This window comes from Phyllostomus discolor, chromosome 11 (assembly GCF_004126475.2).
Source record: "Phyllostomus discolor isolate MPI-MPIP mPhyDis1 chromosome 11, mPhyDis1.pri.v3, whole genome shotgun sequence".
NCBI lineage: Eukaryota > Metazoa > Chordata > Mammalia > Chiroptera > Phyllostomidae > Phyllostomus > Phyllostomus discolor.
Genome location: NC_040913.2, coordinates 18,465,806 through 18,609,984, shown reverse-complemented (window position 1 = coordinate 18,609,984; position 144,179 = coordinate 18,465,806). Strand labels below are relative to the sequence as shown.

The 144,179-nt window shown below is 37.6% G+C and overlaps 1 protein-coding gene and 1 long non-coding RNA gene across 20 annotated transcripts; one reads left to right on the top strand and one right to left on the bottom strand.

The window, feature by feature from the left end:
- Positions 1-60,852: 60,852 nt before the first annotated feature.
- RBM26 (RNA binding motif protein 26) lies at positions 60,853-139,048 on the bottom strand. Of its 19 annotated transcripts, none has more exons than XM_036011237.1 (24): positions 138,502-139,048; positions 114,905-115,023; positions 113,568-113,704; positions 109,987-110,075; positions 109,149-109,366; positions 107,222-107,482; positions 105,558-105,797; positions 104,979-105,149; positions 104,471-104,626; positions 103,548-103,659; positions 102,270-102,429; positions 99,269-99,433; positions 98,487-98,618; positions 97,162-97,233; positions 88,951-89,076; positions 88,531-88,605; positions 86,751-86,918; positions 85,081-85,185; positions 81,582-81,794; positions 79,995-80,081; positions 70,850-70,963; positions 68,099-69,265; positions 67,436-67,493; positions 60,853-63,775 (listed from the first exon to the last, which is right to left on the bottom strand). In XM_036011237.1, exons 1-22 carry the CDS (start codon positions 138,570-138,572, stop codon positions 69,176-69,178), a joined length of 3,081 nt encoding a protein of 1,026 aa, XP_035867130.1. In that variant the 5' UTR covers positions 138,573-139,048; the 3' UTR covers positions 60,853-63,775; positions 67,436-67,493; positions 68,099-69,175. The 19 variants fall into 19 exon arrangements, with proteins under 19 accessions (XP_035867130.1, XP_035867133.1, XP_035867132.1 ...); XM_036011240.1 differs by having other exon boundaries at positions 60,853-63,772; XM_036011239.1 differs by having other exon boundaries at positions 67,436-67,490.
- Positions 93,294-94,226, top strand: LOC118497318. Its single transcript, XR_004899845.1, has 2 exons — positions 93,294-93,828; positions 94,080-94,226. It is a non-coding gene; the product is annotated as an uncharacterized LOC118497318 (long non-coding RNA).
- Positions 139,049-144,179: the final 5,131 nt, after the last annotated feature.

Below are 144,179 nucleotides of genomic sequence, written 5' to 3'. Positions count from 1 at the left end.
TTCTGAAACACTGGTTTTGCTTTATTAATCTTATGCACAGGAGCCTTTTAAAAAAAAAGATTTTATTTATTTTATTTTTAGACAGAGGGGAAGGAAAGGAGAAAGAGAGAGAAACATCAATGTGTGGTTGCCTCTTGCGCACCCCCTACTGGGCACATAGCCCACAACCCAAGCATGTGCTCTGACTGGGAACCAGACCTTTGGTTCGCAGGCTGGCGCTCTCTCCACTCAGCCCACACCAGCTCTCCAGAGGAGCCTTCAATTCCCCTTTGACTACATCCTAGTATTCAAGACTAGGCCAAATCTGGCCATGTCTTGTGTTTCTCATTTTATTCCCTAGTTCATCACTCAAAACATTCAGTGGGTTACTGTGGTAATTGGCTCCAAAGACATTTGCCCTAGTAACCACACTGATACACCCTTCATCTGTCTCTCCTTTGCCTCCGGACTGGCCCTGGGACTGGCTTTCACTAGCAGCCTCCAGCAGCAGTCAGGCTGCAGGGCCCTGGCAGCCAGCTCAGAAGAAGCCTTACATCCTCAGGAACTCTGCTCCTTCTGCTAGGGCCACACTGATTCTGCCCTACCCCAAACCACAGCCTTCTCACCCAGGTCCCACGGAAAGGGAAAAAAAGGACCTTTTCATCTTGTCTTTCCGAGTGTAATGCCAGAACTCAAGGAAAATGCCGCCCAAGCCACCATCCATCCAATTTCCTGGCTAGTGATGACTGTTTGGTACACAGATCACACCCAGAAAGTCACTTTTACTTCCCAAAGCCTCCATTTCCTCTTCTAGTTGCACTAAATCATTGTGAGCTCTTTTGGATTGTTGACCCACAAAATTGCCTTTTCCAAATTGACCTTCTGCAGGTTCAGATCTTAACGAGTTCATTTTCATTCCCCTTTTCTTGTGCTTCCAGTCAAGATGGAGTGACAGAGCCAGATTTACCTTCCCGTCGGAAACAACCAAGAAATGGGAAAATATATGAAAGGTTTTCAAGACACCCAACCTCAGATAATGAAGGACGGTAACCCTGGAAAATGGAAAACAAATGAGGTTATTCCTGTGGTTGCCCCAGCTTACTGCCTGGAGACCGTGTCCAAGCCACAGCATGGGAGGATGAAGTCAGGCATAGGCCAGTGAAAAACTTGAGATGAGGAGGTAGAGCTGAGAATTCAGGGAGACCTAGGAGGCCAGAGGGAGGATGACAATGTGAAAGAGAGGAGAGAACAGCACAAGAAAGAATTGTCAGGGTTTTGCATGGAGTCCCCCTTACGTATCCAGCAAATATTGATCATCAAATGCGTAAGAGGGAACTAAAATAAAGTCAGATGTCTACCTTAGACCATGTACAAATACTAATTCCAAGGTAAATTAAATAAAATAAACTCAAGAAGCAAAGCTTTAAAAATAAAACTTTTAGAGTAAGATAGAAAACATTACATCAACATACGGAATTTTCTCAAGACACATACACACACACAAATGCTGGTCATAAAGGAATAAATTTATAAATGTGTACACACTAAAATTAAACCTTATGGAATGCAAAAGGCAATATATAAAAAGTGATACTGATACAAGCCAGATATAGAGAAAAGACATTTATAATCAATAAAGTCAACGAAAAAAATTTCTCAGAATATATAATAAAATCCTACATATCCATTTCTAAGAGGACAAAAATCTAGTCACAAAAAATGGGTAAATGATATTTTAAAAGGCAATGAATTTAGAAAAAGAACAACAGAGTCTTTTTCTATATAGTCTATAAAGTTCACATATATTTATTATATGTTAACTATATAAAAGATATTTGAATATACATACATGTATCTCAAGAGAATAAAACCACAATGAAATGCCATTTCACATCCCCTTCATGGATTCATCACAGATTTACTGGAACACTACCAGGTGCAAAGTTCTGTTAGCCATGTAGAAACATTTAAAAGGTGAATAAATGGCCATTACAATTTCATTTACTTTCTCTACTAGAATAAGAACTCAAAAAAGGCATACTCCTTCTTCTTATTATTGTATCTTTGACACAGAGTCAAGTCCCTGGCATTAAGCAGAAAAGTATTTGATGACAGAAAGATGATGCAACTCCTACATTGAAAATCTCACAGTGAGGGGAGGGCGGGGCAAGAAGCACAAATCCTAATAGCTCACAGGGATATCTGGAAATGTCACAGAGGAGCTAGATTTTGAAGGATGCGTAGCTTTCCAGCACTGTAGTCGGACTCTATTTATAAAGGGTCAAGATTGACATGGGCCTTGATAAAAGTTTTCCAGGGCATAGCTTTTTTCTTTTCAAGTCAGAAAGAAGATTTACCAAACTAAATGTACACACAGACATATACATACACACGTCTCAAACAACCAGTCCCTCAATGACAAGAAGCTCCAGCATCACATGCCAGAATGAAGAGGGGGAAAGGGGGAGGAGGTAGAAGACGAATCAACACCATCTACACCCACACAACTCACCAGGATATCAACATGGCTTCACCATTGGCTATTTTCAGTCCCATCACTTTTTTATTTCACCATCTTCATTGATATTACTTTACTACTTCAGGAAACTTGCCCAAGAAGAAAAAAGTTACAAACAACTGTTAGTTCCCAGAACTTTCTGAAAACCCCACTTAAGCGAGCACGAAAATGTCCAGCTCTTCTGTCCAATGTCTCTTTACTCTCTGAGACCCTTCAAAACTCTTAACTCTACCCATCTTAAACTATTACATCATGATCCTTAACCCAATCCCAAGGAACACCTGCTTCTCACATTTCTCTATCTCCCAACTCCTCCAACTTCTACTACCCTCCAAATTTGAAAGACCTGCCTTTAACCACACTTTCATTCATCATTAGAACTCTGGAGAGGTTAGTGCCTTCCCTCACTGCAAAATGAATGAACTCAGTTTTGTTTTACCGACAGGTTGTTTTGGAGTTATTTTCGGAGATCTGGCAATCTACACTCTTCCTCCTGTTTTTCCTTCTTGTCATCATTGTCACTAACATGAATTCAGCCCAAACTGGATGCCAAGTGCTTGCTATTCATTAAATACTTTAGACACCTGATAATCATATGTATTATACAAATAAGGAACTTTTAAACAAGTAATTAAATTGCAGGTGGTATATTCAAACAAGATTTCAAAATACCACCCAAACAAGAAGCTTACATTTTCTACTGTCCTTAACAAAAATTATGGAGGCCAAACAGGTCCGAGTCTAAAAAAATATTCTGGAGATTTCTTTGGTTAGCACCACTGGAAGCCACCAGTGACTGCGGTGGCATTGGACCTTCTGTCACAGCTCAGCTGAGTCCCATTAAAAGAATTCCAATAAGGGAAATAATGTGCCTCATCTTTGAATAGCAAAGGGAGATGGCCTTCTCACAGAAAACATATATTAGCTGATGAAATAGAAGTGTTAGAAACACGAACAAAATAAAGGTAGGGAGTCCTCAAGGAGGAGAAATGCCCGTGTTTCACCTTTCACCTCCAAATCAACAGCAATAGCTATACCCCTAGGAAACTGAGGGGAGGAAATGGGGTAACTGAGCCACACAACTAAAATCACATCAACTACATATTGTAATTGCACTTTCACAACACCACACTTTTGACTTTGTGCCACCAATTACTGTCTTCTGGGTTGCAGATTCTTTGTATCACCTACATCCCAAACAATGTATGTTTTGACCTATCTTTTCTCTCCCCATTCTCTGCTGGGAGGCGGGGGAGAAGGGAGGGAAATGCCCCACGCCTCCCAGTGAGGAGTGAGTTCCGGATGGCTAGTTGCGCCCCATGCAGGACACCCCTTCCAGTCACTGAAGACAGCCACTCATCGCCACTTAAGAGGAGCCCTCAAAATTTACTATTTGATGCTATCCCAGGAGACTATGTCTCCCATTAATTTATGGGGGTTTTAGACATTGAAAATCACATGGCATTAAAATAAATTTGAATTTGCTCATTAAAAACTAACCAAAAAACTACAAAAAAGAAATGCACTATCGGCATGAGGAAAAGGAACTGAGCTTACCTGGCTTTGAGTTTTCCTTTTGCTTCTGTGCACCAATCACCTCGACTCTCACACAGCTGGGTTCCACCTTCCTGGGACACTGTCCATTCCCCACCACCCCCTAGTCTAACTTGGTCTTAAGCTTTGGTCTCGGCCTAAACTTTATTACTTCAGGGAGAACTTTGCTAAGCCTTGCACATACATGCTAAGTCGGCACCTTGTGTTGTATGCGCCCACAGCACCCCCACTTTTATGTAGCTAGCACAACTTACCCTGCTTCTGTAATGCCCACCACCATTTATTCAGGTTGTTCCCCACAACAGACTGAAAAGGCCACTGAAGCTGGCTCGTTGTGGTTTCTCCAGTGGACTGCAAATGTTTATCAACTGAATGAATAAAGGCAGGGATCATGTTTGATCCTTTCTTACATCTGCCATAACATCGAGCAGAATAACTTCGACATAATTATTAGCACTCAGTCAAATGCTTATGGATTAAGTGCAGGAATAAGAACCCTGAGGACGTCAGCTGAATTCGGAAATACCCCAAGTCAGCTGGGAAAATCCTTCCTACAGTGGTTGATGCCTGATCTCTCAGTGGGCCTCTTGCCTTGCTCCTTGGCTCAGATAAAAGCCAGAAAGAACAGCACTACAGGGGGGGAAAAACAACTATTATACAATGGAGACTAAACCGCCACATTCAAAAGTAATATTCTCTTTTTCTTTCTGCTCTTACTGTTAAGGGCCCCCCATCCCCCAAGAGGGCAAGATCGCTGGAAGCATACCCACAAGAAAGTCACCCTTGGTTTTTTTCCTCTTATAAGTTGTATGCTATTTAAATTCTCACCATGAATATGTAGCTAATATTGACTAATGGGAAATGTAAAAGCAAGAAGCTAATGCCTTTTTTAAGCACATCCATTGAAATTAGGGTCATATGTAAAAAAAATTGTTTAAAAAGTTTTTTCTGAGCCACATCCAAAACTCTAGAGGGCATATTAAATAATGAAAGTATAAACTACTGGGATTTGGTGCTGGTTAGTATGTTGGCACAGTACATAGCTCCCTGTGTGGTTTAAAAAATTAAGGAATTTTTCCCTCTTCCTTTTTCTAGTAGACTCCAAAATTAAAACAGTTTTCTTTTCTTGGTGGAATAATACAAGCAAACCAAATTATACTCTCATATTTTCATTCAATGACTTGGAGAGTCATGAAAATGCTTGTTTGGGGAGTTGCCTATACAGAAACAAAGAAAATACCACATCAGGAGGATTTAAAAAAAAAAGATAAAACAAAGAATTCCAAGGATTGTCACAACCTGATCTGCATAAATAAAAGATAATGGCTTCAGGGAGCTGGCCAACCTTTCCGTGGAGTGATCGGTCTGTGGAGAGCCATGTCGGAGAGGCTGCGGGTCATTATGGCAGGGTAAAGCCTATTTCTCATTTATATTAAAGAATCTTGCCTGTTAAGGGCTTGATTTGGATCTCAGACATAAATGTGCACAGAGCTGCTCACCTAGTTAAGTCAATTGCTATGTAGGCATTCTCTCCCTAATACATGCACAGAGTGCATCATTCACGGCTCAAGCATTACACCTAATGTTCTCTTCTTGATTTAGGAAGGATAACAGGTAGAAAAGGAGGACTCCCATTGAGGGGATTGGAACATCACATGCGCACTTCATGTAGAAACTTTTTCTAGTTTTGTATAGAAAATGCCAATTGTGCCCCCCCCCCACTTAATCAGAACTTGTGACATAAACAGAGAAAGCTAAAACTGCTTCCATTTTTGTTTTATATATTGATTCATTGTATTATCTGGTTCCAGGCAAGATGGATTGTTCCAAGGCAGCATCTGGAAATCTAGGCGAAGGAAACTTTGCATTTCAAAACAGAAAAAGCCAGACAATATAGTACACAAAGCCTGACTACAAGAATGAATAAATAGGGAATAAGAAGTCAAGGAAAGCCATGGCAACTTGGGTCTGCAGAGAAACTATGGCTATAGTTTAAAGACTTCCTTAGGCTGGTCCTTATGAGGTGGGATTCCCACCTTATAATCTGTAGCTTTAGAAATTCGATATGTCACTATACCCAGCCACACAGCCAGGCCCTATTGAATTGATTTGCATCAACAATAATCTAAAAAAAGTATTTGGACACTGATTTCCAAATAAAAAGCCAGTGGATTAATTTATGAGCCAATAGCAATATGACATAGCAGGAGAGTTCTGGACAGATGATTGAGGTCTACTCCTGATCTACCCAGTTTCTACCTCTGACACTCTGAGTCACTTGGGTTTACTTCTCGATTTTCCTAATCATAGTCTGAGAGGTATTGAAGTTAATTCCAGTCAATGGGAAAATAGTTCAATAGATAAATGGACAAAAGACAGGAAGAGAAGGCAGTAGTCGTGAGCCACTTAATGATGGGGGTACATTCTGAGAAATGTCTTTAGGTGATTATGTCATTGTGTGAACATCACAGAGTGCGCTCACACAAACCTAGGTGGTACGGCCTACTGAGCACTATACACCTAAACTATATAGTACAGCTTATTGCTCCTAGGCTGTAAACCTGTGCAGCACATTACTGTTCTGAGTACTGTAGGCAATCGTAATACAATGGTAGGTATTTATGTATCTAAACATAGAAAAGGTTCAGTAAAAATATGGTACAAAAGATTTTTTAATGGCACATAGGGCATTTACCATAAATGGAGCTTGTGGGACTAGAAGTTGCTCTGGGTAAGTCAGTGAGTGAGTGGTGAGGGGATGTGAAGACCTAGGACATTACCATGCACTATTGCAGACTCTACAAAGACTGTTCACTGAAGTCATGTTAAATTCATAAAACAACAGAAGATCAAATCAAGCATAAGAGAAAATGATGCAGTCAAGGCAGGCATGAAACAGGAGACATATGAGGTGTAACAAGGCACACTGTTTTATGGCAAACTTTTTTTACAAGTAAAAAACTACACTGTAAAATAACAATTAATAGTATAGTAAATATGTAAACCAGTAACATAGTCATTTATTATCATTACCAAGTATTATGTATTGCACATAATGGCACGTGCTACACTTTTACAGCTTGCAGTGCAATGGGTTTATTTACACCAGCATCACCACAAACACGTGAGTAATGCTTCGTACTATTATGATGGCTACAGTATCACAAAGTGATGGGAACTTTTCAGCTCCAATGCAGTGATGTGCATGACACTTAGGTCAACAATGGACCACATAGGCATTTGTATCAAGAAGTATAAATGGTTAAATGATCTGAAAGTATATGAAACAAAGGCTCTTTTTGTAGAGTATTGCTGAACCTGTAACCTGTAGACCTGGAAGAGATCATAAACTTACTTTTTGGAAAGGTACTAACTAAAACAGTGGTTTTCAATGGGAATGTGAGGCCCCCTAGGGGAAGATTTGGAAGTGGGGGAGGGGGTCACTTGTCCCTGTGACGGGAGCACAGCTGCCATTTCGTTAGCGGGAGGCAGGGGTGCTGTGCCTGGCAGTGCACAAGGCGGCTCTGCACAGGGAAGAAGTGTTCATTTCCCACAAGATTTTGTACAACACTGCATTAATGAAGGCGTATCTATAACTATCTAATTTAGTTTTACATATATACATATACATATATATACATACATATATACATGTACACATATACAAACATACAAATACATATATACACAAATATATATAAACATACACAAGTATATATAAACATACACAAATATACATAAACATATACAAATATATATATACATTTATATATATAGCATTTATATAGCATGCATACACACACACACACACACACACAGCATTATTTGCCAAGTTTTAAAATGCATTGACTTTCCAGGATGGTAACTACAAAATAAATCAAGCAAAGATTACATTTTCTTATAATCAGATTTTATGAGAGTGTCCATAGTTTGGGAAATCTCACCACTCATGATATTTGAGTCAACGATAGGACAGTTAATTGATCTGCATTCATGGCCACGGGATCCATCATGATTCTGCATGTGGGGCAATAACTTTGTTAGAACAAATTGCTTCCTTTTTATTGCTCCCTTATAATAAAGTCAGGGCACTATTTTCATACTTACAGTCCCAGAAGTATCACCAAACACTGAAGGCAGGGGTCTCCTGGTCTGGTACCCATTTGGAACCCTGGGAAGATGCCTCTTTGCACGACGCCCTCACATGGAACATGGGAATGAATCACCGGCAGAATAGAAATACCAGCGAGGCACGTGGAGGTAACAGGCCGGAAAGCGTGGCCCTGCGAGTCCGGAGGCTCCACGTGGATGATGTGGAAGAATCCACACTCGCAGGTGCTTTTAGTGTGGGAGTCTGACTGCAGCCCAGAGTCGCAAGCTCGAACGAAGGCCAGCCACCGGTTGCCCTACTGACGGAAAGGTGACCCTGCAGGGGGGTGGGAGAGCGGGCAGTCCAAGCCAGGGCCCAGACGGCGGCCGGCGGCCGTCCTTGAGACCGGCAGAGCAGATCAGCCCCTGAAGAGCGAAAAAGGGAGCCCGACTGTGCCAAGGGTTCGCAGCGACAGAGTCAGCGGGACTGAATGACCCATGAACCGGGACTGTCTCCGAAACAAACCGAGGTCAGGGGCTCCGACATCCAGAAGCTGTCTCGCGGAGGGGAACAAGGAGCAGTGTCGGCCCCCCCCCCCCCCGGAAAGCCTGATCTGTCACCCAGAGGTGGTGGCAGAGTTAATTAACCCCAAAGAAAGGGTGCTGCCCTCAGAGAGGGAGGGGCATAGTTTGAAAGGCCAATTTTCAACCCTGCCCTCACGCCCAAAACTCCTACCCTCCCTAGACCTGACACTACCCAGCAGAGTGAAAACTAAGGGACAAATGTGGGAGCACATCTCAGTTTTCCAAGTCCTGCAGTTTCATCCCTCTCCTGGGTCTGTTCCTCTCGTTCCGCAAGCCTCGGAGATCGTTTGTTCCGACCTGGCACTGTGGGAGCCAGGACTGAATGGGGTCCAGCCCAAAGCATTACATTTGTCATGAGCCTACGACTATTAAAATAAAAACAAGAATAAGAATGCCATCTACTGGCTTGGAAAGCAGCAAGAGCTCTAACAAATCTGTATGTAGTTTGGGAAAAAGATACAGAAGGAAAAGTGTTTTATTACTTTCTTATGAAACAATGATAACAACCAGAGAATGCAGAGTTAAATATAGGTAGTATTGAAGGAATTGACTGCAAATAAATAAATTCCTTCTTAACTAGTAAATCTTTCACCTTCGTATCTTGATTTTGTATTTGCTACTCTGGGCTCTGTCTAGACACAAAAGAGGTAGATAGAGTGCCACAAAAGGGTTTTGTTTGTTTCTACCGATTTAGCAAACTGTTTTCAAAGCACCCTAACATTGTTCTTTATTCAATCTTTTTAAAACTGTGTTTATAAACTGGTTGGCCTGTGCAGACAACACAAGGGAGCATGTGACTCTGGCTGTCTCCGTTTTCCGTATGTTGGTGTTGTACTGGAATTTTTTTGCATATTTCTATAGAAGGCAAACCAAGGACTGATGAACCATATATGTCAATATTGATTGCCATTTATGTGATCATTTGTATGAACTTTGCTCAGCTAGCTGATTTTTAAACTTTTCAAATTTTTAAACTTTTTCAGTGGAATCATTTATATTTCTAATCATTTATTTGTTATTTAAAAATCCTATTCAAATCACAATATTTTATTAGGATTTTTGTTAGGATTCATTTAAATGTCCAGAATGTCAAGGTTCATTTTATTACATGCAAATACCCTATCTTTCCAGTGCCATTTGTTGAAAAGATTTTCCTTTCCCCCATTAAATTCCTTTGGCACATTTGTTGAAAACCAATTAACTATATATGTGTGGGTTTATTCCTAGATTCTATACGCTATTTCATTAATCTATTTGGTTATCTATATACTAATTCTATAGTGTCTTGGTTATATTATTATAGCAATTCTTGATATCAGGAAGTATATGCCATCCAAATTTGTTCATTTTCTAGTTGTTTTGGCTACTTGAGATCCTTTCCATATAAATTTTAAAATCAGTTTGTCAGTTTTCAGCAAAAAAATTCTGAGATTCTAACTGGAAGTGTGTTGAATTCATAGATCAATTTAGGGGAAATTAAACTGAAGCTTCTAATCCGTGAACACAATATATCTTTCGTTTATTTAGGTATTTTTAAAATTTTCATAAGCAATGATTCATAGTACAAAATTTAATTCAAAATGGATCACAGACTTAAATATAATGGTTGAAACTAATAAAATTCTAGAAGAAAACATAGGAAAAGTCTTAGTGAACCAAGGTTTGACAAAGATTTCTTAAATAGGACACGAAAGTTTACAAATTATGAAATAAAAAATTGAATGCCATTAAAATTAAAAATTTGTTCTTCAAAAGACAATGTTACAAAAATGAAGGGCAAACCTCAAATTGGGAGGAAACAAACAAAGCATATATGTGAAAAAGACACTTCCAGCTAGACTATATGAAGAACTTCCACTTCGACTAGAAGACAGAAACCCACCTTTTTAAGTGGGTAAAAGATTTGAACAACTCAGTGATCAAAGAAGATACACAGATGACAAGCACTTCTAAAGATGCCCAGTATTATTAGTCATCAGAAAGACATAGCCAATAAATCGAAATCACAGTGAGATCTCACCTTGCCAGTAGAACAGTTAAACTAAAGACTCCCCAGGCCGAGTGCCGATGGGGGACATGGAGCTACCAGAACTTTAGTATACTGGTGGAGGGAATATAAAGTTGTACAGTTTTCCAGTTTTAAAAATTAAACATACTCCTACCATACAACTCAGTAATTCCTTCCACTTATTTACCTAAGAGAAAAACTTAAACAAAAATGTTCATAGCAGTTTTGTCTATATTAGCCAAAACTAGAAACAACCCAAACATGCATCAACCAATGAATGTATAAATGAATGCTGTAACCATAACAGTGGATCACTACTAAGCAATAAAAAGAATTTACTTGCAAAGGAAAGAGAATAAGCTGTTGGTACGTGCAACAACACAGATCCACTTAAAACAATTATGCTGAGTGAAAGAAGCCAGGCAAAAAAAGAGTACAGATTGTATTATTACATTTATATAAAATTCCATATGATGCAAACTAAACTACAGTGATACAAGCAGATGGGTAGTTTCCTCGGGATGAGGAGGGAGGTGGGGAAGGGAGCAAGTGAGGGATGACAAAGAAGCACAAAGAAGCATGTAGGACTGGAGTTACGCTCATTTATCTTAACTGGGTAAGGGTTTCATGTGCATACACATATGTCAGACCTCATCAAAATGGACACTTTAAAAAATGCAGTTTATTGTATGCCAATTATACCTCCACAAAACTGTAAAAATAATGACAGTTCTGGTTTAAAAAATGGTTCGATAAGAATTTTAATTTTTAATTTTTTAACACTCTTTACTTTGAGGAACTTACTTTTGCTTTGGTGTTCCTGGTGTTCTGCCAATGATATCGTCAGCACGGCGTTGATATGACAGACCCGTGTTCACACACTTGTGCACAAGGCAGAGTTTCAAAGTAATGCGACTGCATCTACAAGCTGTGCGCACCCTCACCCCTGAAATACCTGTCACTGCCCAAACCTGTCTTTTCCAGAGTCTGCCAAGTGTTCACAGATTCTCTCCACAGCTGAGTCTGACCGCTCAATGATGAAATCCATCTACACTGAGAGATGTGAAAATGGAACATCCAGCAACTTCCACGGTTCTTAATGACTGAGCTGATTCTGCACATGAAAACACCACCAACCACAAATAGGCAGCTCAGCCCTCAAATGCTTGCTGGTTAAGTATAAAAATAAAGCCACTCTCCCTCTGCCTACACTGGCCATGGTCACGGAGTCAGAGGAAAGCTTCCCAGTCATCCTCCAGGCTGCTTCCTGGCCAGCGGGCCGACTTCTTCCCTGAGAATGCAGTTAGTGACAGTCAGCAGGCATTTTTCCCTTTAGCCACAGAGACAGGAGAGGTGAAGGGAGCTGTTTCACCTATTTGGGCTTAAAAAGAATACAGAAGTGGCCTAGAATGGTATTGTAGTGATAACAGGAATGTGTTAAGTACCTTCCCTGGTAAGGCATGAGAGCCCATTTGGTCTATTGCCCTCCATCCGAACAAGCAAGTTTTAAACTGTCCCAAAAGACTCATGCTTTACCAAAGTCTCCAAATCTTCATAAGAGATACCCTTCATCTCTTTAAAAAACATCCTTTTCAGCCAACTCTAAGGGAAACACTTTAGGAATCAATGAACTCATTACTTTCCATTTTCTCTCACAGTTTTTCCTCTTGTTTCACAGCCCACCACCAGCTCCCTCCAATCCTCCCCGTGAACACACTCTCCCAGCTCTTCAGTCTGGCTTCCCTAAGGGACTGGTCACAGGGAGTCCCGGGGAACAGCTGAGTGAGCGTGAGTGTGAGGGGCTCCAAAAGAGCCACCTTCCAGCTCTCCCAGGGCCTCAGCATCCCACACATGCACACCTGTTGAGTGAGTAACTAAATACATCTCAGACATGAACAAGCTGGCCTGCAAAATGTGCGGTTGGAATCCAAAATGTTTTAAGCGTATAAGAACATTGTCTCCAGAGTCAGAGCACGTCTACTTCAGAGGGTCCTGGTGAGAATTAGACAGACTGGGGCAGGTAAGTACCTACGAGGCTGCATCTGGCAGGTAGGAGAATATCAAGACAACAAAGCCAACTCACACACTGTCACTGAGCTCATGGGGAGAGGAAGCAGGGCTAGAGCTCATGGACCCAGCTCTGAAGTCAGTGGCCCCCACCCCCACTTGAGAACATTGCCATGGAACCCCAGGGATTCTGTGGAACTGGCAATAAATCAAAGTGCTTCAGGGTTATTGGATCAAAAAGTGAACACGTTTCAGTGGGAAATAAAATTGGAAGAAAATAAAGAACAAACCAAAGTACAAAACTTTCATCCTAAAAGAAAGTCGCTTCTCTCACTTGTCTTCTCAATTCCAAACCACATCTCTGAGGTGTGCACTTACAGCCTTACTTCATGAGTCAAAAACTGAGGTTCAGAAGGTAAGTGATGCATTGAGGTAGAGCATCATGGCCTTCTGACTTCAGTTCAGTTCTCTTCCTGCCCCATAGCAATACCAACGCTCAGACAGTAGTGGACAGTGAGCCACATGAGTGTGTCCAGCTGGGAGAGGACACACAGGGTGACTGAGCCCGGGGAAGACAAGGAAGGTCCTTTAGAAAGTACGGCATGAAGGCAAGTTTGTCTGCCTTGCAGTGGAGTAAGAGCCCTTCTGAAGTTAAAGCATGACAAACTGCTGCCTGCCGGCTCCCTTGTGTAGGTAACTACGCGCTACCGGTCACGTGGGACAAAGAACTAGGCATTATCCTTGATTCCTCTCTTTTGCACCACCTGCAGTCATTCTGCTACTGAATTCTCATGGCTGTCCCTCCACATTATATCCAGACTCAAAACCTCTGGTACCACTACCCTCTCTGAGCCACCACCATGCCCCAGGTCATTGTGGGAGCTTCCAACCGGTCTCCTTGGGTCTCCAACTGGTCTGCCTCTACTCCTTCAGTCTCTTCTCCGATCGTCCACCAAAATAAGTAGGCCCCCAACATTTTATTACAAAAATCTTCAAACCTACAGCAAAGAAAATTTTTTGACAATGAATCCATACATCTCCATCCCCAATTCTACCACAAACATTGGTTTATGTTTGCTTTATCATGTTATCTATCCCTCTAGAGAGATTCTTTTAAAATGTGAGTCAGATTATGCTGCTCTTTTCTGTGAGAACCTCCCAAAACCTCCTGTCTCTGTCAGAGTGAAATCCAAACCCTTGTCATGACCAACAAGGACCCAAATGATCTGCACCATCCCGCCTTCTCTGTCTTCAGACCCTACTGCTTTCTGCCTCCTGCCCTCACACGCCCCTACACAGCTCACCCCACTCCATCCACACTGGTATCCTTGTTTATTTTAAGATACACCAGGCTTTGCACTGGCTGTTCCCTAGGCCTGGAATTCTCTTCCTACGGATTTCTCTGTGACTCATTCGTTCACTTCTTTCACGGCCTCATTTAAACATCAGAATATAATAAGTCCTTCCCTGCCCATTCTATTTAAAATTGCACATGCAAAACACCCTCCACATTGCATTTCTCTTTTCCCTGCTTTTTATTTCCTCCATTGTCTTTGTTACCATTACACTTTCTTTTAATCCTCACCCACACACACGTTTATTTATTTGAGAGAGAGAGAGGAGAGGGAAACATCAATCAGTTGCCTTCCATGTGTGTCCCATGGGGGATCAAACATGCAACCTAGGTATGTGCCCTGACTAGGAATGTAACCCCCAACCTTTTGGTGTATAGAGCAATGCTCCAACAGAGCACTTTTTGTTTTAGTTATTAGCCTTAACTATTGTTTGCCTCTCCCCATTATAATGTGTTATTGTTTGCAATATACAGAACATTGCATTAGGCATTTTATCCATGTGGACCTGATTTGATCTGCACAATAGCTCTCTCAAATAGAGGTTCTTATCTTCTTTTAATAATAAGGAAACATACTAAAGACGGTAGAATAACTGACCCAAAAACTAAAACCTGGGTCTGTCGTATGCAAGGTCCATCCTTTTCTGCTGTATGCCACAAGACCCTCTGCGGTGGGACAGGCAGAGCCCAAAGGCAGGCCCCGCAGCTGCAGGCATCTACCACATTCCCTCCTCATTTCATATGTAAGCGGTTGTTTGTTCAAGGCATCCCTATTGGATTTCTAACCCTCAAAGAGGAGAAATCGCAAGTCAGGAGTACTCAGTCCTCCCTTGGGGGTAGCTTAGATGACAAATAAAAGGAGAACCCGTGCACGGTGTTCAGGGAAGGGGCAGGAATGGGTAGAATAGAAAAGGATTAGGTACCAAGATGCCCAGGGCACCAAGAGGACCAAGTGCACGTTTCACAATCTTTTCGTTTTTCTGAGACACACAAGAACTAATTCGAGGAAAAATATGCACACACACATTTCATTCCTCAATCACAGAATTTATCACATGACATAGTAACATGTCTGTTGATACATTGTTGTTTCTTTCACTAGACTGTGGGCCTCTTGAACCTGGAGAATATGGCCTAAAGACCCCCAAATGCCTAGCACAGTTTTTTCACATAATAGAAGCTTAATAAATATGTGTTAAAAGCTAATGAAATGAATGAATGAATGAATATAAGACCCACAAAGAACTAAAAAAGAAAACTCTACTAAATAGCAGTACAAAGTTGGATTTTTCAAAAGTTTTCTCCTGACTTCAAACATAAGCTGTACTATCTTAACACTATTTCAATGGGATTTTAAAGAGGTTACTGCAAATCACAGTAACTAATGTTCCCATTTAGAATCATGGGTGATCTGTTCCATACCAAAGCAGTAAATTCTAAAAAAAAAAAGTGCCAGAAAACCAGTAGCTTATTGGTCAAATGCTGGTTTAGTTTGAATTTGAATATTATTTCGTGCACAACACCCCCCCCCCCCCAGTGCAACCTCTTCTCGGTTCTACTGTATGATGGTACCGGACCTGTGTCAGGGGACTGTATTAGACCACAAACGCTTGAAGGCAGGGACCGTGGTTATCCCTACAACTAAAAGAGCAACACTTTGAAGACAGTGGTCATACACAGCATTCATAAACACTATTAGATTTGCTGTCTCCCCTCTAACGACATTCGTGAGGACAGGTTTTCACTACGTGAGTCAGTTTGAATTACTAGTTGATACGCACATTAGGGTGGGGGAAACATAGACAGGACCCCAGCCAAATAGCTTCACAAATACCACATCGAACATATCACACACAATTTAATGGGCCATGAATAAGAAAAAGGTGCATTACTAATTATTATAATAATAATAATAGTTCATATTAACTAACACTTATTGACTATTTGCTATATGTCAGAACTGGTGCTGGTACATTTACATACAGCAGCTCACTTAACACCCAGAACACAAAATTCACTAAGTACAACTGTCACCCTCCACTTACTGAGTGAGCTTGTGGAGGTGTGGAGACATTGAGCAGATTCCCCGGGGTCATCCCAAGTGCTGGAGCAGGGAATGAGCAGGTTTGTATGAGCTCCAGGTTCTGCAGATCTATTACTTTAGCATTATTTTGAATACTTCAACTGAAGTTTGTTTGTGGGGGGGAGGTCTCATTTTTGTTTGACTTATTTTTTTATTTTATCAGGCTGTTATTTTCAGACTTTCAGAGCCTATTTCAAGTGTAAGATCTGTGTCATTTTCTGAGAGCCTGTGGACCCTTGGAGGAGTTGAGAGAGTCGATTGCTTGATTGCTCTGCACTATTCTGTCACTTACAGTAATAATTACAGAAGTAAAAGTATAATAAAATGGGAGGTTTTAACCCATATTTTACGAGTCACAGATGGGCTCTAAAAAGCTGCCGTTTTATTATTTCCTTTAGAGGTACTTAATAGGAATGTCAGTAGTAAAGTTGAGCACCTAGCCAGCACTTAATATTCCCTGCCTCCCGAATTATCAGCTCTCTTTACAGGAAGAATAATCTGAGGAGGTTTATAATACATACGTGTGGCCATCCAATTCCATATCATCTAGGTTAACAACTCAACAGAAAGGAGTAAGAATTAAGACGCTGCCACCAAGTAGACAGATTGGGAAACAAGAAAATATAGGAAAAGAACCAAAATGAGGATATTTTCCAGAAAATTACAATTTCATGTGGCTATCCATACAGCATACACTACCTGGAAGAAATGGCCTTAAACTGCAGGCACAGCGGGAACCGGCCACTGCAGAAGTGGTTAGTTTCACATTAACTCCTATCACCTGACCTCCCCTGCCATCATTCAATGCCAAAAAGTTTTTCATTCCTCTCTAATAAACTAACATCTCTTCACCTTGGTTCACAGCTAGATTTCCAATAGCCACCTTTACTACAAGCTGCTGGCTATCCTGGCATCATCGGAAGTAGTGTGTGACCATAATTCAGCTTCCAACAAAACCTATTTATTTCTCCGCACCTCCAACCACTGCAGGTCCATTCATTTGGACACTAGCAGAGTCTCCATGAGAAAGCAACCCACACAGCTGTTGCTCAAGGGTTTACCAGAAGCCTCCAGAACATCTAAAAATCTGGGAGATGTAAGCTATACATATGTGTATATACTACTGATTCTTTGAAATGTGTTGAGATCTGGCTTTTTATCCAGGTCAGGATCATTTTTTTATACATTCCATTCGTGGTTCAGGTGAAAGTGTATTCTTTAAGCATTTGGTACAAATTTCTATTATTTCAAACTTGTTATTGTGTTGTTCAGATTTCTATGACTTCATTAGATTTTTTTTGATATAACAATGATTGAGACAGGTGTAATGAATCTCTCACTATTGCTGGTAGACATGTCTTCCTCTAGTTCTATCAATGTTTGCATTATGGGCTGAATATATTTTATTAGAGGCACATGACTTCAGAGTTGCTCGAGCTGCCTGGTAACTTCATTATTGTATCATTAGTGACACTCTACATTCCTCGTAATGCTTTTTGTCTCAAAGCCTACTTTGTCTGACAACATATATTTTGGTTAACATTTTTATTGTTCTTCTACCCTTTAAACCACTCCATACATTTATACTTTAGATGTAAACTAGATTACTTTAATCTAATCTGATCATCCTTGTTTTTATTTTCCTTTATTGTGTTGCTGGTATAGTTGGACTTATTACCATATTTTTATATACAGGGTATGGCACAAATAATGCCCCCCTTTTATTATGAAATCTTTTATTATAAAATCATAAGCATGTAATTGTCACATTACAATACCACACTCAAGCACTCCGTATGACATTTTAGGTGAAATGTTCAAATTAAAACTACAAATTATTACACCCATGTTATTACCCCACCCACACTCAAGCAGACCTCACTTCTGCCAGACCCTGTATATTTGTCTCATTTTCAATGCTTATTTACTCTTTATTTTATTTATTTGTGTATGCTTATTGGTCACTCTGTCTGTACTGAACCTCTCTTGTCTATTCCTTCAGCATCCCTTGCACTACTTGTCTCTCACTCTGGCTACTGCTACAGTGACCATTTCCCTGTGGACTCCCACCAGCTTCACAGAAGTGCACCCGAGAGCACCTCGCCCCAGCTGCCTGCCGTGTGCTCACTAGCTGCCCTGCAGCCTCTGGGAATGGCACACGGGCAGGCCTAATCTGAGCATTCTAGGGAGAAGAGCAAAGAGGCGCCAATCGATAAATGCTTTTCTGTTGCTTTCGGTTTGTTGTGGTTTGTTTGAGTTTTTTTTTTTTTTTTTTTTGGTAGGACAACCATGAAAATGCATTTCATATAGCCTCTTGGTTATATCCCTAATGTAGGGTGAAGCAACCGTTTGCCTGTATCAGTGGAAAAGAGAAAGAGGAGAAAGGCAGCAGGAGGAGGGGCTTAAATAGAAGGGCCCGATTTAACACGGTGCAGACGCCACTGGCAGTGGACAGATGTCAGTGAGTCCTGAGCCTCCAGCGCTTCATAAAATAGAAACGGTCATGTTTAAGGTTCTTGTAAGAGCTGGATGTGTAACATAGACAATGGTTCGCTGTTTTTTCTGTACTTCTCTAACTTTAAAGTGCTGTTTTATGACAGAGTGTTATTTATTACTGGCACTATGCTTGGGGGTAATAAATGATTTCCATGATTTTTTTCTGAAGATGATTCTAATCCTAGGCAAGAACTAAATATTATTTATATGCTAGCAACAGTGGAGTGCTACTGACACTATTCCACTTATCATTATATTAAAGGTTTATGGAGCATAATGTTGCCATGATTGCCTCCATTTGGGGACAAGTTAATTTCTGGCTCTACCTCATATTAGGTGACATGGAAGAATTACTCATCATCTCTTCGCCTCCATTTTTTTTCCTTTTCTTTTAAATCACAATAACAGCAGCAGCAATAGCTCCCTTGTACAATCCGGGGGAAAGAAGACCGGCTGTGTTTACTGCTATTACATATAGCCTGCTATGCAAGAATAAAGGCTAGGGCATCACGGGATGTTCCGATCAACCTTGACTCTTTACAGAAGGTTTAACGAAACAATTGAACCACAACCAAGAAGAACTTTTGGTTTAAGTCGATGTAACCTCTTTTACTTATTTTGGCAAAAAGGCTGTGAACAAGAGTAAGGGCTGCTGGAAGGAACTGACGACTGGAATTCCTCAGGAAGGGTCTCCCAGCAATGAGGTGTGGACTGGGAAATCCCCATGGTTGGGTGCTGAGGGACGGGACAGCACACGTGTGGGTGACTGCCAAGACTTAAGTACTGGCTGCTCCGGGAGAGCACTCTGTAATTAGTGCCGGTAGAACTAGGCGCCTGCCTGCTGCAGAGGCCTGAAATGCGCACGATGCACCTCCCACCCCAGACTTCATCAAGAAAGCGCAGCAGACGCCTCCGTGCCTGAGAAGCACAGTGAAACAACTCCCTGTTGACCCCTGTCCAAGTTTTGAGTTGATGCGAACTTTCCATTTTCTAGTTTTATCTTTTTTTTTTATGGCTGGGATATGTTATCGAGATCTTTGTACTGCTCATAGTAATGTAGTCTCTAAACACAAGTCAAAATTCATTCTCTGATCCCAAAAGAGCCTATAACTGCTTTAAAGAATTTCTCTTCGCCAATTCATTTTTCAAGGGAATCCAGCTGTCAGGCCTGAATCATTGCGGGTGGTTTAGATACAAAATTTTATGCACACATTTGTTTTTATATATACTCATAGGTGTTCACACATATCTTTCCCCTCCTTCAAAATTTAGAAGGAATAAAAACACGAGCCCTGAGTAAATCACACAAGATCTACTGTCTGTCTGGCACATCCTTTGTTCCGACGAGTCTCCTTTTCATGCTTCCTTCCTCGCCTCCTCTATTTTATTCCATTTGAAGAGGCCAGCGGAAGTCTCCAGCTTTCGCTCACTGAAGACCTTGTACTCCCGCACAACCCGGGATGGCGATCTGAGAGCCCGCTCTCCGTCAGGGCCTCTGAAGCACCGGCCGTAATAGACTCCACAGAGGGAAACAACCAGAACAAGGGAGCCAACCATTATTTCACCCTCCTTCCTGCGAGAAAGGCTGTGAAAGAAACTTGTTTACACGTGAGCCGATGTTTCCAGAACACGCTTTATGCTTTCTAGGTAGGCTTCTATGGGATTACAAGAAGAAAGGGAGCACTCAACAGGCAAATCATTTACCGGTAACACGGCACTGGGCCTGGAAGCGAGCACACAGGTTCACTGCAGCCGCACAGTGTTGGGGGCAGCTACAGTGTGCAGGACCAGTCACATTCCTTTATAAGCTTAGCTTTTAAATAGGGCAGTAAATTTACATGGTGTAGAAATATCAGCATGTTTAACAGTGTTTGTGGGTCCTGACATTTTTATTATTCCAAACATAAAGTGGTTTATATGTAAACTGCCATAGGCTCTTTAGCTAAACTAATAGAATACTATCTGCGAAGGACTCTTCATTTTGCTGTAAACATGTGTAAAAACCCAAGGCTCACACTGTCCCAAGAAAAAGAAAGTGTCACATAAAACAAGCAAACAAACTTTGTGCCCAGTTCAACAGGACCCAGGGGTAATATTGTGTGCTTGCCTTTAATTATGTTCTAACAAGGACCGCGTCTTCTATTTTAAATGAAGGGCGTCAGATAATAAAACATTATTCTTCATCAGAAAACTCAGAGATTAGGCGCATACTATATGGGTTGGGCATAGACTGTGTCTTCCACTCCAGAACCATCCCAGCCTCTAAAACACATGTCACACGCACACCCACCTGCACACGTCATGCAAGGCATGAAGAGACACCTAAATGTTTACCACAGGTCCTGCTCAAAGGAAATTTTCTGTAACATAAAATAATTGAACTCAAATTTATCCACTCCCCAAAACTGCCATAAGGGTTTTATTCATAAACAAAGACTATTTTACAGAAAAATCCACAATAACCATACTTTGTCATTTAATCACGTAGTAATTATACTTTATCCCATTATCTAGAATTCTAAACAACATTTAAATAAATTGAATAGGGCAATAAAACCAGTGGCATAACATTAAATCTTTATATATTTAAGAGATCCATGGGAGAGTGGCTGTTTACATGAGGCAGGAGCATGAAGTAAGCCACAGTATCGGAAGAAACAATTAGAGGATCCCAGGAGTGGGCTGCTTCCAAAATCATTCTTTCATTTAGTCATTAAATATTTACTAGCACCTCCTAAGTACCAGGCCCTCTTCTAGACACCAGGAGTATGGAGGTTGCTATAGAGAAATGTTTTTGACCATACCCCCCCCCCAATATCCATGTTAGAACCTAATCCCCAGGATGGAGATGGGGCCTTTGGGAGGTGATTACACATGGGAGTGGAGCCCTCACACATGGGATTAATGCCCTTAATAAAAACGACCCCAGTGAGCTTCTGCACCCCTTTCCTTGTGTGAGGACGCAGCGAGGAAACGGCCATCTATGAACCAGGAAGCAGGGTGTCACCGGACACTCAATCGCTGGCCCTTTGATCTTAGACTTCCCAGCCTCCAAAACTATGACAAATAAATTGATGTTGTTTAAGCCACATAAGCTATGGTATTTTAGTTTCAGCAATCCAGACAAACGAAAACAGTGGTGGATAAGACCAACAAATGCCCCAGCCCTCAATGAGTTTACACTCTGGTGGTAAATAAAGTAAATAGTTACATTAAAAGTAGTTATACATCTAAGAAAAAAAGGAAGTAGTTACATAGTGTCCCATACTGGCACATGCTGTGAAAAAAAAAAAAAACAAAAACAAAACAGAACAGAGCAATGTGATGCTTTTAAGCAGAGTATAGGATTACCTCATTCTTACTCTCAAAACATCACCCTGATTACTGTGTAAAGAATAAACCCCAGTAAGACAATTGTGGAAGCAGAGGAACTAGTCAGGATGCTATCGTCTTAAGCAAGAAATGAGGACAGCTTAAACTAGAGTGCTACGGATGAACACGCTGAGAAGGGGTCATGCGTGGAATCCACTTTGAAGGCAGAGGCAACTGGATTTGCTAACGGACTGTACGCGTGAGAAGAGAGGTGGCAAGGACGGCTTCGGGGTGTGGAGACTGAGAAATACTGAGTGCAAGAGGAATCATTGACAGAAATGAGGGACACTGAGGGAAGAACGGGTGTGAAGGGAAGAGTTCTATGGGCTATGTTAAATTTTAGAAGCTGGTTAGACAACAGCGGGAAGATGTTGAGCAGGTGATAGAATGTGCAAGTCTGAGGCTCAGGGTGGAGAAACAAATGTTGGCATCATCAGTGTGCAGATGGTATTAAAGCCTCAGAAATGGATGTATCATCTAGGAAATGAAAATGCAAAGAAAGAAGAGAGCCAGAGACAGCTCTTGAGCATTCCAGTATGTGGAGGTCAGAGAGAGGAGGATGATCTGGGAAAGGAGTCTAGAATAAACAGCATGTAAAGGAAGAAAAAAAATCCATCAGTGTCCAGCCAAATGCAGTCAGTATTTCCAGAAGAAGAAAAAAAGAACCAATGGAGTGAAACTCGGCTGACAGACTGAGTAAACAAACACCAGGAATCATCCAGTGGACTCGGCAGTGGGGCAGCCCTCGGTGTTCTTGGTGAAAGTAGTTTCAGGGAGTACAAAGTCCAACAGCCTGATCTGAGAAGATTCAAGGAATAACATAACGCCCTGGCTGGTGTAACTCAGTGGATTGAGCACGGGCTGCGAACCAAAGGGTCGCAGGTTCGATTCCCAGTCAGGGCACATGCCTGGGTTGTGGGCCAGGTCCCCAGTGGGGGCCACACGAGAAGCAACCACACATTGATGTTTCTGTCTATTTCTCCCTCCCTTCCCCTCTCTAAAAAAAATAAATAAAATCTTAAAAAAAAGAAATAATATAAGAACAAAAGTGATGAAAGCTAATACAGGCAACTTAAGGAAGTTTTATGTAAAAGGGAGGTGAGAGATGAAAGGGTAGCGAGATGAGAGACCAGGAGTCAAAGAAGATTTTTTAAAAATAGAGAATACTATAGCTTGATGTACATTATAGAAGTGCTCTAATAGAGAAGAAAAAAATGATGATGCAAGAGACTTTAGGCAGGCTGAAAGGGCAAGGATCCAGCACCCCAAGTTGGAGTTGGCCTAAACTGGCAGAAAGGACAGTTCATCCAGTACGACAAGAGAGAACATAGAATGCTTGGCATGGAGACAAGTTAGTATTCTAATAGAAGGAGGACATGGAAGTTCCTCTCTGATAGCTTCCAGTTTCTCAGTGATGAAACAAACCAAGCGTTTGGTTGATCATGAGTATGGAAAAGAGGATGTTAAAGTTGGAGGAGAGCAGAGTGAGTGTAAAATATTCATGTGGGAGAATGGAAATCAGGAGCCAGAGTAACATTTGGATACAGTGGTGATGGAGAATGGGAGGGACATAGACTGGGATTCACCAAAGGGAGAGCCCCGCTGACATGATGAGGGAGGCACAGAGAGGCTACCTGAGGACCAGAACATGTAGGGGGGATATTCTGCTACTTGGGTCCATCAAGAGGCTGCCTATCTACCAAAGTGGTAAAAACATAAGACCACTGTAGGACCCATGGACATGGTAAAATGAAGATTGTTTTTCACATGAAAAAGAAGTACTATAGCCCTGGCCAATGTGGCTCAGTTGGTTGGAGCATCAACCCATAACTGAAGGGTTGAAGGTTCAATTCCCGGTCAGAGAAAATGCCTAATTGCAGATTGATTCCCCAGTCTGAGAGGGCTGACAATCCCCGTTTTAACTGCGTACAAAAGGCAGCCAGTCAATGTTTCTCTCTTGCATGGATGTTATTCTCTCAAAAAGCAATGAAAATACATCCTCAGGTGAGGATAAAAAAAGGAAAGGAAAGAAAAAGAGGTGCTGCAGCACCACAGAAAACGATGCCTCTCAGGAGTCGAATGCACAGAGTTTAAACCCAAGCTTTCCCATCATATGGTGTTGGACCAATTTCTTGTTTCTTCTGAAACTCAGATTCGTTATTTACAAAGTAAAGATGCCAATGCTCCTTCTGAAGCTTGTTGTGATGATAAACAAGATACCTGTAAAGTATCTTACAGAGTACAAGTAGAACTACTAATAAGTTAAATGTTTGGACTTCTCTTTAAACATGTCAGTTTAGCCCTGGCTGGTGTGGCTCAGTGGACTGAGCTCTGGCCTGCAAACCAAAGGGTCACCAGTTGGATTCCCAGTCAGGGCACATGCCTGGGTTGCAGGCCAGATCCCCAGTAGGGGACATGAGAGCCAACCACACATTGATGTTTCTCTCCCTCTCTTTCTCCCTCCCTTCCACTATCTCTAAAAATAAACAAAATCTTTAAAAAAATAAACATCTCAGTTTAAACATACATATTTTTAATGTTGTATTTAAAGTATTTTACTTTTTAAATTTTTTAATTTATTGATTTTGAGAGAGAGAAAGAGAGAGAAACATCAGTTTATTGTTACACTTATTTGTGCACTTTGATTGATTCTTGTACGTGCCCTGATCACGATTTGAACCGACACCTTGGCAATCAGGGTGATTCTCTAACCAACTGGACTACCATGCCAGGGCAAACATGTATTTATCTCCACTCCCTCCAAAAAGCATATTAAAACAATATAAAGAATAAAAAGAAAGCCACAAACCTACAGAGACAAAGAAAACAGAAAATAAAAAGCTTTTGAAGGTGCTATATTTGATCTATAGTAGCTAACACCTGCATGTTTTCCAACGAGAAGCAAGTCATGTCAGTAACAGAGCCCCAGAAAGGCTCAACAACTGAAGATATCAAGTATTCATACACTGGCAATGATATGATGCCAAATGACCATGCCTTCCCAAACCCACAGGGCAGTGTATTAGAGAATCTGAGACCTAGAGAAACTGAATCAGAGAGGCTACTAGCACTCCAGACAGGGAGGGGTGAGAAACCAGACTGAAAACAAGGAGGCCCAGCCCTTCAGCAAAGCCTCTACCGCTCAGTTTCTAGACTCCTGGTAAGCAAGTTTCTACTCCACATTCTGCACCAACATAGGAAATTCAAGAATTTTTTTTTCTGAGAAAATGAAATGCTCTAGAGAAAAGACCCAGAGATGCTGATATTTAACACATTCCTGAAAAAATACATAGGCTAGCCATGAACTCATTCTAAAAAAAGCTCACTATTTGACAAGCCCTACTCGTACTCAGAACTTTCAATTAACTTTTCAGTTAATTTAACTCCGAAATATAAACATACAGCAAAAGATCATCAGAATTTGAGAAAGCTTTCCAAAATTAAACCTAGAATACGAAAAAGGGGGGGTGTTGTAGATGCAGAGGCCTTACCAGAAAGAAAATAATATTGAAAGGGAAGAAGGAAGGGAAGGAGGCCATGAAGGAGGCAGGTGAACATCCTTAGAGGAATGAAAAGAGAAGGTTGTACCAATTAAGCAAGAACATGAAAGCACCCTACTAGACTGAAGCTGTGAGAACCTAAATAAACTTAAATAGAAGAATCAGAAGGCAGAGTTGAAGTAATATTCAAAAACCTAAGACAAAAATTGAAGTGACAGATAATAGGACAGAAGAAAAAAAATTTTTTAAATTGGGGGATCAGTCTAGGAAGCCACACAACCTAACGATGAAATTCTGAAGAGAGAAAACAAAGATAATAAAAAGAAAATTATCAAAGAAATAATTAAAGGATATTTCTCAGAACTGAAAAATAAAATCTTTAGATGTAAAGGGCCAACAAGAATCTCACAAAATAAATAAAAAAGACCTTACATCATTAACTTTCCGAATACCCAAGAAAGCTGTATGTTCCAAAAGCTTCCAGAAAAAAGGAATTTACATACAAAGAAATAAGAATCAAAATGCATTAGGATTCTCAGTAGTAAAGTTAGAAACTATTTTTTAAAATGGAGTTATAGCTTTAAAATTCTAAAAAAAAACAGTCATATTCAACCTTAAATTATACAAGGTCTGTCCAGAAGGTATCTGGCCATGTAATATAAAAAATAAAGACATTTATTGAGGAAGATACAAGATACAAGAAACATTGTACACAGGGCAATGACATCTCAGTCCCCTTCAAAGTAGACACCTTGGGACCTCACACAGTTCTTTCAATCTCTATCAGCTGCCCCATTGTATTTTCCTGAATCTCATTGATGGTCTGAAATCTCCTCCCTTTCAAAGGCAGTTTTAGTTTTGGGAAAAGCCAGAAGTTGCAGGGCACCAAATCTGGGATGTAGTGGGGCTGAGTCACCTGGGTGATTTAATGTTTTACCAAAAAAACTCTACAAGAGACATGATGCATGAGTGGGCATGTTTTCATCATGAAGCTGCCAATCATCAGTTGCCCATAACTGTGGCCTTCCAGAATCATCCAAATAGTTTCCGTGGAGGAATGTTCAAGCTTAATGCAAGATTTGATGCAGATTCATTGCTCAACTCTCTGTCATTTTGAAAGCAACAACTACACAGTACACATGCTCACTCAACGGTGTCTACCACCCCCACTGATACAGTGAAGTCGTCATTATTTGCACTTGTGCCTTCCAGTCCATTCTCCTTGGCTGCCTGGCTACATCAATGTTGTGCAAACTGTTCTCATTATATTAACAATGGCTTGACTTTTTCCGGACAGAACTCATATATCCAGCCAGATTATCAAACAGGTAGAAGGAACTACTTCAGCTATACAACTCCCCAAATCATGTATTTCCCATGCATCCTTTCTCATAAACTACTGAAATTCTTTCTAGTGAAGTGAGAAAGAGTAAATCAAGAAAGAAGACATGGGGCCCAACAGTCAGAAAATCAAATATAGGAAATTTTTTTTTATTTCAGGCCAATAATAAAGGAAAGACCCAATAGGACAGCATTTCTCAGGCTAGAGAATTCCTAGATAAAAGTGAGTGAGTGAAGGGATGCGGGAAGGATGTCAGAGGTGAGGCAAGGTGGTGAAGGCCTTGCTGGACGATCAGACACATTTGATCACTTCAAAAAGACAGTGAGAGGGTGTTCATAGGATTTGAAGAATTCACATAAACAACAAGAAAAATCAGCAAGAAAAAAAAACTGGCAATTATTAACACTAGGAAAAAATCTTTCCCTGAAAATAATTTAGTCATAGTGTGCTATTTTGTTCAGAAGTAAATATAGTCAGAATACTGTAAACGCTAACATTTTTAAACCCCAAATTGTGGCTCTGTCGGAGGAAGGTGATACAACTGTGATACAGGGACAGTGTAGTGAAGAGGGCGGTCTTCATCCACCACAACAGCAGGTCAACGGATGTTTCTATCACTGATAAATTAACTTCAGTAGACAGCAGTGTAAGCGTGTCTTCCAGAAGCACAGAGGCAAAGACCATAAGGAACAGCTAGAAGGCTGGAAGGCCGTTGTCTCTGAGGCACAACTCTGAGGAGTTGGGAAGAACAGGATAGAGGGCTGTGGGTCTCACTGATGCTTCATTAAAAGTCTTGACTTTTGCCCTGGCTGGCGTAGCTCAGTGGATTGAGTGTGGGCTGTGAACCAAAGTGTCGCAGGTTCAATTCCCAGTCAGGCAGGGTACATGCCTGGGTTGCAGGCCATGACCCCCAGCAACCGCACATTGATGTTTCTCTCTCTCTCTCTCCCTCCATTCCCTCTCTAAAAAATAAATAAAAATCTTAAAAAATATATTACTATGAAGTATTATCCAAAAAAAGTCTTGACTTTTAAATTATCTCTGTGCTATTTTGATAAAACAAGAAGATAATACTTTGAAATTAGTTTTTCTTTCCAGAGTCTACTCTTTTCTCCTTCCCTTCCCTTAAACCCTAAACACCCGTAAACACACACCCTTGTAACGGACAACACAGGGTGGGAAGGCGAGGGTCCCATTGGTTAGTTCAGCAGCACACACCAAGTGTTCGCTGAGCTGGGCTGGGGATTACCTGCACTTCTGAGATTTATTTCCCATATGAGAGTCTCAAATCCCTATCTTCACTTTCAAAAGGTGGAATCTGATGGACATAAAAGTTTCTATATTCCAAGCAATTTTTCATATAATCAGGATACGATGCCAACTTCAATTTTATAAAGAGGTCTCTATGACATCAAAGCAATGTTTTTTTTAAAGCTAAACATTTTAACAAAACAATGTTATATAAGCACAAAATTCACCAAACATTTATGTACAGAATCCCATAAAAGATAATTGTTATGAATCAATAAAACCTGAAGGAGAGACCGTGGTTCCTCCAGGGAGGAGAGTTCACAGATATCATGAAATAAAATAAAGAACAAAGCAATAGGTCCCTTGTCTAGACTATCATTTTCCTAACTCTGAGAACATGAAATGCCTTTTGTGTCTTAGAAGTAATCAAAGTAACCCACTACACTCAGATGCTGCAAAGTACCTGCAGTTCTCCCCATAATGATAACAACCCATCCTTAACCCCGTTCTCCTTAGATCCTATAGGATTTTTGTTTTGTTCTGTTGTTGTTGTTGTTGTTGTTGTTCAAGGTGCTAAAACAGCACTGAAAACTGATAACAAATCAAGCCAGCCTAATTTATAGTCTCCAAGTTAACTGAGATTATTACATTAAACAGATGATCCCCCATCAAAACTACTACAGCAGTGTTTATTTTCTAGATCATATTTCGTAGCCTTGGAAATGTCAAATACGCCCTCCCACTGAGAGGCAAACGTGGGCATGCATACGCCAGGAAGTCATCCACATGCTGAAGACTGAAAGCAGACTCAGTGAGGATTCCTTACAGAGCTAATCCTTCCTAAAATTCAGATTCAATGAGGGACTTGGTTTGGGGGGGATTCAAGTTCTTAGTTACGAACCTAGGAACTGGAGTCCCTTATTGTCTGACACCGCACACAATTTCAGATCTGAAAGTTTGTGACCGGCAAATAAAGGACGTTCGGTTACAGCGCGCTTTATTCAAATTAACGTTATATAGTCTCATCCCCCCTGTAACAGACTGAGAGCTGTCACCCAAAAAGCCGTATTCCTTCTATCACATTAAAGAGCAAAAGGCCACAAACATGCTCAAAATGCTGAAAATCCCTTTAAAATAGGTTAGCCTTTTAGAGTAATGATGGGAAATGTTATCCCAGACCTCCATGCCGATCACTCATCCCAAGCACTTACATGTGCCTTTGCTTTCTGGCTTAGCCAATCCCTGCCACCGCAGCCTACCCTAACCACACACACTACAAAAAGTAGCTGTGAATGCTCTTAGCCATGATGCATAAGTGACTAGCTTCTTCCTACAACCAACCACCCTGCTGATCCATCTTGTCTTGCTCTGAGTTACAAAACACCTACTAATCAGGAACAATGGCTCCCCTTCAGACTCCTTGTACCTACATCCTGAAACTACGTGTGGGGACAACAGCACAGGTTTCCCTCTTTGGAGGGCTCATAGTTTATGTACAGAAACAGCAGCCAAACAACCGCCAGGTAACGACTGAGTACTAGAAGGGACGGAAGCATAAGGGAGGAGCCTTGGAAGGAAGATGCTCATTCTGGCTCCATTTGAGGCAGCATATGCACGTGGCCTGGAAGGTTGTGGAGGCAGGGGTACCAACAGGGGCCAAGGGCAACACTCCAGTCCAGGAAAAGCATCTAAATAGCACGGCATGGCCTGCAAGCACAGTGCTGTCAGAAACCTATAAATGGGTTTCAGGTAGCCGAGGCGGGAATGCATTTGGTAGAGAATGGAAGGGATGAGCCTGCAAAGACAAGATTTAGGAATAAATTACAAAGGGTCTTGCGGCTGAGCGGAGGAGCTTGGATTTTTATCTTGTAGTGAAAAGGGAACCATTCAGAATTTTTAAGAGAATACAGTCCTGTAAGTTTCAAAATTAATCTGCCTCTTCATGCTTTACCACAAATTCACCTAAGAAGACTTGAAAAAGCTCCGTTTTAGAGTTGACAGGAGGATTCACTCACCAACACAAATTCCTCTAGTGGCCTTAGCTCAAGAGCCCATAAAAGGAGAGAATATATCTTTTCTGCATGTTTTATACTCCCTCTGATCCCACCTAGCCCTAAGCAAGGGGGCTTTAAGTGCAAGCTAAATCTATTCCTAGAATTTCCTAAAGTAATCTGCAGCTTCGGGTCTTCTACAAATAATATTCACCGAAGAAAACTCAGGAGCCTCTCATATTTGTTCTACATATTGCTTCATTTTTTAGGACCAGTATATCCCAATAAAAATGGTCAATACACTTGGACTTCTTGCCCTTTCACCAATCCAGTTTGTGGGTATGTGCGCTGATAGTGACCCCATTCCATCGCACTCAATGTCAGGTGCAAGGTCATGACCCTGGGTCACCTCTTACACATAGGCGAGGCCATTGTCTTGCATGTCTATGAAAAGAGATTCTTTTTTAAAGCACAGTAGGTGCTCAATAAATGCTGGCTGCTGGGCTTGTGAGCACCTCCTGCTGATTTCTAAACAGATTCGAGGAACAGCAGGTCTCCACACGAGGCCACATTTCCAGGAGTGATCTAACCATGGTGCTCACACAGCCAGTCAGCACAAGAAGCAGACTTTACCTGCACTGCCAGTTGGAGATGGTTCCTTGAAGAGCCAAGCTGCACGGTGCCAGACAGACAGATGGAGTTTATTCAGGAATTCCTCCAGGGAGCCCGAGCTAAAAATTGCTAGCAGGGCCCAGGAGAGACCGGCCCAGGCCTGGAGGCCGATGGCCTGAGGCCAGTGCTCGTCATAGTTACTGCTGCAGCAGGGGGCGCCTTCTGTTGTAGACAAGCCCTGGGGACAGAGGCTCGGCTCCGCCCCGCAGGGAAACCCCCCTCGCAGCTCGGGAGTCGGCCAGCACCGGTTAGCACCACCCCCAGGCAGCATGAGGATGGAAGCGCTCCCTGGGTAACATCACCAGCTACCGATATGACCACACCCCATTACGCCGCATCGATTTTTTTAATTCCCCTTTACAATTTTTAACATTTTAAGGTTATTTTTCAGCTTAATTAAAGAGAGAACATTGAACTACTTTCTAAAGCACTGTTCCATGTTTACCCTACTCACAGCCCTTATACTAAAGACTGTCCCCATTCTAGAGATGAGAAAGTAAGAGTCGGAGAAGGTCAGTGACTTGCTCCTCCCATGGCTGTGAAGCCGCGGGGCCAGAGACGCCCCCCGGGTTTTTCTGCTTCCTCGGCCAAAGCGCCTTCCTCCGTGCCACACCGCCTCTTGCTTGCTGAGACAGGTGGGCTCAGCGCGCAACTCAGGCAGGGCGGGAGGTTTTCTGGGAGACTGCTCTGATGGGAAGAGAGTAGGAGAGTGAGAAGGGAAGGAGGGAGGGAGGGAAAGAGAGAAGACGGATGGAATGAAGAGGAAGGAAAGGAAATTTAACTTGCTGATTTCCACCCCTTCGAGTGGACCTTATGATATATTGGCACAAAATGTGGAGCATGCTTCATGATTAGAACCATGTCGAGCTTCAGTCAGAGGAGCCAGGCTTTTCCATCGTCCTGAGCATTGGCGTATGATATCAGAGAGACTTTAGTCAAACTAGATGTCTTGGGCATTAATTCCCTTTCCCTCTGCCATTGACCACTGCTGCCATTTCCGATCTGACGGCCCCCAGGGACAGAGAGGCAGGGACCTGCCGAGGCGGCAGGCAAGGCCATGCCAGGGGGCTGCCTGAGGCCTTGGGTGCCATGCCCTGGGGAAGGGGGTGTAAATCAGCAAAGAGAGGTATTACATTTACCTTCTGCTACCAATTTCCTTTCCTGTGATCACATTCTGTTTCCCTAAATCTCTGAACGTGCCAAAGCTCGCTGTTTCTATGCTTTTCCTCAGAACCCACGTCTTGTTCCCATGTTGTGCCCAGAATTATTTTTTAGGGACAATCTGACTGAGGACATATTTGTGAGAGATGCAACGAAAAAGACAGCCCCCACTGCTCCTTCCATAATATATCTTCTGGGGGCCAACCTAACAAACATCAAATTACAAATCATAGCACTTTTGATTACTGAAATGTAATAATTAAATTTTATAGAAATTTCCTTAACTGTGGGGTTGAAAGGAACAAAATCACTGGTAATTGGTCTCAACCAGAGTCAATAATGTTCCTCTTTTTATTTACATTTGGTTTTCCTATAAACTGCCTACTGGGTTGTGAGGAAGTAAGAGGCTAGCAGAAAACTGAATCCCCATCCATCAGTATTAATCTCACACTTTACTGTGGCTCCATCCATTTATCTTTCCGACACAAATTAGAAATTCAAGAGTTTTAACAAATGAGCCTGCAAATGTAAACTTATTAGGCCATATATTTTTACTACACACTGTGCAGTGCCCTCCACGAAGCTGTCCCTTCAGAGAGCATTTTCCTATTTTGTGTTATTGATGGCAGCTAACTAATCACATTTTTAATGTTGTCTTTGGGGAGGGCTGCTTGAGTGAATGTGCAAGCTAAACTACCCAGAATAAATCTACCTTATTAAATGCTTGAAATTATGTGTCTTTTACGATAAAGAAACTCCCGAGCATTGTTACATTTGCTAACCTTCTTTCCGCAGGAATCAAAAGACTGGGATTAATTAAAATAATACATCAAAACTGGGGTGGTGCACGGAATGTGTCTATGTGTGAGAAAAGGCCAAGAAAAATTGGTTAATTGGTCTCTTCATCCCTGTTCACTCCCCTCCATCGAAGCGGCTTTAAGGGTTGCTTTCTGAACAGAAACTACAATAATGTGAGCGCGGAGACTCGCTCTGTCTGCCTGTAGACAATGGCTGGTCCCCATCCCTGTCCCCACCCCTAAGGAAGTTGATCATTTACACATTGCCTTTCTGGCTAACAAAGAACTCCAAAAAGGTTGGTCCCCAGACCCAGAAGCTCTAAAACAGAGACAAAGTATAAATACATGGTGAGCCCAGCCCTGTCTTTCTTCTAAACAAAGATGCATATTTAAGGCCTCTGAACAGTGTCATGTTTCACGAGCATCAAAAGAAAACATCTGGCCGGTCACTACTTCATCCTTTCAGCCCAGGTCCTCCTCTCCTTTCGCTGTGGCGGAGAATTTGGATGGTGGGCCCCCCTCGGTACTGTGTACAATCATTTCATTATTCTGAGTTGGTTTAATTACTGGCAGGTCCTTTATTGCTGAGCTCAAGTGCTAATCTGAGCCCTGAGTGCATCTGCTTTCTACCTCTACTCTTTGTAAGTGTGGCGCTCTCAGAAGCGCATGCATGCATGGCCGTAATTCTGGCTTGTCACATAGATTTCAAGGATGACAAATGACGCTTAAGCTTGAAAGACAGAATGGAGATCATCTGGGAACCAGGGCTCTCAAAGGCACAAGTGGCACAGAATTTGGGGTCTGCAGCAGTATGTCTACTTCGGGACATAAGGAGACATGTTAGAAATTTGCCGATACGGGGGTGGCAGGCGGGGAAATGTTTGCAAAGGGGAAGGTGATAAAACAAGAACTCAGTTTTTTGCAAATTATGTCTCAGTGACTTGACTGTCCTGCTTGAGATGTATGGCCTTTGTGAAAATGACATTTGGACGCAGTCAGCATATGCTCTTCATAGAAATTAAAACCACAAGCATTTCAAGACTGTGCAAGAGATGGTTTTAGTGTTCCCTTGGCAATCAGAGTTTTTCCTCTATTACTTAGCTTGGAGGAGAAACATAAACCTGGTTAGTACTTAACTAAAGTGTAATGGCTGATAAATTGGCCTTAATGTTCCAGAACTAGACAACTATGCTAAGGTTGCCTAGCATTTATTTCTTGACTAAACAGGTACACTCATTTTTCTCACTCAGTCACAGGAATCAACAGCTTAAGAAAGCACTGGCTCTTTTGAAGTGTATTTCCTCTTTATCTTGGATTAAAGATTTAGCTGTTATCTCTAGCAAGGGTACCATCGGAAGAGAGGTAAGGGCTGATGAATTAAACAGAAAGCCGTGGCTGGCAGAGGTGAAACTGACTAAGAAAACCTTCTGCATTTGAATCTGATTTGAAAAATGAAAGAAGGTGCTTATTTACTCGCTCAGCAAATGTTTATTGAGCACCTACTTGGAGCCGGGACCTGTTTCAGGTGCTGGGAAGACGAAGTTAGCTCCCTCAAGGAGCTGATGGAGAAGACAGCTGTGCAAGCAGGTGAGGGCTGTGATGGCAACATCAACCACTCGGTTGGAAGCTCAAAGAATCGCTAAAGAAATATTTCTTCCTCTCAAAATTCTATTTGCTACAATGTTTAGAATCTAAATTGCATTTGCTCGCATGGCATTCTCATAGGGAAAGAAATTCCATTTTGCTCTTATGTTAATGGAATAATATTCACATTTTAAATAGTTACATTGTTACCTTCACTGTGAACAAGATAAATTCCACATCAGAGAGGAGTTTCTAAAAAGTTGGTTGGCCCAGAATTAAATAAATTATCATTTGAAATAGCGCATACGAAATGCTATTTATTCTTAAAGGGGACCCTGCAATTAATCCTTTATTTAAGCAAAGAACCCTGTTTCGATCTGAACAATCCCCATGTTTATTTGCAGTATAAGCCTGGATTTTCATATATTAGGTTTGAATCTCAAAAATCTTAGTGATAGGTCCCCAGGCAACACATTGTATTATCTCCTTGGGCCTCCACACTCTGCTTGCACTGAATAGAACAAAAGGCATTAGAAGCACTAATCCCTCTTGCCCTCAGGATAAGGTCCAAACGCTTTAACCTTGCACGAACCTGGTCTCTGCCTAATCCCCCGGCTTCCCACTGAGTAACAGTGAGCAGTGGGATCTCTGTCACCTTTGGTTCCTGAGTGACTGCATGGAACGGAGACACCGCCACCCCTGCCACTGTTCCCCTCGGTCACGCCGGACATATAATGTGAGCCCTGAATAAATAAGCCACTTTTAAAAACCATTTTTCTTGTGCTCCTGGGTCCCGGGGTTCTTTGCTGCATGCTGCACAGCCTCCCCTGGCGCTCAGCCCCGCAACAGCCAACAGTGACGTGTGACCTAGAACATTGTCCACACTTAAGCACTCTTGTTATCGTCCCAATTTTTCACATGCCTAAATACTATTTTTACTTGATTTAAGTTCATTTTATTCACCTGGAAACTATGAGTTGAAAAACAGAACTATACTATCACTATTGTAAGTGGAAAACCAGTATCACCTCCGGTAAGGAGAACATAGCTGTAAAAACCATGCCTCTTCAAAGAAGGTGTTTATTTATGTGCCGAATCCAGTCTCTGATGTGCCACCAGGATAAACCTACCTCCCCTTCAGAAATACTAGCAAAGGAAAGAAAGGCATAGATAGGCCTGGGAGTCCAACAAAATTACATTTGGGTCCCAGTTCCACTACCTACTGGGCGTCCTCCCACAGGTGGTTACTGAACACAGATCCAGTGGCAGGCTGCAGCCAGCCAAACACATAAGACAGGTACTGGTGAGAAGGAAAGGGCTTTATTCGAGTGGCAGCCTCCCGAGAAGATGGGGCACTCTTGTCCCAAAGCCCATCTTCACATCTCAGTGCAGGCAGAGGTTTTTATAAGGAAAGAGAGGGAAAGCAGAACAAAGAGATCAAGGGGAGGGGGCTGGAAAGTTCTCTGTGTGCAGACCAGCACAGTGCGTTCCCGTCAGGAACTTGAAACCAGGCAAGCAACGGCCTGGTGTGTATCATCCTTTTGTTATGTCATCCTGGTTTTACAGCTGAAGGTCAGCAAATCTTCCAAAGCTGGGATGAGTGAAGGTCTGAGTCCATATCTTCTGAAGTTATTTCCTAGAGGTCTTATACAAATGTGCTGTTTATCTACAGGCTACATATTAGTCAGAGTCAGTGTTTATGGAAACAATGTCAAAAGGATGGTGGGATGGGTTACAATTCCTCCCTGTTGCAAGGTAATTTACCTGGCCTCTCTGAGCCTCAAGTTTTGTAAGGCAGAAAACTATTACATAAGACTAATTTAAAGATTAAATAAGAAATGTATATGCAATTCCTGGCCCATATTTTTAGTTCTCAATTCAATGGTTTTTAGTGCACTGACATTTTTCATGCTCAGAAATATTGGGTGTTGCTATTGTGATTATTTTGATGTCACATAATCCCTAGATTGTGAATTCCTTAAGGTGTTGTGTTTATTCATCTCTGAGTCCTCACAATACCTACCACTGTTCTTTGCTCCTCAGAATTAGCAAATAAATCAAGAGACCTGCACAACCAAAGGTTTTTTGGCTTATCTGTGGCATTTGTTTTCCATCCCTTTATGGATAGAATCAGCTCATCGGTTAAATTACTTCTCAAGGTGTGACTGTAAATCACTCTGGCCAGGCTTTGCCTGACCCCCCCCCTGCAGGCTAACTGAGGATTCTTATCTTTAAAACTATGATTCTTCAAAATAATCTGCACGTTGTCTTTTAGAAGATTTATTCATTGGTAGCAGAAAGGATGTGAAGTTGGAAAGTTGGAGGCATATGATTATAATAAAAGGAAAACCCGGGTTTTATCAATCAAAAGTCACGGGACCCAGGACACTGAGACACTGAGACACTGAGAGTGCCCGTTACGACTCGCCTCTCTTGGGCACGTCAGGAAGACGTTTTGTGGTGGTTAGGCCCACAGAATCTAAAATTAGAGATGTATGGTGTCCTGTTCGTAGTGTCCTCATTAATAGCAGTCTCCCCTGAGAATTGTCAGAATGGCTAACTGACACAGAGCAAGCGTTTATTAAATGTTAGCTGTAATTACTGTCCTTTGTACGCTTGATTATTGTGATTATAAAACTTTACTGTCCGAGTATAAGGATTCAAAGTTGGAATCACTATAAATGTTTCAGGTAATTGAAGAAAGCCTTTAGGCATCCTATCACTGCTCTTCTTAATATTTTAATTTTTTAATTCAGTTGTTTCATTAACCAGGATTAACTGGATTATGCTGTGTTTTGTTTTTTTTTTAAAGTCCAACAAAAGTTTTTCTCTCTCACTCCTCGATGGCAGACAACCCTCCCGGGGCAGCTCATCCCCCGGGCTGAAGTCTCAAGGTGTCTCCTATCAGTCTGAATGTCTTCCATCACAGTGGGAGGGGCCAGCATGCTGGAAGCTCAGTCATTCTGCCATTCTAACTCCCGACCCCCATGCCCTGGCCCAAGAAAACTGCATAGGATACCCATCCTCAGGGCAACAGGTGGAGAAAGGCCCACCCGCCTGCCAAAAGATGAAGGAGAACCAGACACAGAGCGTGCCAGGGTTCTGAATGGTCATAGTCATCACTCATCCGGGGACTGGAGGCTGACCATTATAAATTCCCTGAGCTCTTGACAAAAAGCTGTTATTACATTACAAATCCAATCTAACACTTATCAAAATTCTGGAGCAGAGAGTAAAGGTCATAAAAGAAGAATCCTACTAAAATATTTTTGATATTCATTTTTTTTATATTCAATATTTTTGCAATTGTGGGATAATTCACCCACAATTGCAGGGATTTATGATAGCCTTTTTTCACACTCAAAATTCTGCCCTTATTTCATGCTAGAAGAAAGGAAGTTGCCTTTCTTTGCTGTCCCCTGAGCAGGAAAAAAAAAAAAGAGAGAACCTAATTCTCAGATCCAGTCCAAAGTGGGATTTGGACTTTCATCAGTATGGTCGTGTGTGTTCCTTGATTTAGGCAGGGAAACACCCTACAGAGAATCACTTCCCCGTGGGAAAGAGGCATCCCCACTTTATAGACTCCTTCCAATTTCCCTTTTTTTTTGTAAAATAAAAATTTTTGTAATTTTACTTGCTGTACTAGTTTATCTCCCTAGTTTGCTTTTTCCTCTCACTGTCAAACTATTGATACAAATTATATCCCAAGTCCTGTTCGTTAGTTTCCATTTCCTATTAATTTTCATATTTGATCACCAAATCTGCACCCACAGTCTCAATCACCCCAAGCTACATATTCACTGCATCCTTTGAATGATCTTACTTCACGAATGCCCCCCAAAGCCAACAATCTCTGTTGCATTATTAATATTCTGCCCAAGTTTGAGATGTGAATGACTTCTGATTTCTTCATCTTTCTTGACCCCTAATTTTACATGGTCTTCAGGCTTATTCATTCTTTTTATGAAATCTTCCTTTTGTATACTCCCCCCTTTCCACTCTTCACCACATTATACTTAGTACCTCACACCTGGACCATTCAAACCATCTTCTATCTCGTCCCTCTTTCTAACCAGGCTTTTCTGTCTCCCGATTTAAGCATGCAGCCTGCACAGTCATCCTAAAACACGACCTCTCTTGGGTTAGCCTCCAGAGGGAGGGGAAGAGGACCCTTCTATAACAAGAGGACCCCTCTATAACTCATCACTGCACATACTATTAAATGCCAACTCCTCTCCCTGATTGGAAATTTCGTCTCACGTGTAAATTTTCCACCAAATAAAATCAAAAGCACTCCCTGATCTTAGGAAAGATCATCTACTTCCTTTCTCTGCCTTTCCCCATTCACGTCTTCCACCCAACATTTGGCTTCCTGTCTTCAAATCCCACTTGTCACAACCTGAAAGGAATGCCTTCCTATACTCTTTCAAACCATGGCTGGCTCTGCAAATGTGACATAACTTGTGTGAGAATAGTCAGAAAGCAGCATCCCACAGAACGCCACAGATGTAGTGTGTTTGGTCAACATGGCAGAGTCGTTGCTACTGTTTAAACTAAATGTTAATGCCTTTAGTGACCCCATAAACTCCTTAGTTGCCTAACTGCTTGAGTCTGAAGACCCTGGTCTATGCTACGTCATGCTGGTGGCACTGTTTATTTTGTGATCTTTATATGTTATTAAAATAATAATAATAATAATGCATAGAGGTTGTGTTTATTTTTCCAAATAACTTGTATGTTTCCTAGGGTCAGGAAAATGTTTTTATACAATTAAACATTTAAATAGGATAAAATGAATGAAAAGCACTTTGTAAACATAACTAGTCCCCAAGTTGTTGAGTGCTAAGTCCTGCCAGCATGAAGAAGATAAGTTACAGCCATTCAAGAACCAAAATGGCTTTAGTTGCTGGGGAGTAAAACTTTTATGTTCCTATTAATTCATGGATTCCTTCAGCATTTTATCCCAACTTAAGTTAATATTTAAGAAAAAAATCTGTATGTACAAGCATCCTTCTGGACTCTTCCCTTCTGCAGCCATCACTGAAAAAGCAGTGGTCTAAATGAAGTTCAAGCCCTTTGTGACCTCTGACAGGAGCAAGAACCGTAGAGGGCATTTCAATGCACCTTCCCCCATTTGCAGGAAGATTGTCTTCTCCCCTTTCCAAAGAGCTGAGACAGAAGCACAAGGGTCCATCCACGCCCATCTGAAAGGATGCTGAAGTTCAGGTTGTGCAAGGACACTACAAGGGGCAGCAGACTGGCAGAGAGGTCAGATTCCCAGGAAGAAATATGCCGTCTACACTGCATGAGGGCAGCGGGAGGAGGTAATGGGACAAGTGTTCATATGCGCATTCGCCCCAGCAAGGTGCTTATCTCTGAAGCTGGACAAAGACCCCAAAAGATCCTTGAACATTAAAGCCAAATCTCACCAAGGAGAAAGGAAAAGAGCAAATACAAGAAAGAAACAATTGAGAAGATGCAGGAATAAAGTAATCTTACATACGACTGTCATTAAAAACTTAAAAGAGAAAATCATCCATTTGAGAACTCTTCACATTCCAGGTAAGAGAAGTAGTTGCTGAAGCAGGTAGGTCCAATATGGAGAGATGAATAAAGATAACTTCAAAGAAAAAGAATATCAAAATTCAGTAGAGAAGAAAAAAGAATCTCAGTGTTTACAATAACTTGGAAATAGGATAGGAAAAATATTGGCAGGAAGTATTTTGAGAAAATAGCAGGAGCTAGAACATAGTAGTGACTGAACTACTGACTACATTATTAATGCTCGACCCCGACCCTGCACGCCCCCACCCTCCTGCCTGGACCCCCACCACAGCTCTGCTGGGGACCACCAGCTCTTACACAACAGTAAGCACACCAGGTTGGTGATGTTTGTTCTCATCCTAAACAAGGAGCTGACGTTCACAGGACTTACCCGACGTTGCACAGCCTGGGAACCCCAAGCATCAGGAACCAACGAGGGTCTGTCTGACTGGGAGCCGACATCCATGGAACTGGGTGGCTGCACAGTCTCCCATAGACCAAAATGGAGATAGTAAGCTTCGTGATGACAATCGGTTCAATCGTTTATTTTTAACTGCTATAAACTTTTAACTTTGTTCCAAAAACAAAAAAGAAGCCACAGAAGAATAATTCTAACCATGCCAGAAGATAAACAATTGTTTATCTTGGAAGAATTATTGGAAGAGAAGAACTCTTCCAATTGAAATGAAGCAGGGGTAGGGGTGTCTGGCACGGAGCTGGTTGCGGCCATGGCAGTGGTTTGGCGAGGTCTCCGCCTGGTGTGGGGCTTCGTGGTGGTGAGCACACAAAGGCAGGAGTTGCCAGCAAGACCAACACTGGTGAGGAAGAAGGTTGCAGTTGACATTGTAAAATGGTTCAGACCTTTTGGATGATGATTTTGCTACACAGTTCAATAGCCATAGAATGTTTATACCATACAAAACAGAAATCTCACCCCTGGGAACTTAACGCAGCGAAATAATACAAAGGTGGGGGTAGGAGGGAGAGGATCCTGAATGAACAGAGATACAGATAACCATATTTATACATTTAAAAACCCACTAGTAATAATAGAAATATCCAATAGTTGGAAAAATATGGGGTGAAGTACGGAGTATCATATACACCCATTAAAATGTGAAGTGATTGTTTAGGAACCTTAGAAAAGTATTAAAATCAGTCAAAGGCAAAAGCAAAGCATTAAACTTGTATGTATAATACTAGCTACTATTTTTGAGCACTCCCTGTGTCCTAAATTCTTTTTTTAAAGATTTTATTTATTTTTAGAGAGAGAGAAAGAGAGGTAGAAAGAGAAACATCAGCATAAGAGAGACACATGGTTTGGTTGCCTCTCCAACTGGGGACCTGGCCCGCAACACAGGCATGTGCCCTGACTGGGAATTGAACCAGCGACCTTTCAGTTCCCAGGCGGGTGCCCAACTCACTGAGCCACAGCAGCCAGGGCAATGTGTGTTAAATTCTGATCTGAAAGCATCACATACAGTAACTCATTTACTCTAATAACTACCCTATGAGAAAAGTGTTACCATCGTCTCTATGATGCAGAGGAGAAATCTGAAGTTAACGAGCTACACCCAGGTTCACCCCACCACTGAGAGCATGACACAGGGTTCCAACCACTTAGTCTGGCTCTAAAGCCCAAACTATTAACCAGTGTTAATGGCGGCTCCATAATTATAAGAGCCATAATTAAGCCAATGCAAAAATTAAATAGTATGTGTGGATAGAGAATAAGGAATATACTGAAGAAGAATTAGCACACCATGGAAGTAGAATAAAAGACATTATTAATTTATTTTGTTCCTACTCCGCATAGGGCCTGTGATTGTTGTAATAAGAGATCTCTCTGATAATGGTTCCATTCAATCCTTCCTGGAGTGTTAAATTAATTTTTATGGTTCTTTTCAGATTCTCAGTTTAAAGACATTAAAATATCTCATGATTGATATTGCTCATATGTAACTAGCCATGTCTATTTGAAATTTATAGATACAGGCTCATAGAGACTTTCAGCCACAAAATAAAAAATTGTAATAACAAAAATAGTAAAATATAAACAAAATACAAGAGAAATAAAATTATTCCCCTAACTGTGAAAAGAAAAGTTCAACTCTTAAATGCATTGTTTTTAGAGTAGTGAGCATGTCATACCCTAATGTAACTTCTTTGAACTAAAATGGGATTAAACATTGCAAAGAAATTAGTGCACACCCAATTTTTCAAATTACATTTAATCCCTCAGTAGTTTAGTGGGTTGTGGCAAAGAGAAAGAGATCATTTTTTAAGTAATTACTGTCTAAAATTGTATGTATGCAACTATTTCTTTGATTAATCCATATCATATATTCTTCTAAAAATAAATCCCAAAAGAATACCACAATAAGTGATGTTACATCCAACTTCTGTAAACCACAAACTGTTGCTGTAATGTCACATTTCATTTCAACACTATTTCAAGAATATAGCCCTTAAAATCTCCAAGGTAAGTTAGGCTGTATTCAACCTTAAAAGGTTTCAACTTTAGTTAATGCCCCCTTCCTTGCTGCCTGACTATTACATACCTAAAATATACAGGAACAAATTAATGCAGTAAAGCAACCAGAGGTATTGTTATAAACAAAAGAAACATTTTCATGTGTGACTCCTGGGAAAGAATTTTTTTTTTACTTTATAGACATACCATATGCATTGTTTTAATGGGCATCATGCAATTACCAATCTACTGCCTATAAAAAGGAAATAGTCAAAGCCGCTTTATAACAAATACTGAACCAGGCTGTACATAGCACAGATACAAATGATCAAAACTCCATATCATATACCATTTAGACAGAGCCTGTGAGATCAAATATTGTAAGCAAAGGAGTTTTATCCATTGTTTCTAACACTACTTCAAATGGGTTCATTTGAAACCTTGATTAAAAATGTATACTGGTATGTCAGGTAAAGTATTGGGAAATAGAAATGTGCTTTTTAAGACCCATTATACAATTTTTATCATTTGAGGAACAGAAAGTAGGAAGCAAAACAACATATAGATTTTAAAAATGACAGATAAAGCTTGCGACAGCTACCTTCCTTAATTTTCTCCTACCAAAAAAACGGATTTAAAAAAACTAAATTTACCAAATGGAAGAGCACACAGCGGCATATGCACCAGCATTGTAAAAATCAATTTAAGAAGTGCAACTGCAGTTGTCTTTCCTGGGTTTTTAATTATGTGTTTGTTTGCCATGGTGGCCTAATTTAGTCAAGAAGATGAGCCTACATTAAAAGCTGGTAGGAGAGGTAAGTAATCCCCAGGGTGGGCTGCTCGCGCTCCCGAGTTTAAAAGCTACGCACACGGAGGCAGAAGCCAAGGCACGTCGGAGAAGGGGGTCCCCATGACAAACAGTGAAAGGCGAGCAAATCAAATTTTTCACAATTAGTTGAACAACAACTGTGACAGGTTTAGCGCTTAGCATTTTCATTTGTGTGCTCAAATTTGGTTATCTGTCCTCTTTTATGCAAATGCGATGTGACAGGAGAAGCTGGGAGCACTGGAGCAGGCCAATCACTCACCACGGGGGCCGGGGCTGCAGGGCCGAGAGGCCGGGATTAAATGGACTGAACGCTGATGGATAAATGACAGGAGTGGCGCTGAAAGCCTCATGAACTGATTTAAAACTTCTGAGGGAGGATGCCAAGAATATAATTATGCTTTATGCCCCAGCCTCAACTGTCAAAAACAAAAAGATAACAGAAGAATATAAATTGTACCAAATGAATATTATCGGCATTCATAATTTAACTAAACCCAACATGTTTATCCTACATTGAAAAATAGATAAGATTGGAAAGCTGTGTTCTTATAACCACAGGCCTTGGGACTGAAGCAAAGTTTAAGAATTTGTAAATGAAGCACAACAGCTAGAAATCCAAGACATCGCGGCTTTCTTCTTGGAGGGCCTCCATCTCCAGCCGAGAGAAGGCCATCTCTGCGGAGCTGACACGGTGCGTTCGTCTTCAAAGGCACGTCTGCCAAGACGTTCAGGCTCAGGGTGGCCTCTCCCATGCACTGGAGCACGGTCACAGCCCCCAGGAGACTCAGGGGCCATTTCCAGGAGTTTGTAGTGTGTCTGCACTCTGTCCCAACCCACATTAACGGGCCGTGCTTCTATCAGCCAAAAGGGCTGAAGAACACTGGGGCTTCTTACCTAGCTCGTTTCACCTTGGTCTTAGAGCTTTATTGTTGCCTCAAGTTCTTAACCTAATGTTTTATAACATTCAATTTTTCAGAGGGTAGAGTTCTGTCTGAAAACAAGGATGTGAATGAATGTTATCCTCAGTTCCTTTCAACGTTTGACTCAATTTTTCTATGATTACTATGTACACACACACACGTTTCTAAGAAGACATCAATGATTTTAGACAAAATTTTAGATGAAAATGTCCCACACATGTACTTTATGGATAACTACATACACATAAAAGGAGAATGTAATCTTAACATCTTTCAGTAAAAGAGGAGGATACCAAGCAACATCACAGAATATGAAGAGGTGCAGAAAGATGGTGGCAAAGGCAAGCCATGTTTAAGTGAGCTAGAAAATACTCATAGGCAAGAAAGCACATAAATGTTATAATGTAATTTATCCCAATCAGTTGACACTATCTATAAACTAATAACAATTTTTGTTCTTTCTAATAAACTTTGACATAATTTGTTACCACCTAGTCCATCCCTTAAAATTCATCACAAAACTACCTATTGTAGACCATGTCATAAAATTCAGAAAATAGTAATTGGTACATATATGCATTTTAAGTAAAAACATCAATTCCTGGGCAAAAGACTCTACCTTGATATGCTATTAAGAAACAAACCCATCTTCATAAGACTACAATATTACAAATAAAATGTTTGTTATTAAACAAACCCCTTTCTAAATTTTTTATGGAGCTAAAAATACCTGGGCAGAGAAGTGCACATCCTAAGTACATATATCATCAAAGCCATTTTGCAAAGTAACCACCATCCAGATCAAGAAACGGAGCGTTCCCAACACCACAGAATTCCCTGATACACCTCTTCTCAGTCAGTAACCCCTCAAATGTAACCACTTTGGGGAATTCCTTAAGCACAGCTTAATTTTGCCCGTTTGTGAGATTCATACAAATCAAATCATACAAAACCTACTCTTTGTGGTCTGACTTCTTAACTCAGTATTTCGTTTGTGACATTTAGTTGTATTGTGTAACAGTAGTTCGTGCTTTTCCATTGTACTTTCCACTGTATGTATAGAATATTCTACCATTGACGAAAACCTGGTTTGCTGCTATGAACATTCTCATACACGAACTCCCGTGCACTTATTTCCATTTCCATGGAGTATAACCTAGGGGTGGGATTGCTGGGTCATTGGATGCACATATATATTTTAATATGAATTATAGCTTTAGTAGACTCTGCCTAATAGTTTTCTAAAGTGGAACAAAGTACTTTTTATAAATGAAAGAAATCTCAATATGCCCTGTGAAATTTTGTTTTAGGTTACAAAAAAGGAGGAGGAGGAGAAGGAGAAAGGAAAGAGGGGAGGAAGGAAGGAAGGAAGGGAGAAGGAGGGAGAGAGGGGAGGGGGAAGGAAGGAAGAGGGAGAAAATAAGAAAGAATTGGACAAAAATTAAATCCATACATGACACATACAATTCTCAGCCAGGAAATAACGTACCCAGGTGAAATCTGAAAGTCGAGCTCCCCAGCCCTGTCAACGTCCTATATGCCTGACTGTGGAAAGAAAGGTGTGGCAGTCACGGCTGCCAACTCTGATGTGCCTGCCTCAGGAGCTCGTTAAGTGTACTAGAGAATCATCAGTTCATGAGTACCTTCCCCCAAAGAGTGCTCCGGGCTAAAGCTAGATACATCTGTCCACAAGTCCTAGCTCCATGTGGCAGACACAGGGCCCCTTCTGTATTACTCAGAACATTGTTGGCAGCATGGAGAACAGCACCAGGTGTTAGACCACTGGAGTCAGACCAGATCTTGACTCAGCAACCTCAGTACTTGAGTTCTGGCTAGGACATAATTCAGAGCCAAGACTCAAACTATAAGAGAAAATGTATTTAGAAAGTCACAGAGGCAGACGTGAGCTGTAGAATAAAGGGGCTCAGGAAACAAGCCACAAGGTCCAAAGAAGGGCCCTCGGAGCTTAGGAGAAAGAGAAGCTGATGTGCCCAAGGAGGGAGGGGGAGGGGGCGGGGGAGGGGAAATGCGTGCATGTGCTCCCAGAAGGGCGAGTTGGGTCCTCTGTTCTAAGAGCTTTTCAGGGCAGGGTTTTGGGGGGGGAGGTCCCAGGGGAGGATCTCAACAGAATATTCATCAGCTTTCCAGGTGTGTCCTTTCAGGGATGTGGCCTCCACCGATTGGCGGGCACCAGGGCGTGGGTTCATTAGATGACTCAGCTGGTCCTGAGGTCAGCTGTGGCTTCACTTGTCTGATTGTGCTGCCCTTCTGGGCCTGGAGCTGAAACGCACCTGAGGCCTGGATGTGTCTGATGCTGGTGTATCAGAACCTCATTGTCCTGGGGGCTTAATGCTTACGGGCTATTTTCTGGCCCCTTTTCTGTTCCTCCTCTAAAGGGTCCAACCCACATGACTAGCTACATGCCAGGGGAGGAGGGGTCAGGAGAGGGTCCAAACCACATGACCAGCGATGTACTAGGGCAGGAAAGGTCACCCTGAGGGTGAGTCCTTGTTCTCCCAGTCTTGGCCGTTGCTAGGCCACCGGGGCTTTCTGCCTGGTGACCCTCTGTACCTGGCCCACCGTCCTTGCTCTGCTCCTCTCTGTCCCACAGCCCAAACACAACATGAACCATGTTTTTATTTATCTAACACATCTGAGTTTATCCTTTTAGAACAACAAAAGGCCTGTTGTACCTTTTGCTTTTTCAGTAGGTAAACAGAGAGACCTCACTATTCAGCCTCACAGGCTCACACAGCTGAGGGCCTGGACAACACTATTATCCAATCATCACACCAATAAGGCCCAGCTGTGGCCAAAGCGGCTCCATGCCGCTTAAGAAGGAAGTCGGTTTGCTAACTCCATCTACCAGGCACGCCGACACAACTCAGAACATCAGCAACCAAACGCTCCAACCTGCACTGAAGTCTGTGTCACGGAAACAGGTTTTAGTAGCTCACAGGGAGAAGGAGTTGAGATCTGGATCTCTTCCTCCAAGAAGACTCCTAGTCTGACAAGTTCCCCGCTTTTCCCCAGAAACCCTCAGGATCTACTCTACAGAGTATTTTCTCTACGTTTTTTTTTGGGGGGGGAGGGGGCACATATTAAAAACAAAGACTTCACCCGCTAGTACTCAGTCAGCTCAATCTTCCCTGGGTGGGCTCCACATGAGCTTTCTTCCGACAACTTGTTCACCTGACCAGCCCAGCCCCAGCCCCACCCACACCCCCATGGGCCCACCTGCATTTGTTGCACCTTCGCTTTTGGTGGCATTAATGGCCGGGTGTCACAATTTCATCCTAAGGCAAGGACGGGTCTTCTATGACCTCTATGTCTTCATTCTCATTGTTATTTTTCCCACAGGTTCCAGGTTTTTACATCCATTTCGGCTTCACAGCTATTGCCCATCTCCTGTGCCTGAAACTTTTTTCCTCCCAATTTTATAAAGCAGCAAGATAAGGTTTATATTTTGGTATCTTATTCCTCAACCTTCTTGGCAGGTCAGTAGCCACACGGAAGGTACATCAGCATAAATCCTTTCCTGTCCGGAGTTCCCCCGCTCCTTTCTCAACGTTCACCTCGGCTTTAAAGGGGTGCCAATGTCCCACCAAACGACCCATGAATTAAGTGGCCAGCCCACGGCAGTGACCACTCACACACTTCTTACCTCCGCGGACAAGAGAACACTCGGCAAACCAAGCTCCAGCCCAGCCGGGGTTTTCTGGGGTGTCAGGAGCCACATGGTGGGTCACAGCATCTAACACGGGGGCTGCCCCCTGCCCCACACGGAGGTCGATGGCCAGCTCAGGACCTCTCCAACAGAAACTCCTTCTCCCTTTCCCATTCCTCTGTCTCCGGGCTGGCCTGCCAATGGTTTGGAAAATCTCCCAGGGCCTGAAGACCAAAGAGGCTGATAACTTCGGAATCACATCAAGAGTTGATTGAAGGAACGTAAGGACTTCGGGGGCAGCAGGACAGTCATCTCTCCAGTGAAAGGAGACAGGAGTGTTATACGTATATGGCCACGCAGCCTGCGCTCACACGGGCAGCTTATAGCCACGTGGCACGTGCTTGTTAAGAGTTGTATGACACAAGGCAGTAAACAACGCCAAGGGCCCAACTCCTCTGGGCAAACACATCCCTTTCAGGTGATGTGGGGGCCCCTCCTACGGTGAACTGGCAGTCGAGTTGCTTGGAAGGGTGGCGCTGGTCACATTAAATACCAGGAATCACTTCATATAACAAACAGCTGAACTATCTTTCTCCACCAGACAAATTTTTGTTCATCCTTCAACACTCAGCTCAGATGCCATTTCTGTGAAACCTGCCGCGACTCCTTGAGACATAGTCATTTCATTTTTTTAAGCTTCACAAGACCATTACAGCATTTCACATTTTGTATTGGAATTACCTGCTAGAACGCCAGCCTTCCCCGCTGGGCCATGAAGTCCTCGAGAGCGAAGACTGTGTCCCCATGTCTTTGGATGCCCTATTTCATTTGGACTCTGCAAATATTCAACACCCAGAGTTGCCTCAATTTCAAAGTTGGTACTTAGTGTTTCACGAAAGGATGAAAGAGAGAGAAGAGATAAATTGACATTATTTTAAAACTCCTTCAAAAAAGTTCAGGCAGAGCCCTGGCCAGGTAGCTCACTTGCTTGGAGTATCGTCCCAATACACAAGGTTGCAGGTTAGATTCCTGGTCAGGGCACATACAAGAATCACCCAATGAATGCATAAATAAGGGGAAGACCAAACTGATGTTTCTCTCTCTCAATCCTTTCTCCACTCTCTAAATATCAATAAATAATTTTTTAAATTTTCAAATAAAAATTGTTCAAGCAGAAATTTCTTTTTTCACTCTTATATCCAAAAGGAAAAATAAAGGGGTTTTTCCAAAAGTTGTTCCTAAATCAGCAAGCCTCAGGTTTGTTTTTCCAGTTCGTTTTCTGTTTGTACACTTAAATTTAAATGATGAATAACGTGAATTACATGGCATAGCACAAGTGACCTTGGAGATAATCTAGTCTAGGGAGACAGCTAATATATGGTACTGTTGGAGCCGCTCTTCACCTCCTGCACCCAGAGCAGACAATACTAATCGATCATAGCACTCCTTCTCATTAAGCCCAGAGTCAACCTCAGAATTCTCAGCTCAGCACTTAGCAGGCTGCTTTCCGGAGTTGGTGGTCATGATGAATCCTGCTTGCCACTCCTGGTCTAGTTCATTTCATCTTATTAGAGGTAAACAAAGTGAGGTCTAGAGAGGTTGAATAGCTTTGCCTAGGTCACCGAGCTAATTAGTACTAGGCCCTGAACTAGAACCCTGGTCACCTAAGGCTCTGTCTACTAAAGTATGCTTTTTATTTCTATAGCTAGTTAATAGAAATGAATACACGACAGGACATGTTAGTTCTGGTCATTCTCTGTGTGTTATATATTATACATAATAGTTTAGAACCTTCACTTACTATTTCTCAACCAATGGTGTCAGCAGACCAATGTATCATAAAGACCTCATTGGTGTGTCATTACAAGCCAAACTTCCCTTAAAGTCACAGTGGCATAATTTTTCAAAAACTGACTGCAGCTTAGTCCAGAATTCTGGGACAAACATACCATTTTTTAAAATCAAAACTGAGGTGCCTTTAAAAGTTTGCAATGAAAAGTAGTAAAACACAAAAAAATGCAATTAAACACAGATCAGTTTAACTGTTTGGTATCTTATAGCTAGCTTCTTAACATATCAAAAATGCATTTGAGAAAAATAGCTATGGAAATTAGAATATAAGCAAGACTGGTCATTTATATTGTATTTTCAATAGGTTGTTCAGTTAGTGATTTTTATTAACTTTTTATGTATATTCATATTATCTTCTTCCATCCAGGCACAAGTGGGTGTCAGGGAAGAGCTCAGAATTGTCTCAATAGTGTTTTTTTATTTTTATTTTTTAAAATATTTTATTTATTTATTTTTAGAGAGAGGGGAAGGGAAGGAGAAAGATAGAGAGAAACGTTGATGTGTGAGAGACACATCAGTTGGTTGCCTCTCGCACATCCCCAACTGGGGACCTGGCCCACAACCCAGGCATGTGCCCTGACTGGGAATCAAACAGGTGACCTTTTGGCTCACAGTGTGTTAATCAATCCACTGAGTCGCACCAACCAGGGCTATTTTTTATTTTTTTAATAGAATGTTTTAAGTGCTCAAATGCTGTAGGTGTCTCTCTTAATTACACAGAAATGCTTCTGTGTAAAAAAAGAAGGCATGTAAAAGAAAACAAGAAATATATTAAGAAGTGCAAGACTGTTTTCTTTTCCAGCACATAAACTTCAAATTCTCCAAAAGGGTAGACTTGTTCCATCCCAGTGGGCCAGCAGAGGCATAAGAAAGAAACAGAGAAAGTTGAAATAAATTAAAATCTCAGATTTTTCAGCCTCTTTTTCTTTGAGTAGCAAACTGAAAAATACTCTCAAAGAATCAACACCCAAGATACCTCATTACCAGAAATAGAAAGGCAAATGAGGAAGGAAGGAAAGAAAAAGCAAGCCTACAGCCTGAGAATAGATAAGAGAAGGCCAACAAAGTTCCTGGACATAGAATCACACAAAGGTTAGCCATTCGAGGATAAGAAATGAAATAAACTATTAGCGAATAACAATGATTGCCCCTGGCGGGGAGAGAAGCCTGATTTTTGTTGACCAAGAAAAAGTAGTTGTAGCTGACCTCTGGCTGTTATCTGAGCACCGTGTGTCCACTTACTTCAATGAGTGACTTACAAGTGTAGCAGATTCACGACGGTCCTGTGGACGTGCCTCTTTGGAGACCTGGGGCACCAAAGCAAGGCATTAGCAGTCCTCTTCTTCCCCCAGTCCTGGGAGAAATGGCTACGGCAGGCACTGCCTCTCAGGCCCAACCCCACGCTTCTGTACTTGGCTCTGTGGTGCGAACTACATTTCCCAGACTCAGGGCCAGCAGGAGGCACTGTGGGGAGACTATAAGGGAGGAAAAAGGGCAAAAAGATTTTCCTACTCACAGCTCTTGTGTACATCCTTCCAACATCTTTTATCACCTTCGAAATCAGCTGTGTGGTCCCTGCAGAAGTCCGAGCAGCCACCGTGTGTTGGTCCCTTTTCCCTGACAACTATCTGCCCCCTTCTATTCTTTGATCTTGAGAGTGTGACAACCACTTCCATCTTTTTAAGCTGCGTTAACTAACACTTCATTATCCATTTTCCTAAAATGTTGCGTGAGTTTATCACTGGGAGACAAGAAGGTGGCACAACTACATGCTTTGCTACCTGCCTGTGAATGAATAAAAGATGCACAGGGACCAATCACAATAGACTTTGGAAAGAAGCAAAGTGATTGGTCACTGATTATAATGTGCATCTCTTATTTACACAGTGATTTTCGGACTTAAGAGCTAGCATGAACTTTGCACTGGAAACAATCATAGGTAACATACTGTGGTAACCAATTGTGATTCATGGTGTTGGGGGACTAGGTGATAATTCATGCACATAGGAATGGTGTAAAAGCAAAGACTGCCTATAGTTATTTGTCTTATTATGGGTACCTTCTTCCTTTGTCCTTGCAAATATTGAGGTTCGCCATCTTCAGTCTTCCCTCTTTGCATGCTCATGTCCTGACTGAGTCATCTCAGTCATATATATCAATGACGTAAGTCTGCATCCCAGACTTCTCTCCTGCCTACAGGACATTGCAATGTTGATATCCCACAAGGCCCTAAAGCTCAATAAGTCAGAACTGAATTTAACTTCTTCTCTTATCCTATAACCCTGCTCCCAACCCCACATGTCCCATCTCAGAGTATGACATAGCTATCAACTGTGTTGCTCAGTCCACAAGTCTGGGGTCCCTTTGCCCCTCTGTCCCTGCCTTCAACACATCCTTCTCGCCACTGCAAAATGACTTATAATCAAAAATTAAATATAAACATTCCACACTCCCCTTGCTTCATCTCTGTCTTCCTTCCATCCCATCTCCTTTTTCCTTCCAAACTTCCACACCTTTCAGTGGCCCCCGAACACCTCAGGACGAAGTTCAAAGTTCTGACAATGTTCTGAACCTTGTGTCTTTCTAGACTCCGTCTGTCTAGCTTCTATTTTTCTTGAAACTCTTTTTTTTCCCCAAACACCACTTTTATTTGAAAGGAACCTAGCCAAATAAAATCACACATACGCAGTGTTTCTTCTTTGCGTGGCCCCGCTTGTATGTGTGTGTGTATCTTTTGAATTTCTGACCAAATTGACATTATAGTTTTTATTTTGTGGAAAGTTTCAAATTATTTTTCTGTAACTCATTCACCCTCCTGTCCTGAAGTAGAGTGAATTCTGCATTTTCCAGCCAGTCTCAGTGTGGCAGAAATGATCGGAGGTGCTGGGGGAGTGGGCAGTGTTGGAGCAGGCGGCCAGCCAATGAAACACAGCTGGGGAACAGGAAACTGGAGAGCAGCTGCCTGGGGCCGCCCCATGCTGGAGCCCCTGGAGCCCAGCCGTGCTCTCCTGTGAAACCCACCCATGGTCTGGCTTCCTCCCCGACTTCTTCCTGGGCTCAAGATGCTGGACCTTTCTTGCTCCCTGTTGCAGCCTCCCTCAGCCCACCCTGAACACTGCGTTCTACGTGTAGGAGCAAACCATCGCTCTGAGCTCACTCCAGCTTGCCCTGGCCGCTGTCGTGCTGGTTAAGGTTTATGGCATAAATAGCATCACACTTACAAAGATGTGTCCTCTTAAAACTCTACATTCTGATTGCTTCATGCTCCCTGCCATTTCTCTGAGTACTTCTTTTCACTGATATTTATATGGGAGCTTTTTTCCCCTCCTAAATTAGAGATCAGGGAAGAGTGCATAGAGCAGGAAGGAATTATGGAAGGAATGGCAGGATGTTTGTTTATCCACTGGTTTGAGCAGCTTAGAGCAGGAAACAGGAGCCAAAAAGACGGGCTCTAAGCAGAGGCTGCACTGCATCCCAGGTGCAATGACGGACACACTTTAAGAAGGGCCATTAACTTCCTCAAACCACAGAGCAGCTTTGGTGTGGCGTGGGTGGGCGAGGGGCCGCTGTGAGGGCTGGGTGTATCGGGTAAAGCGGCGTTTTAACAGAAGCCACTACAACAGGCAGTAGAGGCCATGGTGAGGGGCCCAGAGGAGTCTGGCACGGAAGAATGGAAGGGGACTGGTTAGGACTAGACAGGGGATTCTCAGGTACAACTGGGAAAGATGGTGAAGTGGAGGGGAAGGTGCTGTTTAGCAGTTACGCAGTGAGGGTACACAGCAAATGATTTTCTGACCAGTTGGAGAGAAAACTGAAACCATTCGATGGGAACTCCTTGAATGCCACCACCAAACCTAAAAACATAATGAATTTTCTTCCCTCTCTTTGCCTTGCAATGGTGGACTTGTCTCCCTTACTAAGAGCAGTCTTTTTAATTATGCTTTGGATCTGTTCTTGTCCCATCTTTTCACACATCTTGAACGGTCAATGTTTTCTGCACTGTCTTCTCATTAGAACTCCTTTCTGTACAGACTGAAACATGACTAAGTCTCTGCCGCCTCTTTATCCCACCTGCCTTGCAAACTGCTAATATATCTCTTCTACCCTTAAAAATCTTCTCAAAAGCCCTGGCTGGCATAGCTCAGTGGATTGAGTGCGGGCTGTGAACCAAAGTGTCGCAGGTTCGATTCCCAGTCAGGGTACATTCCTGGGCTGCAGGCCATGACCCCCAGCAACCGCACATTGATGTTTCTCTCCCTCTCTCTCTCTCTCTCTCTCTCTCTCTCTCTTCCCTCTCTAAAAATAAATAAAATCTTAAAAAAAAATCTTCTCAAAGCACTCTGCTGCCTTGTACTCTGTCTCCAGATTTACCTTTTTTTCACTCCTTAGCCTATTCATTTTGCTCCCATGTCCCTCTGTAAAGCAAACAAAACCACATAAACCAAACAAAAACATACTCCTTATCCCAAAATCCAGTGGACATTTTCTGGACCTTTTCACATTTCATCTTACTTTACAATATTATCACTCCCTTCTTCCTAAAACAGCTTTTTTATTTTTAAGCCTTGGCCTCCACTTGTAACTCCCATTCCTAGTTCTGTCCTTGCCCTTTCTAATCTTTCTTTGCAGAAACTGCCCACATTACCTGGATTCCATGCAGATTTCCTCATTCTATACTTGATCTCTAGGACCAATCTCACCCTCACCCACAGATTAAAACTTCTACAGTCAATAATTCTAAAATTATTTCTCTCCACACCGCAACCACACCAGGCTTCTTTCTGTTCTTCAGATGCACCCGACTGGGTCCCCCCATGGCATTCTGGCACAAAACTGTTCCCTCAAGAAAGTGCTCCCCGCTAGTACACTCCTGCTCAACTTCCAGACCTCAACTGAAGATCACTTTCATGGGGAGCCTTTCTTGGTATTACAGGTTTTATATTTCCCTCAGAAATTAATTGCTCCTTCAGAGCAGTTAATTCGTAATTTTGCTCTTGTTCTATGCTTTCTTCCCCGTTTGGGCAATTGCAACCCTCCTGAACCATGGTGAAGGGCAGGAAGTGCAAAGTGAGCATCAGTTGTTTTACTCCTCACCCACCTTTCCTTAGGTACAGGAACTCTGCTGTTTCTCAGACCAACGAGTCCCCTTCAGGCAGCAAGGCTGAAGGAAACAATGACGGTCACCACGCATGCAGGACTGCTGGCACTGGTGGCGTGTAACCAGTGGAAGAAGTCAGTCTGAGGTACTTCCAGAAATTCTCAGCATGCAAACTCAGTTCACTCCTTTTGTACACCTCAAACACAGTGTTCTCAAGAGCTCACTCGTTTTGGCAAGCACACATCCCTCCAAAACATTTCCTGAGACTGGATGGAACTAGTTAGATAGTACTCTGTCTTTACTGACACTTTTCATTTTGAAATAATTTAAATTCACATGCAATTGTATGAAACAAGAGAGATTCCATGTAGCATTTACCAAATTTCCCCCAAAGGTAATACCTTGCAAAACTCTAGTGCAATACAACCAGCTCACCAATAGTTATAGTCAAGGTACGTATTTCCCCCACCATGCAAACGCCTCCTGCTGCACTTCTGTGCTCACGCTCCCTTCTCTGCCACCCACCTCCTCCCAAACCCTCGGCAACAGGTGATCTCTTTCTCATCTTTACAATTTTGTTATTTCAAGAATGTTATATAAATGGAATTACAGCTGCCTTTTAGGATTGGCTTTTTTCACCTACTATAATCTCTGAAATTCATCTGGGGTGGCATGCATCAGTAGTTGTTTGTTTTCACTGCTAATATTTCATGGAATGAATGTATCAGTTCAACCATTCACCTGCTGAAAGACATTTGGGTTGTTTCCGTTTTTTTACTATTATGAATAAAGCTTCTATGAACATTTGTGTAAAAGCATTTCTGTGAAAAGAATTTAAGTGCTCAGGAGTACAATTGCTGGTTCATAGGATATTTGCATATTTAGCTATTTAAGAAATTACCACATTGTTTTCCAGGGTGGCTATACAACTACCATAGCTTTCCAGAGAAACATTCCCACTAGTGACATGTCAGTGACCATTTCTCTGTATCCTTGCCAACATTTGGTGTCACTATTTTTTCTTTCACCATTCTGAAAGATAGTTAATACCTCATTGCAATTTTAATTTCCATTTCCCTAGTGGTGAAGGATGTTGAATAGCTTTCGTGTGCTTCTTTGCCATCTAAATATTATCTTCAGTCAAATGCCTTTCTGTCTTTTGCCCATGGATCGCTTGCTTTTTCCTTGTTGAGCTTGGAGTTATGTGTATATGAGATAGCAGTGCTGACACATATTGGTGTGCTTTGCCATAATTTTCTCCCACTTTGTGGCTTAACTTTTCATCCTCTAACAGATTCTTTCACAGACCAATAGTTTTAGGTTTCAACAAAATCCAATTTATCATGCTTTTATGAATCATGATTTTGGTGTCAAATCTAAGGACTTCTTGCCTAGCTCTAGATCTCAAAGCTTTTTTCCCCCCTAAGTTTTATAGTCCTACATTTGTCCACAATCCATTTTGAATTCATTGTTGTTAAGGTGTGATTTGGTCAGGTTTCTTTTTTAAAAATAATGTCCAGTTGTTCCAGAATCACTTATTGAAAAGGCTGTATTTCCTCTATTCAATTGCTTTTGCACTTTATCAAAAATCAGCAGGGCATGTGTGTGGGGGTCTACTTCTGAGATCCATATTGTTCCATTAATTTGTGTGTCTATACCTCTCAAGATCCTTTATTGAGAACAGTTTTGATTACTGTAGCTATAAAATATCTTGAAATTGGATAGATTGATTCTTCTTACTTTCGTCTTTTTCAAAATTGTTTTTGAGGTCTTTTGCCTTTCCACGTAAACTTTAGGATAATTTTGCTTTTAGCTACAAAAAATATATCTGTGATTTTGATACCTACATGTACTATGTTGGATTTTCCAGCCCATGAACACATCTCTCCAATTATTTATATCTTCTTTCATTCTCACTTCATAGTTTTCATCATACAAGTCCTGGACATGGTTTGTTAGATTTACTCCAAGTGTGTTATTTTTTCCATCAGTGCTTCTAACTGGCATTGTTTTTTCAGTCTCCAAGGCCCCATGCCAATATACAGAAATAGGATTGGCTTTTGTGTTACGGTTTGTGGAAAGCCACAGATCGAAGTGCACCCAGGGGGGCCTAAGTGTTCACATTTGGAAAATTCCGAAGTCCAAGCTGGGCAAGAGAGGTCACAGGCAGGTTCACAGGTACAACACAGCAAGTATCTTGAAACAATAAACCTGGATATTAGGTCTGAACAGTGTGGCTCATGGCTGCATGTGACAGTATCAACTGTGCCGAGGTGCTCCTGTGGCCGATGAGTGGGCGCTCTCTCTGGCGGGGCGGGGGTCGAGTACCTTGGAACTCACTCAGGTGGCTATCATCACCCGACCTTGAGTGCTTCCCATGAGGAACACAAGAGTCATCCCAAATAACTGTGCTCTCGGCTGCAAGAATTGCTATGAAATTTTCGTGTCTTTTGATGCTTGACAAAACTTGTCAATTGAGGAAAAAACAAAAACAGAAACGTACTTGCTTCCAGGCTGCTTTGAATCAGATCTTGCACAAACGCAGGACTAAACCTGCAATCCACCTTTCTCTTCCCAGCCTTGGCATCTTAGAGGGCTCTCTTCTTTTGTGAGCGCTCCCACTTAGAGATTCTCCCTTTTTTCACTAGAGATTTTAGCAAAATTAAGAAGTCCTACTCCTTTGGGTTAACTAGAAAAAGATTTAGGATTAGAGTACATTTTTTAACATGTAATTTTAATCTATGTAGTATTACAATACGACACGTGAGGGTTATCATAACTAATGACGACTAATAGTCCTATCAGCAGTCAGAATATTTGTTGTTACCTCTTTGGTTTTTATTTAAGTTCTTACCTCATTCACATGGCAATTGCTAAGAGCAAGAGAGCTTCCTTCCTAGTATTCCTTAATTTTCTAACTCAATATTGACTTAAACAACAACAAAAAGTAAAACTGGCATATTACCTATTAGACTTATCACAAAACTAAACAAATATTGCATTCAACTTAGTATAAATTCTACAGCTGTCCATTTCTAATTCCAAAACAGCAAATACTTATAACCCCTACAATTGACGTATTTCTTCCCAACACTGACTTTTAATAAAAAGTACAGGATGTCCATGAATTCTTGTTATATTCTTTTAAAAAACAGACTGGTAATGTCGCTGAAGTTTTTTATTTAAATGAAACCTTTGGGGTAAACACCAGTTTAACATTAATGTTTGAAGAATGTGACAGACTTTTTTCGTATGTAATCTGCACTCTATCGTCCTTGAAATCAGAAGTTGTTGGTCTTTTCATTAACTCCACGACTCAAAATCTTAATAAACAAATACACTGAGGACTGTATTTCAAACAGAATCAGGACCCTCATTATCACTGAACATAAAATATATTCTTGCATACTTGAGTAATACATATTTTAAATGTATAAGTGAATCAAAGATTGACAATTTAAAAAAAAACTGCCATGACATTTGCAAACTCTCAAGTACTGGAATTAATGTAATATCGTTAAATATTAGCTAAAACATGACCATTACATGGATGGCTCAGGAAAATGTTCAGTTTGCAAGAGTTTATTCTTCCCAATAAAATTATCTGTTCAAAAACTAGAATTTCCCATTTATGACATAGACGGGAGATATGCAGAACCCACTATCTTCCCAATTCTATATTCTTCTTTCATTACCTATTTCATGTTTCATGAGTTTCAGTAACACATGTTCATAAGCTCATGGAGGAAATGTACTTTAAAGAAAAAGCAGTTTGGAGAGTTGAGATAAAAAAATATGGGGACTTTGTTGTTGCTTTAAATAACTTGGCACCTCTTTGCATATTCTTAGAGTGGATATGGTATTAAGAAATGTAATTCCCATCCTGATTCCATAATTTTAATACTATTGTAACTTCATACAGTTATCAAATCACAATAGTTCTTGCAATTTTATGAAGTGCCATAAAAAACTTGTAAAAATCAGCCCTGGCTGGTGTGGCTCAGTGGACTGAGTGATGGCCTGTGAATCAAAGGGTCACCAGTTCGATTCCCAGTGAGGGCACAGGCCTGGGTTGTAGACAAGCCCCCAGTAGGGGGTACATGAGAGGCAACCACACGTTGAATGGCCATCCCTTTCCCCCTCCCTTCCCTTCTCCCTAAAAATAAATAAAATCCTTGAAAAGTAAATAAAAGGCCAAATTTACATTTGGTCAAATGCATCACATTTTAAAAACAAGTATACTTTGGACCCACTAGTTCTAAGATATCTTGAAAGAATAATCAAACATGTTCAGAGATACAGAACCATTTATGTTAATTAAAAAAGAGCCCTGGCTGGTGTGGCTGAGTGGATTGTGTGCCAGCCTGTGAACCAAGGGGTCACTGATTTGATTCCAAGTCAGGGCACATGCCTGGGTTATGGGCAGGGTCCCTGATGGGGGGCATGTGGGAGGCAGCCAGCTGCACACTGATGTTTCTCTTCCTCTTCCCCTCTAAAAATAAATAAAATCTTTTAAAAAATTGGAAAGCCTTTTAAGTCCTCGGAATGAAAACTGATTCAATACTTTATGATTCATCTACAAATGGTGGGGCTTTGAAAATGGTATAAATCTGTTATTATAAATGAAGACTATAGAAATAGTATACGTATTACCTCATTTAAAAATGTCTAGTGATGATTTACAGATGGCAGGCTATCATCCTTTCTTTTTATTTTGAATTTCTAGCTTTTCTACAATAACATTTATGTGACTTTTAAAAAGGATTTTAAAAGACCAGCCCTGGCTGGCATAGCTCAGTGGATTGAGTGTGGGCTGTGAAACAAAGGGCTGCTGGTTCGATTCCCAGTCAGGGCATATGTCTGGGTTGCAGGCCAGGTCCCCAGTAGGGGCCTCGTGAGAGGCAACCACACACTGATGTTTTTCTCCTTTTCTCCCTCCCTTCCCCTCTCTCTAAAATAAAATCTTTTTAAAATATATATAAAAGACCACATTTATACATACTTTATACAGAAGTATTTTGCAGGCTAAGGTAAAGCTCACAAAATGTGCAATCTGCAAAATTTCACAGGGACTGGCAGTCTTTATGTAAGAAATGTAACTCCTTTAAATAATTTTACCAAGTGTGCCATTATTAAACAAAGTCCTTTCTATTATCTCAAGCTAGAGTCCTCTATTTCACATTCAGATCTGGCTAGATTTTTATCAAGAGTTATGCACTTGGAGATAATGTATTTTCTCATGGAAGCAGTGTCACTAGTGGAAACCAAGCTTATTTAACCCAGATTACAGATGATACAGAAGGTATTTCTGCAATAAAAGAAAAAATTTATCATTTGATAAAATATGAAATGAATATGCTAAATGCTGGAAAAGCAGATTAGGTCAGGAGAAATGTCCAAATGAAAACTGAAAATTATAGAGGGAAGTTCTACACTTTCAGTAGTTTTGGAGGTTGGCAGTGTAAGCACTTGATGCCAAATTTCACTTTAGAGTCTATGGCAGTCCTTCTCTGACATAACACTCCTTTTGTTCTCATTGCTCATGATAAGGAGAAACGTTTCGGTCCCCAAATAGAAGACAAAGTTTCTGGCAGTAAAGAGGCAGCAGTAGTTAGGGAGCATAAGGCATGGAAGATTTGTATTTGTGTGAGAAAAGGAGCCATTAGGCCAGTAATACATTGGTACCAAAGGTGACTTAAAACAATTTAAAGTGAGAATGGAGGGCAAATAGGGGAAGAGGCAATGTGAAGCCATTTCTTAATATAAACATCTTCAGAATTCTCAATTGTGTAATGCCTGAGGGCTACAAATTTTTCTTTCTATTGATGCAAGATACAGGACAATTTTTAAAAATTTAACAACTGCTTTTAGGTAAGACTATTTTATTTAAAATTTTTTCAAAATATAAAAATAATAAACATCATGGATATTTAACAAACAAAACATAATTCAACTATAAATAAAAATGTTGACAACCCCACATAAACATGTAATACTATAAACATTCTAAGCATAAAAGAGTAGTTCTCTAGTTCAAGTTTTACCCTTTTCAGTTCAAGTTTTAGTACTTTAAAAATAAACAAACAAAAAAGCTGCTACAGCTTCACCAATTACTTTTGCTCCACTAAAAGAGCAGGGAATTTTTTCCCCATGCCAACACACACTGGTGAAATGGACACGTATGGGCACAGGCGTTAAAAACTGTAACAGTCCAGTCTCCAGACAAGAAAAGACTCCTTTGGTGTTTTAAGGTTCAACAATCCACAGAAACTGAGTTAAATTAAACCACTTATTAAAGAACCTCTTGTGCCAGACATGTTCTATCATACCCAAAACAGGTTTCAGGATTCTGAGAATCAAAAATAAACATCACATCTATGAATGCTTTGTTGATACTTAAGAATTGAATCTTAAGAACATTCACTAAGGTGCTGGAATGAAGTCTTGTGGATGTAGAAAACAATCCACACATTAACACAAAACTTGTACAATGTAAATAATACATCTCTTTCAACTCATCAAATATTCTATAAATACTTAAGAATTACCCTGCATCTTGTTGAGTAAAAGACAAATGGGAATTTAAAGCAGAGCAGGATTACACCATATTTGGGGACTAGACAAGTTTTCCATTTGAAACAGAGACAGGAAAACTGAGCCAAGCTGAATGATCTTTTTTTAAAATTCTGGCCAGGTTGACATCATTCCTCTTACCCAAAAGAGCTGATGACAAACTGAAGAAACTATTTTCTTTTTGGGAAGCTGGGCACAAATAAATGTGATGTCACTCTGCTTATTTTTAAATTATGGGGTATTTCTAATGGGCTGGGCTCTTTACTAACCACCGACCACGTTTATAATTATGCTCTAAGAATAAGTCACAAGCAATCAGAGATTAAAGCCTAGCAAAGTCTAAAAAACAGGCTCAAAAATGATACTGAAAGATTTTATAGCACCAATGACTTTTTCCTAAGACACTCTGGGGCTGCATCACTTTAAAGTATTATTTACCTTGTAAACAAGACCAAAATATTCAATTGATCTGTATTTTGAGCATAAATATTTATAAACTCTATTTTAGAAAAACAAATATAGCATGACTAGAGCAGCTAGTAGTGTAAAATCCAAGTATATTGAAAAATATAAAGATATATATAAAAAGGCTTCCATAATGCAATCATGCAAAGGTAAACTGCTTCATTCAATTACACAAAAGTGATTCTGCACAGTTAACTACACAGAGCTCCATGAGAATTCTACTCAGGAAAATGAAATAAGAAATCCTTATCTTTAATTCATCAACATGGGAATTTATGTAACTGACCTACTGGATCTCACGGCAATTTCTAAAAAGTGCAATGATCTTGAGAATCAAATCACCTGAACTCTGATTCCAAATGGTAAGTTCAATATTGTTTTGCTTTATTTTGTTTTTAATTTAAAGGCAAGGGAAAAACAGGAAGATGACAAAAAAACATTGAGGGCGGTAGTGTGTGGTCCACATCCAACAACCAGCTAAAACTGGGAGCAGCAAATATGGCCTCTGCAGACAATGTTCTTTGGGTTTCTAATGCAGCACGTAAACCATTACTGGACGGGCAGAGAATCGTTCCTTGAAAAAATACTGAATTAATCTGGGAAAATATTTACAAATTCCCTGCAACTATATGCTAGTTTGCAAATGTAAACTAAAACTAAAGTCTATTTTTAAAAAGGCCTTGTACACTTATTAGGTCATAATTATGTTAGAAGACCTTCCAAAGTATGTACTTTTCCTTCATACCGTGCCTAATATTAACTATGCTGTCTCCAACTAAAGTGGATCAAAATAGATCATTTACGTTATGACTGATGTGTTCATTCTTTTTATTTTTCATGAAGACAAATGCAATGCATACTCAAGAAAGAAATGTTTACAGAACAGTCAACTTTGCACACGCGTACAAAAGGAAAATATAGCATGAACAAGGGTGAATATAATCAACTGCCATTTGGACTTTTCCAATGAAGAGTTTGTACCAGGTATAACCTCCAACTTTTCAAATGCCTCACAAGGGTCTGAAATACTCAAAAATTGATTTCCTGAAAACTGGTTTTGAAATTGATGCCCATTATAAAAAGGGTGTTTGGGGTAAATACCTAGGATTAAACTGAATCATACTCTATAAATAATTCTAAGCCATACTGCTTATTAATAAATAATATGGGCATATACCTTTTAAGATAGAAAACTATGGTCTTTAACAATGTTAAACACACACATTATTTCCCCTTGCTTTTAAGATTGTCTTTGATGTCGTGAGTGCGAGGAAAATATGGAAAAACTGTGTAAGTTAGACATTTAATAGATATTTTTTCAATACTTATACTCCACAGGTCATTCTGCAATACTTGAAAAGACAAAAAATTGTCTCATTGTTGGTTTTGAAGACCTAAGAATATTTAAAAAATTATTCAGGTAAGTGGTCTTGGGAACAACTTCACTAAGTATATTTAGAAGAAATAAGCAAGGGTAAGTAAAAAAGTATTTTACCATCTGTTTGAAATCATTTTAAGGGACTATTCTAACTCTGGAACGTACACCACTGAAACCCCTCTCAAAATTAAACTAAACCCAAAATTAACATTTTAATCATTTTCTTCACTCTAAATTGTTCATGTGAACTAAAACAGCATCATGGCTTTACAGATTTCCTGGACACAATTCTCAACTTGGCTGAGACTGAACTTACGTCACATTAGGAAACCAAGAGGTCTTTTGCCTTCTTACGGTGTATAAAAAAATAAATGGCTATAAAGTAAGGGGGAAAATATTTAAGAATAAGGTAAAACAAAGCAGACACTCCGATATACTTCTGGACTCAGATGTACCCTTAGAAACTGTAAAGATAAAACGCTAATTGTATGTAGCATATGTAAACACCTATTCAAACGGATAAAGGGCAAACATGAAATGCCAGGGTGGTAGCATTGTAACAGTCGTCTCCAGACAGGAACAGATCTTGCTGCTGTAGTCAAAGCTAAATTCAGGCAATGATGGTCTCTCTCTGCTGGAAAAAGAGAAGACTATTAAAAAAACTGAAAATAGTAAATAAATCTAAAAATTGAATCACACCATAAACTGACCTCCAATTTTTCTAAACATCAAAAAAAGTCTATTTGAGAAAGAATCAAAATAAATGTTGTAGACAGATTTCACAAAAGATCAACTATGGCTTAAAATGATTTTAACAAAACCTCTCTGCATCATGCTTCCTTAAAACACTAAGCTGCAAAAATCACAGCCCTACCACATGACTATGATCTAAAAATTTTGGTCAGGAAATGTAGTAACCAACCAAATAGCAAATTTTTAGAGGTGTGGGTAGGCCAAGTAATTTGAAAAAATCATGAACAAATGTCAAGATTTTATATATAAAAATGAAAGCAAAAACAATTAAGATAATTGTTTCCTGAAGATTTCAAAGTAATTGCAACGTATATCTCATTTCTTTAAATTCCACATGATAATCATTTCATTCTTTAGTCACACTATATATGACATAAAATTCTATACTAAGCACAATGATTAAACAACAAAAATAAAAAGGAACACACCAAAATGAGACAGTCCTTGGTATAAAAAGGAAGACTAATTTTGGATGATGGGGAGGTGAGTGGATAGATGAAGTAACAAGAAGGAGCGATTAGGGAGAAGCAAATATAATCAAATGATACCAAAAAGGTAAAATAAAAAATACTTTCAATTATACTAAGTAGTAACATCATACTTACAAAGTGCAAGAAAATTATTTATTACCAAATTAGAAATTTTTCAACTAAGCTATGTTTTCATTAGAAATTACTGAGCAATGGCAGTCATGTTCTCCGAAATTTGTTTTTTTAGGACTTTGAGGAAGCTATTTTGGAAGATTACCTGCTGTCATCTGATAGGTATATAAGAATCAGAGCGAGTAAAAAACCTACTCTTCTCTAAAAGCCTACATACTAGCCAGTTCAAGAAGTTAACAAGAACAAAGCAGTTCCTGAGGTCTGGGAAAAGGAAATCTTCTTCCTGCCTTTCAAATAGTATACTCATAATTTAAAACTAGATTAAATTTCTATCTTAAATTTATAGGGTTTTAGAAAATAAGAAAAACCCTGAGAAAGACCAAAAAGTGAACCTAACCAGAATTTCATGCAGGATATTTTTGTTTTAAAAGGCTAAAAGACTCTTGTGAAAGAAAAAACAATAGTTTACTATAGTACTTACATAAGTTCTAGAAATAGTAAAAATTATTTTCTATAGTTAGTTCACATTATAGGTAAGGGGAAAAAAAGAAAATAGATGATAAAGTTTGCACAATACTGTAATATAGCCATTGATATTTTAACACACCAAACATGCAACTGTTTGCTTTCTTTCTGTAACCCTTAGAACCAATGATTAGTGTTCCAAGTATGACTGGAAATGCCATCCTCACAAAACAGTTCTAATGACAGGAAATCTCCTTCAGTTAAGCTCAGCCATACTTTCTACAGATAATGAGCTCAAAAGTGAAGTCTTGTCTTCATAGTAAACTACTATGATACATCTGGTCATATTACAATAAAACAAGCACTATGGAATACTCTCCCATTCCTAGATGATTTCAATAAATGCCTGGGCATTGGTTAAATATTAAAATTAATTTTGAAAATATTACCTCATCCAACAACATTTAAAACACTGCTTAGGCAGAGACATAAAATACTGAAATATGTAAAATGACAACTCAACCATCCCTTCAGACAACCCTATTCAATCTTTTAACCAATAATACATAATTTCCCTCAATTTTTTCCAATAACAAATATCTACCTACATCACTCTCAATTCTTTTTTCAGTCCCAACTCAGCCTAGATCTGTACCAAAGCAAAAAACTTGTTATAACTGTAATTAAAAATATGTTTCACATTTTAGGTAGCATATTATAATAAGGAAAGAGTTTAAACTTTCCTTAAAGTTTAAAACTTTGAGTTCAGAAGTGAATGGAAAAGTTGCAAGTAGAGAAGAAACATGCTAGTGAATACAGAAGTTAATCTGTACTTCATAGGCTGAATGGAATTTGTGCTGGCAAAGGCAAGCTTTGAAAATACCACATACGAAACTGTACTAAGACATATAATATGAATTATGATAATCAAATCAAAATTGTTTCTATTGATAAGATAGAAATAATAGCAGCAACATGTATGCAGAGTTGGTATAGATGTATTAAATTGTTTTAGATTAAACACTTATAAACACCAGGGAAGCTACAGATGTGAAAGGGATCTTAGAGATCATCTAGTCCAGCCACTTTCATTTTACAGACAAGGAAACAGCCCTGGATAAGTTAAGAGACTTGTCTAAGGTCACAGAGTGAGTTACAGAGCTGGGACCAAAAGCTAAATCTCTTAACCCTTGTCCAGCACTCTATGCTAGGTCATGTTTGGATATAAAACATTAGTAGGATGGACTAGATTGGTGGCTCTTGCCATTTCCGAAACCAAAAAGCTATTTTACTCCTGCAACTGCCTACAACATTTAATCCCCTAAAATATTAATGGCTTACTAATTGTTACAGATATTCCACTAGGACTACACATGCATTCCTGTCAGCATTTGTAACCCCAGTGGTGCAATGCTTAATAGCAACAGTTTGGCAAAATGGTCCCAATGACTGAGAAGACCTTCAAGAGATATTTTTGAAAAATTGGTAAGAATTCACAAGGAAGGTAACTGCCACTCCATTACTGGAGGTTCAAATATGCATTCATTCATTAATTCATCCAACAAACATCTTAGTGCCCAGTAAGAGTCGGGCTTTGTGATAATCACTAGAGATAAGAAGATGAATAAGACATGGTCCCCTTCCTAGAGGAGCTTGTAATCTAGTGGGGAAGACAGACGGACGTATAAACCAGATAAACTGTATTACAACATAAGTACTTGTAACAGAGATATGAACAAAGTGCTGTATTAAAAGGGAGGGTAAAGGTATAAACTGGCTAATGACCAAGAAGTCTACTAATATTGTGCAAGAACTACCATATTTATTGCACGCATGATGTCATGCTCAATCAATCATTAAAAAGGAGGTAGCAATGTAGAGTTTTTCAAAAAAATTGATAGCTGGCACTGGAACCAGAATGCATACATTTAAACCTAGTCTTTCCCATGACCAGCTGTGACTTTGGACAAGTCACTCCATTTCTATTAGCCCAAGTTTCCTTATCTGTAAAATGGAAATTAACAACCACCTTAAAGGGTTATCTTCAGTTTTAAATGAGAACAGATGAAAGTACATGTAGAGTACTAGTATTTGAAACATTAATTTTAATAGTTCAATAGCAATGAAAATCTAATATTTATAATTAAAATCATATTAATGCTAATAAAAATATAATTGTGAGCCTAATGAATGTTGCTAGTATTTAATCCCCATACTTCAGGACCAAACTAAAATAAACTTGTCTTCAGATTCATTCACAGCAAAATGGCTTACCTTACTAGAGAATGTAAAACTAGGAAAAGTAATTACCTATTTGTGAATTTAAATAAATAATAGGTCATTTCAGTTACTTTATAAGGTGATTTATGGTAACTTTTAAAATATCAGGCAAAAATTTACTAATCAGATTATGAAGCCAAAAATCATCATGGAGATTTAACTGGCCTTTAAAAGATTTTCTTTCTTTATAATACCTGTTTGGTGTAAAGAGAAGAAACGTGAGCCTCTGCCAATTTGGCACTTTCACGACTACTAAAAAGAAAAGAAAACAAACTTACCTAACAAATCAGAATAGCACACAGTCAACATACAAGAGACTATATAAAAGTATATCACATATCTAAATAAAGAAGTTTTCAAGTAAAGTCACCATTTTGACAAAAGAAATTTGATTTTGGAATTTTAAATACAAACACAATGTGCCAATTATAAGTCAAAATATTCCTATGAAATAGTATTACTATCAAGAACATGTATGTAACTTTAACCCTGAGTATGGAACAAACCCACTAGTCACCCCACTGGCCGAAGACTATGGGTGGTAGAATTACAGTTTGTGATTGTGAAGACCATAGTATGTAAAGAAAGTGCTGTTTGTAATGTGATTTTTAATGTAATCACTATAACCTCAGAAGGAGCAGAAACACTTGTAACCGAAATGAATTTAAAAATGTAAATATATCATCTCCCACCCCCTCATTCTACAAAGTATGCATTTATTTCCTGAATCAACTTTAAGTGATCATGTTCACTTGCCAGAGATACCCACATAAAATATCACAATATTGTTGCAAATGTCAAAGATTTTTATACAGTATAGGAAGTGCACACTTAAAATATCAGACTGAAACACTTACCAAACAGTGTTTTCCTAAAGCAGTATCTATAGTACATTTCTTTATTCATACATCTTCAAATGGTCAAGTTTTCTTTCATACATCCAAAATGTAATGTGATGGTTTTCTTATTCACCAAATGTTAGCTCTACTTGAAGTCTGGTTCCAAACTAATCAGCCTGCTTTTAAATTTTAAGACATCTGTTGAAAATTTATAGGATCAAACCAAACTGAAGTGGTATAAATTTTAAACATTGGATTGTACATTATTGTAAAGGTACCAGTAACCATTATTATTAAGAGTAAGTTAGTGATTATAGCTCCTTTTGTGATAATTGGGGGGAAGGGTATATTACCATCAGGAATGGTCTACTTTAACTTTTTTTCTTTTCTTTCTTTTCTTTTTTTTTTTTTAAATCAAGGAACATTGTATTGTTTTGTTTGTTTTTTTTTGTCATTACTTTTTTTCTTTTCTTTTCTTTTTAAGAGACCATTCCACTTTATTTTAAACATCTGAATGCATAAGAAGGGAGTCATATGCAAAGCAGTCATACACCATTATCAATGAAACCCATATGGTAAAATACATACACAAGTCCAACAAAAGGCTAATACATAGTAAAGCCTAAGCATACTACTATGTAATAATATGAGTACATACTTGGAGATTTTAGTTAGAGTACTATGTTATCTATTCATTTTTGAAAACATTCATTAAGATTTTAAATGCAAATTCATTCCTTATTTGGAGTAAAACAAAATCCTCTAAGTTATAACAAGTATTGGTCATAAGTTTTCAGACCTATTCATTAAATTACAAAGAACCCAAAGAATTCCATAATGTTCAGTAGAAGTTTGTAATAAAAACATTGCATGTTTCTAGTATGTCTTTAGCAATTGTTTACTGAAATAAAATGCAAACATCAATCTTTCAAAATACAGGATCAGAAGGTAGTTTTCTTCTCTTTTGTCTATTTGTGAAATCCATCTCCATCACATTTACCAAAAATTGTTTTTACAAATATGTAAAAGTACATTAGATAATACTAATGAAACACAGGTAGAGTTCTAGCATATGTAGATCAATGATCAGTCAAATCATCTTCTCCAAGAACGAGATTCATTGTCCTCTTCCTCTTCATCATCATCTTGAAGTAATGAGTCATCCACCATAGACTCTTCCTGAAACTTTAGGTTAAAATGCATTTAGGAATTTACACAAAAAAAAAGAAAAAAAAAGAAAAAGGTGACACTTTTAAATACACATTTCTCCCAACAGAGTCGAATACAAAAAAGGTATTTCTATAGCTAGAACATTCAAGAAACAAAGAAAAGCAACCTTTATGGACTCAGTGGTTTCTCTACAATATCTATTCTCATTTGCATCATACAGGCACTAAAGAATTATCAAAGTAAGCCTTTGTACATGCCATTTCCCCTGCCTCTCTTTACCAAATGATGCTATCTTCTGCAAAACCCTGCTTAGAATTTTTTTTTAAAGAAAACATCAGTAAGTCTTCTCTGACTTACCCTAACTCTGGACACTAAATCAACCAACAAGTTATATAAAAATCTATCCAGATTTTCTACTGTATGTAAACAAACATTTTCTTTATAGCACTCCTTTATTTTCTCTATTCCTTTTGTAAGACCTTCTAGGACTGCTTTTCAAACCTTTCAAAATACCTAATACCAGGAGCTCTCCTGCTTTTCTCCCCATTCAATTCAAACTCATGGAAGGACATAGGTATAATCTAAAATATAAAATGACAAATCATGTATATGAGTTCAAAAGACACAATTTATTCTTGCATTTGACTATGGAGATGTATAACAGCCTTGAATGCTCTTCTAACAAAGTGAAGTGACACTATGAAAATCTAAACGTAAAACATGGGTTCCTTTAGTGCCCCTACCTTACCTCTATTTCTTAACTTCCTCACTTTTTTCCTATAGCTTATTAATGATTAAACAAAACAGAGTTGCTTATTCTTAATACTGGGTTGTTCAAAGGGCTCCCTGTTCTTTATGCTCACAAGTCCAAGTCATCAGACTAACTGCTGTTATTCAAGAAAAATGTAATCTTCCACACCAACCCTCCACTCAAATATCCTCTCAACTATATTCCCCATCTCAGCTCTCTCAGTTAAGGAAAGCTTTATTATCACTTAGGGTTCAGCTCCACTGTTAGCAACTCCTTCAAGATTCTTCTGGATGAAAATAATCACTTTTTCTTTTGGATTCCGACGGCATATTGTTCAAATCTCTATTCAGCGTATCAGTGTGCCTTTTATTATAATTAGTTTCTTTGTGTCTGTTACCACCATTCCCCTTTGCAGATTATAAGCTCCTTAATGACAGGGACCGTGTCTTATTCATTTTTATGCCTATCACAGTGTCTACAATATAGCAGCCATTCATTCTAGTGAACTAAAACAGTATAAATTAAAATAAAAGATACCTGAAAGATTAATAAAGCAACTGAGCATACTCTAAAACCTGAAGTTCCTGTGGATAAAAATCTAATGAATAATTATTTTCTTCTAACAGTAAATGAAAACTGAGTATGGGTGATTTTAATGTATTCTTTTTGGATTAGCAATCCACAGATTTCATTAATCCAGAAAACATAAAGTTGTCTGCATTTATCTGCTATCCCTGCCTGAAATATGGCTCAGAAATAAGGTTTATGTTAAAATTATAGCCATAAATACATTTTATATAAAAATGTGAACATGTAAGGACAAAACTAAGTGAAAAACAAAAACATACTTCCTCTTCATCAGGTTCAACTTCTTCTGTTTCAACAGCTGAAATATTAGTTATTGGTTTATTCCATGCCAGTTTTAGATCCTGCCCTTTGAAACGAGCTCCATGAACAGCAGCCTAAAATAATTAAGACATGGGAATATAAAACATTAATAATTTCGGAAGAAAAAAATAAAATGTTACAGAACCCAATATTTAAATTAAATTAGCTAAACACAGTGAAGACAGCTGTCAATTTGCTTTCTGGTTATTCTCTATTTATGACATATTATAATGTACTTTTTATGGTTATTTCTAACATCAGCATAATGACTGGAAATTCCTTTACAAAGAAAACAAGAACAGTTTCTCGTAACTGATTAGAGTTAATTCACTACTGGCCACGATTTGACTAGAAGAACTATGTCTAACATGTTTACAATACAATGATAATTGCCATTCAAGGCAACAGTCTCAAAGTACTTCAAGATGCTGAATCGAAGTCTAAATTAGAATCAACAGGCTAAATGTTATTCACTGCATTTTAATTCTTAATTTACAAATGGCACATATAGTAACTATAATTAGAAAACTTTAACAGAATTATAATTTTTCATGTACAAAATAGCACACTATTTTTCAATTACATCACGTGATCACAAAGCGTTTGATATATTACTGTTATAAAATATAAATAAAATATAAATATCTCAAATCCTGAACTTTTCTCTTACAAACTGAAGTACTTTCTACAAAGCTTTCAGAGTGGCATATAAAACAAACGTAATAAAGTCTAAGTATTTGCCACATTAAGTGGCTGCTTTGGAAATTGTGCAAGTTAAAGTAACATGGACTAATATAAATCAAAGTAGGCAACAAAACAAAATAGCACAATGTCAAAGTACAGCATAATGTGAAATGTAAAAAGTTACATGTTCAAGGATCTGACCATGAGTAGTGTGATATTCAAGTCCTCAGGTATAAAAAATTTTAAATCTGTACATATAAATTTATGATAAATTTAAAAGATTCAAAATGCAGCTCAGCAGTCTTTAGTCCATAGCCTTCTCACAATTTCATGTAACTAATTTTTTTAAGTACTTAATACATAACAGTTAAGTTCAGAAACAACTTGTAATTTTTGAAGATATAATTATTACATAAAAATATATTACTGTGAGGAATTCCAATGGTCTCATGCAAAATGTTTACTCAAAAAAACTCATCATCCAGCTAAAAAGGCAAAAAATGTTGGTGACATTTTCTATAAGTTCCTGACAAAAACTTCTGATGACCTAATATTGTAAATTTCTATATTCAGCATATGCCTCTTCATATTTATAAGGCAAGTCTACAATTCTCTTAAGTTTTAACTTTAAAATTATTTACAGGATGATTTTCAAAGCTAGGTATGTTTAGCTTTCCATTAACTGTTATGTTAGAAACTTGGCCACTTTGCTGTGTAAATGTTTTAAATAACTGAGCTCTTGCCTTTTGAGGATATAACCTTATTTCATGTAATCTGTAACATAAAATCTTTTGTTAAATTTATTGTATTTTTTCCATTACTATGTATTCTCCTTATTTCCCTTCTTCAGTATAAAATCTTTAAAATTTAAAAATTTCTTCTGCAATTCACCCATTTTATTTTTAAAAAACTTCAAGTCACATGAATGAAAAACATAATCCATTATTACTCCATCCTTAAGTGTAACCACCATTCAATGAAGAGCTTGAAAAAAACTCCTACATAGATACTAAAAGGGTTTGCATACAAACATATGTATGATACATATGTGGAAGCATACATATGTATGATACATATGTGGAAGCATACTTTACCGGTTTTACAACTTTCTTTTTATATTATTAAGCCATGTTTTTCATAGATCCTTTCCCTACATCCATACCAATAAATATATCACTTTTCTTGAATGGCTACACACACACACACACACACACACTTATCATATTTAAACCAATTTCTTGAATAGTTTTGTCATATTCACAAAATAATTTTTTTCTCAACTGGACATTTTCTTTATATGCATGTTTTTCTTCAAGGAGGAAGGGTTGCTGCTGTTTTTGCCACAAAGAAGTTTTAAATTTTCATAAACTGAAATTTATCAACATTTATCTCTATAGCTTCAAGATTCTCAGCGAGGACGTAAAAAGCTCTCTCCACACTAAGAGTATTTTCAGAGATCTTGAATTGTTACTAGTCTTAGGTATTAAAACAAAATTTATTCAACTTGAATTTAGTTTGATATAAAAAAAATAAAGACATATGTCTTTTTTCTTCCAGTCAGTTATCCCAACATTATTTAATGAATAATTTGGTTTATTCCCTGATTTAAATACAACATCTTCTTTTGTTATTTGCTAAAATTCTTGTATTTACTTAGGTCTATTACTAAACTCTATTTTGTTCTATTACCACCCTATTCCATATCATTACTATATTAATTATTTCATGATAAATTCAATGATCATCCTCATACTTTTTAGAATATTCCTAGTTATTTTGATGCTTTTTGTCTTTCTGGCTTTTTATTTTTTATTTTTTCTTAAAGATTTTGTTTATTTATTTTTAGAAAGAAAGGAAAGAGAAAGAGGGGGAAAGAAACATTGATTTCAGCCACTGGCTTGGAAATTGGCTGAAAACTGCTCAACTTTGATAAAGAGAAAAGTGAAATAAAACTGAAATGAGTTGCTATTTTACAAAAATAAAACTGTTTGATATGTCACTATGACTTACATATCCACGGATTTTTTAAATAAGAAAATTGGTACAACTACTATGTATAGTACACACTATGGCAAGAGTGTGGAGAAAAGGCACTCAAACATATTTGGTGACTTTGTTCAGTAAGTTAAAAATACTAATGTTTACAAAACATATCTTTGGTGGGTAAGCAAGTATGGTACAACCTAGTATGGAGGGCAATTTCAGAACTATCCATCAAAAATTTAAATGCACATATCCTTGCACCCAGCAGTAATGCATCAAGAACATACCCTATAATCATACTCACATGTGTACAGATAAATATGCACCAAGAGTACTTTCACTGCTGAACAGTAAGAGAATAAAAACAAAGCCTACCAATATGGCTGATTACATTTGGTGCATCCATATAATGAAATACCTATGCAACAACAAAGAAATAAGGCAGCTCTTAATATGAAATTATCTGAGGATAGACTGGCATTGTGTAAAAAGTCAAGGTAAAGAACTCTGCACATACACTATCATTTCTGTGAGGAAAAGATATATTCTTGTAGATTCATAGGCTCATTATGAAAACATAAACAAAAAGACACCTAAAAATATTTGTAATGTCTGGGAAGGGAGAAAACTAAGGATAAGGATGAGAAGACAATTTACTTCTTATTCCACAACCTTTGGAGTTCTTACGTCATGACCATGTATTATCTATCAAAAAAATTAATTGATTTTAAAACTAAAATTTAAAGCTATATTTTAAAGTAGAAAAAACACTCAAATGTATAAACCATCAACCTTCAACACAATGAACATTATCAATACATTAATGTATGCTGTCAAAATTCAATAATTTTTGAAGAATTGTATAACCCCTACTTTACTGAACCATATTTTGAAACTGAAAAGGAATTTTTTTTAAAAAGGGTTGTTAATTCATCTAATTACTATATAAAGTACAACTACAACCATAACAATAAGTCAGAAAGACAAGATGATTGTCATCTAAAATTTCCTTCCTCATTTAAAATTTTTACATTCATTAAAATGGTCTCAATGCCTACAAGTACTTTGAAATATGTATACACAGTATATACCTAATTAATAAACCATAAGGAAAAGAACTCAGAAATATTAAACTTTTCTTCTCAGCAATCATATTATCTGTGGTAAAGATGATATTTTTATTTTCAGACATATGCAGAGCATAATTATGCTGTTGTCAGTGAAATGCTGTGTTTTTAGCATGAAAAAAGACAGAGATACAGAGACCCTGTGATTATGTAAGTGCAGTAAAAAGCATATAATCCAGAATTAACTAGCAAGTATTAGTCCAAGTTCTTCTTCTTTCTTCCTACCTCTCTCTGAGTACGTGTGTGCATGTGTGTACAAAACCCTATAGAGTTCAGAATTAAATGGAAAAATATTAGCTTTGAATTTTCTTTATACACGTATATATATGAGAATACACATGTATGTATGTGTACGTGTGTTCATGAATGTATGTATATACTTTTTACTCCTAGCTCTGACCACTGGAAAGGATAGTGACTGTAACATACTCAGTAGTAATGAGCACCCCTAGTACTCAGGCTGTGATCTCTAAATACCTTTGCTCAGTTTAAAAAAAAAAAATCAGAGCTCCTTAAAAAAATGGCCAATTCCCAGGACTGGAAGAGAAAATGAGTAAGATCAACCCAGAACACCTTTTCATACCAAAAGGAAAGATACTATCATAATCCATTAGGGTCCTGTCAAAAGGACTCAGAAACAAACTTTTAAACCAGCTGCTGACCAAAAGTTGGACACCACATAAATAACTGAGAAAAATGGATCAATACTCATGAAAAGTTTTGATCTATGAGTTCATGACTGTAGGATGCCAATCAAGATATCTCAAAATATGAACCATATTCTGGATCCTTAAACAAAGGAGTTTAAAAAAAAAAGAAGAAGAAAATTGGGGAATGTAAACCCTGATGGATATTCAATAATTCCTAGAAAATATAAATTATTTTTTGGTGTAATAATAGTAATGTTGGATTATGTTTTTAAGGCTCTAACATTGAGAGATACACTGAAATGTTTACAAATGAAATTGTATCACTGAGAATGGCTCCAAAATAAATGGAAATGTTGTAGTGGGTGAGTTACGAACAAAATAAGATGGGCTGTGTGTGGGTAATTGCTGAAACTCTATGATGAACATAGGGGGTTCATTTCATAATTCTAATTTCTATGCTGTGAAATGTAAAGGATAACTGTTAAAACATTTCATTCATAGGCCTATTTATTCTTGCACATCATCATTCAAAGTTTGAAACAAAATAACAACTAAGGAAGCAGGCATATGCACAACAGAAGGGGGGAAAGGCTAAAGATCTGACAAATGATGGAGGAAGAAAAAGGAATGAAAAGTAGTTATAAGGTGGGTTCAGTTATCTTACGTGGAAAATGGTTCTAGAAATAATTAGCATTTGGAAAAAACAGAGTTAAGCAAAATTAAACAGATGTGTTTACCTTCTCCTTTTCAAGTTGCTCAGATTATCAATCTACTTGAAATATATAAAATGCAGCTTTTCACAAACTTATCTAACAAGAGAATCCTTTGTTAGCGGAGCTCTTGCAGAAACCAGTGTTCTGTAAAAACTGTGGGAAAACTGACCTAAGGTCAGAAGAGTTAAAGCTGCAATCCCACCCTAGCGTACCTTACATTTTTAGTAAACATAATGATTAAAACTAATCTATAAAAGAAAGCTAAAACCAAGTTTATTTATGTTTGTAATAACCACAGTATACAATGTTTAGGCAGAAATTACATTAAAGGACCACAAATTTAAAAAAGAAAGGTAAAATCTAATTTTCAGAACTTACAGGGAAAGACCTCTTTCCATTCCTTAAACTCTGGAGTCCAAGCTACATGGCCACTTTCCAACAAGCTTTAGACTTAGATTTACTAATTCTGGTAGCACAGTGCTTATCATATAGCATCACTTAAAAGTGAATCAGTAAAAACATACACAAAAGACTATGCTATATATATGATTTGATTTCTCATGATTGAATTCACTTACACATATTGTTCTTGCTATTAATTTACTATTTATTCAGTCAGCCCCATCAATTACTAGCTGTTATTGCACTATTCTCTATGAACCCAATTTTGTATTTCTAACTTCAGGTCTAAAGAATAGGAATTTTGAAATCATTTCCTCTTTCTTGTCTTTCTTCAGTTTCCAAACATTTCTCTTTCTGGAAAAAACAACGCCCACAATAATAGTTTAATAGTTTAAAAGTTATTAAGTAATAGTTTATAGTTTAATAGTTATTAAACTATAGCTAACATTAAGAGGATTTACTATATCCCAAGCATTGTTCTAAGTACTTCACAATTTGTGAATTAGTGAATCCTCACAACTACTGGGAGTTGAAGCACAAGTGTCAAAAATATACTAGTAGAATAAGATTCTTTTTCCTTTTGAAATAAAAAGCTATACACTGATGCAGACACTGGCCCACAGTGTCCACGTCATTATGGATGAAATGAGACACTCACACAGACTACCGAGTTCGGTGGAGGAAAAGGGACACCATGGCTTTTCTCTCAAGGGGAGCAAAAGCTGCAGCCTCAGCTTTAACAGGCCTTCATTGGGTTTCTCTGCCTATTACCTGATGGTCCTCATTTACAGATGCACAGGTTTACTTTAGGTGCTTGCCTTTTATAGAAAACAAGGGAGCCAATGCTGCTAATTACATCACAGAAGAGGGATATTTGCAAATGAAAAGGCCAAAGTGGTTGAACCAGTTACACTGGTCCTTGGAAGGTTTAGGATGATTTTTAGGAAGTTATTTTGCAGTAAATGTTTGCCACTGGAAGCTGGGCTCACACCATGCAGGATGGTCTACTACAATACACCTCTTTGGGTTTGAGGCTGATTTCTATTAAACAGAAGATTAACCATCCTTTTCTAAAACTGGATCCTTATATCTTACAAAGGTATAGGAACAATTCAGAGTAGGAAAAACAACATTCTAACCAGTCATGGGAAGAGACTACTTTTTCCTGTCTTGTTTGGATACTCATCTGTTTTTAGTACATGGGATGGTGATAGGAAAATGGAAAATAAAGCAGTAGGAACCATCTTCTAACTAGTAAGAATCAAACCATAACCATCTTAGCCTAATACTAAAAGTGTTCTGTTTATATTACTCCTAAAATATGTTGGCCTTTATCCTAGGTAAAATTTCTCACCTTTCAGTTATATTTGAATGTCTCAATTAACTTATCCCTGTACTTTCACTTTGAAATATTTTGTATCTATCAATTATAGAAAATAGACATTCATTCATTCATCTACAACAATGGTTCAGAAAATAAAAATATTAGAAAATAAACATTAGCAAAGGCTGACAAGTTTCTTGAGGTCTTTCATCTTGACTTTATATCCTCCTACATTTTCATATTAAAATTTTACACAATGGTGATGATAAGTGCAATATCTTTTGTACATTTTAAGCATTCTTCCATGACAAAATTAAAAATCAGCACCCCTATGTCAAACATACCAATTTTTAAATTTCTGAACTTAATGTTCCCTGAAATCCAGAAGTTTAAAAATCAGTGCTTTAGCTTGTACTCTGCCTGTATAAGCTTCAACTGAATTTTCTATTCTCTTCTAAAACAGAATGTTACAAAATTTAAAGATATGTTATGGCTTAAGGAACATTATGGTTTAACAACTTCTACAACTTAATTCCAAATGTTTATCACATCAATGGCAGTTTCTCCTTTTAGCCTATTCAGTAAATCCAACTAAAATGGTTATTTATCCTGAAAAGATAACTTACATTATATCTAACTTAAGCTACCTTATCACTTACTCAATGTTCAAGTCTTTCTTATACATTAATCCCCAGTCTTTTTAATTGACTGCTATTAATTTGGTATATACATATATATATATAAAATGAATAAATTTATACATATGAGGTAGAAAAATTAAGAGTCAAGAAAGAAGGTAAATGTCAATAGGTCTTAGCAAGAGCAAAACCTCCAAAAACTACTAAAAGGCAAGAGGCTTATTTTCCCCCTCATTGGCCACATAAGTAAGCAGTGCGAAGTAATACATGTATTTTTGAAGTTGTTACTAAATCCACAAACTTGACAATATATTTTCTAACCATGTATACAATAACTAACAACTACCATTGTTTTATAATGTGACTACTTCCTAAAAAATAAAATACAACTCATGTACCTAATATTACACTGAAAATTATCACTGAAGCCATCATTTAAAGGAAGCTTATTCTTAACTTGTATTCAACAATACCTTTGAGGGAAAACATTATCAAATATCTACTTTTCCAATATAACATTTACATATAAGTTTATAAGAAAGTTTTAAACTCTTATCAATTATAAATTACAAGCTTTTATTTTCATAAAAGATCATTAAATAAGAGTCAAAACTGTATTTATAAAAACAAAAGTTTAGAATAAGGAATTCCTAGTCTATAAAACTATCCACTTACCCACCCCACTAACCTAGAAACTAGGTTATTCCAGGGCTCAGCTGAACACTTGTCTGCAACTTATCAGACCCAATGTCTTTAATTGGTTATAATGTCCCAAGAGCAACTCCTACCAGGTAAACTCCAGCAATGTACCACTGTGCTGGCAGGAGCTACAAAAAGGATAAATCAATCTTTAGCAGGTTTCCCAAAACTTATTTACCCCACAATCAACTAAAACTTCTGAAAACCAACAAACTCTTCCATTCACATTAGATAACCAATTTGGAACATTTACTGCATTTTCCCAAGGACAAAATGGTACATCTATTTTTCTACAATCCTAAACAAAGAACACACAAGGCTTAAATGGTTCCTATAAACCCCCCATACCTCATACCCATTCTCCTTTTTTTTGATCTTTTAAACCCAGAAGAAAGAAAAGGCTGCATATACTTTGTGGTCATTCTTTGGAAAGACAATTCAACATGTACATAGTTTAAGACAACAATACTAAAAGGACTCTAAAAAGCTACAGTTTTATATCGTGTCTTGGGCAAAAAAGCTGCAGAGGCACAGTTGGGCATATGCTGAGCTAGGGGCACTTCTTTAGGGTTTAGCCAACTGGGACTAGGAAGCAGGAGATACAAATGGTTAAGAAGGGCAGCCACGAAGATTCGCCCTCAGCTTCTACCTTATCCCTCACCACTCAGTCTGACAAAGAAGACTGGGCCATCTGAGAAAAATGATAATGAAAAGTGAGGAGACCTTATCTCCTGTGAAAGGAGACATACTTTGTATGTTCTATCTATTGGCAAAATGTAGTTATTTGGTAAGTTAAAAAACTCATTTATATTAAAATTTAAAAGCAAGATTTATAAGACACTTAAATCAGAATCTTCAATAAATTAGAGTATTTGTAATACTTACTGCTTCAGCTTCTGCTCTCGTCTTGAATGTAATTACTGCGTGAAGTGAAGAATCATCAATCTGACAATCTTCAATTTCACCATATTGCTTTAAATTAAAAACAAGTATTTCCTCCAAATAAATATTTTGAAATAGCCAAAATCCTAATGGTTTTTAAAATATTTAAATACAAATAGTATAATCCAGAGCATATAACAATTCATGGTGATTAACAAAAATAATGAATAATTCATTTTAGTACTTAAATGTACTTAACTGTAAGATAAGGCGTGTCCTATCTTCCAAATACAATTTACTTTATTTTACAATTTAATTTACTATATTTTCTAGAATTAAGGAAACTTATACTTGATTGAACTATTATTTAAATAAAGGAAACAATGATCAAAGACAGCTTCCTTACTGTCTTTTCTTTTATACTCATTATTCTGACCTCGCAATGTGCTAAATTCTTTCTAAAGCAGAGTATTTTAATCCTCAGAATATCCTCTGAGGGTTTTGTTTTTTTTTTTTTGGTACCATTTCCAACTTAAAGATGGGGGTAAAAAAGACTAAGAACTTAAGTGATTTCCCCAAAATAATTAAGTTGATTATCAGACTAAAAGTCCAGGTCCTTTGATTCAAAAATTTAACACCAAGTAATCCTGATTTCACTCTTACTATACACTTCTCTAGACCGCACATACACACACACTCTTTTAAGCCATTTAAAAGCTAAACATATGAAATTTTGCTTGTTTTGGTTAGGTTTTATTTTTTACATGAAGAATTTTTCTACAAACAGCAACTTTATCATGTAAAATTCTATTTCTTTATATATCATTAATACCTGCCTTCTTTCTTACTCCAAAATAAAATTATAAACACAATTTCATTAAATACATACACTACTCCGTACAGAAAAATTCTGTAGAGCATATTAAAGACAACAGACTTTAGAATCAGTCAGATCCCAGCTCTGTCAGTTGCTAGCTGAGCACACTTGAGTAAGTTAATCTCCTTATCCTTCATTTTCCTCATTTCTAGAACAAGTACAAAAAAGGCACCTACCTCACAGAGTTGTCAAGATAATTCATAACACCATGAGTTATATAAGGCACTTAGAATAGCTCCCCAAAAATAAGTGCTCTACAAGTTTTAAGCTATAATTTTTATCCACTGTGACCAGTAGCAGTTTCATTTCTAGGTTGGCTAGATCGATCAAGAATACAATATTAATAAATAAAAGTTCCATCTTAATTTAAAAAATCTGCATGACCCATGGCAATGCGTTAAATTTTAAAAGTATTAAATAAAACTAAATTATAGGACTTTCCTCTCTAAAAACAATAGTTTAAATCACTTATTTCACAATATCTAAAGGCCTACTAAGTATAAGAATGGTAACATTTCTTCCAGATAATAATTAAACAAACAAAAACCCCTACAGTTTGTTATTTAAAAGATAACATTATAAATTAATCAAACTCTTTGGTCAGATTAATGGGTGTAAATTACTCATGTCATTTTCATAATTTCCCCTTTAATATATCCATGATCCCCAACAATGATTATCAATACTGGTTTTGTTGTGCAGTAAGAAAGTACCGCAAAATGAGGAAGAAGATCTTCTCTATCACTCTCTGTAAATGCAGAAATCTCCAATGCCCTGGGACGGTGATCCACCACAGCATGACCAGGCACACCTCGACCTCGACCTCGACCTCGACCCCGACCCCTGCCTCGGCCATGAGCTGCACCTCGACTCCTTGAATGAATTCCTCTGCCCCGACCAGATGAAAGAATCCCTCGTTTTGCAGCCTAGAAGAAATTAGACACACAGGTTAAACATCACAATTACTAACACAAGCCAACTGTTATACTTTGTCAGATAAGTCAAACTTTTATACGACATCATATTCAAATAATGCCCTATAAAAGGATCTCATAATTTCAGTTGAGATTTTTACTTTCTAAAGTGAAAGCAAATTTATGTAGTTAATGAATCAAGAAAGCAAATAAATTAATTTAAGCAATGTTTTGAAATTACTAAACGTGCTTTCTTCTACTAAGTTCTTACTCTTCAAGATATCAGTCATCATCACAAAAAACCCAGCAATTCTTGATTTCCAAATAACAGTGTTAAATGTTACTTCTGAAGTCAATTTAACACACACACATAAAATATCTACATACACAATAAATGTATTTTCCCATTTGTGACTTTTGAAGTGTTTCTATTTGTTTCCCTGTTGACTTCAGTAGGTAGGTATTCATCTTAAATTCGTTATTTTGATCACTTACAGTAACATCATACATCCCAATGTTGCACAGTAATTTATATTCCACCACATCACTCTATATGAATAGCACACCATTCTTTCCTTCTACAAACATTTAATGAATACTTCCTATGCACACAAGTCCTTACCCTTATGAAACTCAAATCTTAGAGGGGCAAGATGACATTAAGCAAATAAGTTTATATTCTATAATTACATTAATGAAGTGACTCAAAAAATGAAGAACAGAACACAAAAGATCTGCACAAAACCCTAAGATTTGCAATAAGTAAACTAACACAATGAAAGTTTCATGAGGATTTTCTCCCCTGGTTTTATTCTCTACTTTATCCCCAGCACACATAATAGTAGCTGGCAGACTGTACATACTTAATATTTGTTCAATGACTCAAAGAAAGAAAAACAAGCAAGGCCAGGGTAAGAGGGAGGGGGGTGGTTACAGCATAAACAAAGGAGCAAAGCTGAAAGGAACATAGTACTTCAAAGCATGAATAGAATCCAGTGAAGATGGACCACATGGGATGGAGAGATGAAGCTGGAGAACTAGACAGAGCCAGATCATGAATAACTTTTAAGAATCACATTAAAGATTTTGAATTTTATCCCAAGAGCCATGAAAATCAATTAAAATAGGGGTGTCAAATTCATTTTCACTAGGGGCCCTATTCACTGGGGGCCGAAACAATTCTAGGACTGTATAAATGTAACCATTCCTTAACAGTTAAGGAGTTGAAATTACATTCAGCCTTTGAAGGCAACTGCGAGACTGATGTGGCCCCCAGTGAAAATGAGTCTGACACCCCTGAATTAAAACATTTAAAGCAGACAAGTAGAGTGATGTAATAAAATCAGGGTTCAAAATGTTATTCTGGCAAGCGTTTTAAGAACAGAGCAGAAGGAAGACAAGAACAAGCTGGGATACAGTCAGTGGTCTCCTTCAATAACCCCAGCCACTGAAGACAGCTGGTCTATAGTGGAGTCAGAGAAGTAAACACATTGAAGATATGTTTGGAATTAACATGTATAAAGCTTGGTAATTAACTGGACATGAATACTGAAGGAAAGGGAGGAATCAATGAAGACTCTCAGATTTTTGGTTTGGGAATTGTGTAGATGGAATTTAGGGTCAAAATAAGCACAGTTTTGAACATGCTGAGTCTGAGCATGTAAAACATTCAAGCGGAAATGTCAAGCAGGCACCACTGCCAAATCTCTGCAAGCATAAATATTTCCATTTTTTATCTTAAGACAGTAAATCTTAACGTTAGCTAAAATAATCTAAAACCCAAATAAACTTCAAAGGTCAAGGATTAATGTTAAGAACAGACTAGCACACACCAAAGTACACTCTGAAGAACGAAGTGCTCCCTGAAAATGGGAGTCCATGGACAAGGAAGTTTGAGAAACACTGAATTTTTAATATGTACTTTTGGAGATTTACAAATTAAAAGCTTCTTAAAAGCCCAAGAGCCAAAAGTCATGTTTAATATAACCTCTTCCAAGTTTATTTGACCTCAGGACCTTTTCACTAATATCTGTTAACCAAAAAAAAAAAAAAAAAAAAAAAAAAAACTGGACTTGCTAGGGTGAACAACCACACTCTGGGAAACACTGCATTACTGCATATACTGACTGCAAACTAAATGGCTAAAGTTTAGCCATTATAAAAAATAAAGAATAAAAAAACACACAAATTATTCAGTGTTTGGCTATATCATGATAAAGAACTAAAACACAGACAAGTAAAATTATTAGTAATACTATTATTTATTTACTAAAATTACTAGCCAAACTTTTTAAATGATAATTTTTATTAAGCCCCACCAACACAGGCATCGAATCTCCAGAATGGGGAAAACACAATTTCTATATTAACAAAAAAGAAATCTGTATTTTCCAAAACCTGTTACTGTGGGCAGAACACACAGGTAACCGCATCCAATTTCCACAGAACACAAAATATGCACGTTTAGGGGCACCATCCTATGGCTTCCTATGATTGTTAGATAAAAGAGACCTTTAAGAAAAATGCAGTGGCTGCTAACTGCTAAATCTTTAACACCTGGATGATTTGTGCTATGTCAGAAAACGATGATCAACTGGCTAGCAAATGTGTAAAAGAATTATTTTCTCAGATTAAGCAAAAGTAATAATCTAAAATGTTAAAATTAAACTGGAACACCAAACAATAAATATAGACAAGTACCAAATATGTTGATGACATTAATTTCCCTGTACTTAAAAATATAATTCTGATTTTTATACATCATTTTGCTAAATGTTAAAAATTCTCATGTATATAAATCAATTTCACTTGATTTTTTATATAAATAATCATATGACTGTAAGAAAGTAGTTTATTTCCTCTCTTATAAATATCCACAGCACCATCTATAGGCAAAACTTAAGCATGTTCTTCAATATAGTACTAATGCTAGAAGTCTGATCCTTATAGGACTTAATAAAATATGCTTATTTATGCATAGGATGTCTGTGAAATAATAGCTGAAAAGCTTTTAATAGAGTCTAATCCAGGGAGAAGGACAGACAAAAACCAGAAAAGTAGCAAAATTCACTAGAAATGGAAGAACTCAGGTATACAGGTAGAACAGCTGCCATCCCTCATTATAGAACAGATTGTATGTATTAGCTCTAAAAAATTTGTTAAACTCCCTCTTTCCTATATCAACTCCCAATATGTATGCCAGAGACTGCCAAGAATTTTTGACTAGCATGACGGGCATGTGTTTTCAAATAAACCACCATAACTACATCTGTTCCTCTGCTGCTTTGATGAAACAGACCTCCAGCTGTAATTCTGTATACTTCCTCCTAAGTTCAGTGACTTCTTCTCCAGCTTGCATCTTCTTATATAAATCCAGCTCTGTGTCAAGCAATTCTTTCTGCATCTATAAAATAATAATTAATATTTTAGGTAACAATAATTAATAACCTACATTTATACAAAACATTTTACAAAGAATTTTTACACATTACCACCTAATCTATATATTTCTTCTCTATCTCCTGTCTTACCACCCTAGTCCAAGTCATCAATCACCTCTCATCTACACTACTGTAATAGCTTCCTAACTTGATCCTACTTCCACTGTTTTCCTATAATTCATTTTCCATACAGAGACCAGAAAGTTCTATGAACTGATATAAAGTAATTTTCAGGAAACAATTAGGAAAAAAACAATACACCAAGGTATTAACAAACAATAGATAGTATGCTTTTATGTAGGAAAAAATACATACACACATACACTAAAAAAGGAAGAGTAGGGAACAGTGTCAGGGATCAAAGGGGAAAAGTCATCTACATACTCATGTACCTTTTCATAGTTTAACTTCGGAATCAAGTTGATGTTTCACATATTCAAAAAATAAAATTAAATCAGTAAGCCTTGGCTGATGTGGCTCAGTGGATTGAGCTCCGGCCTGCGAACCAAAGGGTGGCCAGTTCAATTCCCAGTCAGGGCACATGCCTGGGTTGAGCAATAGGTCCCAAGTAGGGGGCACAGGAGAAGCAACTACACGCTGATGTTTCTCTCTCTCTCTCTTTCTCCCTCCCTTCCCCTCTAAAAGTAAATAAAATCTTTTTAAAAAATTAAATCAGTAAGAATGAGGAGGATCCAAAACTGAATACATACAGAAACACACTCAACTTGATCAAATTTTATATAACCACACAAAAAGTAATACTAGACAACAGTTCTGATTCTATACCATTAGTGGAATATATTGTGAGGCTATAAAGACCACAAATAAATTCTAAATTTTATTTTAGTTAGTTGCTGGAAGTAGCAATTCTGAGACTATTTGGAATATATCACCAGACTGAGCAAATGGGTACTGTATTGATGTTAACGGAAACCAAGCTGTCATTATGGGAATGGGCAGATAAAATAAGGAATAAGAGAAGGAAGAATCCTATGGTATTGGATGAGAATCAGAAATACAATAGGTAAAAATGATTTTATACAAGTATACATACACTAAGTATAAATATGGTATATAACTCTGGTTTTTTTCTTAATCACTTATTACCATCTGAAATTAACTTGTTCACTTATTTGTTATCTAATGAACTTTCCATTGGTGCAATAAATATATTCTGTACAGCGCTGTCAGAATGTTACTCTCCTGTTAATGTTTTATATCACAAATTCCTAATAAAATAAAGCTCAAACTCCTTAGACAAGCATTCAAGTACCTATGTCATTTTACCTTCAAGCTATCTTTTCAAGATTATCCATAACTATTCTAATTCCACCAGTAATTCACAGAATTCAAAAGATTAGTAATTTTCCTGTTTGTGTTTACTTATTAATTAAGGAAGGGGAGAATGGTAGCATACATTGGTCAGATTTTGAGCAAAGGGTATTGTCTAAAAAAAAAAACAAACAGGAATCTTAACAATGTAATGTTTTGTTTTTTAAGTAGTAACATGAATAACAACACAAAATACCTGAGTCTTGGTTTTTATACTTTTTGGAAGACAGCGTCCAGGAGAAGTAGCTTTGACCTCATCTTTCAACTTGGTAATATTTTTTGTCAAAACCTCTAACGTTTTCATTATTTCTGCTTTATCTTCAGACTTCATTGCTTTGTTTTTCTCCAATTTTGAAATTAACATCTGACAAATTTTTAAAAAGAAAAAATGTAAGATACTTATTCCTATTAATAATCCAAACACAGCCAAATAAGCATAAAATAAACATATACTACTTATAACTTATATATGCATAACAAGGATTATAATCACTACAATAGCAGATTGGTGATACTACCTATCTCTATTCAAGCCTTAATTCTGGCTTTTTCCTAAAAACTATAATATTACTATTTGAACATAAGAAACTCAATTCAATCCCTGAAGAGTTACCAATTTGAAATAGTGCTGATAATTTTATTTTCTTTTTGTCTTAAGTTTTTATTTATCATTTTTTTAGAGAAGGAAGAGAGAACACTGATTATTATTCCACTTATTTATGCCTTCATTCATTCATTAGTTGATTCTTACATGTGCCCCAGCTGGGGATCAAACCTGCATCCCTGGCACATGGGGACGACACTCTAACCAACTGAGTTAAACTGCCAGGGTTGGAAAATTTCTAATCTACTGGTGATTATTACTGCCTCCAAGCACTCCCACTCTAAATGGAATCTGTAACCCAGAATGAATTACAAGAAAAGTTTTGCTTTCCTTCCATGTGAATAAGGTATTAGGAATATGGGATATATAATTACTTTACTTGTTACAGGGAAACAGTACCTGGCTAGCCTAGGAATGATATTCCTAACACGGAGGGAGAACAAGAAGATAAGCAGAGTATTATGGGGTAGAAGATACCATACAACATCATAGGTTCTGTGAGTCAAGATGGCTTCACAGTTTTTGGTGTAAAACATTGTAATTTCTCTTTTCAAGCATATCAGAATTTAAATTGTAAAAGACATCCAATTTAAACCAAAATGTAAAATTTCTATATTTTCTTCAGTATTTTGAAATGTCATTTCCTTTATTACCAGACTTGATCAAGAACTTATACTAAATTAATGTTATAAACTAGAGCAACACTATAAAAAAGAAATACTGCAAGCCACCTAAGCAATTTTTAACTTTTTAGGAGTCCCTTTAAAAAGATAAAAAGATACAGCAAAATTAATTTAAGAAATAATATATTCTATTTAACCAAAGATATTCAAAATGTTCCAATTCAACAAAAATGGAGATGTTTTACTTTTTTCTTCATACTACGTTTCTGAAATCTGGCATGTTTTTTACACTTACAGCACATCTCAACTTGAACTAGACAAATTTCAAGTAAATAGTCAGATGTGGCTGTTAGCTACTTCATTAGGCAATATAGGACTAGAGGATCACAAACCAATTAAAGAAAGGTACTTATGCCAATATTGAGAAAAAGGCTCCACATCAGTATCTGCTGAACCAAAGTACTTTGCACGGCAACATACCTAGATAAACATTCTTTATCTTCATTTCAAATCTGATAACCATAGTTCCATTAAGCTACTCAAATTCCCAGTCCACTATTTAATGTATGCTCTTTATCCCCCATATACTAGCAATTGATAATATACTTAATCACTGACAATATTTCAGTTTTTCCATGATCAATTACAGTAAATGCTTTTCAGGAATATGTATACAGTGTAAGATTAAATTACCTCAATGCTATAACATTTAAAAATATATTTTGCCAAATCTAGCCTTAATATTTTACCTTCTGTGTTTCAATGTGCTTTTCTAAAATTTCTTGTTTCCTTTTCCTTACATCCTGCTGAAGCTTCAGGGCTTCCTAGAGAAAGGGGTCAAAAATATCATTAGACTACTCACCGTTTATTTTTCCAATAAACAAAATGATCCAAGAAGACAGAAATGGTTTTAACTGCAGAAGCTTGGCAACAAAAATTAAATGCAAAGTTTTCCTATTTAAAACTTAAACATACATGTAAGTTTTGAAAAGTCAGGACAACCTATCATCCCAAGAAAAAAAATTTAATATTTACTGCTACATTATGGAAAATAAAAGTTCAGTGGCAGCTGACATACTCCTTTCAGTCTATTACAAGCACTGACAAAACACATACATGCACAAAAGCTTTCTTATATGCCAGTTTTGTACAATAATAGCTGTACTTACTTGTTTTTTTTTCTGTGCTTCATTATTATCAACTGCAGAGGGGGAAACAAGTAAGGTTTTTTGTGCAGCCTTCAAAGCAGCTGGATTATACACCGTTTTTGTTAGGCCAGTAGATGTAGATAACACCTACCAATACAAATTCAATTTTGTAAAAAATGTATCAAGCATCCATGTTTTTCTAAGTTCTGTTTTCTTATAAAACAATGTTAAAGCAGTTCTGTCAAAATTTAGCACACTAAACTAACTATATTACATACATACAATAATTAAATCATTTCTTGATTTCAAAAGAAAGGTATAAATGATGGATAAGCTATGACATAAAAAAATTTAAATTAATATACCTACAGGAAAAGAGCTTCACAAAAAACAGACATACAAAAACTTCACAAAAAACAGTCATTCCTATATCACTGAGAAAATATTAGTTGCTGAATATATTTGCTAGTACTGTAGTTATTAGAAATAACTACAGAAAGTTGTATTTAAGAGCATGGCACAGGAGAAAACTGAATGCTGGCCCTCAAACAATTTGCAACTCTTTTTCCCTCATGGTAATTTGTAATTTGCAGTGTAGAAATTAAGTTTGCTGCTTTCTTTCTCCATTCCTTTGCTAGCGTTGCTCCTTCTGCTTCGAGTGACCTTATTCCCTTAAGCCCAGCTCAGGTTCAGCACAACCAGCCAAGACCTCCAACAAAGTCCTAATCATTTATTGCTTCTACCTAGGTCCTTCTATGAAAATTTATTCCTACAGCTATTAAGATATTTAGTACATATGACTCAATGATATATTGTTTCTCTCCCTGTCTACACAGTAAATGTCTTGAAACAAAAACAATGTCTTTCTCCTCTTTGCATTTCTTCCAGGACCTAATCCTTGCTACTAATTAATTATGAGACCCTGGGAAGTTCAAGTACCTTTTTGGACCTCGGTTTGTTTATGTATAAAATGAGAAAGTTCAATTTGATGATGTATAATTTCCTTAACAAATGTATAAGAGTAATAAAGGTTGATTTTTGGCTTGATTTATTGCTGTATCTTCAGTGCCTAGAACAGTGCCAGGGCACAGTGTAAATATTCAATAAACCAAACTGAATATTCACTTAATAAATATTCACTATATCAAAATGAAACGATGATAGATCTGAATGGACAACCTTTTCTACACAAGGTTCAAGTAAGTACCACATTTTGCTATGTGTAATGGGCACCCACATTTTTATGCTAATTCCCATGTGCAATGCTCACCCTTATTTTTCCCTTAAAAATTTGGGCAAAAAAAGTGTGCATTATATACAGCAAAATATGGTATATTGGTTCCTTTCTAATCTGTACAAGCAAAATGTTTTAATTTCCATGGGGGGAGGAGGGGTGGCAGTTGGTTACTGGTTCTTGGAAAGGAGTGTAGGGATCCCTTCACGGAGATCTATTTTGAATACTATAAAAACAAAACATGAAATCATATATATGAAGAATGTAACTTCCCAGAGGAAAAAACATAGCTTCCGAAGTCTGAAAGGAATTCATGACCAGAAAGAGGGTTTATTAAAAACTATATAAACAGAAGAGCATCAATGAGGAAAAAGAGCCCTACCTTCTAGCCACTAAAATGTAAATATTTGGGTACCAGAGAAGTAGCAATCTCGACTCTACATTGTAATCTTTTATCATGAAATTAGATTGGAGAACATCACAAAGTTTAGGTAACTCATCACTATTCCAGAACACTAGCTTCTAAATAAAATAAAATTCCAGAATACTATATTTATACTCGTTCCATACAGCACAACTGATGTTTAAAAATAAATGTTCTTTGTAATATTTGATGTGTATCAAAATTTCACTGCTAATTTCTGCAATAATGAAAACTTATAGTCAGATATCACTAATATATAAAATGTTTTATTCAGTAAAACACAGGATAAACAGATTTATTTAGTTTGTACTGGAACTTCAGTCACCATTCTTTGTGATTCTAGAGAAAAATTTCTCCCATGCTACCTTACCACATACTACACAATACCAAACTGTACAATTATATAAAGAATGAGACAATAACCTTAAAGGAAGAAACACAAGATAATCTGCTGAAAACAGAGTTGGAGTGTTTCATAAACTTTTCTTCATGAGAGTTCTATAACAAGTTGAAAACTTGTAACCGAAAAAGGTTTCTGTACTCAAATCAGTTGGGAACAATAAATATCATAAGCCTATCTTCTACTTTCAAAATGTATTTTATCAAAAAAGCTGTGAGAAAGCCAGAAGTAAAGAAATTATTTCTTTGCTTAAACATTTCTCCAATTTCAGTGAGTAGGGAATGCTCCTTTTCAAAGCTATTTTATTAACATCAGATATTAGACTAAGGAGAGCTTTTCAAAGTGAATAAATATATTTGACAAGAATGAGAAGACTCCTTTATTCCTAGAAACATTCCACTCCCTTATTTTATCCAGGAACTTCCATTTGTAAAAACAGAACAACAGCTAACATATTTCACTGAATTTAAGACATCACTAATTTTGAAACACACTATCCTTTTATATTCCCCACTAAAGAATAAAAAAGCTGCCAATTACAACCATAAACACCAATGACTAAAATGGAGCCCAGTTTCAGAGACGTCAAGTGTGAAAATAGAACATCTTAAAACAATGAAATATATAACTGCAAATATTACTCACTATTTGAATCTATTTGATTCCAGAGTCTAGACAGTTAAGAGTTTGGCTAGCAAAAATATCTGTATATTCAAAAGAAGAAGTTAGAGTTGTGATAAAAGAGAAAATCTGTTAAAAATGAAGCCAGTGGAGGGAAGTAATAAGCCCAACCGAAAAGATGCCACAATTCCTAAGAACACAGCCCAAGCATAGGCAGTGGACTTTGCAAACTACCACACCTTCTCTATTTTCCAAACAGATTTCTGTATGTGCTATATTTTTACATATTGACCTTATTTCCACTGACCTTATCTCATTCACTTATTAACTCCAACTGTCTGTGAATACCTTTGTATTTTCTATATACACAATCATGTCATCTGTGAGTAAATAGTTTTGCTTCTTCCCTTCCAATCTTTATGTCACCTATTTCATTTTCTTGCCGTTAAGGTACTGATGAGGCCCTACACTACTGAAAAAAAGTGAGAGTTGACATCCTTTCTTGTTCCTGATCTCAGAAGGAAACATTCAATATTCCATCCTTGAGTATGTTAGCTGTATGGTTTTTCTGAATATATATTTTGCCAAATTAAGCAAGTTTCTTTCTATTCCTAGTTTTCAGAATGGTTAATGTGATGCTGTTTAGAATATTATGTTTTTTCTACTGAGATGATGATATAGGGTTCTTCCCTTCCATCCTCCACCCCAATTTATTCTGCTAATGGAGAGAATGATAATGGTTTCCAAATGTTAAATCAACCTTGCATTTCTGAAATAAATCCTACCTGGTCAGGATGTATTATTATTTTTTTCATATAACTGGACTTCTGCTAATATTTTGTCTAGGATTTTTGTGCCTTTGGTTCATGAGACATTAGCTTGTAATTTTCCTTTCTTATATATTTTTCAGGTTTGGTGTCAAAGGTATATTGAATTCTTAAGATCAGCTAAAATGTATCATATGTTCTGTTTTTAAACTATACATCACTAGTACCTTTTACTTTTCAAGACAAAAGGCCATTTCCCTAACAAGATAGAGGTTATAATCTATAATAACTCCTGATCCTATTTCCTATGTAAAATATTACCAACTGTAACTATTATTAATATACTTAAGACAGAGGAAAACAGATTTCTGTCACGGATAAGAATGGAAGACGACAAAATATTTTGTAAAAATTACTACAAAAGAAGGTAATAGAAATAAAGTACTCCAAGTGTCACTTTTTAATAAGCAATGCCCATGTTTGAATCAAATATGAAAGAAACACAGTTTCGATGCTTCAGTCACACTCACAGTAAGTCAACCCGTCACATTCTAATGGGTTTCCAGAGCAGAAGTGCCTTGTAATGCAATGAAAATACAGTATCTGAAGAGTTACATGTAGGAAGTTTATTAATATAATTACTATATGGTCAATTTTTATTTTAAGTAAATAATAATCTTTTCTCTTTTTATTTTTTTTAGATTTTATTTATTTATTTTTAGAGAGGGAAGGGAGGGAAGGAGACAGAGAGAGAGAGAGAGAGAGAGAGAAAGAGAGAGAGAGAGAAACATCAATGTGCGGTTCCTGTGTGCCATGGCCTGCAACCCAGGTATGTGCCCTGACTGGGAATCGAACCTGCGACACTTTGGTTCGCAGCCCACGCTCAATCCACTGAGCTATGCCGGCCAGGGCAATAATCATCTTTTCAATAAATCTGAATGTTCATTTATGAAAGTCTCTTTCTGTAACATATACATGTGTTTTCTATAGCAAAATCTAACCAAATAGAAATTCTACTGAAAATAACATGATTTAAAGTTAAATTTGTAAAATACTTTCAGCGGTTAACAGTTTTATTTTTTTCAATAGTACCGAGTGGCTTAATAGACACAAAGGAATTAAAGATCTTGCACAGAAATATTTTAATGTCTAAGAAAAATGTGTAGTCAGTAATCATTTTTTGCTACAAATAGCTTGGTTCCCAGAAAATTCTGCATAGTAAATTATTTTAAAAACCATATTTCTCTGAAGAAAAAATAATCTTGATTGCAATTTTAATTGAGTAATCCAGGTATTAACCCTGAGAGGCCAATATAGTTTAAAAAAATCAAAATTAGTAAGTTATTAAAAAACTACCACAAATTTTCTTAATCTTCATATTTAAGATAGGAAAATTACACAAGTACAAATTTAAAAACTTATATGACTGCATTTAAAGTTCAGTGAACAGAAAGTAAGACTTAGCCCTGGCTGGCGTAGCTCAGTGGATTGAGCGCGGGCTGGGAACCAAAGTGTCCCAGGTTCGATTCCCAGCCAGGGTACATTCCTGGGTTGCAGGCCATAACCCCCAGGAACCGCACATTGATGTTTCTCTCTCTCTCTCTCTCTCTCCCCCTCTCTCTCTCTCTCTCTCTCTCTCTCTCTCTGTCTCCCTCCCTTCCCTCTCTAAAAATAAATAATAAAACCTTAAAAAAAAAAAGAAAGTAAGACTTGCTCAGAATCATACAGAAAGTCAGCTATGAAATCAACAGCATTAAGTTTCTATATGGCATGCAATGTCCCTTCAATTTTACCACAATTTCCCTCTTAAAAGTGCCATGGTACAGATGTTAGTATATCATCATACAAAAACAAAAACAAAAACAAAAACAAAAACAAACAAAAAGATGTATTTTCAGATAACAAAAAATACTAAGAAACAATAATACCCTGTACTATATGTCTGATACACCTAAAACTGGTAATAAGAACATTAAATATTCAAGTGATCTGCTAGCTTGTCAGAATTTAGATGGGCTTTAAGGTGATAAAGTAGACAATCTAAATCTTTTTAAGAAAACTAACCAGGACGGTATATGCAGCAGATGACTTTATTCTTCATACATCTCCCTACAGTAAGCAGAAGCACTCAAACATCATTTGACTGATCACTCTATTCAAATAGTATCTATCTCATAGCTACTACAATATTTTAATATTTAGCTGTATCAATTGGTTTTAAGTTTCTCCTCTTAGCCCTCTCACAAAAATAGAAACTTAAATTTTCTTTTCAAAATCACTGAAGAGTATACTCAATGTTATTTACAGTGCATTTGTGTATTTATTTGCTTTAACAATGACAGAAGCTAGTGGGTGGATACTAGTTTTGAGATTTTTTTCCTGCCTTCAATAAATATTTTAAAAAGTAGCAATATCTGATGATGGAGAACATTCTTCTATTCTTCCTAAGACTTTTCTGAATAATTAACCTCTAAAGATTTCTGCAGCAAAAATCACTATGGAGTAGGGGAAGAGACAGCACCAAAAACAAGCAAAAATAAAATGCTATTCTTTAAACAGGGTCACTGAAGATGACTACAAGTTATATATTTGTAAATAATTGCTTTCCTGAAAAGATTCTTTACAGTATTTACAAAATTTACATTTTTTTTCATAAACAGCCCACTGCCATTAGTGATTTTTCACAAATTGTTAGTTGTAACTATATTAGTATATTATGCTATCAGTTCCAGGTTTCTCCCCTTTTTATCCTAAAACCATATAAATCATGCTTTAAAAATATGAAAGCAGTAATAAAACATACTAGAAAAGTTTTGTAAAACCTATTATCAGGTAACTTCAATTTCAGAGTCCAAATTTCGACATTAACAGATACCAAACATAATCAGGCTTTTAGACCTCTCCAGAACCGCTAAGTTAAAAGACCTCATATTGTTATTTTTTTCTTAGTTACTTAGTATCAAGGAAAATAAACCTAATCAAAGCAAATATTTACATACTGCTAAATTTATTAGCACAGACTAAGGGACACGAACTTAGAGAAAAGGGGGGGCATCATGTGGAAAAATTTGGAGGTTTCACAGAACAGGTTAGAGAGTCTGCAATCTTTAAAAGAATGATTAGAATTCAGTTAGGCACAGGGAAATACATTCCAAGAAAATCATCACCAAAAACAATAAAAAAATAAGACAAAAAATAGCAAGATATAATAAGTAGAAAAAGACTCCTTAGAGAAGAAGAAAGGACTAAAGTAGAGGTAACAGAACCAGAGTAACAGGAATGATGAGCTGTCAACCAAGCTGTCCTTTAGTCGAGGAAATGAAGGTTTCTGTAAGGAACTCACATTAAAATAAGTCTGAGAGCAAGATGGTGGCAGTGAACACGAGAGAAGGGAGGGGGCTGGCAGCTATGACACTGTATCTAGAGGCCAGGGACCTGAAGGTGATAGAGATGCAGACTACAAACACAAGCAAATGACTCAGAAGGCTTTTAGATTATACAAATTGGAAAATGGTGATATCACTTCCAAAGGTGAGGGCTATAAGAAATTAATTTATGTGGGAAGTAATGAATCATTCTTGGGCATATTATGCCTCAAGTAATGCTAAGGTGCCCAAAAGGGAAATCCAATTTAGAAAATGACACTGTTTTTACATAGTAAATAAGGAAAACAATATACTAAAGAATCAGTGAAGAGAGCATGTGTTCTATTTACCTATGAAGTCAATTTCCTATGTAACCTTCATAATGGAAAGAGCCATGCACCAAAAATAGGAAACCCAGAGTCTAGTCCTAGCTCAGTAACTCAAGTGTATAGGCCAACCAAAAACTATTAGGGCCTTACTCTCCTACCACTGCAGAGGTCATGGTCAAAAAAATTACAGCATAAGTCAAGTTTGTCTGCATTACTCAGATCAGCCTCAACCTCTGCAGGGTTAAAGTGAGTGTATAGAAATGGGAAAGATTATCTAATACGAATACTCTGTGATTTTATATACCTCAAATAAGAGTAAAGATCAGGGCATTTATTCATACCTAAACAGGAAAAAAAAACCCATATCTACATAGAACTATACGATAGGCCCATAAATGGTCTTAATTTAATCAATATTTGCCCCTTCATTAAAAAAAAAAGACTAAATGTATTGTCAGGCTGTACACAATAGTTGTTAATAATAAATATAAGTCTTACATTTATGTCATCTTTTCCAATTTACAAAATACTTTTAGCAGTCCATCGCCTTAACCACTCGGCCTCCTCATCCACTCACAAAATACTTTTAAATAATTTCATTTAATCTTTACAAAACTCCATGAGCAGGACAATTCTTACCATCACCATTTATGATGAAAAAAAAAAAAAAAAAAAAGGTTCACAAAGATTAACAGCACTGCCCAATGTCATGCAGTTAGTAAGTAAAGAGCCAAAGCTCAAACTCCAGTAAAATCCCTAGCTCATGGCCCTTTCTATTGGCTGCCAGAGTTTTCAAATTAAAATGTAAAATATCTCTAAAGAAAATATAGTAAATACAAAAAAAAAAAAGAGGAAGAATGAAGCACATGGAAACTATAGTGAGCGGCAAGTATTAAAACGCTAATGCAAAAAGTAAAAAAAGGTAGGCAAATATTTTTCTTTTTCAGCAAATGGAAAGCAAAAAGGTAGGAATAAGAGATATAGATACTACTAAGAAGCACAAGTTTGGATCTATGAAAAAAATTAAAAAAATTAAGATGCCACCTGAAAACATTTATGAAGCCAAGACAAACACATCATGCTTCTTCTTACCTTTTCAGTTGCTGAAACAGATGGCTTTGATACAAAACCCAACCTGTCCTTCACAGATAATTTAGTTACATTCTAAAAAAATTGAAATGGAAATATTCAGTGTTTCCCCAAACATATATAAGTCTGTTGGGATTTTGAACATTCTGATTCTACTAACATATACTGACTATAAAAGCATATAGATGTTTATCACAAAACCTGAGTCTTTTTCAATGACAGAAACAGAAAGAAAATGTGTATGGAAAAAACAAACAGTATGCAATATTACTCAATCATGAAAAACTATGATATAAAATCAGATGTTTGAACCTGATAGTTGCTAAAGTCCCCTCCACTGATACAGAATCCATAAATTCTTAAAATCCTATGTTGACAAACAAAGGTTGAACTCTATATTAGATTTGAGTAAATAAAGGATGTGCCTACTTCTTGAGCTTAAAAATAAAAACCATTCTTTCCTAAAATATGTTTGTTTTGTAACCAAATACACTGCATTTGCTTATGATTTAGAATAGGATTAGTTTTTTTAAAGTAATAATTTACCAATTTACATTCTGTATTTTATAACAGAATCTGAATACATTACTTTTCAGGAATTATTCAGAAGATTATTTTAATAAGGTGGCATCCATTAGCTAAGCAGGATAGTATATCCTAACTCTGTTTTATACAGCAAATGCTGAAACATCTGGAGACAAAGGAAAGCTAAGCTTCAGAGACTGAGGGTATAGGAATAAGAAATTGCCACTCAAGTATGGAAGGGAGTGGGAAGGGAATGACATATGGAGAAGAAAATCCGAGAGTCAGGAATAAGTGATGCAAAGTTCTGACAGAGCTGCATAAATAACTTGAATCAGTATAATATTAAGCATGCTAAAACCTGAGGGTTTAAGCCTTTCTGTCCCAAAAGCTTTGAGTTTAGGCTACTGCATAATTAACTCTGTAAAAGAATTCTAGTTAAGTAAAAGATGGTGGGAAAAATAAGATTTCGTGTTAGACTAAACTTCACTTCTCAGGCAGATTTGCTGGAAAATATCTCCTCTACAAAATGAAAAAGACTTCTTTCTTATAAATAAGTATCAACTAGAGAATAATTGAAGATTCAAATACTGTAGAAAAGGCAGAATATGAAAATGTTATAATAGTAACAAAAACATTTAAAGATGAAGTTCAAATATGTAGAGACTATCATTTCTATATAAAATATACACAGAAAGTAACTACAAAATATATACAAAAATTAACTACAATTGAAGTCTCCAAGGGAAAACAATTTCCCGAGAACCTACTATGTGACAGACACAACAGCGAGACTGTTCATTTACCTGGGGAAGATCTGAGCTGGCACTCTGGGCTTCCGCTGGTTCGACAGTACTGGAGGGTACTGGACCCAACCGTTCTTTGACGGACTGCTTCACAACAGGCAAAATGGGCTGCTGGACTAAAGGCTGCATCACCTCAGAATGAGAAAAAAACATTAAATAAGCTAACTAGTTCATGAGCATGGAAAGTTACCTTTATTATTTTTTTACTAAACTGCCCATGCAAAGGGTGTCTTAAAGTGCAGCTTGTAATCGAAACTTAGCCACCTTCCAAATTTCATGTTTTTCTTTGTATATAAGAACTTATAAAGTAGAGAAAAAAATTAAAATCTATACTTCACTATTTTTTCTTTTTCTTTTTAATAAACAGGAGAAAATTAAACAAAACAGACTGCTCTAAGACACCTCTACAAGCAATTAATCTAACATTACATACTGACTGCTTCACTGATTAAAAGACAAAGAGGGAAGGAAAGATTTCCAAGGTAAACCCACAGTCTGACTTTGTGAAATATGTAAGCTACCATGTTTGTACTGTCTCCTATCCACCCAGGACTTTTCTATATGCTTTGCACAAACCACCTTTTAATTTCCTAAACTAGGAATTCACTTCGAAAGAAAATGAATGAAGAGGTTAGAGAAATTAAGTAACTTCCTCAAGTCTATACATTTAACAGTGGTAGAGGCAGGATCTAGCTCAAAAGTCTACCTGACCACAATGCCTCTGCTCTTAAATGTTATGTTTTCTAACAAGGGCATTTAATTCACACAAATATCACCCTTACCTTTGGAGAGGTCGTTTGCAACTGCTGGTTGCTTCCTTCTCTGTGCCAATAAACCTTAATAAAGCGATTGTTTAGCACTGCTTCTGTACTTGATATTGCTTTCTTTGCTTCTTCATAAGTTGCAAATTGGATAAGGGCACCTTCAGGATCACCATTATAGGCAACCTAAGATTTTAAATATTAAAAATAGTGGATTTCCAAATGAATCTGTTGCTTCGTAACAGTAAAATTTCTCGACAAGTGAAATACTGGTTCTTCTATGTAAGATTCTATCTTTACATCTCCTTAAATCTAGATTGTTACAGTAGCCTACTTTCACTCCAGAAGAAACGGTAACTGAGGACTGTTCAGCAGAGTGGAACAAAAGCCTCTTCCATGTGACAATGAATAGAGGATGCTCATCTGCACAGATGTTATAAACAAGTATTCCAAATGCTTCATTTTTTACCCCAAATACCAGACTGACTATGAGAAATAATCCCTATGTCAATGAGTGACTTTTGGCCAATATCCAAAGCTAGGTGAAGACAGTAAAACTACTTTAAAAGGGGGTAATCTCTAACTAAAAATTACAAAAACATCCATCTGTAAAATCTTCTGAATATGTAATTCTCACAAAACTACTTCCAAGAGCACAAGAAAATTTAAGAAGAAATCATATTTTACACATAAGGAAACTGAGATTCAAAGAGTATATGATTCTACAGACCCCTATTAATGAGTACTAGACACACGCTTTTCACTTCAAATTTCTTGTTCTTTCAATAGTAGCAGTACTTTCTAAAGTGTGATATATAAACTGCAGGTGGTGTGAAGTATTGTGAAATAAGGATTAAGAGCACAGACTCTAAATCAAACAGCCTAACTAAAACCTTGACTGCTACTCTCACAGGAGCATGAGCAAGTTATTTAACCTCTCTATGCCTTTGTTTCCCCTTCCATAACAGGGAAACCCACACAATACTGTTGAGTCATATAATTCATGTATAACAGAGAGTATATAGTAAGCATTCATTACTGTATTCAATAAATATTTGTGACAAGGATGATTTTAAATCACATTTTTATTAATTATGCATTTATTGGGATTTAAAACATCGATTCATCAATATGTTTATTAGGATAAAGTTATTAAAACTGGTGTTTAAAAAACAAATATTGTATAAATAATAATCCAAGTGTATGCAGATATAGCAAAATGACCAGTCAAGAGATGAGAAAATATCAACCTTATTATTACTAATTAAGGAAATGCAAATTGAATAGTGAGATACCATGTTTTGCCCCCCAGCTATGAAAAATTTCTTAAATTTAATATTACCACTGTAGTTAATTATGTGAAAAAAAAATTCTGAGAAATTTTTGTCTAGATCTAAATGTGACAGATCAATTCAACTGCCATAAAAATATATTCAGGTTTTAGCCAGGCAGCTTAGTTGGTTAAAGCATTGCCCCGATACACCAAGGTTGCAGGTTCAATGCCTGGTCAGGACACATACAAGAATCAACAAATGAATGTGTAAATAAGTGGAACAACAAATATATGTTTCTCTCTCTAAATATCTAAAAATAAATAAAAATTTTAAAATAATCACAGGTATTCGATGTTAAATAACTAATCGGGTAATGTACATAAGACAGGTACATATTTTTAAAACACATGTATTTTTTACATTTCCATATTGATTGATTGATAAGTAAATATATACATACAGAAATTAGAAACAAAAAATCGAGCCTAAGCCAGTGTGGCTCAGTTGCTTGAAGCATTGTCCCATAAACCAAAAGGTCACAGGTTCAATCCCCAGGTCACAGGGTGCATACACACCAGAGACAACCTATTGATGTTTCTCACATTGATATTTCTCTCCCTTCCCCTCTCTCTAAAAATCAGTAATTATGTCCTCAGGTAAGGATTTAAAAAAATCTAGAGGATACAGGATAAACTGTTAACGATGATGTAATTACATTTTAGAGATATATGGGGAGAGAAATGTAAAGAAGACAGAATTGACCTACAAACTTTTTAAAAATTGTTTTTATTTATTTGTTTATTTATTTAATATTTTAGAGAGAGGGGAAGGGAGAAAGAGAGGGAGACAGGTATCAGTGTGTGGCTGTCTCTCGAGCACGCTCCACTGGGGTCTTGGCCCACAACCTAGGCCTTTGCCCTGACTGGGAATCGAATTGGCGATCCTTCGGTTTGCATGTCGGTATATCTCTGTTGCCCTACCACAAGGAAGCATGCATTTTTTCATAAGTTACTTTTATATTATTTTTAAATGGCAAGAAATAAAAGTTTCTAAACTATCTACTTAAGTTGTACTCTCTAAACTTTATTATTTTTATCAGATAAAGAAAATACTTTTAACTGAAAAGAACATCATAAAAACTAAGAAAGAAAACATTCCAACATTATTTCAATACTTTTCAGGTATCACATAATGTAAACTCAACACTAAATAACCTCACAAGTTACAGACATTCAAGCCAAGCTCCAATTTTAGGTTAAGTAAATACAAACTACACTGATATTTATCTTGGAAAAGGATAAAAAATGGTACAGGAAAAAGTAAATATTTAAACTAATTATGAATTACACAGTATTTGGGTCCCACCTGTTAATGCATCTTGTCAGAGAGGCAGCAAAAAGAATTTGATTAAAGCATTCTGTTGTAATGATTTTGAGAAACTTACAAAATGAAAACTATAGTAAGATTAGAGTTTACTAGTGTGATTATTTAACTTTGCTCTAATTTTATGCTAACCTCTCCTGAGTAAAAAGTACATATAATATGATCAATCAAAACCACTGCCTCTTCAAAGTACCAAGTTATTCAAAAATCATACATCTAAAAATATAAAGTTTTATTTCATATCCAATTTAACAAATTTAGATTACCAAATTTTTCAAAATATTTTGTTATAAGAGTATTTTTCTTATTAAGTTTTCTCCCTAAATAATTGAGCAAAGAAAACAGAATCACTTCTCAGTTCTTACCTGTAAGTTAACCAGAGTTCCAAATCGACTAAAATGCTCATTAAGTTTGCTGATATTATTTAACTCTGGAGGAACTTTTCTAAGTTCAAGTTTGGTATTTTCATTTCCAAACTGAACCTTTTTCTGGAATCCTGGGCTGTTTGTTCTATTAAAATTTGGTCTGTAAGAAAAATAAAGTTAATTAATACATTCATTTATAAATCCTGTTCCCTATCAAGTATAAAGAAATAAATTTTTACAATTTAAGTTTCTTTCTTTTAAAATTGAAATTATTAGTTGATAATAAAAACTGAAATTTTCTTCCAAAAAAATGAAGTCTTCAAATTAGTAGTGTTTGCATCTTCACAGAAGCCAACTGAGAAGGATTCTTCCATATCATTTGTACTTGGTACTTTCAATCCACTCCTACTTAATTAAAATCATTAACAGGAAAGGTCCTAACACCATACTTCAGTCAATTTGTATATATAACCTTTGTTTCATTTCTGCAAAAGCTAGCTTACTGAAATTTATCCTATTTTAAAACATTGATTAAAAGTGACTGTGTCAACCACTTCCCAACTTCAAAAGAAAGTCCTAAATGTAGACCATACATTTGACACTTGGAAAAAAAACGGATAAAACTAAAGCCCAGAGAAGTCTACAATGCTTGCCTTAGGTCATAGATTTAAAGGCAGAGGCACAACCAGAAATTATTCACTTTTAAATTATGTTAAAGCTCTAAAAATGTGTGATCTTAGCTTCTCCTCAAACATGAACATTTATAAATGAATCATCATCAACACCCCAGCATTCTGATTCTTTACCCCTTTCTCTGAAACCCTTCCTGGACAACTTCAGGGCCTATGCAGCCTACCTCACTACCTCCCCCGCAAAATATGCCTTACTAGCTCTAAAAAGGAAATGCCCCATGCTAATGCCTCTTTCCAGCCCAGAACCACCCTTTCTTCCCCAATATTAAGTTCATGACTATCCTTTATATATAGGTAGTATTCAATGACATCTCTAAAATAAGGAATATTTTTTGAAGGTGGAAGAAGATAGAAAGAGGAAAATTATGTCCTCACCCACCACACCATTTCTGTATGAAAATGCCTTCCAAGTACAAGTCATTAACAGATTTTTAGAAAACAACTTACATTTCAGGGGGAAATTGCCTATAGAGTAAAATTATATACATTTTATTTTGAAAAAGAACACTATACTGTCATAATAATTCTCCAACTACTCTACAAATTACTGCATAATAAAAGGCCTCAGTTTCCCCTTCCAGCTTACTTATCAAACCAAGTCTTCTTTGTAGTTACTCCAGGCTCCCCAGAACCAATGGTTCTTTTCCTTGACTCTGAATCCACTACTATCCTCATAGTGCTTTTATTAGGAGGCTTTTCTGTTTGAAAAGAAAATAAAAGAAAACACAGATTAATATTTTCTGTTTATCACAGCTACTTCCTTAAATTCATATTTTGAAAACAAGGTTCTGGCTTTTTCCCATATTCTATATTTTAGAAAAAAATAGAAATAAATGCACATTCAAATATAGTAATAATAAAGGGATTTTTAACTTACTTCCAATTCACTTCAATCCAACTAAAAAAGAATTAGTAATTCTCACATTTGAAATTAAAATGTGATTTTGCGGGCCACTTCTATTGGGGCTGTATGGTAAAATCCATGTCACTGTTCCCTTTGCCATCAATCTCATCACAAATATGACCTTATGACCTTTAAAAATTGATCATTTAGGACCCGACAAGTGTGGCTCAGTTGGTGCAAAACAAAAGGATGCCACTTCGATTTCTGGTCAGGGCACACGCCTGGGTTGCAGTAGGGGCGTGTACAAGAGGCAACCAACTGATGTTTCTCTCCCTCTCTTTCTCCCTTCCCTCCCCACTCTCTAAAACTAAGTAATTATAATCTTTAAAAAAAAAATTACATCACTGTCAAGAGTTTGAATGAACCTAGTAAGACTGCAAATGACAGAAAATACTCAATAAAATCTACCTCAGAAATTATGTTCCTTTGTAAAATTCCCTTTCCCTAAGAAATACATTACCTTTTCTCTCATGGGAGACCAAAGGACTCAAGAAACAAACACAAACATCTTTTACTCAACCCCTAAAAATGCAGGACCTTTTGGTCTTTATAAATGTTTTGTCACTCTTGATATGAAAACTACTTTAAAAGAGGAATCACAGTACCTCTGGGCGGCAAATCCATATCTCCTGATGTCAGTCCTATCAAGTTGGGCCTTTGTGCGTGCACTCTGTGTCGGTACATGGGTCTGGAAGTGTTTGTTATGCTTGGGGCCTCAGGGTTATAGCCGTCTGTGTCATATGTATCTGGTAATACAAAAACTGTAATTAAAAAACAATTATAAAACTTCATAATTTTTCTATATATTGATAATAGAATAAGTAAACTATATATTACTTATATAATGCTAACATATTTCATGTTTTAAAAAGAAAATGTAAATTTTATAAAAATAAAAATGTTGTTTAAAAATATAACTTAGTTTTCTTAAAAAAGTCCTGAGGATTTACATTTAATGTAGATTCACCATGTTTATATTTTTATTCTGTCATTTTAGTGAGAAAAACAGGTCTACTACAGCAATTCACTCTCTAAACATTTAAAAATTCCTCAAATAAACTATGATCTAAAACTCTATGACAGCACGAACACAAGAGAGAGCCAAAACTGCACCTGCAGTAAAAAGAGAGGGTGGAGCAGGAGGAGGCTGGTGATGAATGCCGGTTGTTACTACAGCAGGAACAGAACTGGTTGCAGAGTTTGGGGGAGCATCCATGCCAGATGGCTGCAAAGGAGGAAGTGGAGGTGGTGGTCCTGTCAAAACCAAAGAATAAGAAATATCATCTGAAAGCAAACAAATAAAATAAGTTATTTATATATCCAAACATGACATTCTCATTCATCAAATTATAATATCTACAAACACCAAGTTCTTACAACTTATTAGTTTTCTAGGGTAAATACCCTTTTAATGTTTTCTAAAATAGGTTTCTCTTGAGCTATAAGGGACTACAGGCAGCTGGTATTTATCAGGGTTGGGCATAATTCTGAGTCACTCTGAACCATAGTAGTCCATAGGTTTGGCATAACCAAGCAAAATTGGGGTATATTCCAAATGGGAATATCTTGTTCTTGATTTCCAACATCTATAAAGTTACTTTAGATACTTTTAATAAAAGCAGGCATCAAATTATTAACTTTTAAAAAAGGCTATGAATGGACATGTAAGTACAGGCAAACACATTTACTTACCTGTGACCGGTGGTAAACTGGGTGGTAATGGGCCTGGTGGTGGCACTGGGGGTCTCAAATTCACAGGTGGGGGAGTAAGAATTGGTGGAGGCGGGGGTAGTCCAGGAGGAGGTGGTCCTTCAACAACAGGAGGCTGTGCTGGGAACGGCAGCATGCCAGGAAGGTTCACATCTTCTACAACTACTGGGTCACTTCCATGATCAAAAGGGCACATGTCTCCTCTCATACAGAAACCCTTTTCTGTGAGAAAATATAGAAATATGAAAAGTGCTGGACATATAAATTTTTCTCTAAGTTAACAAAAGTAAGATATTTTAAAAATAAGAATATTTTAAAATGCTGGACAAGTGTAATTAATCATGTCACAAGAACTAATGGCTAATTCCAGTAATTTACAAATACTTATCAAATGATAACATAGCTAACACATACACTAAAAACTATATCAACAAATTCAAGTGAGTATACCTAGCTAGCAAGATGGCATAATGCTTATATATACAAGACTTGTCCAGAAAAAGTCCAGCCACTGTTAATATGAGACAGTTTGCATGGCATGATATAACTGAGCAGTCAAGGAGAGTGTACTTAAAATGCACGTGTGAACAACTTCACTGTACTAGCCAGCAGGGGCAATAAACGCCACTGAGTGAGCGAGCATGTGTACAGTGTAGCCATCACATTGAAAATGCTGAGCGAGTAGAGCAATGAATCTGTGTCAAATTTTGAATTAAGCTTGAACATTCCTCCACAGAAATTATTTGGATGATTCAGAAGGCTGCAGCTATGGAGCAACTGCAGCCTCATCACAACTATGGGCCTGTTCATGCATCACATCTCTGCATGCAGTTTTGGTGAAATATCAAATCATCCAGGTGACTCAGCTCTCCTACAGACCAGATTTGGCGCCCTGCAACTTCTGGCTTTTCCCTAAACTAAAATCACCATTGAAAGGGAAGAAATTTCAGACTGTCACTGAAGTTCAGGAAAATACAATGGGACAGCTGATGGTGACTGGGAGAACTGTGTGAGGTCCCAAGGTGCCTACTTTGAAAGGGCATCAGCGTTCTATGTACGATGTTTCTTGTATATTGTACGTTCTTCAATAAAAGTCTGTTTTTCATGTTACATGGCTGGATACTTTCTGGACAGGCCTTGTATAGTTTTTCATTACAAACATTTCCCATATTTAAATCTCACTTAAAACTTTAAGAATACTGCAACTATAGCTTTCATAAAATTTATAAAATTTTTACAGTAAAACCTTAAGTCTTCATTTATAAAATTCTTAAGTAGGCAAGACCACATTTCTAGGTTCTACTTACATACCAGTAACCATTTATTTTTAAAGTGAGTTTTGTCTAAAATGTTTCAGTAGCAGATTCCTTCATAAGTAACTCTACAGACATTACTTTTGTTTGGTAAATTCCAAAAATATATTAAGACTTACATGCAAATAAATAATATCTTTAAACTGATATTCAGTGATGAGTGGTGACTAACAAAGTTTTCAATTATACTGAAGAATTCATGGGTGCTTACGATTAGTTTCCCACCATTTCCAATAGGTTAAGTCTTTGAATAACTACGGGCACCTTAACTTACAGAATTTAGTCAGCTGGAAATATTCATTCACTACTTCATGAAACAGGTCAAAGACTTACCATCATAGTCTCTACACCGTTTCTTTGGCATCGGTGGTCTGACATACGAGTTGTGGTCCACCTGGTCTTCGTGAAATTCAGACCAACTTTCGGTAGTGTTATTACCATGGTGGGTAGGAGCAATTACCGTTATAGTGCTGCTCAAAGTAGGTACAGGGTAATGACCAGATGAAATGTTAGGTACCGAAGAAACAGGAGTGTAATTGTTTTCCAGTGGATCTGTTCTGTCCAGGTCATATTTAGGTTTTACCAGATCCCTTTCTGCAACAAAATATAAAAGACCTATAATACTATATTTAAAAAACACATGCTCCAGATCTAAGAAGTAACATGTTTTGATAAATGTCCAAATTTATACAACCTTCCTTTCCTTTTAAAAGCTAACAATGAATACACCATGTTCCAAGATAAGCTATCTCTGCTCAATATGACCTAAACTACAAAACCATACATAAAGTTGCTGTATTATTTAATGAGTTTTTTTCCTTTAAGTTCTCTTTACAGAAAAAATGATTTTAAAATTTTCTTCACTGCAATCTTATATGCATAACTTCAGCCCACAAAAAATATGTAATAAAACTAATTTTTTACACTATGAACATTTAACTGTCATCCATCTAAAGATACCAGTATGCTTTTTTACAATGAACACTATTTAACGTGACTCAATAAGCAGAGGAACAAAATATGAACTCCTGTTCATATTAAACATGAACAAAGAAATGAACTGGGCTGCATATGGTCCTGAAGAAAGGGATTAAGGAGATTCGTTAAGTGAAGCAATGTGCAGAGAGGCCTAGTACATGTAGATCATTGGGGGTGGGGCAGGGCGGCGGAATCTAAAAGAAGAATAATAGCAAGTACAGGGCTTATACAATTATACAAAGGCTATAAAATTATCTCCTAAACTAAAGATGGCTATACAATAAAGGTTACAAGGGTGGCTAAAATCTAAGCTTGAGTAAAGGTGTTTTACTCAGAAGTACTTGTTGTTTTATGGCTTTAGTATCTTCCACTCAATAATAAATACTGCAAGGAAAGTTATACATGTTGGAAATGACATGGTCTTGCAAATACACACATCTGAAATGAAAACTTTTAACTGTTTTCATATATTTGAAGTATAACTGATATGTAATTAACTGAAAATATTTAAAGTATACAATTTAATGAATTCTGATATATGTATACACCTGTGAAAAAAAACACCACAAACAAAATAATGTACATACAATATACATACACTCATGCCCAAATGTATCATTGTGCCTCTACATAATCCAGCCCAGGCAGTCACTGATTTGTGTTCTGTCATCTTAGTTTCCATTTTCTAAAATTCTGTACATACGTATTCCTTTCTGTTTACTTCTTTCACTCAGCATAATTATTCTGAGATTCATCCATTTTGTTGTATCAATAATTCTCCCCTTTTTATTCATGGTATATATATACTATAGTTTGTTTATCCATTCACTTATTGATGGACATTTAGGTTGTTTCTAATTTTTGCCTATTACCAATGAAGCTGCCATGGTCATTTGTGTACAAGTCTTTGTGTGGAAACACACTTTCACTTTTCTTAGGTAAATACCTAGGAGTGGAATGGCTGGATCATTTGGTAGGTGTAAGTTTTACATTTATTTTTAATATACTATCAGTGTTTTCCAAAGAGTTCCAGTTTATCTCTATCCTCAATAATACTGGATAAAGTCAGTTTTTTTATTGGTCATGCTGATGGATACACAGTGGTAATTCATTGTACTTTTAATTTGCATGAAAAAGAAATTCTGAAAAAGCATTCATTTAGACCAAATCAAAATAGAAAAAAATGACAATGACAAAATTAAAACAACTTTTAACACCCTAAAATAAGAAGTATTTTCCCAATAAAAGAATTCCAACCCAAATATACACATATATGATGTACCCCTGCTTCGTGTTCTGCTTCTGCTTCTAGTCCTGCTTCTATCCCTGTCTCTGTCACGAAGCCGCTCTTTACTCCAACTTCGACTCCGACTCCTGCTGTAACTGCGACTTCGCCCTCGTCTTCTATTGTACCGGTCTCTGTATGAATCTCTTCGAGGAGGGTTTCGATCATAATCTCTTTTGCGAGAACGATCGTCTTTTTTCCTCTCATCACGACTTCTAAAAAAAGATACGATCACTTCTGTGTAAATAATTTTTAAGATGACACAGGAAAAACTCTAATTAAATGCAGAAGTAATTTAATTCTTGTAACATCACGATTCTTTATCACGTCATCAGAATACAAACATGGAAAACTCAGACAACTGAAAAATAAATGTGATCTGCTTAAATACTCTAAAACTCCTTTAAAAGAAAAACTCACAGTCTTACGAACAAAGGCATATATACATGTAGTACAGTCTTATAAACGCATACTTGTACATATGTCTGCTCTCATAAGCATGTATCACATGTACTGTATCCTAAACGCCTTTGAAGCCCTAATGAAAAATAATGTATTTATATTAAAGGGAAACTTCAGAAAAAAAAAGTCTCATTGAGATTTCATGCAATAAAAATAACAACAATAACTAATAAATGCCAAGCTGTCCTAATCACTTCCAGGACCTTCAAATGTTAACTAGATATTCTTGGTAGAAAAAGACTGAGTTACACTTTCTCAGACTAATAAAAGAATAGACATTACTTGACCCTGCATAAAAGATAATCAAGTCTAAACATATGTATAAAATATAACCAATGTCTAATCACCAAACATGGTTCAATGAATTAGTCACCTATTTTCTCTGTATCGGGAGCTTGACTGAGGAGGACTATGATTTAGCCTTCTGGAAAACTTCTTCTCTCGCTCTTCCTCCTTTATGATCTGATATACAAAAAAATGAGTAGAACTTTAGCAACAGTTATTCCTTACCATTTTACTATTTCAATGACTTAACGGATATGAAAATACAATAGCAAAATAAATGCGTCCAAACAAATAATTCTCTTCTAAGTACTATCATTTAGTTTAACTACTAAAGACACGCATGCTGAAAGTTAAAGTGAATCTAAAGGAACTCATAAATGCTTATCTTAGGTAACATTTAGTAGTAAAAAACATTTTAAGCAAGAGTCCCCATTTTAACATTATTAGTGAAAACCCAACTTTATTCCTTCTTGCAAAAGTCCAACATACATATGTTTTGCTTTCATGGATTTGGTTTGGCACTGAACAAATTAAGGACTATAGGAAAATGCATTAGTACTAACCAAGTCATAAAAAAGGAGAATATTTGAATAAACAATATATAAGATAAAACAGTTCTTCAGTTTCTCAAGTTAGTGTGGCAGCTATTATATTTCTCTTTCCTCCATAAAGCCTCCATTCATATTATATAATTTATAGAAAGCAGCCCTGGAAAACATTCTCTTGTTCAGTGCTACTTTGTCAAGGCCAGAATTTTCCATGCTGTACTGCCCAGAACACTCTTTCCATATGACATTAATAGGTGTTACTAGAAAAGAAAAGGACTTGGAGGATAAAGTCAGAAAATATTGAAGATGTGGCTTCTGGAAATGTCATAGGGCTCAAGATTTGCATTTTTAATAAGAACCCTAAGATATTCTGATGTAGGTAATCTACATAGATAATATAAAGATGTTCCAGTTTATGCCAGCTGTTTCAGCACCCCTTTAGGTAAGAGCCTCTTGCTATCAAAAGTGTCCTACATTGGATGATAAATTAAATGGAAATCCTATCAACAGATCAAACTCTGACACTGCAGAAAAGCCTTATTTTAAGAGTTTGCCTTTTTTTCTTATAAATACTTTTGTTTTTTTGTCACCCACATCAACCCTCCCCCACCCAAAAATACTGGCCACAAATAAAACCCTCCGTAGGCACTTCTATATTGACAGATTATCATATTCCACAGTGCGTGCTGAACTGGAAACTTTCACTATACCCACAGCATTTTTAATCCAGATTGCCAGCTGACATTTTGACAGTTCTGAAAGACCAGTGATAAATATTCGTAACAATTGGTTAAAAAAAACTATCCTGACATATTATTATATAAGTAGATGTAAAACTACGGCTTTGCCACTAACTGGTTTTGGCAGAAAACTTCTTACTGTTTCTCAAACCAAGAGACCATGATTTACTAAAGATTTTTAAAGAAATCGCCCTGGCCAGGTAGCTCAGTTGGTTAGAGAGTTGCCTTGATGTGCCAAGGTTGTGGGTTCAATCCCCAGTCAGGGTACATACAAGAATCAACCAATAAATGCATAAATAAGTGGAACAACAAATCAATGTTTCTCTCTCTCCCACTTCCTCTCACACTCTAAAAAGAAAAAAATCAAAGAATTAAAATATACTTTGTAATAGCAAAATCAGGAACCAACCCAAACTTCCATCAGTGGGCAAAACTTAAATAAATTATTGTATATATCCATATGGCGTAAGTAGTTGCCAGCACAATAGCCACTATACTATCCCTTTTTTCCTTACTAACAGAATCCCTACACTCTTTGATACAAAATAAGCAGTTATAATTAGTTCCCATGCAGAGAGAAATAATGGGGGTATTTTATGTGTGTGTCTAACTACATACATATTCATGTGTATAAATATGTTTAGGTATACTGGAATAAAATTATATTTCAGAATTATTATGTAATATTATCTATATATGATATATATACCAATACATATATCATTGCATAATAAACATATATTAATTATAATCTGGGGAGAAAAAAGATGAGGGGTAAAAAACCCAAAGATCACAACTATATCTTTCACCACGCAACAACCTCTCAATACTAATACAATCGCCATTTACTGAGAAACCTATTTGTCACATACTCTACCAGGTGCTTTGTAGACATTATTTAACTATTCCTCACAACGAGCCTATAATATTTCCATTTCAAAGCTGAGTAAACTAAGGCTTGAAAACGTAATGTTTTCAAGGTCCAAAGCAGTGACTGGTAAAGCCAAACTTTTAACCAAGATTTGTTTGACTAAAGCTAGGCTAACTGCAGAAATATAACAGTTTAATTGCAAATAATTTTTGCTAGAATTACAACCCTTAAATATAAAATTGAAGAGGTCTGAATTATTATATGATTATTAAACAAGAAGGACAATTTTATATAAAAAGAAAAATTTCAAAACCTCTCAAGTATGAGGTCATCTCAATTGTGGTAAAGGTCATTATATTTTGACTACCTTAAAAATAGTTCCCTACAGAGCTGGCTGGTGTGGCTCAGTGGATTGAGAGCCCGCCTATGAACCAAAGGGTCACTGGTTCAATTCCCAGTCAGGGCACATGCCTGGGTTGTGAGCCAGGTCCCCAGTTGGGAGTATGCGCGAGTCAACTACACATGGATGTTTCTCTCCCTTTCTTTCTCCCTCCCTTCCCTGTTCTCTAAAAATAAATAAATATAATCTTAAAAAAATTGTTCCCTACAAAATGCTTATGGAACAGAACCAAACAGATCTACTCTCAATCTAATTATTTTCACAGAACACAGATCATAAGAGTCCACAGCTATACGGAACTGTGCAGAAAGGCCTGCTTGAAAGGTAGATCCTTGGCTGGCACCTGCAAACTTTTATTCCTGCAGGATTCCCATCATTCCCCGATAATAATAGCTCACTTATCTCTATAGTGTTTGTGCACATGGTAGGGCTTATGGTGAACACCTGCTTTCCTCATGGGAATCTAGAACATATTAGGCAGAAAGCGCTTATGTGGCCAGACCTAAATAAAAACACTGGGCACTGAACTTGAACAAGCTTCCCTGGTTCATACATATTGGTATTATTCCTTAAGCACATCCTGTGCAACTCCACTGGGAGACACCAGAATCTTGTGCCTGTTTCCCTCCAGACTTTGCACCACACGCTTTTTTCCCTTTGCTGATTTTACTTTGTATCTTTTCAATGTAGGAAATCATAACTGTGGCCCTGGCCAGGTAGATGGGTTGGTTAGAGCATCATCCAGATACATCAAGGTTGTGAGTCTGATTCCTGGTCAGGGCACATACAAGAATCAACCAATGAACATATAAATGGGTGGAAGAACAGACTGATGTTTCTCTCTCCCCACACACCCCCTGCCTCCTCTTCCTCTTCTCTCCAAAAGGCAATAAATTAAAAATTAAAAAATAATAATAGTAATGAATTTTTAAAAAAGAAATCATAACCATGAGAATGACCACATACTAAGTCCTGTGAGTGCTCCTACTGAAATCATTGAACCTGGGGGTGGTCTTGAACACTTGTGACACAGACATGGAAAATACAACTCAGTTTAATTACCCTTCACATGTTTTTAAAGGAAATGTAAGGTTTAACACAAATCCTTACCTCTTCTTTTTTTATATCTTTTTCTTGGTGTTGAAAAAATTCTACCTTTAAGCTTCCTGATGATGGCTGCTCTGGAGGAGGTAGGTAACTCTTTGTATTCACAGCATCAAAAAGTTTTTCCACAAATATCTGTGTCTCTAAAAATAAAATAAGGAAACAAAAAACCCACATATTAAGACATGTGCTAAGATAGTATTCTCCACTTAAAATCTTCCTAACCAGTGTGCCATGGCACAAGTCCTGTGGTAATGCTGATCCGCTCAATTTTCAGGGTGATGCGGGCAGGAATGGCCAGAGCTTCTCAGCCAGTCCCTTCCAGCCATGCCTAATTTCTATGTACTCTACCCCATACTCAGACACAAAGATTACCATTGCCTAGATGCTGGCTAGTGAAAAAGCACTGTGCTAGACAACATTCAAAGTAGTTTCCTAAGGAGCAATATCTTTAAATTAATAAGCATTGAGTCATTTTCTTAATCTTTAAAGAAAAAATATCAGCACGGTTTAAGAAAGAGCACAAACTTAATAAGGAAAAGAAAGGCTTTCTTTATAAATAAGCTATGGATATAATCAGCAATAATACTGTCTCCTCAACTTCATTACAATTAGAACCTGTCTCTTACTGAATTCCTTTAATAGTGTGCATAATTTTTTTTACTCCTATTAGTATTTATTTTATGGTGAACTTACTCCTGAGCCATAAGTTTTTGTTTCTTCAGTTTTTTCTGGGATTTTTTTTCCTTCTGTGCAACCTCCTATTCTGGTTTAGGCACAATCTGCTCTTTTTCAGTAAGGATCACTCAGCGTGGCAGGGAGAGCTCATGGATGGGCTCATCTGTCCATGAGTTCTGTAAATTCTGTGCCGCATCTTGGAAGCTTTGTTCACCTGAATGTCATCTACGACCAGAGATCTACATCTAAACCCTTAAGTTCTGCATTAATCCCTGTATTTTTAAGCATGTGTGGCAAAAATTTAGCACTCTTCTGGGCTACGGACCCTACATTCAGCACCCCTGTTTGATCTGGGCACATCTACCAACTCCACCATTGTAACGACAGAATGGGGCACATTACTTCTATAAAGTGATATCCTTCAGGTATTTGGTAGCTTTTTGGCTATGCAAACCTTTGATGGCCAGGGTACTTTCACAAGGGTTCTTAAAGTGAACACAAAGATCTGAACCTCTTGATCTGCATGATTTTTTGAGGTTTTCCAGGTCAAGTGAATAGCAAACCATTTTCAAAGGACACCTCAGGCTGCTTTCACAGAAATCTGTATAATCTTATTTTAAATAACCTATTAAAATAAAGTAGCATCTTTAAACCAATGACCTTACCTTTTTGAAGAAATACATCTAGTTGATCAATACATAATGCCTTTAACTCTTTTTCACTTTTGTCTTTTTTCACCAAAGCAAGAACGTATTTTGCTAGGGCTGATGGATCTGCATCACAGCTAAAGGAAGAAAGCAATTTGAAAGAAATTTAACCATAAATAATTGCCCACTCTACAAATACCCTCTACAAACTGACTTAAAATAGTAAGTAGTTTTATGAGTTAATATATGTAAAAAGCTTGCAGAAGGCTTGTAGGAGGCAATGAAGAAATAGAAATTCTCTTTTATATTAATATACTTTACATGATGATGCATGCTGTTATCATTTGGTATCCTTCCAAATATGTTTTAAGAATTCAGCAGGCTTAATTATTATTAAAAAGAGAAATTATAGCAAAGTAAAAATAATTTCAAAACATCAAAAATTGATATAATTGGTGTGGTATGATGAAAATACCAAAAGGCTTTATCCCCTCCCAACTAGATAAAAAGCCAGAAAAACACTGAAAAGGAGTGTAATGAAGAGAAACTTAAAAATAAACCACTCAGTAATTATTTTAACAACAGAAAAGAAAGTCTAGAGATAGACCCAAACATATACAGAATTTAGATTTTATAGTGGTGGCATCCAAATCAGTGAGGAAGAGATGAATTATGCTACCTGCTCCTAAATTCCTGACCCAGAGAAATGATAAATGTCATGAGGTGATAAATGTCTGCTGTGCTACTGAGTTAATTTTCATGGTAATTTGTTACTTATCACAAAACAACTTCTCTCATATATCTACTACTATTAATATGCAAAGATACATGACTATTTATTTGCAAAGACTTGAAGTGGCTTACAACCTAAACAAGAAAGAAAAAATCCATTTCAGTGGTACATGAGAGATTTTTAGAAACTTTTTTCTCTGTAATTTACTTCAAAATACTCATACAAACAATTTAAAACAAAATATCAATAAAACTACTTATGGTAAATCAGTATTTTCACATCTATTTATAATGAGCATGAAAATACTTAAACCTGTGATGCAATAAAGCATGAAAAAATAGGACAATAATGTATTGTCTCATGATGTATCTACAGATATACTTAAATCTGGCAACCTAGCATTACTGCATGAGAGCCCACGAAACAATACTTACACGTTAGGTAACTTGAATAAACACAATCGACTAAACATTGACCTAACTGGACATCAATCTAAACACACTTCAGTTTGCAGAAATCACTGTGATATATAACACTATCTTTGTTATACAGTTTCATTGCAATTGCTGTTAATAAGAAATTCAGTTTCTATATTAAATCCAAATGCTATAATTTGATTCAATACTGCTTTGATTGTTGGGAATTTTCAATTTAATAATGGTTTTTTCTAATTATATAACTGTCACTTTACAATTCTCTAAACTAAACCCCAAATCTATTCCATTACTCATTAGTTCTTAAACAGAACACTATAAAAGTAGATTAAAATGCTAGCAGCTAAAAACCTAGAAAAAGAGTTTGTGATTTTTATAATTATTATGGTCCATAGACCAAGTTTTATAGACAGCAACACAGAATTCCCAAACAATCCTTGTTCAACAACTTCTATAGGAAGCAACTGGAAAAAAATCAAGAACCAATAAAAGTCACAACCACAACAAATCAACTACCACACCCAAAAACCTTAAGCGATTGAGATAGGCTACTTTTAAAAATTTGTTAGACTGAAAATTATAAATTACAAGGTTTATAATTTCATATTTAACAGCAAAATAACAGTAACTTTCTATATGACAGGCAATCTTTGTTAAGTTCTGTAAGAAATTTATTTGTATTTCAATATTTTTGAAAACAAAAAAGGTATGTACTTGCAAATAACAGCCTAGTAAAAAATAGTCTGAAGTAAAAACTGACTCCAGAAAGATACAAAGAACTATAAGACATTACAAACTATATACCAACAAATTGTTCAATCTGGACAAAAATGGATAAATTCCTAGAAATACACAATCTTTCAAACTGAATCACGAAGAATCAGAGAATCTGAATAAATAGATAACAACTAGTGAAAATGAAGCAGTAATCAAAAAGCTCCCAACAAACAGATGTCCTGGACCCAATGGCTTCACAACTAAATTTTCACCCAACATTTCACCTGCTCTTCTCAAACCATCCCAAAATCCAAGAGGAAGGAACACTCCACTCTCAAGTTCATTTTACTAGGCAAGCATTATTCTAATTCCAAGATCACATAAAGACACTAAAAAGAAAGAAAATTATACGCCAATATCCCTGATAAACATAGATGCTAAAGTCCTCAACAAAACATTAGCAAACCAAATCCATCAATACAATAAAAAGATCATACACCTCCCTGACTGGTGTAGCTCAGTTGGTTGGACATCATCTCGTCACAAAGCAAAAGGTCGCCTGTTAGATTCTGATTCTTGGTGAGGACACATGCCTGGGTTACAGATTCAGTCCCTGGCAGGGGCTTGTGCAACAAGCAACCAATCAATGTTTCTCACATGCATGGATTTTTCTCTCCCTCTCTTTCTCACTCTCTAAAAAATAAATAAATAAAATCTTTAAAAAATCATATACCATAATCAAGTAGGACTTATTCCAGGGATGCAAGGTTGGTACCATATCCACAAATCAATAAAATGTGATACACCACATAAATAAAATGAAGGAAAAAAAAACATGATTATATAATACATGAAAAAAAGCATTTGATAAAATTCAGCACCCACTTATGATAAAAACACTCAAAAAACCTAGGAACAGAGGAAACATACCTCAGTGTAATAAATGCCATATATGACAAACTCACAGCCAACATCACTCTCAATGGGCAAAAATTACAAGCATTCCCTTTAAGATCAGGAACAAGACAGGGATGCACCACTATTATCCAACACAGTGCTGGAAGTCCTAGCCCCGCAATCATACAAGAAGAAGAAGAAATAAAAGGCATCCAAATTGGAAAAGAAGAAGTGAAATTACTATTATTTGCAGATGACAAAACACTGTATATAGAGAACCCTAAAGAGTCCACCAAAACAGTATTAGAACTGATAAACAAATTCAGTCAAGTAATAGCACACAAAATATATGTACAGAAATCAGTTGCATATTTATGTACCAACAATAAACAATCAGAAAGGGAAACTAAAAAAGAATCCTATTCTAAAAAAGAATCACAACTGCTTCAAAAAGAGTGAAAAACCTAGAAATAAATTTAACCAAAGATGTAACAGACTTGTACTCAGAAATATAAGACACTGAAGAAAGAAAGTGAAGATGATACAAATAAGTGGAAGCATACACCACTTATTTCTTAAGTGTAAAACTTAAAACCATAAGACTCCTAAAAGAAATTATAGATAATAAAATCTTCGACATTTCTTGTAGCAATATTTCTTCTGATATATCTCCTCAGGCAAGGGCATAAAAACATAGTATTAAACAAATGGGATTGCCTCAAACTAAAAAGTCTTTATGCACAGAAAAAAAAAAAAAAAAAAAATCAACAAAATGAAAAGACAACCCACTGAATTAGAGAACACTCACCAGTAATACATCTAATAAAGGGTTAATATCCAAAATTTATAAAGGACTTACAAAACTCAACACCAAAAAGAAACAAACAATCCAATTTAAACATTGGCTAAGGACCTGAACAGACACTTCTCCATAGAGAACATACAGATTGGCTAATAGACATATGAAAAGATGCTCAAAGTCACTTATCATCAGAGAAATACAAATTAAAACCACAGCAAGATTATCACCTCACACCTGCCAGAATGGCTACTATCATCAATAAACCAACAAACAAGAAGTGCTGGCAAGGATGTAGAGGAAAGGGAACCCTCATGCACTGTTGGTGGGAATGCAGACTGGTGCCTCCACTGTGGAAAGCAGTATGGCATTACCTCACAAAACTAAAAATGGAACTGCCCCTTGATCCAGCGATCCCACTTCTGGGAATTTATCCAAAGAAAGCCGAAACACTAATTCAAAAGAATACATGTACCCCTATGTTCATGGCAGTGCTATTTACAAGAGCCAAGATTTGGAAGCAGTCCCAATGACCATTAGTAGATGAGTGGATAAAAAAGCTGTGGCACAGTTACACAATGAAATACTACTCAGACATAACAAAGGAAATCTTACCCTTTGCCACAATATGGATAGACCTCTGGAGATCATTATTCTAGTGAAATAAGCCAGTCAGAGAAAGACAAATACCATATGATTTCATTCATATGTGGAATCTAATGAACTAACATACAAAATAAAGACAGTCTCAGAGAGACAGAGAAGGCTGACAGCTGTCGGAGCAGGGTCTGGGGAGGTAGAAGATTTGAGCAAAAAGAAGAAAAAGAAATATTGATACTGACAATAGTTGTGGTGATTGATGGGGGAAGGGGGGTGAGGCTGGTGAGGTGGATATGGGGAGATAAATGGTGATAGACCAAGACATAACTTGGGATGGTGAAACAAACAATACAGTGTACGGACAAGGTATGTAGAACTGTGCACCTGAAACCTGTACAATTTTGTAAACCAGTGTCACTTCAATATATTCAATTTTAAAAATCTGAATATATCTACATTTTTGTAGATGTGTTCATATACACGAACATATCATGTATATATTTGTAGATATACAAAGTTTAATAATATAATAAAATGTTATGGATCAGGGACAGGAAAAGTGTGTTCTCTTTTTATTTGTCTTAATTAAAAGTGCCAATGCTGCATCATACCAACATCTAGCAATGGTAACCTGCTATGCAAAATTAATGATGTAAAAATGTTAAAATTACCTAATAAAAAATTATATGCACATAGTAAGGGATCAGTTACTTTAAAAAACTGTCTCCATGGCAAGCAACATTGATCGTTCATTAGGTACTTTACCACACCAGTTTGTTATTTGAATGATACATATCTTGTCAGAGCTAGACTTCACCTTCTGCTATACTGCTAGTATTCTGGAAACATGTGAAAGTAAAGTGGGGCTGAAATCTTCTTTCAGATTAGAGACAAAAAAATCAGATTCTGAAAATGTGTAAGGACAAAGGACACTGAAAAAGTAGACTTCATTCTCATCTTAGCATGCAGAATTCCCACGGATTCTCTATTCCATAAGTACTTAGCCCAGCAAAAACATAATCTGCCAATAAAGCATGATTCTAACCACAGAGTAATTACCCTGAGAGAGAGACAGAGAGTGTGTGTGTGTGGGGGGGGGGGGGGGGAGGGAGGGAACAGTGGGAGTAGGCGGAGGTGGGGAAAACGCAAAGAAAACCAGAAACTACAAAATAAGGCACGAGACATGACCTACCAATAGCACTGGTAAAAGGTGTGGTAGAGGTGTAGCAACTAAGTGTTTTAGTTAATAGTAATCCAAATGAGATAAGGTATGAAATGTCTGGGAGAAAACTTAAGTCATAAAGATTCAAAAACAGAAAACTGAGAACTAGAAAGGAAAGAGTGTTCTCCTATGTAGTACGGAGTGCTACTGATTTCACTCTAGGTGCCAACTTTTGTAAATATATAAACAAACTCAAACAAATTCTTAGAAAATGACCAGAATGGTAAATGGATGTCATTATTAGATAGCTTAGTAGTGATTCTCAGTCTGGATAATTAAAATGCCAGAGAGAATTTTGTAGGTTTTCAAGTAACTGAAGGCCTACCACAAGAAAGGATCACATTTATTCAATATATCCTCCATGGGATATACTGTATTTTGCTGTGTATAATGTGCTCCTATGTATAATGCACACCCATGTTTTAGACCCAAACTTTCAGGAAAAAAAATCTTTCATTTTAATTTTTTAATTCAATTTCTTAAATTTATATTTAGAAACAAAACTGTCCTATTTCAGGGTATTATTTTGCATATGGATATTGTTTTTGCTTTCTGAAGTTACATTTTTAATGCATAAGCATAAATAAAAGATGAAAAACATTTATAGAGATATGGAATTGGCACTACCCATGTATAATACACATCCTTATTTTTCCCTCAAAAATTTGGCCAAAAAAGTGCACATTATACACAGCAAAATACTCTAGTTAGAACTGGTAAGTGGAAGCAACAGATTTTGTCTTAAAATAAAGACAGACTTTTTTTTTTAATGATCAGAGGCCTCCCAAAGGCAGAATAAACTGCCTGAGAGAAAGAGTTCTCCAACAAGCATGGACAGAATAGCCCCTGACAGATAAGCACTGGATTGGATAGTAAATCCCTCACAAACCTGAAAGCATAATCTGTAGGTCTAATTTTGTTCATGGGATATTGTGCAAATATATTAAATATAATACAGTATTCTTTTCAATTACTGATCTACAAATATCAGTAATAAAAACATTTTAATTACACTCTATAGATAAAATACATGTTATATAAGATACTTTCATCAAAATTCAAAAATAGAATTTCTTACTTATGTGTGTTGCTCTAGGCCTAACACAGTGCCTGAGACAGAATACTGAAAGAGAGTATGTACAAATCTATCTCACTAGATCAATATAGTTCACTTTTGTCAGGGATCCTTTCTTTAATCTTCATAAAGTTCTGAAAATAAAATAAATATATCATTTATTGATTATCTTCTAAATATCACATTTATCTTTCAAAAATATTCAATAAGCACCTACTATGTCGAGCACTGTTCTAGATCCTGAGGATACAACTGTGAAAAATAAATAAATAAATAAAGTTCCTGTCCGCAAAGACTTTACACTGGGGGTGCAGAGAGGAGACAGACAATTCACAGACACATACAATGTATTGTCATACAGACACGTGGTCTGAAAAAAAATAATGCAAAGTAAAGGGATAAAGTATAAAAGGACAAATGAAGGGAAGGAAGGAAAAGAAAGGAATAAATGAATATACAAGTATCTTAAGTAAGATCATCAGGGAAGGATTCTGATAAAATGACACAAATGGGGATCAGATTTAAATACAGAATCAAAATGGAGTGCAAGCAAACATTTTGGCTATCTGGAAAAAGGACACTGTAGGCCAAGGTACCCAACAGAAAAGGCTTGAGATGGGTGTTTACTTCATGCATGAGGAAAAAGAGTCCAGTGGAGTTGGACAAAGTGAGCATTCATAGACATTCAGATTTCTAATCTCTCACCCCTATAAGGATTTAAAATCCATGGCTTCGATGAGCTTTGACAAATTTAATGTCCAGATGGCTATGAAGTCATTCAAACCAATGATTTTGAAGGATAAGTATAAAGTTTTATCAATTTCTGAATATACTGTGTTAAGGATACAACTAATAATAATGGCCTCGAAAAGCACAGGGCTGGCCATCTTAGGGGGTCATTCACTTCTAGTTGTTGTCTGGGGAGGTAATGTACACACGCTAAGAAGTCACAGAAGCCACAGCAATGCAAAAATCAAACGTTTAAGAAAGTCTCCCTCCAAAACTGAATTCTCTTAATACTTTAAATAACATAAATTAAATCAGCACTAATATAGAGGTTATAATTACTCCTAACACATTCATCATATTAGTTTTTACTTTTTAAATTAGAACTTTCAAAATAGTAATAAAACAGTTTTTAAAAAGCTAACATCAAGTACATTCCAAAAACTTTTCTCCTACTCAAGTTTCTTACAGGCTTTAGAAATTCAGAAAAGATAACAGATAAAATTTAATCCAAGCTTCCATTTTCAGTAGCCTTGAAAAGGAAGAGGTGGAGGTGGCAGTGGGAATTTAAAATTAATTTTAAATATGTTAACTCAGTAACTTGAGAACACGAGTATACACCCACATCTGTTCCTACCAAATTTTCACTTTACATTCAAGAAAAATATCTAATTTGCATTAGCCATGCTTCTATTGTTTTGTACTTAGAATACTTTTAAAAATCCAAATTCCAGGCATAGGTAAACATGGCTCACCTCCTCGCACAACCACATCAAAATCACAACTAAAGTATGGAAAAACCATCACTCAGAACTATCAGAATTGAGTTGAATGGAAGTCTGAAAACCATGTAATTAAAGAAACCACATCCATCCAGACTGGTAGGAGGGGCAGAGACACAGAATGGGCTGGTCTCACATCCACATGTGGTAAATAAAAATTTGGCAGGGATATCTACAGAGTGAGGAGTCCCAGCCCCATACCAGGCCACCAGCCCAGGGGTTCCAGTGCCAGGAAGCTAAGTCCCTATAACTTTTGGCTGCAAAATCCAGCAGGGATTGAGTGGGTGGAAGAAAATGCTGGAGTCTCAAGTAGTTCCTCATAAAGAATCCATACAGAGCCTCACTTACTCAGACTCTCTCCCTCTGAGTTCCAGCACAGGGGTAGCAGTGTGAAAGGCGTCAGTGACATATGGAGAGGAACTGAAGTGTCTGGCATCAAGGCGAGAGCTGGGGGACAGCTTTTTCACAGACAGAAGGGAAGGCAGAGGCATATGTCCTTTTTCTGAACCCTTCCCCCAAAGTCACAGAGCTGGCAGGCAGGTACCATATTTGAGACTCCATCGACCTGGCTAACACTGTTTGCCCAGCCCTAGAGATTCCATCCCACCCAACTTATGGGCCCACCAAAACTGTTAACGGTGACTTTTCCATATGAATGGTTGATCTTGGCACATGCTTCATAACTTCCTTTTAAATCCTTTCAAATAAGCAACACTGGCCCCAGCAAGCCCCCAGCCACCCCCTCTACCTCTTGCTAAGTGGCCCTAGGCCCCACATTAGCAGCAGCCAGCCTAGATTCACAGCTTGGTATGACTGGGAATGTCCAAGCCCAGCACAAGTAGCAACCATCTCAAACTGCTTTATAATTCATGCAAGGTGGCCCTGGGCAAAACACAGGTGGGAGCTGAACTAGGCCTATACCAGCCAGGTAACCCTAGGGCCAGCTCATCCAGTGGACAGCCGCAGACCCTATCAGAGCACCACCACCCTGCCCCTGCACAGCTGATCCTCCACAGAAGGCAGAGGTTGGTGGTCAGTGGTCACAGCAAATCCTTGCAGCTAACTGGCCTGGGTAAATCCCTCCCATTGACCTGCCAACAGAAATCAAGGATCAACCACAAGAGCAGGGAGTACTCAGCCCACAAGAAGAGCACACCTCAAGTACCCAGCTTAGGGGAGGTTGTTCCACTGGACGCTACAGGACACCTACTACATTAGGCCACACTACCAAGACAGGGAGTCATAGCAGCTCTACCTAGTAAAGAGAAAAAACACAGAGAGGCTGACAAAATGAGGAGACAATGACACATGGTCCAAATGAAAGATCAGACCAAAAATCCAGAAAAAAAACTAAACAAAGTAGGGATAAGCAATCTATCAGATGCAGAGTTCAAAGCACTGGTTAAGGATGTTCAAGGAACTTAGTGGGGACCTTGGCAGCATAAAAAAAGATCCATTCAGAAATGAAGGAGACACTAATTGAAATAAAGAACAATTTACAGGGAAACAACAGTAGAGTGCATGAAGCCAAGAATCAAATCAATCATTTGGAACATAAGGAAACAAAAAAACAACCAACCAGAACAACAAGAAGAAAAAAGAATCCAAAGAAGCAAAACTAGTGTAAGCAGTCTCTGGGACAACTTCAAGAGGTCCTACATTCACATCATAGGGGTGTCAGAAAAAGAACAGAAAGAGCAAGAAACTGAAAATCTATTTGAAAAAATAATGAAATAAAACTTCCCTAATTTGGTGAAGGAAGTGACATGCAAATCCAGAGCACAGAGAGTCCCAAACCAGATGGATGCAAAGAGGCCCTCTCTAAGACACATCATAATGAAAATGCCAAAAGTTAAAGAGAATCTTAAGAGCAGAAAGAGAAAAGAAGTTAGCAGGGGAATTCCCATAAGACCATCAGCTGATTTCTCAAAGAAACTTTGCTTGCTAGAAGAGACTGGCAAGAAATAACCAAAAGTCATGAAAAGCAAGGACCTACAGCCAAGACTGCTCTACCTAGCAAAGTTATCATTTAGAATCAAAGAGCAGATAAAAAGCTTTCCAGACAAGGATAAGCTAAAAGAGTTCATTATCACCAAACCATTATTATATGAAATGTTAAAGGGACTGAAAAGGAAGTACATCAAAACTATGAACAAGAAAATGGCAATAAATACATAACAAGTGAATCTAAAAAAGAACAGACACAGAATCATAGAAACAGCGTTCTGATGGTTGCCAGATGGGAGGGTGGTGTGGGAGAATGGGTGAAGAGGTGAGGAGATTAAGAAGTTCAAATAGGTAGTTACGGAATAGCCCTGGGATGTAAAAGTACAGTACAGGAAATGGAGTAACCAAAAAACTTACATGCATGACTCATGGACATGAACAATGGTAAGGGGTTTGCCTGAGGGACTGGGAAGTGCTGGGTGAAGGAGGGCAAAGGGGAAAAAAGTGGGACAATTGTGATAGCATAATCAATAAAATATAATTAAAAGAAATAAAAATTGAAAAAAAGAAACCCAAATTCCAACAAATATAATACATACATTGAAAAATTCAACTGTTGTAGTTTATTACAAAACTTCATTCAGTTCAAATAAAAAATAGGTTATTTGTATGTAGCAATTAGTTATAGCAAAGGTTACTCATTGAGAATAATCATGCCCACTTAATTTCATAAAATAAAATCACCACCACAAAACATCACATCGAATCCATGAGCATCATACAAACCACTTATCACTAAAAAAAACTTATCACAATACATGCAATTATAAACAATGAAAACTCTTCAGCCAGTGTCCTTTATTTCCCTATATTTTGAACCCAAGAAACAACAGTGATTCCTTCTTACCTCAGGAACGGTGGTTCTTAAAAACATTTTGGTCTCAGGATCTCTTTACACTTTTAAAATTATACAGAACTGCAAGGAGCTTTTATTTTAAAGAATTACATCTACCAATATTTACCATATTAAGAATTAAAACTGGGGAATTTTTAAATGATTAATTATTAATAAATCTACTATAATTTAACATAACATAACTATCCCTCCCCTTGAAGAGAAGATAATCTAAACAAGGAATTTATTGATAAAAATAAGTGGAAAGTCCAAGAGTGGAGCTATCTTTACACATAGCTGAATCCACGAGTTCAAATAACGCACCAGGCTCCTCTTCTCTCCATGCTGCTTTTCCTTAATTTGCTTCTAGGCAGGCCTTCTTCATGTGGCAATCAAGATGGTCCACAGCAGTTCCAAGTTTGCATTATTCTGACAGCTAGTGAAGCCCAAGAAAAGGGCCTGCCCTTCTCTCCCCCTGCACCACACTGGTCCATAAAAATGACTAATCTCCCCCAGCATCAGCCATATCCCCACTGCAGGGCAAAGACAGGCAGAGCTCTATGCCTAGTAACTTCTCCCAAAACTAAACACACTATTTTTAAAATTAAAACATATACATATTTTCACCAAGAAAATAAAATTTTTGTGGGAAGACTGACAATTTTTCACTTTTTCTTTGCAAACACCATTAATGCCTGCCTTAGAAGACAACAGACTGATTCTCCCAATTCAAAAGCAAGGGCAATATTCATCTTCTCAAAGACCTAATAATTAGATTGTAAAACTCTATACTACTGAGTGAAAACAGCACAGCCCAAATGGCAAACTGAGCAGATAGGTGTAGTCATAGCATCATACCACAGAACTCTCTTAAAAGAAAAGTGGGACTGCGGATGAAATGGTGATATGGCAGCCCACAACAAAACTCCATATTTATTTTTTTAAAGATTTCATGTATGTATTTTTTTTTTGAGAGAGGGTAAGGGCAGGAGAAAGAGAAGAAAACACCAATGTGTGCTTGCCTCTGCACACTCCCTACTGGGGACCTGGCCCACAACCCAGGCATGTGCCGTGACTGGCAATCAAACCAGCGACCCTTTGTTCACAGGCTGGCACTCAATCCACTGAGCCACACCAGCCAGGGCCAAAACCCTATATTTAATATACATTTTACATTCCAATTCGTAACTGAAGAAGAGTTAAATTCTCTGGGAAAGGGTTCTGCCTGCCAAAGGCCACCCCTTCAGTTACTCATTAAGTGGCTTCACATTCTACTTAGTTACAAAATAGACCAAAGAATGAAACACAGTAAAAACTTTAAACTTACAAGAAACCCAAACCCTCCTCCCCACTTTAGAACAGGTGTTAAAATCTGGATACTATGTTTTAAGTACTGTTCCCTTTCAAATCGACTGGTCCTCTAAATCGAACTTAAGAGGCCTTAGAGGAAAGATGGCCTTTACTTGAAGCAGTCTGGTATTGTGGGAAACAAAAAACAAAAAATGAAAAACAAAAAACACTGGACTGAACTCCAAAAACCCAGGGGTTTTCAGATTTCTAGCCTAGGGTTATCTTACTTTATCCATCAGTTACATAATCCTGGGCTAGCATTTTATTTCTCTCTAAGCTTCAGCTTTCTCATTTTCAAAACAAAGGCACTGAGCCATATGGTCTGAAAAAGTGGGTCATTTTTAGGAATAAAATGCTAAGCTTTCACCATCATTGTACTCCCTCCCCTCCTCTCATTTCCAGGAAGTTTTAGTTCATTGAACTTTAAAATAATTAAATATGTAATAAAAATTGTTTTCCCTCTAAGTCTTTTTCAAGAGCCATAGAATACCTTTTTCTGAACATTCAAGAGCAAATCTTAAACCTTTAGGAGAAATAAATAGTAACTGAATTTTAAGAAGAAATGTTTTATATACTTTTCCTAAATCGCCAGACCTTAAGATCTGCAATATTTCTACCATGGTTAAACTATTACTATTGCTGTGCCTGTCTATTTCCCAGACAAGGATTGTACCACAGCTATGTCTACCTTTTCCCCAGATCAAACCACAAGATGTTACGAAGTGTCTACTAATTATCACATTATATAACTGCATACTAAATCACAGGGCATATCAACCAAAACTCACAAACAAGTCTCAGTGTAGGTCAAAACCAATAATGGCAAGCATAAAAGCTCACTTTAAAAAAAATCTAAGATACAAAAACAAAAATCAATGAAAAATGTCTCCAGCATTTTGACAAGTCCTTCCTAGTTGCACCTTCCTCCCATATCCTGACTGCTGAGAGATGGCCCTGATATATATTCAATACATATGTACCAAAAATATTACCTTCCCTTTTCCTATCTCCTGCCAATGTCCAAATTCAGGCATTTCACAACTCACTCTTAAAACAAGGATTTTTTTTTCCTAAAAAAACCCACCAACTAACCTTCCTTGTCTCCAAAATGCTACTGTCTAATCACACCTATGGTGTCTCGACACACCATAGTATCAGTCTTAAAAAGACATCTGATCGAGTTACTCCCTTGCTTTAATAATCTTCCCCTCTGTCCATAACCTAGTCCCCCAAATGTCCAAACACTTTGGCATGGCAACAAAACCACTTTTAAAAATATAATACCAACAGTAACAAGTTGGATTCAAAAACCTCTTCCTGACCATAACAAAGTCATAATTATTCACAGAATTTTACTGTTCTTCCAATTTTGGCTATTCAATATCATCAGCAACCTAAAAACTTAATACAATCCAGACTGGTCACTGCAAGTTTATGAAAAAGTTTTCAAAACTGAACCAGTATTTTTCATAGTCTTCCTGTTATAAACAATTAAACTTTTTAGTACATGAGATATCATTAAGGAAATTAATATAAACATATTAACAACTGTCACACTGACAATTTCTTATAAAATATACCCAAAAGGTCCTAAGTCATAGAGCTAAAAGTACTTCTTGTTGCATTTAAAAGTATATCACAGATGTCAGCATCATGGCAGGATGAGTGTTTCCCCCTTTCTTTCCCTTTGATTTACAACTAATCAGACATCCTTAACTGAAAAAGAAAAAGAAAGCCTCTGCCCAACTATCATGACACCCAAGAAATCCACCATCTGTGTGTCCTGAAAGTTGGAAGGATTGGGCCCAGAGAGACGGGGAGCTGGTCACTCATGGCAGAGAAGGTGCTGGCCAGTACAGCAGCAAGCCAGAACAACTTTTCTGGAAACGAGGTGGAAGGTTCAAGGCTGTGAGTGGGGATCTGCAATGGCCATGAGTACTACAGCTGAAGGGACCAGTGGCTCTCCCAGAAGATGGCAGTGACCAGGGGAAGAGAAAGGGAAGTAGGCAGACAAGGAGAACTGAAGGAAAAGTGTCTCTCCACTGTCTGCCCCAGGAAGCAAGAAGACCACCAGGGAAATCTGGGACCCCTCCACTTGAAGATCCCCCCTAGTAGGTCATGGGCACATCCAAAGATCCAAGTGCTAAGGACACACTTTCCCAGGCACTGCCACCACATTCTGCCTTTTTTTTTTTTTAATGTCCTCACTCCCAAACTTTGCAGCAAGTCAGCTCTAGTGAGAAAAACAAAAACTTGTGCTATGGCACACCATCTTCTAGAAAACAAAAAACTCTTAACTACCAACTTGGACTTTTAAAACTAAGAAAAGTGTCATTTTCTAGGACAGACCACATGTTAGGATACAAAACAACTCTCAATAAATTTAAGATGAATGAAATTGTATCAAGTAAGCACCTTATCTGACCATAATGCTATGACTAGAACAAGAAAAAAACTGAAAAATACATAAAGACATGGAGGCTAAATAACATGTCACTAAACAACGAATGGGTTAACAATGAGATCAAAGAAGGAATCTAAAAGCTACCTTGAAACAAACAAAAATGAGAAGGCAACAATCCAAACTCTGCAGGACACAGAGAAAGCAGTCCTAAGAAGGAAATCTACAGCATTATAGGTCCATCTTAAAAGACAAGGAAAAGCTCAAATAATCCAACTTTACACTTAAAGGAACTTGAAAAAGAACAAATGAAACCAAAGTGAGTAGGAAGAAAATAATAAAGGAAGAAAATAATAAAGATCAGAGCAGAAACAAACAAAACAGAGTGTAAAAAAAATTCAAAATATCAATGAATCCAAGAAATGGTTCTCTGAAAAGATAACAAGAATAACAAACCTTCAACAAGACTCACCAAGGAAAAAAGAGAAAAAAACCCAAATAAATGAAATTGGAAATGAAAGAACTGACACCTCAGAAATATGAAGGACTTTTAAGAAAATACGTATTATGAACAACTATATGCCAACAAACTGGACAATCTTGACAAAATGGGTAAATTTCTAGAAACATACAATCCTCCAAAACTGAATCAGGAAGAAACAGAGAATATGAACAGACAGATTACAATTCGTGAAACTGAAGCAGTAATCAGATTTCTTCTGATATATCTCCTCAGGCAAGGGCATAAAAAAACAGTATTAAACAAATGGGATTGCCTCAAACTAAAAAGTCTTTATGCACAGCAAAAAAAAAAAACATCAACAAAATGAAAAGACAACCCACTGAATTAGAGAACACTCACCAGTAATACATCTAATAAAGGGTTAATATCCAAAATTTATAAAGGACTTACAAAACTCAACACCAAAAAGAAACAAACAATCCAATTTAAACATTGGCTAAGGACCTGAACAGACACTTCTCCATAGAGAACATACAGATTGGCTAATAGACATATGAAAAGATGCTCAAAGTCACTTATCATCAGAGAAATACAAATTAAAACCACAGCAAGATTATCACCTCACACCTGCCAGAATGGCTACTATCATCAATAAACCAACAAACAAGAAGTGCTGGCAAGGATGTAGAGGAAAGGGAACCCTCATGCACTGTTGGTGGGAATGCAGACTGGTGCCTCCACTGTGGAAAGCAGTATGGCATTACCTCACAAAACTAAAAATGGAACTGCCCCTTGATCCAGCGATCCCACTTCTGGGAATTTATCCAAAGAAAGCCGAAACACTAATTCAAAAGAATACATGTACCCCTATGTTCATGGCAGTGCTATTTACAAGAGCCAAGATTTGGAAGCAGTCCCAATGACCATTAGTAGATGAGTGGATAAAAAAGCTGTGGTACAGTTACACAGTGGAATACTACTCAAATGTAAAAAAGAAAATCTTACCTTTGGGATGGCATAGATGGACCTAGAGAACAATTCACAGATACAGAGAACAGACTAACTGCTGTCAGAAGGAAGGGAGTTGGGAGGCTGGGTGAAAAAAGTGAAGGGATTCAGAAAAAGAAAAAAAAAAACAGAACAAAACAACAACAACAAAAAAACACAAAAAAAAATCCTCATGGACACAAACAAAAGTATGGTGATTACCACAGGGAAGGAATGGATGGAGAGGCAGAAGAGGGTAAAGAGGGGATAAATATGGATGGAAGACTTGACTTGGGGTGGTAAATACACAATACAATACACAGATGATGTATTACATACAATTGTACATCTGAAACCTATATAATTTTATTAATCAATGTCACCCCAATAATTTCAATAAAAAATAAGATAAAAACAAATTAAAATGATCCTGCTTCTACAGGTTATAAAATGTCTTTGTAAGTTTAACTTCTTAGTTTTCATCAGAAATTGATATTTTAATAGTTGAAATCTCAACATATGTAGGAATAACATTTTTTGTTCCAGAAGGACCCCTGGAACACCTCAAAAGATGTTCTTTCTCCTTAGAAAATAGAAATTTTCAAATAAGCAGGCTTTTTTTAATGTTAAATTGCATAGGACGCATTATAAAGCAAGTGAAGGAAAAACGGTAGGGTATATTATATCAGCAAACAATGGTTGTAAATTAAGTCAATACATGGGGCTCTAGGAAACCCAAGATGGCTACTTCGTTCTTCCAGGCTCCCTGGAAAACCCCTTTTTTTTTTGTTTTTTTTGTTTTTTTGCATTTCTTCATGCATTATAGCGCACTTAAGCTGCACTTAAATTAAGTGTAGAAACATGACATGATATTGAAGGAGACATCTTATGTAATTGCCGAAGTCTGCTAAAGTCACTTTAAGAAAATGCAAGTTGGTAAATGCTTACTTTCACAGTCAGCTCTCCCAGGAGAAATAGGCTTTAAAGATCACTGACTGCCACCTAGAGATTTTGTTTATTGGAAAGAATATCAAATAAAAGACACTCTAACTCGCATCACGATAGTCCACAGAATAACCCAGGGTTGTTTTCCACAACAAAGGCCATAGGACCTGAGTGCCTTCCCTTTACCTGCCCTTCACTTTTGGGAAAATTCAGTCTCAGCTCCCATCCCAAGCTTATCCTATCACCCATCCCCAACAACCAACCATTTCAATAAGATGACGTCGATACTGAGACTTCCTAGGAATGAGTCTTCTTAGTGCTATAAGACAACACAATCTGACCAAAAAGTTGGTCATCAATGCATTATTTGGATTGACTGATGACCAAATGGGAAAACTGTAGACAAAAAGGGGTTCTACAAAAAAAGGGGTTCTAAAATAAAACTAACCAGTCCAGTGATGGAAAGTAACCTCACAGAGTGATCTAATCATAAATTCCTAACTAGGTAGGTCATGGTGCGTAGTCCAGGGAGCACATAATCTTGTCAACCATCTTCTATCTTACATCCACCCAACTTTAGGTAAACTTCCTTCCTTCCCTCTCTAATTCCAAAGGTATAAAAGAAACTACAAAACTGTTATTCTCAGAACACTTCAGATTTTGCTTCCTGGTAATGCCATCGGTTTGACTCAAATAAACTCTTCTAAAAATAAAAATTCTCTACAGGTTTGGATGTTCATTACATCTGAATAATTTGGAAGAAATGAAAAGTCAGTAAGAGATCTCAGAGAACATTTATTTTCAAAAATATAGTTTGAAATTCAGATAAGAGAACCTGGTGGATAGACAGCTAAAATTGGAGATAAGAGCTTAAGGCTTTGAAGAGTGGTTAAGTCCATGATAAACATGTAAGAAATAAATGCATGGAGTAGAGGCAGTCTTGAAAAAGATCTGAAATTCAGTACAATGTGCATGAAGTATATGCAACATCCTACAGAAGAAAGACTTTAAACTTTTAAAGAATCTACAACACATACAAAAAAATTTTAAGAGGCACTGGCATGGATTATAATAGAAACTATCCATGGGAATGAATGGGAATGAGTATGAATGACATGGCAGGAGTAGAAATGGTTGAAAAACAGAAAAAGTCATGAAAACGGAGCTTGCGAAATACAATTAAAAGGCAAAAAAAAAAAGGACAAAAAGGAATAGAACTGATTTGAGAAGAGAACCCAAAGTATTAGGGAATCAAGACCTCAAAAGTTTAAAAATATATAAAAAAAGCAGCATCACCATTGTCCAATGTTATACACACAGATCAAAGGTAAAATTTATATACAATCTTTACATTTAGTAAACAAATCACTGGTAACACTGAGGGGCAAGCAATTCTGGTTGAAAATAAACAGAAAGAAACTACTATAAAACATTAAGAAACAAATGGTTGGAGGCAAGTGAGTGAAAAATTAAAAACTGACTACTATACTTCAAGATTTACCACTGGGAAAAAAAAAAGAAAGCTAGGAGGCAAGTGACTAGAGGGAAAGTATAATTTATTTTTTGTTGTTTTTGCTACTACTGTTGCTGAGATTTTCTTCCTTAAAGAATGGAAGACTGACTTTCTATGCCCCAAGGAGTCTGCAGAAAGGGAAAGATCAAAGGAAGGAAACAAGAGTAAAGTTCAGGAGTAAAATGATCATCTTTCAGTTCTTCCTACAAAACAGGAACAAAAATACATTTTAACGTGGTGAGAAAGGTACATAACAAGGGTGGAAAGTGAGGAAAGATTACAAAAACTTCAAAGAGGTTTCTTTCTTAAACTCTAGAGTACTGATATAACCATGACGCCTTAGAACCCTGCTCCTTTATAAGAACAGCTACTACTAGGAAAATGTAACAGTAAATAGAAAACAAAATAATAAAGTACAGTATAGTACTAAATTAAAAACATGACTCCAAAAGTCTAAAAGCTTTAAATCACTGTTTGGCCACATGCTATATAGCGAACTGCCGGATTCTGGACAAGTTATCTTAACTTTGTGCATCAGAGCGTCAGCGTCATCACTTGCAAGATGGAGGTAACAATGCTCACCTCATAAAACTTAAACAGAAAAAATTTTAATCAATGCATACAAATATTAGGTGGTAGTGGAAGTAGCAACAGTGTAATAGTAACAGTAGCAATAGTAAGGTAACCTATTTGTGTTTAACCAACCAATATTTAAGGAAAGAACTAGGTTCTAAAAAATGGGCCTCATTCAATCCTTTCAATTGTCCCAATTACACTAATAAGGAAAAGGGAGGTTCACCTGCCTGGATTACTCAGTTAATAAGTGGCAGAACTAAGATTTGAACACTGGTTTATGTGGACACAAACTTATTTTGTTTTCACCACAATACCTTATCACCTTAGCAGTACTTAGCATTAGCAGCAGAAGCACAAAATTATGCATTCTATTCTATACTACTAACCTCACAAAATCTAGGCACATTATTAAATGTCTGCCTTTCAATTTTATTTTCTGAAAAATTAAGGGGTTTGATATCTTAAGATTTTTCTTTAGCTAAAAACATTCATGATTTTATAAAAGTACCACATTTAGTGATGTGTAAACTCAGAAAAAGTTTTAAAATACAACAGAAAATCTTTTCTGTATAAAAAACAAAAACAAAAATTGAAACTGAACATTCAGAAAAAGAAAAACAAAAAAACCTTAAATTTATCCCAGGACTTCACTCACCAACAAGAAGTGAATGTTAGAGAAACACCAATACCTAATTTTATTTTATTATTAGCAAGTATTGACTAAGCAAATGTTTGGGAGGAAAAAAACATCAATCTTAAGTATTTCAAGATGCCAATTTTAACACCTAAATTTTTAATAATTTATGGAAAACTCAGAACCCTGGTATACTTACAGACCTTATAATCAAATAAAATACGGATTTACAAACTTTTACTTCATGCTGAAACTGCAACCAGGCTAGTTTTGTTTTAGATATGAATCTGAAAACTCTCCTGCCCTAAAACCCTTCACTGATTCCTACTATCCTCCAGTGACATCCAAAATCCTTAATATGACTCAACAAAGTCATGTATGTGATCTGGTTCCTCTCTCTCAAGCTATCCAATGCTATTCTTCCCCTTGCTCTTTTTTCAGTTTCCTTCAGTTCCTCCAAGGCACCATTTTTCCTTCATTTTAGAGAGCTTTCATCCAATCTGTTCTCCCAAACCTAAAATGCTCCCATCCTTTTGCCCCAGCAAACTATTCTTCATCCTTCCAGGCTGAAATCAAATGTTATCATGCCAAGAAAGCCTTTCCTGACCTCCCAAACATATATTTTGACAGAATTCTGGACTTCGTAGCACTCACTAGTCTTGTAATTACTTGTACAACACCTGTTTTCTCTGCTAAATAGTAAACAATTTGAATACAGTCATTTCATGTCTTGTTTCCTACCATTTTCCCAATACCTAACACACTGCTTAGCACAGAGTTGATTAAATGAATAAATGTTTGCTGAATTAATATATTGGAAATGTGGCCCAAGTCCAAGCACAAGTACCTAAAAAGTCTTAAACGAATTTGAGTTACATCTTACTCTTAGTTCTCCAAGTGTTTCTCCCTCAAACAGGTGCTTTTTGGCAATTACACAAAAAATCCCTCCAGATAACAAACCCATCTTAAAGTTTTACAAAACCAAAGTTAGAAACCACAGGCCAGCCCAGGCCCTGGCTGGCATAGCTCAGTGGATTGAGCGCGGGATGCGAACCAAAGTACTGCAGGTTCAATTCCCAGCCAGGGCACATGTGTGGGTTGCAGGCCATGACCCCCAGCAACCGCACATTGATGTTTCTCTCTCTTTCTCCTTCCCTTCCCTCTCTAAAAATAAACAAATAAAATCTTTAAAAAAAAAAAAGAAACCACAGGCCTTAAATAATTGTAATCCGTTTTAAAACACATCATCTGAAGAATTCACCTCAAATGCAATTAAAGGGGCAGTGTAATTTTACCAAACCAATGTACATTATAAAAAGGACCAATCCCAATTCCTACTACTGTAGTGCCTTACTTATTCCAACAGTAATTACTGCAGTAACAGTGACCTGAGTAGGCTATATGATACCTGGAACATGCTTTATTAAAACTAAAAAATATATAAGCATACACACTAAGTAACCACAACTAAGCTTCTTTTAGGTTAGCAGAAAAAAGGGAAATGGTACTAAAGCCAATAAGTAATTAAAACTGGAAGCTTAAAAGAAGGAATACTATTTTGACTCTTAACATTTTTGAAAGTTTCCTGTTCATCCAATACAGTGCTAACGATAAACCAAGCAGTGTTCAAAGATTATCTTAATATGTATTCACCACCTTCTCCATTTTAAAGAAGAAACAGAGGTACTAAGTGACTTACCCCGTATTATACAGCTGATAAGTGGCAGAAACAGAACTCAAACCCAGCCATTCCCACTCGAACTGTCCCCTCTACCACTATACCACACTGATGCGATGCTCACTCTCTTTCTATTCCACTGCAATAGGGCTCCTATCTGTACCACTCCACTCTAGTGAAACTATTTTTGCTAAGGTTACCAATGACTTATACCTTGCCAAATCTAAGGGCCACTTACCTGCCACCTGCCACCATCTTTTTCATCCATTCTGCAGCATCCCATCAAGTGGACAGTTTGCACTGTCATACATCCCAATTTTCTTCCTACTCAAATCTGGCTTCTTTTCTTCCCTATCTACCTACTGTCCTAGGAAACTTCCCCCAGTTTCATGGCTTTAAATACCATCTGCAAGGTGGTATTTAAATTTCTCTAGTCCTGGCCTGAGTAATAGACTCATATACCCAACTACCTATTTGACACCTCACTTGATGTAACCTCAACCACCTTTCCCTCCATCCCATAACCTGTTCTCTTCCTGTCTTCACCCAGTTGCTTAGGCTAACTTCTTAGTCCTCATCCTTGACTTCCCTTTCTCTCATCTTCTACATATAATCCAACAGCAAGTTCTAACAAATCTACTTATTAAGTATACAGGGTCCGGCAGAAGTACTACCGAGTGTGGTTGGTAGGGTATGTTAATGCCTTGCACGACGACATGGACAGCAATTTGAGCATTTCCCCTAAAACGTCACAGGGTGTACTTGAGTGTGATAGTTATGTTACAGAATTATGTGCTTATGGTTTTGTAATAAAAGATTTGGTATAGATTACCAAAGGGGTGTTATTTGTGCCAGACCCTGTATTCAGTTGTGTCCACTATCACTCTTATGCAAACTACCTACATCTCCACCCACAATGCCCTTCAGAATAGTCTCCTTGCTTCCATTTTTGCCCCCTTAATCTCCACAAAGCAGGCAGAGTTAAAAAAGAATCAAATCAGTCCTTGCCTGCTTTAAATTACCTAATGTCTTCCCATTAGAATTTAAATAAAATCCTAGCTCTTGACCATGGCCTCAAAGATCCTACATGACTTGACCCCTGCCTATTTCAACTTGTGTCCTTCCATTCTCTCCCCCACCACCAGGTTCCTTGGGGCACCAACAGTTTCATTTCTCTTCCTGGAACACACCTCGACCACACTTGTTACAGGGCCATTGCACTTGCTGTTCCTTCTGCAAGAAACACTTTTTCCAAATGTTCACACATATGTTCCTTCTTCCCCTAAGGTGTTGCTCAACTGTCACTTACTCTGAGAAGCCTACTAATCACTTTTACATGATCCTCTATTAAGTACACTTGTCATTGCTCTTATTATCTTACATTATCTTATCTGCTTATTAAGTCTCCTGGACTTTGGAATTTGAAAGCTCCATCCCCAAAGCTTCCCACAGTACCTAGTCAGGTGCTTAATAAATTTCTTGAATGAGAGGATTTTCTTCAATGCATTTTAAGTTGTTTATAGTAAACCAGTCAATTTTGATAAAGCACTTGGCCCATGATATATTTATGTATTCAAAGACAGACCCTTAAAACACTCCTTAATTTTTCTAAGGTAAACAGCATCCCACTGAAAACTGCTAAATATTCCATATGGATAGACTGCATGCTCTTCCTCCTCTCCAAGACAACCACCATGTAGGTGGGTATAGGGAATTTTACTGAGCACCTCGGCACCTGTTACATCTTCAATCAGTTAGGAGAGGTGCCGATAAGCCAGACGGCACATGGCAGATGTGGCCTTTCTTTCAGAAACAGTGTTTCGGTAAAACGTAAGTGGCTTAGACTAGTTCCAAGTCCCTAATAAAGGCCACTCACTTCGTTTAAATAGGCATAATAATCTGTGGGCAGGAGGTTATGCACGGATTCGCTAAAAAAAAAAAAAAGCCGATTTACTCAACAAACACAAGTGTGTCTAAGTGTGTCTGTGTAGGTTGGGGTCGGTCTACGTATAACGGAAAAGAGCAGGAGACAGCGGTATAAGGGCCAACTCAATGATAGGAGATAGGCTCTCCGGGATATGCAGAACCTGGGAACGAGGGCAGAAGAAACAGAGAAAACACAAGAACCCTGGGACCTCAGTTCACCGTTTCGGCCTCCACCGCAGGCACTTGGGGAAACTGCAGAGATGTGTCCGCCTATCTCCCACCTCATCCCTGCAAGCAGATGGCCCGGATACTCACATGGGCTCGAGAGTCTTGCTGAGCCAGGACTTCAGTGCCTCGAAGTTTTCAATGATCATTTTAGAAACCATCCACAGAGGCCCCGAGGCCCGTCACACTCCTCCGCCCGCCCGGGTCGCGGCCGCTACAGCCGCCGCTGCCCCCGCCCCCTCCTCCGCGCGCCGCCCGCGTGGGCCGCGGTGGGAGGCGCCGGTGGCAGGTTCCCGCGAACTGGATTCGGTGAAGAGGTACGCGGGGACGGCCGCAGGCCGCAAGTCCACAGGCTGCTAGGAGCTCCCCTTCCCCGGACCCCGGCCCGGGCTGAGGCTGCAACGGCTTGCCCGGGCCCTCCCCCTTCCCTCCACCCCAGCGGATCTTTCTGAACCAGGAGCGGAACACGGGTCTGGACCCGGGCTTTCTCTCAGTCTCGGGACCAGGTGCTTGTCGGTGACGCAGAAAAGGAAAAAGTGAAGAAAGCGAAGACGAGGAGCAGCTCAATGGGAACGACTCGGGGGGTCTTCCCGGCTCCCAGCACCCCCGAGAAGATGGCTGCCAGTAACTCTCGCGAGAGTTGGCGAAGTCTCGCGATGACTCCCGGAGCCTGCTGGGAAGAAACGTAAAATTCGCCGATAGCGAACTGTTAGATTTTTTTGCGTGTATTTGCATGGTTTGCGGCCCTTGTGCCTTTTTTACACTTTGATAATCTTAAGGAATAAAGACCTTAAAAAAAAAAAAAGGTGGGAAAGATCGATGACTTCAGAAACAGCTGGAGCCCCAGCTCGTCCTCTGTGACACCCGGCTGTGGCGCGTCAGGTGGAACAAACCTGGGGGCTGGAGGGCGTCCCCACCGGGGTGTGCCTGGGCTCACGGCTGCCCCTGGGTTCCAGTGTCGCTGCGCTGTACTGCCTCCTCCGGTTACGTGCGTCCTGCGGTATGTGTGTGCTGTGATGTGGTTTGGGAAGCATAGGCTGGCCTAATCTAACCCATGAGACAGCCCGAGGATTGGTGTCTTGTCCGAAATTACTCAGTTTGTTGGCAGAGCACTGATAACCTAGGGATGCCTCAAATGAAAGGTGAAATAACCTTGGCAGTTCTCAAATAGTTTCCAAAAATCTGAAACGTTCGGGCTTTTCCCCAGCTAAAGATAAGAAAAGTGTGTTTTCAATTGTCTTCATTTAGAGCGATTCCACAGCAGATAGGGAAATTACGTAGTCTCAAAAGAAAGAACTTTTGTATCGGCATCTCCCCAAAATTATCCTCCCTTCTCCAGGGACGTCAAATAAGTTTGATTTCTGCCTGAGTTATTCTATTTGCTATTATTTGCTACCGTTAAGGTACTAGGTGAAATTTTGCAAAAGGTCTAGTACCCATAAACTATAATGAAATAAAAAAATTAACAATATAGACACTTAAAGTAGACCAATAAAAAGTCACTTATGACAGATACTTAATTGTCATTAAGTACACCAAGTTTATAATTTCCTGTTTATAATTGCCTGGAGTGAAGTGTCCGAAGGCTGTAAGTGGAAAAGATTATCAAGTAAAACCTAGACATGTGTTTTAAAATACAACATATAGGGTAGGATGCAAATTAAAAGCCAGTTATGAAATAACCAGGGTGTTGATTAAAGCAATTTAGCTAAGCGAAATAAGCCAATCACCAAAGAACAAATAACATAGGATGCCACTTCTGTGCAGTACCTAGAATAACCAAACTCAGAGACCAAGAGTAGAATAGTAGTTGCCGAGCATGGGAGGGGTAGGGAAGAATTGGAGTTATTTTCTAATGGGTGAAGAGTTTCCGTTCGGGATGATGAAAAAGTCCTGGAGATGGGCCATGTTGAACAGCAATCAGAATGTACTTGATGCCATTGAACTGTACACTTAAAATGGTTATAATGTTAAATTTATGTTATGTATATTTTACTTCAATAAAGAATATTGTATTTTGAGAGAAAAGTAATATTCTAATTGTTTAGCCTCTTTATTTAAAAGCCTTGTGACTAGCTGATTCTACCAACGTTTTCAACCTCATCGCCAGCAGTTCCGTGACTCTGGCCATTCATCCCAGATTCCAAAGCTAGTCGTTGTTCTACTGTCATATACTGTATGCTCCAGGAAGACTGATGTGCTTTTCCTCCACTTTTCCAAACATTTATTCACATCATTTCCACAGGAAATGTCTTTTCTTCCTTCCCTGGCATCTCAAACTTCCTTCTCTCTTAATACCACTGCTAGTAGTGTATGTTTGAAGTCTTCTCTTATTTCCCCTAAACAATAGCAACAGCCTTTTAATTTCTTTGCTTCTTAGGTCACCCCCATATCATTCCATGTTCGATCACCATCATCATCATTGCCTTAATAGCAGTGAAGTTGGATCTAAATCATGTCACTTTGCTGCTTAAACAACTCCCACATTGTCCTCAGGATAAAAGTCCAAATTCTTGGTGCTCTCCCTCTCAGGAGCACGCCCACGCCTTTCTTCTCTTTCAGGCATGCATCTCCTGAACTCTAAGGGTCCCTACAAGACTTGCAACCAGGGTAGCAGTGGGCAGTAGCAGCTCATCCAGGGCTAACCTGATCCCATCTCCAAGGCCCCTTTTCTCTGGCTTCTAGTGATCCAAAGCGGACCTGCCTGGGCTCATTTCTTTACTATAGCATTTCTGAAGAGCCAGAGCAGCCCCACTGAGGCTATCTTCTGTTCTTTCTGCTGTCCTAAGCCCTTCCTTGTTTCACTGTCCCCAGCTTTAATAAATGTACATACGCTAAAAAAATTTCCAAAATTTTTAACATCCCATAAAAGGCCTTTCATAATTAAACCCCTCCCTTATTTTCCTTAGAAACTTCTTCCAGTGCCTTTCAGCCTTTGATCCAGCCATCCTGAACTATTTCACCTTCCTTAAAAGGAGGGTGTTCTCATTAAACTGAGCCATTGCAAAATGTGTTTCCCTCCCTTTCACTTGACAAACTCTCAGTAATCCATGAAAATCAGTGCATCACCTTGGAAAATCTATGCCTGGCCTCCCTGATCTAAAGCAAGAGTCCTCTGAGGTTTTTCTCAAATCAGCCTGTGCTTGCTTCTATGATGGCATTCATTGCTTTATTTTTGCAACTATCTGATTATCTGTTCCTTAGTGGTCTAAGCTTTGAATCTCGCACTCCACTCTTAGCACCCAATGTATAGAGACAATTCTCAGTTCTCTACTTTTCAAATGATCAAATGAAGCCCTACCATTTCCATGAAACCTTCCCTGACCACTGGAACTGATAAGCAATCACTTCTTTCTCTAAATCTATGATAGAATGCTTGTTATCACTCCATGGTTTGTCATCATTACTGCCTAGCATGCTGTTCTTCCTTAACCATTAACATTTATCCCTCATTAATTCAGTGCTTCATCTTCTTTGGCTTTGCTTTCAAAGGTGATAATTACTTAATGTGATAATCGATGTTACTAAGAAAAGACTAAAACAACCCTTACAGGCTACTTTCTTTCTTCAGTAACAAATGTTTCAGCATGTCCAGTATTAGGTTACTGATTAACATTTTCCAACATACCTTGCTCTTTTAAAGCCCTGTGACTGTTAGTGCTGTTCAGTTTTGCCTGGATTGACTTACCTCATTGCTCAAATACCATCTTCTAACTGATGCCCTAGACAAAGGTAGTTGCCTCTTGGTTACTACCTGTAGAAGAGGAATTCAAACATTTTATTTAGTTTTCTCATCTGTCTCATCTAGATTATGAGCCCTTTAAGGACTAGGACTCAAGCTTATTTTTCTTCATATTTCCTGCACTTAACACAATGTCTGGAACTCAAAAATGTTTATTGAAGGGTACTACTTTGTTTTAAATAGGAGGAAAGCAGATGCAGGGGAAAATATTTAAGATAGGCAAGTCCTAATGATGTATCTCCTAACAAACCTATATGTATCCTGATGGTTTACTTAGCTGCCCTGATCCCAGGAATGTTTTCCAGAATGTGCTCAACTCCTCAGGTTCTTCCAGTTCTCTCTCCTAGCTGATGGCTACAATCTTGCTACTCTCAATAGTGCTTTTGGGGTCTTGTTTAAAAACTCAGTCTGCATTTCAACATCACAAAGATACTCTGTGTTTTCTTCTCTTTGTTTTACAGTTTATTACTCTTTCCAGCAAATAGTATTTAGGTCTTCATTCTCTCTGGAATACATTCATGTGTGCAGTGTAAGGTGGGGATCTAGTTTGTATTTTCTCCAAAGGGCCAAGCAATTTCTCTCTATAATTCTGCTCAATCAATAGTCGGTCCCTTCCCTATTGATTTTTTTTAATCCTCACCCTAGGATATGTTTATTGATTTGAGAGAGAGAGAGAGAGAGAAGCATCCATGTAAGAGAAACATTGATCAGTTTCTTCCCATACACACCCCAACCAGGGATCAAATCTACAACCCAGGTGTGTGTCCTGACCAACAAGTGAGCCCACAACCTTGTATGGTGTATGGGACAACGCTACAACCAACTGAGCCACCTGGCCAGGACCCTTCCTCATTGATTTTTGATACCATCTTTATCATATCTTCATAAGTCCATTTCTATGTGGCTCTGGTCCTGACCATTTTAATTGATCTGCTTGTCTGTAATGACACCAGTACCATGTTTTTATTTGCCATCATCTTATAGACTATCTTATGGAATAAACTAAACCTCTTCTCTTTGCTCTTCTTTTTCAAATTTTACTTAGCTAAATGTGAACCTTTGGTTTTCCAAATGCTTAAAACAAACTTGTTGAGCTTGTCAAAAAATCCTTCATTAAATGTATAGATTCATTTGGACTGAATTGACATCCTATCTAATTACACGGGGCATTAAAAAAAACAGAATTATCTTCTGGAGAGTGGGCCCCCTATAGTACAGGCTTCTCCCACTACAAACCCATCTGTATCAGTGTACCAGCTGGGGTTGTGAGAGGCTGCATTTGACCACAGTGAATTTTTTTGAAGACTCGTTTAACATGTTTGTCCATTTCATGAGTGCACCTGACAATACTGTGCTGAGTGTTCAGGAGTTTTTGACCAAAAACAGAATGACCTCCATGCCCCACCCTCCCTATTCACCCAATCTCACCCCAAGTGATTTTTTTTGTTTGTTTCCCCAAATCAAAAATGTGCTCAAAGGGAAACATTTTGCTGACGTGAAAGAGGTAACACAAAAAATGGGAGAAGCACAAAAAGGCATCAAACTCGATGAGTTCGAAAACTGTTTTGAGAAGTGGAAATAAAATCTGGATAGGTGCATTGCATCAAATGAAGAGTACTTTGAAAGTGACTAAAGTTTAAACATGTAAGAAAGTACACAATCTTTATAAATAAATTCTGGTGTTGGGGGGTCCTCCCTCATATATGGCAGTCACCGAGGCGCACTTTCCCGATATACATAACCTCAGGAGAGGACTCACGCTCAACTGCAAGGCATGTAGCTAGCTGACGGCCTCCAGCTGTTAGCTCCTGGGTTCTCTCAGCTGAAGCTGCACTATTCTCATGGCAATCTCTTTCTCCCCCGCCCTTCCTCAACCAAGACTAAGCAGCACATAGTATAAGGGTCTGCTTAACACCGGAATAATAAAAGCTCTGTCAGATCTGTAAACCAAGGGGTCCCCTTGCCATACTACTTCCTCCCTTTCCCTTTCACAAATGCTACTCTCCACTAAACTTTCTGCGCTTCT

Bases quoted from the DNA above. Each gene is read 5' to 3' on its own strand.
- RBM26 (XM_036011237.1), bottom strand. From the start codon at position 138,572: ATGGTTTCTAAAATGATCATTGAAAACTTCGAGGCACTGAAGTCCTGG. The intron at 88,606-88,950 runs GTAAGTACAGCT...CCCTTTCTCTAG, and splicing joins AAGCACAGAAAAAAAAACAA to GAAGCCCTGAAGCTTCAGCA. The intron at 86,919-88,530 runs GTAAAATATTAA...AAAATTTGTCAG, and splicing joins AGCACATTGAAACACAGAAG to ATGTTAATTTCAAAATTGGA.